The following is a 131823-nucleotide window of genomic DNA, read 5'->3' as shown; positions in this document are numbered from 1 at the left end:
GGCCTATTTTCGTGGCCTAAAAGAGGTTTTACCTGAAAATAATTACACAGTTCCATTGTTTGCTATAATATATAATATCATTTTTTCCAGCCCTTCAAAGTGCAGGAAAAACACAGTTTTTATTTGGACCTAACCGACTGCTGATCGGCGGGCGCTAACCCTGGGCGGAGGGATACGTGAGTTGGTTAGGTCCAAATAAAAACTGTGTTTTTCCTGCACTTTGAAGGGCTGGAAAAAATTATATTATAGCGAACAATGGAACTGTGTAATTATTTTCAGATAAAACCTCTTTTAGGCCGTGAAAATAGGCCGTTTCTTTGGGTCCATTCACAACAGTGTATGTTGTAAATCTCTGGGCAGGGCTATTATGGGCTGGCGTTGCTAACGGGAGGAGTGCAGAGAGTCTTCTACTGCAATTAAAGTACTTAGGGGCTATTTGTACATCATACAACCCCACTTTAAAAAAAATGATACTATCCCTTTAAAACTGTTTCATATCTACACTTTTATCATCGTATTAACTTTTCCTCACTTTATTTCAGTTTTCTCAGCATGAGTGGACTTCCATATATACAGTATGAACCAATTTGCTGAATTTAAAATCTACCCCAGCATGTTCTCATGTTTCAAAGATGTGGGAAAGTCAGATATTTTGTTAATGACCACTGAAGTACTGTTTTTAGAACGAGACCTTAAAAGCACCATGTTACTGCAGCGCTACAAGTTAAAGGGGTAGGGTTTCCTCTGTTAGCTCGTAGCTGTGTAGCGATAGTTACAAGTTACAAGCAGCTCCTTTAAATGAAAAAAAAGGAATCAACAGCAATGAGAGGCCTCTTGGATCCATCATGGCTGCCACCAAAGTAAACAAAATAAGTTTTCCATTTTTGGTTGTGTCTGGCCTCTCGTTGAAGAATCTCCTCCTCTAAACAGGCTCGCCGGTTTCCACAGGACCATATAAGACATTTCCAAAGAAGGAATCATCCTGAAGACTCAGACTCAGACTCAGACAGGAGCTTTTCTGTGGATGAATGTTTTGTTTCCGTCGCCTTTCTCCAGTTCCCATATCTACTATGTTTTACATGTACACAGATACTTTAAATACAGTCATACAGACCAGAACAAGCTATAACATGAACACTTTAGAGCTGGAGAAAAGTCCCTTTACTCTGCTCTTTGAATCAGCGCTGAATCAGGTGCCTCCTCTGACAATGTTGAAGAAAGTATACGAGAAGAGCGCTCTCTCTCTCGTTGGTTGCAGTATGTGTGTCTGTGTGTGTGTGTGTGTGTATTTAAACAAGCCTCTGTATCTCACTGGACACGACGCTGTGTCCCACACCACCACACCACAGTGACTATTTGTAGAAGTCTTCCACCATGTTGTTCAGTTTTATCCTGCAAGCATGTAAACTGTAAAATGTTGGACTTGTACAATCGATCAGTTTGTTCGGGTCAGGATTCCCACATGTACAGTAGCTACGTGGTGCAGATGTGTGCAGGGCCGTTGCTAGGAATTCTGGGCCCCCTTAAAGAATACTAAAGTGGGCCCCTCCCCCTAACTTTTCCTTTTTTTTTCTTAGACTACGTATGTATAATCGTTTTTTATTTAACCTTCTTTGTTTTGACGCTAATGCAGCATTACACTGCAAAAACTCAAGTATCTTACCAAGAATATTTGTCTTTTTTCTAGTCAAAATGTCATTTCTAGTCAAAACAAATTTCATTATACTTAAAATAAGACACATCATATTAAAAGCAGCTTGTTTTTAGACACTTTTTTACTTCTTTCAAGCTTATTTTCACTTGGAATAAGTAGAAAAAATCTGATAGTGGAGCAAGTTTTTCTTCCTTATTACAAGCACAAAAAATGTACTTTCACTGGCAGATTTTTCTATTTATTGTGAATTTAAGTGAAAATGATCTAAAAACAAGTTAATTTTTAGGTAATGAGTCTTATTTTAAGTGGAAAGAGATTAGTTTTGACTAGAAATGAGACATTTGGACAAGAAATAAGACAAATATTCTTGGAAAGATGTTGAGTTTTTACAGTGTACTATGAGTATTAGTCAGGGTCTTACGCAGAATAAATCAGTCATACAAAGATTAGACTACTGGGGTTTTTTATGGGCCCCACTGGGCGCTGGGCCCCTAGAGTTATCATCACCTTTCTCCCCTATACAACGGCCCTGGATGTGTGAGTGAGAGTCATCAGCCTCGGAGCGATTTGACCTGTAGGAACCCTGATCTGATTCGCTCTCGTAGAAAAATGGTGGATTTCTCAGAATTTCTATTCAGCACCGCCGGGCTCTTTAACTCCTCCGCTGAAGAACCCGGTGGTGCTGAAAGGTTCAGGTTCAAATCCCTCAAATCTGTTTCCTGTCACAGCATGGCTCACAGTTATATAGAGGCCTACTTATTCTCAATGATAATGATTGCTTATTATTAGTGTATTAAAACTGTTTATTTTTTAATTTATATTGGATGGTCTACCTGTTGCTGGGTTTGTTATTATGTTGTTATTTTCTTCATTGTTCCAAACAGAAGACAATGGTTTACTGTTGTTGTCACACAACTTGGTTTGAATCGACACATTTCAGTTAGCCTTCAATTTAAAACCAATAAAAACTTTTCTAAATAGGTCTGTGTCTCTGCTTTTTTTGATTCATGACTGGACAGTTTTATACATCTCAAATGTATTGGAAGAAATTATCCACAGATAACTTGATTTTTTTTTTCTTTTTAGCAATTAAAGATGTGTGTGTGCACATATTCCATAGTTTCTACAATATTTTAACCTAAACAGTAGCAGCAGAAGTTGATTTAAGAATTAAGTATTATAAATCCCAGTGATAGGTGCCCACTAACTGGGTAAATTGTAAATTAGGAGCACATATTTTCTTCATGCATTTATACATGATATATACATACACCTTACCTTGCTTATAGAGAGGCATTAACTCAAAGCTTAACACATGATAACAGTTTGATCATCTGGTTGAACTAAGAGAACATAAATAATGTAATGTCCATCAGCCTCCACCAGGTGAAGCTCTTCACTAAAGTCTGTAGAGAGGCAATGCAGACTCCCACCCTCTGCCTCTCTCTGTGTGTGTTTGCTATTAGCCAAATGTTGTGCTCATTCTGATAAAATTACTTAATTACTACAAGTAAAATTAATTAAGAATCTTATTGTAGATTTTTGCTTACTTCAATAAATAAATTCAATACACAACTGAAAAAATTGACAAGAAATTATATAAAAAAAGAGATAAACATATAGAACTGCTGTCTTGATAAACTTGCAAATCAACATATCATCAACATACATGGTTGCATAATAAATACATATGTCATACAGCACATTTGTGGGTTCTGGTGTCAAGTGTCAGAATACACCCAAGAATGACACCCAGGGCCGGCCCTAGGATTTTGGTGGCCCCCTAAACAAGATTTTTGTTTGTGGCCCTGCACTCTAAGCGCAAACACCAAATCACTGGTTAAAACTGAATACAGACGTGTTTATCCCTCTGAGGTTTGAGGCCATTTTCTCGGCTTTTACATATTTTCTTAAATGTATCTTTTTAAGATACTTGCAGATGTAACAATACTCAAGTGTTTTATGTCTAAATATTAGAACCTCCGCTGTAAGCACACTGAGGCCAGTTTGTCCTAGAACACTGTAGAAAGAAATAATTTAGGCCAAATGCTGGAAATTTGAGGTCTGCTTTTTGAAACATTTCAAATCCCTTGTGAAAACACTCCTTCAGTCATGAGAATGAACTGTTTTGGTGCTTGAAATAGGATATGAATACAGTAATAGATAAGTGTAGAAAACAAGTCTAAAATGACATTTTGTAAGATTGCTTTTTGAGCACAAATGTTGTCATTCTGCCGTTCTATTTTCACCAAATGTCTCAAATGTGAGATAAAAGAAGCTGAATATTGACTTCACATTACATATAAAGCTCATAGCTGCACGTGCAGACCTCAGGATGTTTAAATGACTTGATGAACCCCGGTACCTTTCTGATCATGTGGCCCCCCACCTAACGGCTGTGGCCCTAAACAACCACATAGAGGGTTTATGCCAGGGGCCGGCCCTGATGACACCATCCGCCCTCTGATTGGACACTGCTTTGAGATTCATTGGGTGAGTTGTGTGGTTTAACACAGGTTTCTGTCTTAAGCTTCTGTTCTTTCAGTATCTGTGTTTGGGACTAGACGACCAAACCAATGAATATATTGTGGCCCAGGGCTCGTGAACCTGTCGAGCAGCATTTAAACAAGTTAAAACTGCTTACGTGAAGTTTTCTGTGAAATACTTTGTGTGCGATTCTTCTTCAGTCTCTCTCATGGTTCATCGAAAACATCTCACTCAGTTGTTTGCTTCATGGAGTTTTCATTTATAATTTTTTTGTATGATGTCTAAACATGTAACCTACCTCCTCAACAGCAAAATTAGCAATGTTTTTGTTTTATCTACATTTATAAAATAGTATAAAAAAATATTTTTTCAAATTTTGGGACATTAAACTTAAGAGTCGCAAATGACGTCACTGACATGAGACCAATACATCTGCTTCTTCATTTAATTTCAGACCTTTCATACCAAATGTTTATTTATTTTTAAACAGGGCAGGTCTTTAAAAACTCACAGCTTCACAGATTTGAAAGGAAAATGTTAAAACTGTGAATTAGTGGTTTTTATTTAGAGACAAGTATGGGCTCAGTGTCTTGCCCAAGGACACTTCCACGTGCAGACTGGAGGAGCCAGGAATCAAACCACCAACCTTCAGTTAGTGAACCACCTGCTCTGCCTCACTGAGCCACATTAACGACTTGATGCTTGGACTTGATCCAGGACTTGTACTCGTCTGGAATTCCTTGGAACTCGAGCCGCACCTTGGATCTGATACGGGAGCGAACGGACAGACTTGAGACTTGACTCAAACCAGGGCCGGTCCCCTGGCATAAACACTCTATGTGGTTGTTTAGGGCCACAGCCGTTAGGTGGGGGGCCACATGATCAGAAAGGTACCGGGGTTCATCAAGTCATTTAAACATCCTGAGGTCTGCACGTGCAGCTATGAGCTTTATATGTAATGTGAAGTCAATATTCAGCTTCTTTTATCTCACCTTTTAGACATTTGGTGAAAATAGAACGGCAGAATGACAACATTTGTGCTCAAAAAGCAATCTTACAAAATGTCATTTTAGACTTGTTTTCTACACGTATCTATTACTGTATTCATATCCTATTTCAAGCACCAAAACAGTTCATTCTCATGATTGAAGGAGTGTTTTCACAAGGGATTTGAAATGTTTCAAAAAGCAGACCTCAAATTTCCAGCATTTGGCCTAAATTATTTCTTTCTACAGTGTTTTAGGACAAACTGGCCTCAGTGTGCTTACAGCGGAGGTTCTAATATTTAGACATAAAACACTTGAGTATTGTTACATCTGCAAGTATCTTAAAAATATAAATTTAAGAAAATATGTAAAAGCCGAGAAAATGGCCTCAAACCTCAGAGGGCATAAACACGTCTGTATTCAGTTTTAACCAGTGATTTGGTGTTTGCGCTTAGAGTGCAGGGCCACAAACAAAAATCTTGTTTAGGGGGCCACCAACATCCTAGGGCCAGCCCTGACTCAAACTTATAAAATGTATGTATGTGTATGTAAAATGCATTTGAGGAATAATTGAGTCATAAATTGGACTTGTCAGGAATGACTTGAAGCTTGGACACATGAGATTTGACCTGGACCCACTCTTGAGGAAAGGATTTGAATTAAATCTTAGTTGATATTTGATGTGACAGACATGACTTTTACTGATGTGGAAGGACTTGGGATTTAACTTGGACTTGTTAATGATACAATTTGGGACTTGGATATGATTTAGATGAACCTGAGCTGTAACTTGCCAGGTTATTGCCAACAATATCATGATTGGAAACTGGAGGTGTGACTGACAGGTCAGTTGTATGTCACTTGGCAGTAGCCTGATGGCAGCATGATGAGTTCCTGGACAGATCTCAGTCAGGTTATCGATCAGATAGATGCCACTGACTCAACTTCAAACTGCATCACACTCGTTTCTGCTGGTGCCAGGTTTCTACGTCAGCGTGCGCCTCAGAGTGCGGTCATATAAGGCTTATCTCACCGTGCTGCCTGCCTGTCTCTCTCTCCGCTATCTGTCTTCCTCCACAGCTGGCAGGCGGCCCACGGGAACAAGCGCTGCCCAGGGTGTTTTACGGCTCGCTCACTTGGCAGGGGATGAGAAGGCTGCACGAGTTACTGACATGAAGTGAAGTGGAAAAAAGCTGAGGGGGTGAAAAGATGTGGGTCGATCACTAAAACTAATTCTGGAGATCATTCAGGAAAAGAGTGATTTTACAACCTCCTGTTCCCTTATCACAGTGTCACAATTTAAGAAAGACACACACATCTCTGCCAGGTGTCACAAACTTCTGTTAAAGGACACACTTGAATTACTAGAGACTTGATCTGAGAGAGCTGTGACTCAACTTCTATGGGACTTAGAATAACTTGAGTCTTGAGCTTCACTGATGTCCAGAACTCTCTCTGACACCAGAGAGCTGTGTTTTAATATTATATTATTTAAAGAGATAGTTCACCCAAAATTCAAATTTCACTCATTATCTACTCACCTCATGTCGACTAAGAGCTGGGAGAAGTTTCAGAGTCCTCTCCTTCTCTGAGTTACGGGGGTGGGGGTCCGTGCAGCAGTATTTGTCCATATAATGGTTGTCAATGGATACCAACTTTCTTCATCCAAAAAGACACACCAAAAAACATCCAAATACCTCCATACTGCTCGTCTGTAATGTCCCTCTGGTATTGAAGCCCCAACATGAGAAATTGTTCTGAAAAAAATTAAATAAGTCTATATTTTAAGCTTGTTTGTAGCGGAAGCTCCCAGTGTCTCAGTTCACTGCTCTTCTTGTGTCAGTGCAAATCTCGCATGATTTGCACTGACCGGCTGAACAATTTCTCATGTCGGGGCTTCAGTACCAGAGGGACATTACAGACGAGCACTATGGAGGTATTTGGATGTTTTTTGGTGTGTCTTTTTGGACGAAAAAAGTTGGTATCCATTGACAACCATTATATGGACAAATACTGCTGCGTAGACCCCCCCCCCTCCCCGTAACTCAGAGAATGCACAGATAACTCTGAAAATTCTCACAGCTCTTAGTCGACAGTAGTAAATAAAAAGTGAAATTTGAATTACAGACTTTCATATTGCATGAGTTGTGGCATTTTAACATTCCTGATTGTTGCTGGATCATCCAGCATCGATGCTAGTTTATCTTCTCTCCAGGAGTTAATTACAGAAAAGACATCTTACACCTTACTTATATTACCTGACAAACAATAAAGCCCTTCCACATTTTGGAATCATCCAATCATCATCATTTTTTTTTACCTTAATTTACCCAGGCAAGCAATTAAGAACAAATTCTTTTTCTGCGATCAAATCCACTAAGAACAAATTCTTATAGAGGGGGGTGCACATGATGATTGGACAAAGTTGTCTAATCACCAAATATTCTCACATATCCCACTTTTCCTCTCTTGTTTTGCACATGGCAACTGACATTCATTCACATTCATATTTATTTATTTAAGTATATTTTGGGGCTTTTTATGCCTTTATTGGATAGTACAGTTGAGAGAGACAGGAAATGGGAAGGCAGAGAAAGGGGGAATGACATGCCGGAAAGGGCCGCCCATTGCAGAATTCAAACCGCCGGGGACACCTGCAGCGAGGACTATAGCCTCTACACACGGGGCGCCTGCAACCTACTGCGTCACTCGGTGCCCCTGCTGCTTAATAGGGGAGAGTGGGGTAAGTTGAGCCACTTTTTGTATTCAGGATCACTACATCAAGACAATTATAGTTTTGTTGCTAACTAACACATCTGCATATATTTCAGGATGTTTTGCATCCCTACAAATTAACAGAATGAGTGTAAATATAACTGTTTTTAAAATATAGCATGTTCAAAAAAGTGGTCTTGTGACCATAGGAGTGGGGTAAATTGATCAACCCCCCCTTCTTTCCTTCCATCCATCTCCTACCTCCCCCTTTACTTAATATTTCACCCGTCCAGGTTACAGGTGAACACAAACTGCAGGGACTTCCTGCTGAGCCACCAACTCACTGAGATTTGGGGAGTTTTGCAATTACGTTGCATCTTGGGAAGAATCCCAGATATTTTTCTTTGAAAGTAAAGTTTGGCCTCACTATAAACAACTTTTCCTGTTTATAGGAACATACTTACTGTAATCACAAACATACAGAATCTTGATTTAATCATTTGGACATATACAGCCAAAATATATTCACTAAGTGTATAGGATAGGTGGCTCAACTTACCCCACAGCTACCTTAGCTTGGGTTTATTGCTCTCACAGCTAAAATGGTGCAGTTTCATGCTAGGTTTACTACCTCATGTTGTAGCTCATAGATACCACAACCCATGTATAAAACAAATTTACAATAATCTCTTTTAGTCTAAATACAATTCTCATAAAACTTATGATCGACAAAATTCACTTGCGAGGGTGAAAAATGATTTTTGGGTCATAAATATTAAACCAAGTTACTCACATGGTTCTAATCTTCACAGACTCCATGAAATGATGCCTGCCTCCCTAATATTTGGTCACATGCTAATTTTTTCCTATAGTTTCCTAGAAACAAGGGGTGGGTCAACTCACCCACTGGCTCATCTTACCCCACTCTCCCCTACACTTGTTGTGGTTGGTGACATTCAAATGAGAACAGATACTGAGCCTCCATGAAGCAGCACGATTCACAAATTCATTAGAGCCAATCAGATGCCAGATCACTGCTGCTGTCTGACGTCCATACGTAGCGGGTCAGTGTCCAACAGACCCTTTGTGATGTCACTGAGACTGACGCACACACAGGTGCGCATACATTGCTGATAAACTCTGACCTCTGCTCATTCTTACACAATATCTATCCATGCTTGTTTTTCATCTGACAGTGTTTTCATTGGTGAAATGTAAGGAAGGATGAAGAGAAAAAAGAAATGAAGGATAGTGCAGAAAGAGTCAAATCTGAAGAGAAGCAAAAAGCAAATTAAAGAAACTCCTCTGGCCCGTCTCTGCAATCGCAATAAACCTTTGACCTCTATTTAAAACTCTGCTATATATTTCTTTAATGCTTAATTGACAGCGACTAGTACAGAACATTATAGCCTACTGACACCTGCAATCTGATATCAGCTGTGATAGATTATCAACCAGCTGATAACAAGAGACCTGCAGAGTCAGCCCTGCCACACATATCACAACCTGTTTCATTCATGTTCACTGAGACAAAACAGCCTCCTCAGAATCTGATGGTCTGACAGGAAAGCAGATGTAACATTAATCTCTTGTCTCTTTTCTCATCACCTTAGCCAAAATATTGATCTTTGACACACACAAAAACCTCCACTGTTTCACTAATTTCATTTTCACATTGTTCATATTGTAGTTATTGTAAGGTAGATCGCTGTGACCATTTACCATAGTGAATGTAGTACAGGCCACTTAACACAGAGGAGGTGAGCAGTGGATTAGCACCAGTGAAATACTCTGGACCACAATTCCTTCAGACTGACGGACAAGTAGCCTACCATATTTTATAATTTTTTTATTTTGTACCATAATACAAAATGTAATACAGTCCAACTAAATCAATACAGGATGTATTTTGCTACTAAAATAAAATAAAATAAGAGAAGGGACTCCAGGTAACCTGGGCTGGACATACTGTATATGTTACTATATGAAATAATTCCAATTTCTAATAATTTATATCATTTTTAGTTCAGTATGTACATAAACAATTTGTATATGGGAAGGGAGGAGCCTGTGGGTTTTACTGTACCACAGGTGAGTCATCAGGGTGGTCCAACTTGGTGTAATCATCACCAGAGTCATTAGTTTGAAGATGTTTGTGTCCATCTGAAGACAGAGTCTAAAATGAACGCTTCATTAAAACCTGGAAAAACAAAAAGTTTGAGTGAGGTTCAGTGTTGAAATGTCTTTATAGATGAACAAGCAACTTTTACAGTGTGTAAGTGAGTGACAAAATGTCTGTGAAAACAGGCCGATTAAGACACACTGTAAAAGTCTGTCCTTACTGAGGTTATTTATTCCCTATTATAGAGCAGGAACATTCAGACGCTGCGTGGTTGTAAGAACACCGGGGGTAAATCATTGTCTCTGAGACGACAAGACTCCGAGAACACAATCTGACAAACAACAGAAACCAACATGAAACTTCTTCTTGGTACTGTCACATTAACACTGAGATTAACACACATTGTCCAAGGTCAGCACAACACAACATGTTGAGCACGGAATGAGCACATACACACTCTGTGTATGTACAGTACACTCACTGTATAACAAATTGTGAGACTGATGAACCCTTGTATAACAAACAGACAAGCATTTCTGGCACGTCAGAGAGATGTGAATCAGTTGGATATTTGATTGTTACTTACAAAGGAGAACACCAAAAGAACTATGGTTATCACTAAGGAGTGAATCCTGAACTCCCTGTCCCACACATGAATTAACACCCACCTCCCAGATTTCATCTTCTAATAAAATACAACATAGCCTATAGGTTTCAATACCTTCTCTTTTGTGCAACCATAGTGTCAATATCCTTAACTAATGTTGGTATTAGTGTCAGTGAAATCATCCACATTTGCATTGTTATTATTTTTTGCATTTTATTAGAGTCATGCTAAGACAGATAAGGCAAGGCAAGGCATCTTTATTTATATAGCGCATTTCATACCAAGGCAACTCAATGTGCTTTACATAAAGACAAAACAATTAAAAAGAACAGCATAAACAGCATAAAAACAAAGAAACACAGAGTTATTAGCAGGAGCAAAGAAGAATAAAAAAGTAAAATACAAGAAAATAGATAAAGTTTAAAGCTCTTAAAAAAAAGCTCAGCTATAAGCACATGCAAAGAGAAATGTTTTAAACACGTAAGATAACACCAATGAAACATGCACAAGCCGGGCCCCAGTGGATAAACCTGGTGACCATGTCACACTAAACTCTAAGCCATGCTCTAAATCATTTCCTCTCTCTCCCTTAATTTTTTTTAATTTCTATTTTTTTGCCATTTTGCACTGAACTGTTTTACTGTATCTGTTTTTCTTTCTTTGCCACATGGTCCGAGTAACTTTACTTTTGATATTTTTTATAAACAAAGTGGAAACCAACTGAACCACACATCAGAGATGCCTTTTTGTAACTTTTTTTAAACTATCATCACATTTTCCTTTTTGAAATGTTCAAACATTTTTATTGTTGTCTGTGAAGTCTACTCCAGTCTTTGTGGGTAGTGGTATCACTGTAGTTTGTAAGAGTTGAAGCAAAGGAAACTGATTTTTGGTTGGTTGAAGACTTTCCGCTGAAAGGCTTCTTCAGTTTTTTAGAAACTTTCTCTTCAAGAAACCAATAGGCTTTATGCACAACTCCACTACTTCCTGAACTTTAACCAGCTCCTTTATTTCCTGTCTTACATCATTGGACAAACTGATTAATCCAGGTGTGTCTGGCCTCACAACAATGGTCAGACACACCTGGATTAATCAGTTTGTCCAATAATGTAAGACAGGAAGTAGTGGAGCTGTGCATAAAGCCAATTGAAGTGTACCTTAGTTTGCAAAGGTAGTTCAAGAAACTCATTTGCAGCAAAGGAGCTGGTGAAGAAGAGATGTCTCTCTCTCTCTCTTACTTATTGCTTTGATTGCAAGACATTTATGGGTGGAAAATGATGTTCTTTTGAGACAAGAACATGTGTTTATTTATTTTAAAACAGCTGCTGAATACAGGACGTCTTGGTCAATCAGCTGTAGATCCATGGTGATGTGCTTCACTATTGTTACATGACACTTTGTATGAAACAGCTGTTGAAGACTGTGAACTGAAAATTAATCAAGCAGATTCAGTGATCAGTTTAAATGTCTTTATTATTCTTGCCTCCCTCATTGGGGGCTAACGATTACAAGAAAACAGAGCCAACAGAGACAAATAGTATAAAAATAAATTAAAGCACAAAATACAACATGGACATAAAATATATTTCCCTCTTGTCAGAGGTCAAACATCACTGGAGCTGAGCTGGACTCACTCGTTCTCCATGAGGACAGTGTGATGTGTGTTCACAATAACTTATTAAATAGTGGTTTAAACAGTGGACAGAAAGGACAAATTCCTATTCAGATCGTCAGAGAAGAGTTCATGAGAGTCACCTTAATGTTATCAGGGCAATTGAACAGAAGAATAATGTCTAAGAGAGAGAGAGAGAGAGAAAGAGTTCTACATAACAAAGTCAAATTTTAAAAAAAAAGGAAAACTATCTGAGGGACATGTCAGTCTTCCATCTCAGAGACAGAAATCCTTCAAAAACATTATTCCCTCATTACTCAGTAAAATAATGATAATAATAATAATACTATTCTGCTGTTTCAGAATTATAACATTTTTCTCTTCCAGTTTGTGATGTTGTTCCATCGATGGGTTGTTCTAGGGTTCACCATGTTCCCTCTTTACATCTGCTGCACTCTCTGATACAGGAGGTCCAGCTGCCGGGCCATCTCGTTGGGCAGGTCGTCGTTCACCTGCGTGGTGAAGTAGGCCCTCACCTCCTCCACCTCCTTCTGCCAGAACTCTTTGTCCAGGGAGAACAGCTCATCCAGGTCCACGTTGTCCCGCAGACCCTGGAGGTTGAGGGAGTGGCTGCAGGGCAGGTAGCCCACCGTGGAGGGCATGGCACCGGCCTCACCGTTCACCCGCCTGAACATCCAGTCCAGAACGCGGATGTTGTCGCCGAAGCCGGGCCAGAGGAAGCCGGCGGTGGGGCTCTTGCGGAACCAGTTGACATGGAAGATCTTGGGGAGCTTGGCCCCTTGGTGGTTCGCCATGCTCAGCCAGTGAGACAGGTACTGTCCGAAGTTGTAGCCGAAGAAAGGGCGCATGGCAAACGGGTCGTGCATGATCATCTTTCCTGGAGACAAAGATGATGAGAAAGGAAGGGTGAGGAACTATAGGAGGTTTATGGTTTTGAAAAGGTGTGGTTGTTGTTTTCTTGTCAGACATTTACCTTTGTGTTCAGCTGCAGCGGTGGCCTCTGATCTCATGGCTGCTCCAACAAACACTCCATGCTGCCAGCTGAAGGCCTCGTACACCAGAGGGACACCTGACAAGATGAAGAGTCATTAGTCAGACCAGTTTTACAGTTTTTGCTGCTCTCCTCTCCTCTCTTATCTGATCCAGTCTAACTCATCTTCTCCTAATGCTCTGGTTTCCTCCTCACCTTCTGGTCTACGGCCTCCAAAGATGATGGCTTCAATGGGGACTCCCTCTGGGGATTCCCACAGTGGGTCGATGATGGGGCACTGACCGGCCGGAGTGCAGAAACGAGAGTTGGGATGAGCGCTTGGTTCGCCTGGGGAGAAAACAAGACGAGAGGGTAAGTTTGTGATGTTCTTCATGATCATCGTCAATATACTGTGTTATTATTCAGTAAAAGAGCTCCATGATTAAGAACAAACAACAAAAACTCCTACCATCTTCTGGGCTCCAGGGTTTGTTCTTCCAGGATGTGACGGTGACGTCCTCGGGCAGCGACTGATCCATTCCCTCCCAGTACACCCCTCCGTCACTGGTCTCCGCAACGTTGGTGAAAAGTGTATTCTTGACGATGGTTGCCATGGCGTTGGGGTTAGTTTTGGCCGAGGTGCCGGGTGCGACGCCAAAGAAGCCGTTCTCTGGGTTGATGGCACGAAGGTTTCCTAATGAAGGGGAAGAGTCCTGTCAGTTTGTGTTGTTGGAGTTACAGTTTTGATCTTGGATCCTTTAAGGTCCTGCTCCACTTACCTTGGTCATCAAACTTCATCCAGGCGATGTCGTCGCCCACGCATTCAACTTTCCAGCCCGGCAGTGTGGGGGAGAGCATGGCCAGGTTTGTTTTGCCACAGGCGCTGGGGAACGCTGCCGCCATGTACTTCTTCTCTCCTGCAGGGTTGGTGATGCCCAGGATCTGAACATGAGAAACAAATGATTTAGTGAGAACATACTGGTCGTTGTGGGAGGTGCCTGGTCAGATATCGGATGGACGGGATGGATGGACGCCTTACCAGCATGTGCTCAGCCAACCAGCCCTCCTCCTTAGCGATACGTGAGGCGATGCGTAGGGCAAAGCACTTCTTTCCCAGCAAAGAGTTTCCTCCATAACCACTGCCGAACGAGACGATCTGTCTGCGGTCTGGGATGTGGCCGACTAACGTCTGCTCAGGGTTACAGGGCCAGTTGTTCACCAGTGGCTCTGAGAGAACAATCAGGAAATGGGACCAATTAAATCAATGGATATATTGTGTCTTGAGGATGTATAGAAGTAGCACTGGAGGTAACATCACAGGAGTAGTACAAGTATGGCGTTGCAGACGTACTTTTGAGAGGCAGAGGACAGCCAACTGAGTGCAGACAACGGACAAAATCTCCATTTCCCAGAGCGGACAACACAGCCTTTCCCATCCGGGTCATCACCCTCATGCTGGCCACCACGTAGGGGGAGTCTGTCAGCTCCACTCCGATTTTAGAGAGGGGGGATCCCACTGGGCCCATGCTAAAGGGAATCACATACATGGTACGACCTGCGGACAAAGTTCATAATTTTAAGTTAACTCGACATTCAGAGCTCTTTCTAAGGGAAAATTCATATCCAAATCAATATGCAGTGCAGGACTTCAGCTAAAACATCTCTTTCTGATACCTTTCATGCAGCCAGGGAATCGCTGGTTTACAGCTTTGTCAAACTCCTCTGGAGACATCCAGCGGCCCAGCTGGCTGACTCCTCCTCCCACTGGTATGGGCACCGTTTCCTTCTGGTCCCGGGTCACAATCACAGTCTTACTCTCCACACGGGCCACGTCTCTCGGGTCAGTCCTGGCCAACCAGCTGCAGACGGAGGAGGGAGGCAGAAAGAAGAACGAGTATTAGATTAGATTCATATTTTTAATTTTCACTTATTTTTTTGTTTTTGTTTCAAGATGGAAAAATAAGTTCAACATGTTGTAACTTTGCAATTTGAATATACTAATCTGTAAATGTATGACAAAAACTGTAAAGCATATTAGATACATTTCCTCTTGCAGCTATGAGAGCACAATGTTTGTGATGACATAAGTCTGACTGACTCAGCTGGTCGGACTGGTTTGTGAGAATGTCGACCTTTAAGTGGTTCAGCGTTTGAACAGCCACTGACTGACAACAACAATAAGACATGTAATATAGCCTACTGTTGTCCCCAGCTGAGACAGCTGATCAACTATCAACAGGAAATTCTTAATATCTTAGAAGCATTCACTTGCATCAGAAAAAAACCTTTCAAATGTAAAAAAAAAAAAAAAAACTACCACTACATTTCTGAGCCCCTGGAATAGAATCAAAACCCACCAGTTCTCATATTTGTGCAGCTTCTTGATCATCCCCTGCTCCTCCAGCTGGGTCAGAATGGCCCGGTTCTCCTCTTCAGAGCCATCACAGATGTGCAGGGCGTCGGGCTGGCACAGGTTCACATTGGCCTCCACGTATTCCCTGATGGCCGGGCTGAGGGCGCCGATGTCGCCCTGAATGATCTTGGGTCCGCTCTGGTTCTGGGACTGGAGCTGAGGAGGCATGGTGGAGGTGTCTGGGTGGAGAGCGAGCCGAGAGAAAAAGAGAAAGAAGAAGCAGAAGATAGAAGGTCTAGGAAGAGGATGGGAAAGAAAGAAAGTAAGAAAAGGAGACAGAGAATAGAAAATTGTTAATATTAGAAATACATTCTTCAGTTAACGCTTCTAAACTTTCCTGCATGAGCAGCTGCTGCAGCCAAGACTCTGGATGATGCAACAGCATCCCCCTGCAGACCCCCCAACCCCCGCATCTCTAAATATCCTTTCCCCATTAAACAGAGGTTCCCCTGAACAGAGAGAGCTGAGGTTACCTTCAGTAGTTCGCCTGGAGCAGAGAGCTGGGCCTCATGAGCTGATCACTCTCTTTTTGTTGTTTCCAGTTGAGTTCAGGACAGTTTCTCTGTCTTGGTGAGTTGTATCAGCTGCTGAAAGTTTGTCCCTTTTATACCCAGGGATGTCCCACAAGAGAGGGAGGAGAGGAGGAGGGGGAGGAGGAGGAGGAGGAGGAGGGGCCGGAGGATGGGGGGTGGGGGGGGGGGGGGGCTCGTCCTCTGGGTCATTTTCATGAACCTGTTGTACTGCGCAGATATGAAAAACAGAGTGTTACAGACCGGAGGTGAATCATTAATCAGAGAATCAGAGGACGTAACGTCACTTTGATGTAACAGGTTCCCTCTCTCCCTGGCAGACTGACAGCAGCAGGCAGACTGACAGACTGACAGACAGACAGACAGGCAGACAGACAGACAGACAGACAGACAGACAGACAGACAGACAGACAGACAGACAGACAGGCAGACAGACAGACAGACAGACAGACAGACAGGGGGACACCATGTACAAGTCCAAGTGTCACAACCAGTTTCAGGGGAATTCACTTGTTTGTGATGCGTTTTACTTTTCACTGCTTTTCAGATTTTCATACAACTTTTGGATAAAGTCAAAACTTTCATACTATCACCAACATAATGTGACCAGAACTTTTTACACTTGTTCCTCTGAAAATTTTTTTTTTTTTTTGCATTAATTGTTCATTGTCTCTGAGCTCAGACAACAGAAGCCGTCTTCCTCTCCTTGCTCCAGGTGTTGCAGCCTTTCCGTACCCTGCAGCAGCTGCAGATGAACTTTGACCTACTCGGCTGGATGATGTAAGTTCAGGGTTGGAAAGCGTCAGGCTGATCTATGACGTGGGCAGCGCCTCTGCTCCCCTCCTCTTCATTGGCTGACTGACAGGGGCTCGCCCTGGTGTGGTCGGGGGAGAGGTCAACCAGGGGAACGTCTGTGTGTGTGTGTGTGTGTGTGTGTGTGTGTGTGTGTGTGCTTGTGCGTGTGGCAGCTGAAAGGAATGTGTGAACAAAGACAGACATGCAGTCTTAAAGCTTTTTGTGGCTCTTTCTTTTTCTTTTAATTTCAATATTAGCACATAAATATACATATTTATATGGACTGGACATATTAATGTGTGAAACTGTTCCAATTTCTGGTAGGTTTCATAACTTTTAGACTTTATTTTATATGAATATGTCAAACATATTATGGATCACAGGGACATTTAGGAGTCTTTTTGGACTGTGGAAGGAAGGTGGATAAGCTGAAGGGATCCCACACAGGGAGAACATGTAAACTCCACCCAGAAAATCCCTGGTCCTGGGAATCAAACACAAAACCATCTTGCTGAGAGTCATCAGCGCCACAGTACCACCATGCTGCACTATGCATGTAAATCTCTCTTCAAAATAAGTGACATGAACTAAAAAGGGTGAATAGTGATGATGCAGTTGCATCAGTTTTTTTCTCCAGTTCTCCATAAAGAAAAATATATTTGTACGTCACATTATCCAACATACACACAGGGTTCATGCAATGAGCTTAAGAGAACAAAAAGACTCTTAGAAAACAGATAAAAAACTTAAATCCTCAGAATTCTTCTGAATGACGCTCTTCCACTTACATATCAGGTATCTCGGTAATGCAAAACAAAGTTGTTTTGAGCTTCTTTCTGAACCCACTTAGAGTAAAGTGCTTGTCTCTGTCAATCAATGTCAGAAACTCCATTCAGAGTTTGAAGTAAAAAGATGGTTTGAACATTAGGATATTACTGATGTCTGTGTTCCACTGCATCTTCTTTCCCTAAAAGCCAAAGATATTACACATTACTGAGATCTTATCTACTGTTTGTGGCTGCAGTTTATACAATACTGATAAAAAAGGACAGAATGTGTGGGCTGTCATATTTCACAGAAGTGGAAACCATTATCTAATTTTCATTTGTTTTATACCTTTTGTGATAATTTAACAAATTACACCTTTCCATGAAATTTTGCAAAAAAGAGAAATAAGTGTGCACAGAGACTGAAAAGTGCAATTGATTTATTTTGTTGCACACATGAGAGTCTGAAAATCTCATACTTTCTTTTTTTTTTTGTTAACTTATTGCATTGTGGACTTGATTTAATCCTGCAGGAGAAAGAAAGGCAGACAGGAAGGAAACATGCACGATCATGACACTTGCACGGTTGCATAATGAACTCTGCTCAAGTGTTTTATAAACAGCCAGTCAGCAGTCATAAACACTTTAACCTGCCGCTAAACTTTAATCAGACTTTATCACCTTTTCTGTCCCAGCAGGCCAGATCTGGTCCAACCGAATGCTACGATCGCTCCACCAGATCATCCAGCTTTTTTATTTTTTGTAAATTATTTGTAATCAACGTCTAGACCTAGTATGTAACCCATGTAGAAATGTGATATGTGACATATATGTCTCCATATCAGGAGTGATGAAGATCCATTCATCGTCTAAATGTCCCTATCCCTGATCCATGAGATCACTATCGCATTTTGACAAGACAGTTTTTATATTTGGCAAGAAAATTCACATAAGAAGAATAAACTATAAAACAGTTTAAAAAGAAAATATCTGCCAACCTGCTGTAAATGAAAGGATTTCAGGCAACATTTGGACTGAAACACTACCAGAAGTCTGAATACATGAGTTTGACTTCCAATCAGAGAGGTGTCTTTCTGTGTGTCGTGTGTCTGTGATATGAAGTAGGAAGCTGCAGCTATCGCAGAGCAGGCTATCAGGTAGAGTTACGTACAGTGCATCTTACTCTGGCTGCTACTGAGACCTTGGTCTCTTTATTTTACTCAGTAGTTCTTGATACAAACATAAAGCAGGACAAACTTTTCCAAAAATCTGTTCTACAGATCGCACACTCTGCACTGAGTCCCAGTTTATTACTGTAGGTACAGTCTGGTGCACTTATTATAATGGAGAAAAATCCTATTTGTACCCTTAGATATCAGCCTTACTCTAATCTTAATTAACCTTTCTCCAAAACAGTGACACTAAAAACCCAATGACACAAAAATATAATAAACACATAAGAGATTGCCAACATTTTTCTGCCATTATTTATGTCAGTGCTGGTAGATGGTTTCCAAAACAACTTTTAAATGCCAACTTTAAAATTTTAATTTTTTTACAGTTCAGTACAGTGCAACAAAGTTAAAAAAAAAAAGTGTACATGTTAAAAGATGGTTTATTTCATGATCTATTTTTGAAAGACATTTTTGTATTTCCTCATGTCTCATGATTCGCTGCAGGCCTGTGAACGTCCCTCCTGTTCGGGGTTGAACTGAAAATGACAAACAAGCACCGATATGATGAAAGAAGACCTTACTAAATGAAAGTGGTGTTTGTTTCTCAAAATGACTAGTGGTGGACTCTTTATCAGCATAATCCAACAGTCCACTGTTTAAGGTAGGAATGTGCGTATGTGTGTCCGTGTGTGCATGTGTGTCAGTTCATTTACGAGCTTTCTGGGACAAAAACACTGATAGGACAGCGCTGACTGAACAGCTTTCATCAATACAACTTACCCAACAACAACTGATTACGTTGTTTTGTGAGATGTGTGTGTGTGTGTGTGTGTGTGTGTGTGTGTGTGTGTGTGTGTGTGTGTGTGTGTGTGTGTGTGTGTGTTAGAGAGAGAGAGAAAGCTTGTAAACTGGAAACTTCCACTGCGTTACAGTGTCAAACATAAGCCAGAGTCTGGTGGTAACCTGGTACAGGGAGATCTGAGCTGCAGTCCTTCTTGTTGACTGCAGCTGGTCAAATTATTCAGCACATCTGTTACGTTCAGACATCCATTAACTCTTCAGAATCATTAAAGCTTGAGCAGCTCTAACCAGACTTCCCTGGGACAAAAAAACAAAACAAACTTAGCAGCAGAAACTTGAGTCAGAGTCGACAAACAGCTCCTGTGGCTCTGCAGGCTGCAGGGTCTGTGTAGGCTAATGGGATCTGATAAAAACTAATGTATGCTTTTGTGTTGTAGCATTAAATCTCATCTGAACAGATTTCTATCATTCAGACAACCCAGAATAGGTCAAAACTTTATTAACAACAACAAAAAATCGGCTTGGGCCCACAAATATACAGTTAATGGGTCAGGCTGGCAACATATGGCTGTGTCATGTCTTTTCTTTCAATTCTAAACCTGCTTATTTAAAAAGAGCCACCACTTTATCATTATAGCTTCATTTAAACGAAATGCTAATAATAGCAAATCCAATATATCACAAAGTAGCCTGATCTACACAGGGTTTAGGGGTTGTTATAATTTTACATTACAATATATACAGTATAAAACAGTACATGTTGGTGTTTCATAGATTTAGAGACTGAAACATCTGCCATGTTTATCACACATAATGTTGTTAGTGAGAGACTGTTTGGTGATTGGTGCAGGACCAACCGTGAGTCATATTAACCACAGTAATCGTAGTAATCTGCTGCTACATGAGCATTATGGGATTTTAACATACTGATTTCCACCAAAATGGTTCATGCTACAGAACAATTTCCAACTGCAGTGACTCTGTGTATATTTATATATAGGCTACTGTAGGCCTATATGTATTTTTTTCCAACCTTAAAGGGATAGTTCACCCTAGAATGATATTTCGCTCATTATCTACTCACCCTCATGTTGACTAAGGGCTGGAAGAAGTTTCAGATTCCTCCGTCCCTTCTCTGAGTTACAGGGGGTCTTGGTGTAGCAGTGCATGTCCATATAACGGTTGCAAAGGGACACCGGAGCTCTTCGTAAAAAAACACACACAAAAAAACATCCAAATACCTCCATGATGCTCGTATGTAATGTCCGTCTTGTGCTGAAGCCCCAAATTGCGTAATTGTCCCGAAAAAAATTAAATAAGTCTATATTTTAAGCTTGTTTGTAGCGGAAGCTTCTCGAAGCTCCTCTTCCTGGTCCGTCCAAATCTCGCGTGATTTGCGCCGGCGTCAGCATGCGTCAGTGCGGTTACTGCGAATCACGCGAGATTTGGACGGACCAGGAAGAGGAGCTTCGAGAAGCTTCCGCTACAAACAAGCTTAAAATATAGACTTATTTAATTTTTTTCGGGACAATTACGCAATTTGGGGCTTCAGCACAAGACGGACATTACATACGAGCATCATGGAGGTATTTGGATGTTTTTTTGTGTGTGTTTTTTTACGAAGAGCTCCGGTGTCCCTTTGCAACCGTTATATGGACATGCACTGCTATGCCGAGACCCCCTGTAACTCAGAGAAGCCACGGAGGAATCTGAAACTTCTTCCAGCCCTTAGTCAACATGAGGGTGAGTAGATAATGAGCGAAATATCATTCTAGGGTGAACTATCCCTTTAACCAAAGTTCGTTTAGTACCTTAGACATGTATGAGTATGAGCATAACTGAAGATACGACTGCCCTGTTATTGGCGGTGGAAGAGAGAGTTTGACCGGCTCTATCTGTGATAACACAGATAAAACAGGGTGTGTATGTATGTGAAGTACAGACAATTAAGGTAAAACATCCACCACTGGAAGTTTATAAAAGCTTTTGAAGTGGTGAAACACATCGAGGGACAGAGGAAGAAGAACAATCAGACATTTATCACAGGAGCTGCTCTTTACAGCGTTTTGTACCTGCGTTCCCACTTTCCTCTCCTGTTTCATCACAACCTGTTTGAATTCTGTTTTTGAGACCCAAAAGTCCCTGGTTACACAAAACACCCTCTACGTTTCTGCTTTTTTCAACTGGCCTCAGTTTCCAAGATCATCCATGTCTCTATAACCCTGATGTGTGCAGTTGTCACCTGCATGACTAAACTGTTCTCTAGCTGCCATTATAATGAATGACCCGAGGCTGAGATTTTTTAATGGCTAATTAGACTAATAGTACAAAAAAAAAAAGAGAGAGATCATTATCACTAAAACAGAAAGGGCTGTCACCAACAATTTTCATTTTTTTCTGTAATCTAACTAAGTTTAGTCATATATGTTGCAGAACTGGATATGTGGGCCTACTGTACAACACATCTACATTTAAGTAAAGATGATTACATTTGAAATGAATGCAATTAGCTGTTTTTTTAAGTGTGTGAATAATCTGACCAGTTACTTATAATATTACTTACTTTAAAAAAAAAAAGATTTATGTTATTCTAATTCAATGCAGAAATTCAGTCATGATCTCGGGACAGAATTATCTTCATCTTAATAAATGATGGACAATAATTACATTTTCCTGTTGTCCTACAGTATAATGTAATTTAGTCAGATAATGAACAATTGTTCTAATGTTTAGTTTAGTTTTCAATTCCAGATGTAGGCTACGTGAATACATGTTTTGGCTGCAGTTGAACACTGAGCTGAGGACAGGGCAGGGCAGCAGTAGATTACATCTGGACCCAATTAATAAAATAACCTTGATGAGAGCGCCACCTTGTGTCTGTGTGTACTATAATGCAGTCCGGGGTTTAGGGTCTCTATGTGTGAACATGAGTTAAATTTGCTGTAAAAATTCCAAACAATGTAAGATTTTAGGTTTTAGTTTTTAATAAGTCAGACATTTGGAGAAGTTTCTATTCTATTCACCACTTTATTTTCCCATGATCCATTGCGTCACACCACCCCGGAAGTCGGTTGTTTACGTAGCAACAGCTAGCGGCTAACGTAGCAACCGGACATCCACAACTCTTGCGATTGGCTTTATGGTCGTTACAGGCTCCATTCATAAAATCTTTAACTTTCCTTGAGTTGTTTGTGCATCCAACAACAGCACATGTCGTATCGGAGGACATTCTATGAACTTGTAATAATAATAAAAACACTTCTAAGACAGACTGCTAGGCTAGCTCCATTCTGCTTGAAGTGAGACAGAAGTGCGAAACCGACTTGTCGGTGAATTGAGTGTCATGGCGACGCCCAGCGGCGTTCTACGGAAAGTGGTGAATATGTTTGGGTTTTCTTTGTCATTTTTAGTATCCTACTACTGCAACTAAACTAAATATAGAAAAATTAATGTTTATTTTTTTACTTATTGGTGATCCATCCATCCATTGTCAATATCCTTGTAGGGTTGCAGGGGCAGGGTCCAGTCCCACCTGAGTTGGAGTTGAATCATGCTATTTTGACATCACTCATATCGACATGACACGATTCAACACAACACAACACAACACAACACAACACAACACAACACAACCAGGGCCGTTGCTAGGAATTCTGGGCCCCCTTAAAGAATACTAAAGTGGGCCCCTCCCCCTAACTTTTCCAGTTTTTTTTTTCTTAGACTACGTATATATTATCATTTTTTATTTAGCCTTCTTTGTTTTGATGCTAATGCAGCATTACACTGCAAAAACTCAAGTATCTTAGCAAGAATATTTGTCTTATTTCTAATTTCTAGTCAAAACAAATCTCATTCTACTTAAAATAAGACACATCATATTAAAAGTAGCTTGTTTTTAGACACTTTTTACTTCTTTCAAGCAGATTTTCACTTGAATTAAGTAGAAAAATCTGACAGTGGAGCAAGTTTTTCTTTCTTATTACAAGCACAAAAAAAAACTTGCTTTCACTGGCAGATTTTTCTACTTATTTCAAGTGAAAATTTGTTTGAAACAAGTGAAAATGATCTAAAAAAAAAAAAAAAAAGTTAATTTTTAGGTGATGAGTCTTATTTTAAGTGGAAAGAGATTAGTTTTGACTAGAAATGAGACATTTGGACAAGAAATAAGACAAATATTCTTGGAAAGATGTTGAGTTTTTACAGTGTACTATGAGTATTAGTCAGGGTCTTACGCAGAATAAATCAGTCAAGATTAGACTAGCCATGGGGTTTTTATGGGCCCCAGGCCCCCTAAAAAGAGACATAAAGAAATGATTCTCCAGAGGTACATTGAATAATTCACACAAGGTGTTTGCTTACTTACTATTTGGATTAAAATGTGTAATGTGTAAAATGTTTAATTAGAACATATAGTTAAAATTATAGGGGTAGGATTAGATAAGTTACTTCTTCCTACTCCTTTTCGCTCATGTAAACTGTGTTGCTTATGAGATGTTACTTTTTTAATACATTTTTGCTGTTCACTTATTTCCTTATTATATTATTATTTTATCTTACTTATTTATTTATTTATTTTTTACATTGTCGTTTACATGATCGAAATAAAGATATCAATCAATCAATCAATCAATCAATCAATCAATCAATCAATCAATCAATAAGTGTTTTTACCAGATCTCCCTGAGCTCCCAGTGACCCTCCAGTGGTTACTACCAACGTCACCATGGTTACACACACACACACACAGGACAGAGAGAGAAGGGATATGTGTGTCAGGGAACTCTGTGTCCATGGCGACAGCACACAGGTCTGTCAGTGTGACTTACACACAGGTGAAACATTAGCTGGAGGGAGAAAAAGGAGCCACACACACACATACATACTCACACACACTCACACACACACACACACTCACACACACACACACACACACACCCAGTCGGGACAGATGGAGGATTCAAAGCAAGACGAACCCATCAACTTTGTGCATCAGGATCAAATCTGGTAAATCTACTGACTTTTACATTTTCTCTTACCTGTTTGTGTCAGTAATTCTTCATCACTATTGATTTTGATACGATTATTATCCACATCAATTTATCATCACATTGACTCGATGTTTAAAATAACGTGTAAAATTCAAAATACCTTCTGATTTATTGCTTGTTTCAATATGTGAGTCTTTCTGTACAATAGTTGATTAAATATTAGGCTACTATTACAGAACAGTAATGTGACTGTTGTTACCATCATCATCATGATTGTTATTTTCCTTTCCTTTTCCTGGTCTTCAACTTTTGTCCTTGATTTTCATGTAAATGTTTATTTTATTCATCAGTGTCATCTTTTTTTATTAGGGTTAACTGAAATCTCATTCTCAAAAGGGGCCTATTTACTGTAATGCAATGTTCAGAAAAAAAACATAGGCTACTAAAAACAATTCATAAACTGACTGTTAAAAAAATAATTGAAAATATAATTTAAATAACAAATGTGACATATTTACAGTATTAAACCTTCTATCAGTTTTATGTTATGAGTTAAAATGACCATTGTTCTGTTTTGGGAAGATATCAAATCTTATGCATAACCGATAAACCATCACATCAAGAGAAGTGTTTTACTTTAACCCTCATACCTGATGACAAAAACACCTTAATTTCTGAAAGTGGACATTTTTATCCACTTTTTAAACAACTAAACCTAAAAACGGCATACATTAATATTTTTTTCAGATTTTTTTTTCATAAATCTTTTATTCCACTTCAATTCTGATCATAATACCAAGTTTTAAATTATTTTCAAAAGTTTAACCCTTTAAATTCTGGTGTATATGATGTCAACGCCAATTTCTGTAAAAAAAAAAACACACACACAAAAACTGCTATATTTTCAATAAATGCAATGCAAAGTGAAATACTCTAGGGGGGATTATTGCAGTCTGGGATATGTCAATGATGAGCAACAACAATGATTTTCTGGGATTTTTTATGTCTCATTTAAAAAAATACACCTTAATTTCTGAAAGTGGACATTTTTGTCCACCTTTAAAACAACCAAAAAAATGGCATACATTAATATTTTTTTCCCATTTTTTTTTCCTAAATATTTTTTTCCACTTCAGTTCTGCTCAAAACTACCACGTTTTCAATTATTTAATTTTTTTTAACCCTTTAGATGCCAATCCGAAACTTTTGAGTGCAAATTTCAACACTTTAGGTGCCAGTATCTTCAAAATATGCAATGTGAGGTGAAGTATTTTTAGGCTGAGTTATTGCAGCCTAGGATGATCTATGATGAGCAGCAATATCAGTTTTTAAAGCTTTGTAGTTTTTCTGCTATGGCAGATTAAAGAAAAAATGCATAGAATATGATGTGTTTTTAAAATTTTTAACATGATGAGGATCACTATTTCCAGTGTGGAGAAATGGAGAAAATGCGCCCCCTAGTGGACAAAAATGTCCACTTCAGGTGTGAGGGTGAGATCCAGTGTCACATTGAGAAGCGTCACTGGTTTCTCCTCAGTGGTCGTCTGCCTCCTCCGTGACTTTGTTCAAGTCATTACATTTGTCATTTGAATTTTTTTTTCTGTTTGATATCTTCAGTAATGGCTATAAAGTGTTCTCTGAAGTCATCATGACCTTGCCCTTTGACCTTTAGCCTCCATAATCTCTGTATCTCTGTGTGTGTAGGAAGGCACATGTAAAAATTTAGAAGAATTCAACTGAAGTCTGGCCAAACAAGTGGGGCTTCCTGGCTGATGTCTACAAGGAGGTATGAGTTCATTCTGAGACATGTATGAGGTGTTTTGTTGGTTCTGAGTGAACTGTCGGACGCCTTATTTGGATGAGTTATTGAAAGAGTTGCTTTAGTATTGGCCAGTGTTGGTTAGCCATTTAAAAAAAATTCTCAATGTGTCTTAATTATAACAGTGAAAATGGAGGAAACAATCACAAATTATGAGATAAAATACACAGTTGAAGGATATGGACAATACATACAAATAAAATAGAGGTACAGTAAATAAATGCAAAAAAGACATTAAAGGGATAGTAGCATTTTTTTAAAGTGGGGTTGTATGATCTACAAATAGCCCCTAAGTACTTTAATTGCAGTAGAAGACTCTCTGCACTCCTCCCGTTAGCAACGCCAGCCCATAATAGCCCTGCCCAGAGATTTACAACTTACAATGTTGTGAATGGACCCAAAGAAACGGCCTATTTTCACGGCCTGAAAGAGGTTTTACCTGAAAAAAAAATACACAGTTCCATTGTTCGCTATAATATAATTTTTTCCAGCCCTTCAAAGTGCAGGAGAAACCCAGTTTTTATTTGGACCTAACCTTCAGGTAAAACCTCTTTCAGGCCGTGAAAATAGGCCGTTTCTTTGGGTCCATTCACAACAATGTATGTTGTAAATCTCTGGGCAGGGCTATTATGGGCTGGCGTTGCTAACGGGAGGAGTGCAGAGAGTCTTCTACTGCAATTAAAGTACTTAGGGGCTATTTGTAGATCATACAACCCCACTTTAAAAAAATGCTACTATCCCTTTAAATGAAAATAAAATATGACGCTTTTGACGAAGACGAGCAACAGCTGTCCAAACATGTAAAGGTAAAAAGAAAAACCTTACTTATTCTGTGACAAACGAACAAGAACATTTGATAATCCTGAAGAAATAATGAACGTTTTCAGAAAATATTTGAGGTTTTACACATTTCTGACTGTTTTACTGTTCTTCAGTCATTGTAAATATTGAATTTCATTATTATTCTATGTTTCTTTTTTTATCCATCTGTGTAACACTATTTGGCTGTTGTGTTTCAGTATGAGAGAGAGACTATGAAGTTGAAGAGAGCAGTCACAGCGGAGTGTCCTCGTCGCCCGGCCCCGGCTGCAACTACAGCACAACAATACATTCATGTAAGATCTCTATCCCTCTTTCTCTCATATCCACAGTTTTCCCTGTCTGTCTAACTGTCTATCTGTCTCTGTGTTGATTTACTCAAGGTTGGGCCCTCCCCTCCAGTTCCCAAGACGACCCAGGCTCTGATTGGCTGGCGCTCAGCTCAGCCGCAGCTTCAGCTGGAAAAGTATGGCATAGTGCATTATGGGAGGCGTAGTTTGCTAAAGGAACTGGGCTGGCCTCTTGGTAGCTGTAACTGAATCGATCTTTCCAGGCCGTGTTACAGTAACCACTACCTCACTGTCACTGTGGATTAAAATGCTGCTTCAACAAACACTCTGTGTCTCTGCTGTGATGTCATACACCTAGGAAACCAGTGGCGTGCACTGGGGGGGGGGGGGCAAGGGGGGCAGTCGCCCCCCCTAAAGTGCCCCTGGGAGCCAAAACACGCCTTAAAGTGCCCTCTTGGAAGCCAAAACGCATCCTAAAGTGACCTCATGGGGGCCAAAACGTGTGCTAAAGTGACCTCATGGGGGCCAAAACGTGTGCTAAAGTGCCCTCTAAAAGCCAAAACGCATGCTAAAGTGCCCTCTTCAGTGGTGAGGACGCGCTATATGTGCCCTTTTTTTCCCAATCGCCCCTGCCCTTCAAAAAGTCTGTGCACGCCACTGTAGGAAACACATGAAGTTACACATAGGCTTTCATAAAGACAACAAATATGTCACAGATCTGGGGTCAGTAACCTTTTCTATGACAGGTCAAAAAGTTCAAATGGCATGTGGCTGATAGGGGGCCTGAAAAATATTTTAAATAGGCTAGACATTATATGGATATTGCCGTAGTTGTTTCATCATTGCATTATTAATTTTTTTTTTACAGTCTATGGTGAACGGTGGGTTTCAAAGAGGGTGTCAAAATAATTATGAGACATAGTGCTACAAAAGAAACAAAAAATTAAACATTCAAATTGATTGTTAGTTAGTCTACGCTCCATCAAAACACAAAAAGCCACTGAGTGCAATCAAAGATATTCAATAAATGGAAAGATACTCCATGAGCGGCTGCTCCAATGATATGAAATGGTGACACTTCCTGTCTCTCTAAATGGGCGTGGCCAACCGTCACCACCTCGTCTGTGAACGTGTGTGTGGATTTATACAATTTGTAAGTAAATGAAAGTGAGATATTTATATTTTCTTATGATAACATTACATATTTACACTACTAACAGTCATATTTAGCATGACAAAAATAATTTAAATCATTTTCACGGGAGTTCGCGGCCGTTTGTTTGACGTTGCCTAGGAGATCGGTGCCAAATCTCGCGAGAGTGTGTCGTAGAGACAGAGACAGGTCTGGAACAAAGTGGATTTTCTCCGGATCTCTCCGTCTGAAAATTACCATTTTGGTGTCAAACTGTTCAGAAGAGATGTGGCTTGTGAAAAATGAGTCCAAAATTTGCTTCAGTGACCGTGGGGAGAAAGACCCGACCATAATCGGTGTTCACATCAAATTGTCCCATAGGAATCAATACACTCCAAGCTGCCTCTGGTCTCCCTAAAGGGGCGTGGCCGTGCAGAAGCCCACGTGACATGCATACAGGAAGCTGACTCTCATGAAAGGTCTTGGTTTATGTAAATGTAAATGTAAATGTACTTTATTTATACAGCCCTTTACAACAATCCTTTCGGAGTACCAAAGTGCTTTACATAGTGTAATAATAAAAAGATATAAACCGTCTTTGGTGCAATTTAAAAATGCCGGGTGCTGCCCATGGATGTATTATATTAACGGTGCTGCCCATGGATGTATTATGGTGCTGCCCCTAAATTACCCAGGATGCATCAGTCATTCTCATTTGCATAAAAAAGCCGCTCTGGTCTATTGGCCACTTCACTTCAGCCCGGTAGGCGGCGGTAATGCGCCTCCACGCCGGTTGGCCAACCTCCAATAGGAAGGAGAAGCAGGAGGAGGAGAAGACGCGAGGACTGGGGAAAGCGGAAGAAGAGACACAACAACAACACCAGAGGCGGCGGCGGCGGATCTCCGGGGTTGGGCGACGGTAGTTAAAGATCACAGAGTTAACAACAACTATCTGCTCGGTATCACGAAGTACCGGGGCGGGTTGTGGTTGTGTTGTGGTTGTGTTGTGTGAGGTCAATTTTAGTCGCTGACGTTTGTTTTTGCTATAAAAAAACACACACACACACAAAAAAAAATGTCGGTGTTTGGTAAGTTGTTCGGCGGCGGTGGCAAGGGTGGGAAAGCGCCGACACCCCAGGAGGCTATCCAGAGACTCCGAGAGACCGAGGAGATGTTGGCCAAGAAGCAGGAGTTTCTAGAAAAGAAGATCGACACGGAGCTGATGACGGCCAAGAAAAACGGCACGAAAAACAAACGAGGTGAGTCAGTGAGGTGTAGTTAGTTAAGGGGAGAAAAAAACCAAAAAACCAAAAAACCCAAAACCCCAAAACCCAAAACCCCGTCCAGCCAGGTTGAAAAGTGAGTTGAGTTGTGTGTTAGTTTAGTTAGCTCACACACTAGGCTGTCACAGCGTCAGGAACAGGGAAGTTTGTACATGTCAGGCACTTAATTGGCCACCACCAGTCCGACGACATTTTTAAATAACTAACATGTTCAAGAGAGGAGCTGCTGCTGTGCCTCCACGACTCAGAATAAGCACAGTAAGTTAGGTCATATCCCTCAAGGAAGTAGGTGAAACGACTTATTAGAGTTGTAAACATCTCAGATTAGACTCAGTTTCTTCTTACAGGCCTGTTAAAGTCATTAAAAAGTCCTTGGTTTTATGTACAGATGTTGTTTCCTGGTGTGTTTCGTTACAACAGGTTTATTTTTCGTGTTTTTAGGTACAAAACTCCCTAGGAAAAGTAGGCCCTAGGTTAGTTTTAATAAAGTTAGTTTTATGTTAAGTTTAAGTTTATAATAGGCTATATATTTTTTATATTATAGTAAGTTTAACACATTAACTCCACTAAGTAGGTCAATAATAAATAAAACGGTGGCCTCGGACTTGTTTAAGTTGTTTAAAGGCACCGTAATAATGACTCAGCTGGATCACATGACGGTTATGTCATCATGAGAGCTCCCTCTATATGGCTCAGTCATCGCTTAGGCTAAAAGTTATTGAAAGTGAAAACATCTTCAGACCAACAGTTATAAAACTAAAGATATTCAGTTGACTTAACACATGGAAAAGACAAGCATTCAGTCCACATATCAGACATATTTTTTAATGTGTATTTATAGCTACAGAGTACAGACCATTGCTTTCTCTTTTGACAACTATTTCCTCATAGAGCTGTTGTCAAAGCTGGCTCACGGTTTCCAGGAAGCCACGGTCGGTGATGTCTTCATAATACCTGTTTGACCAACTGTGACATCATACCACAGGTGTAAAACCTCTGAAGGCCGGGGGCCAAACTCCTCTGAGAGACAGAGATCGGCCTAATTGGTGACACACAGATACTGAGGTGGTGATTTGAAGCCAGAGTGCAGAGATTAAATGAGAGCCCTCAAATATTCAATTAAAGGGATAGTAGCATTTTTTTTAAAGTGGGGTTGTATGATCTACAAATAGCCCCTAAGTACTTTAATTGCAGTAGAAGACTCTCTGCACTCCTCCCGTTAGCAACGCCAGCCCATAATAGCCCTGCCCAGAGATTTACAACTTACATTGTTGTGAATGGACTCAAAGAAACGGCCTTTATTCGCGTTCCATTGTTTTCTATAATATAATTTTTTCCAGCCCTTCAAAGTGCAGGAAAAACACAGTTTTTATTTGGACCTAACCAACTCACGTATCCCTCCGCCCAGGGTTAGCGCCCGCCGATCAGCAGCTGGTTAGGTCCAAATAAAAACTGTGTTTTTTTTTTCCAGGTAAAACCTCTTTTAGGCCGCGAAAATAGGCCGTTTCTTTGGGTCCATTCACAACAATGTATGTTGTAAATCTCTAGGCAGGGCTATTATGGGCTGGCGTTGCTAACGGGAGGAGTGCAGAGAGTCTTCTACTGCAATTAAAGTACTTAGGGGCTATTTGTAGATCATACAACCCCACTTTAAAAAAAATGCTACTATCCCTTTAACATGCACAATTTTAGTTTTCACATCGTCTTTGTGTCCAAAACTGCTGCTTTTCACACAACTGTGCTGTAGGCTACTACACACACTCTCTCTGGAGGTACTACCTCTTTAATAAATTGTCTTCACCTGCCAAACTTTCTATTTTTAAAGTTACCCCAGGGTGTGGGAGGGGCCACCGCTGATTATTGCAGTCAGATTGTTCAGGAGTGAATCAACCAGTCTGATCACTGTCAACATAAGTCTGTAGGATAAAAAAATACACTTCACACATGTTGTGCAGTGATGGATAAGCTGGTGCTGCTCGACGACTCTGTGAACAGAAGAATTGGAAGAGGATGAGTGTTCAGGGACCACAGTGATCCTGTAGCCCATGACGATGACTATAGGTAATAGGCTAATTGTCTAATCATGGCGGCCCGTTGCTGCACAGCTGCTGCAACCAGTGACACACTGCGCCAGTCTTCTCCATGCGTTCAACACTGTGTGGATTGTGTTTGACATTTAGATTTTCATAAACAGTTTTCATAGCATCTGTTGTAATCCACGTTGACCTGTTTAACAACAGGCGACGTAGCTCAGCTGAAGCTATTTCCAGATCATGATAAACATCTGGAGAAAACATCTTTTGCCCCCCCCCCCACCCCCCACAGGACAAAATGAAAGATTTAATAGTTTTTCCGAAGAAGTCTCACTATTCCAGTGCAAACAAAGATGTCTGCCAGTTACCTGTCTGTTTCCCTGATATTATGATGAGATGTAAATAATAATGTGCTACTGTCACATATATTTTTCTATTTTATTGTTCACTATTATGAAGTAATACACCATAATGTGCCTTTTTTTTTTTATCTTGCAGTGAAGTGACTTGTCATTTCTGCAGCTAATAACAGTAGCATGTAACCTATCATACACCATAAAGCCCCTACCATGACACAACCAGTCAACATAAAGCAGATAACAAAGTCAGGCATACGCACCTTCACTTGCCAATCCTTATATATAGTTTCCAAATCACCTTGTAAGCGTCCAGTTTATTTTTCAGACACCAGATGAATTTATCTTCCATCTAACAAATAAATACCTGTGACGGAGAGAAGCAGGTTTGTGCGACTGATCACAGGTTAAGCAGATTAAGATCTGGTTCGCAGTGTTTTCTTTGAAGGCTGTGACACTGACCCGATACTGTTCAGGCTGCGTCCACATCGCTCTGCTTTTCCTTCTTAAGCAACGTCAAATGGAAACAATCTGTAGTCCAGACTGGCACACCTGAAAACACACACATACATGAGCAAGCAAAGACAGACGGAGCTCTGAAATACACACTCATAATTCATTATCGTGTTTGACAATCACAAGTTGCTTATTATTTATTGAATTATTTGGGTATTTACTTACTCATTATTTGTTGCCATGTTGGTGTTATCTTCAGTTTGTCTTTGTACATGTGTTTGTACACATCTGATATATATTAGAGATAAGAGAGATAGAGATCAGTGATAATATATTAGAATAAATCCAGCTAAATTAACTTATGAATTAATTTATTGTATAGATTATAATGACAAGGAAGCTTGATAGTTAATTTATGAATAGGGGTTAGGGATGTCACAATTACTTGTTTTCACAATTAATCGCGGTATTAAACGCCACAATTAATTGATCGTAAAGATCCCTAAATACCGTCACTTTCCAAAAAAGATTATTTTGGAAACACAGAGGCAGATGTGCACAAAAGTTAAGGTAAATGTAAGAAATACTGGTCAATTTACCTAACGTAACATAGTAGAAATTGAAATGTTAGCGTCTCATTTGTGATAAAAAACAAACAATTAAAATAAACTTAAAGGGACAATGAGGAGTTTCTAATCGGTTATAAAAAAGTCTCACGTTAATGTGGATGAATCTCCGCTACCCACACTTGTTAATGGGCCCATTTTCGATAAATATATCGTTCTGCCTCTATCGTTATTTTGTTATTATTAGTGGTGGTGGAAATGCTGGTCGAGCCGACCAGCGTTTCTTTACTTTCAGTTTCGCAACGAGTCATGAGAATAACGCAGCCAAATCGCCGTTTATGGTCGGAACTACGGTGGTATGTGAACCTCTTTGAACCTCTGACTTTAATTATTGATGAATGAAAACATGAGTCCGTCTTGCACCGGTCAAAAGAATTTTACGGTGCGCGGAGGCTCATAAATGTAGTGTGAAAACGCTTCGCTTTTCCAAAACTCCTCGTTGTCCCTTTAAACATTTGGTATAGATGACAATGATTTGAATATTTAAAACACTTCCCCTGGAGGATTAATAATTGGTTACATATGAATAGTAGATACTTAAAATATTTAGTGTAAAGATTTGTAATGTAATTATATTTTGACTGTGTTTGATTTTACACATTCATATGTTGTGAAATTAATTAGGCTAATGCGTAATAATTTATTTGTTATGTCTGTCCATTACTGTAGCCTATTATTTCTTAACATACCCAAAATAAACTGAAACTAACTAACTAACTACATTTCACTACTGGTAGTCGTGGCTGTTGACACAGAGTCAACAGTGATCATGTCAGATCTATGTCATTGACTCCAAAGGCCTCATAGCTGTTTAAGACTACAACACTGTCTGGCAGGTGAATGGCTTTATCCTTCTGTATCATTAGTAAAGAGGAATCTTAGTCAGCGTGTGATATTAATCTGAAGTTATGGATGAATTGAAGCGTAACAATGGCTTAGTTTTTTGACTCAAGTTAAAGGTAGGTCTGGTCAATTCATTTTATTTTCCATTACAATTTTAGGTCATAAAGACTCTCATAGTGAAATAATCAAGACAAAAGGATTAATGTGTAGCACTCTGTTTCAAATTTGACACAGCTTTCCACACACAGGACAGCTGACTGCTCAGGGCGGCGACACCCCTGACGTTGTGAAGTGTTGGCTCGATGAGAGCATGCAGGGCAGCGTTACACTCGGTTTCACTACGGTGTATATATATTGTAAGAATGAGAGGATGGGATTGCAGAGGGCAGGGGTCTGAATGCAGCTCTGCAATCCAAATAATGTGATAATGATTTGTGTGATGTTGGGTAACGATGTTATCAGTCTAGGAATAGAGCCAGGCCGGTTGTAATCAGATGAAACTGGAACTGTCAGCTGCTGTCTGGCTCCTGGTGGACCAGACCACCCACTGATTGATAAAGGTGTGTGTGTGTGTGTGTGTGTGTGTGTGAGAGAGAGAGAGAAGGTCGTTTTAGAGACCAATCGGTGACCACAACCTTGTCCAGAGGAGGTAAAACGTCATCAGGGGGTTCAGTCTGAACTGAGGTTAGTTTACAGTGATACTATCAGGTTGTTACTATCTGTTGTAAAGTTTATCTGAAGTTTGGTCATGGTAGAAAGTCGGACAACAAGTAAAATCTTTTTTCTTTTAACCCAGAAACGGAAATTAACTCCACTGACTAAAAGCTCTGTTTCAACGTAAGAGTATGTAAGAGAATTGTAGTAGAGCAAAGGTCAGTAGTTTCCACAAAAAAGGTGAACTACACACAGTTGGTGTTCTACTTTCCTTACTTTTCTGCATGATGGCATGGCACAAACTGAATGTATTCAAACAAGAAATGCTGTGGGTGTCAGAAAGTGAACTATTTCTTCTTACATTTTCTGATTTACATGTCTGAATTCAGTCACTGATTACTGTGGCTCAGAAATCCTGTTAGCAGCTGCTGCAGCAGAGGGCGACAGTGAGCAAGAAGTGACATAGAAGAAGCAGATCCTCTTCATTCTGATCCTAAGGAGACTGAGCCTCATCCAGCTTTGTCGTACTGTAACTTTGACTTTGACTGGAACTAGGGCTGCACCAAGCATGCATTTTGACACACAACCCTAACCCCACCCGTCATCTATAGGTGTGACTGCTCAAGGATAATAATTACGGCTGCACTGTCATACGTTATATCAGTCTCACACACTTTATAAAAGTATGAGCCACAGGTAATTGATTCTCAGACGAGCGAGGGTCCGTCCTCGTGCCAATTTAAATTAAAAGACATTTTGGCACGTAAGCTAAAGACACATTACACATTTTCAACCTCTCTGCCGATCACAGCTTTGTCTTCATTTGCAAATATCTCACTGGTCTCAGCTCACCAGGACCAGATCAATGTGAGCCTCGCATGGAAAATAAGAGATGAACACCAAAGTGGCAGCCTGAATCGTGTTTAGTCTGTGGACAGATTTGGCTCAGACAGGATTTTATCAGATTAAGTCCACTGAGGGAGGCTTCATTTTCTGGTCTCTGAGGCCCAGTATCACTGTCAGGCCATCTCCATGCTGCATTCTTGATTTAAAACTTAAATCTTTTGCTGCAATTCCTCACACCCCGGAGTATAAATGGCTCGCTGAAAAAAACCCCATTATTGCACAGTTTAGTAGCTCTAGATGCTCTGAAGCCTTATTACAGATGGCAGGAGTGATGGGGGAGGCGGGGTCGTTCCATACACAGTTGATGCTTCGTGACAACTAAAGATCGATGTGTGATAACAACCACAGGTTTGCAAAGAGCAGGTTTGAAGCTCAGAGTGCGCTGCTTCACTGTTGACACCCTGGCGCTACCTGAGTCCCAGCTAATCTAGAAATAAAGGTAGACAGAGTGTGTGAAGCTGGAACTTTGATGCATGTTGATTTGTGGCAAACTCGTCACCCAAAGAGGCCACTCCCTTATAACTTAAAGTCGTGACAAAATGTAAACAGGCGAGTTCTGTTAACAGTCATAAATGAGGAAATTAGCTGTAGAGACCAAAACAGTTTACTAGGCTGTCAGCATGTTTATTTGTGCTGTAATTTTGGACATTTTAACACTGAATCACTGTTGAAGACACAGTGTAGTTGTCAGTAGGGGAACTGCAGTTTATTGGCTTCATTTTTCACTTTCCGAGGTTGTTGTGTCCAGTTTGAAAGGGTGTGAGAGACAAAACATATACACATTATCAGTGATGGAATAAAGCACAAATATATCTTGTGTTTGGTGTAGTAAAACTCACAGTGTCCCACTTTGGAAATGGAAATGAAAAAAGATTGCTATGGAAAGGGAATTATCTCCAGACTATATAACATGTTAGCAGAGGGATCCCATGAGTCTTCATTAAGGAAACTTGATGCCTGGAGGGAAGATTTACAGGAGGACTTGCCCTCAGAGGACTGGGAAAAAAGTGTGTGCTGAAGCACAAACACAAACTACCAATACTCGTCTCAAATTACTCCAATATAATTGGCTAATGAGGACTTATGTGACACCAGAAAAACTTAGTAAGTATAACGATACTATCCCAGACCTGTGTATCAGGTGTGGAGAGGAGAAGGGGACGTTCTTTCACTGTGTTTGGGAATGCAGTAAAGTCCAACAGTTTTGGCGGGAGATTAAACAAACTTTAGAGACTATTCTAGGTATAAAATTAGTTCTTGACCCTAAACTATTTATTCTAGGGTTATATCCTGATAGACATCACATGTCTAGAAAAATAATCACTGCCCTGGATTTATGTTTACTTCTTGCAAAAAGAGTCATAGCACTCTCATGGAGGAGTACCTGTAAACCAAAACTCATCAACTGGGTTAAGGAAATATCCACAACTTTACCTATGGAGAAGATAACTTACATTATAAAAGGAAAACTACCACTATTTCAAAACATTTGGGGTAATTTTATGGAATATATGGAGAGTCCTTTGCAGTGATCCAAAATAATTGATCTTCTTTTGATATTTGATTACTTTATTCTGTGTGAACTGTACATCTAAATTTGTATTTTTGATCCACGCACAATAGTGAAATAACCTGGGCTAACTCTTGATAAGGCAGAGAAACCTTTATTGTTCGGGTTGTTGTTGTTGTTGTTGTTGTTTTTTTTATACTTATACTTTCACCTAAGTGTTGCTCTATGTTATCTCATAAATACCTGACTTGCAAGGAAGGACCATTTAAATGCTGGACAATAATTTAGTTATCCCTGACGTCTTCCTTGATGTGAGAGCACTCTTATTTCTGGATATTTATGTATTTTGGAAATATTGTGAAAACTCAGTAAAGATAATGTTGGGAAAAAAAAAAAAACTCACAGTGTCACTGGATGGATGTCGATCTGGGTATGAACCGGGTGAGAATCTCTGTTTCAGACCTCTGGCAGCTTCCAGTCCTCCTGAACTAACGTTGTCTTGTCCTTTCTCCCTCCCTCCATCCAGCGGCTCTACAAGCCCTGAAGAGGAAAAAGCGCTACGAGAAGCAGCTGGCTCAGATCGACGGGACGTTGTCCACCATCGAGTTCCAGAGAGATGCGCTGGAGAACGCTAACACCAACACCGAAGTGCTCAAGAATATGGGCTTCGCCGCTAAGGCCATGAAGGCTGCACATGAACACATGTAAGACACGCTTTAGAGACGATGTGCCAGTTAGGGTTTCTTTGTTGGTGCTGAGGTTATTATGAGTGATTGTAAGCAGTATGATATGATGAAGAAAAATACAATTTAAAAAAATGTTTACATTAAAGGGACAACGAGGAGTTTTGGAAAAGCGAAGCATTTTCACACTACATTTATGAGCCTCCGCGCGCACCGTACATTTCTTTGACCGGCGCAAGACAGACTCATGTTTTCATTTATCAAGAATTAAAGTCAGAGGTTCAAAGATGATCACATACCGTCGTAGCTCCCACCATAAACCTAATCAAAGCAAGAACCACTCGCCTGTTGAACAGCTTCTTCCCCACAGTGATCAGACTCCTTAACAAAAGAATGTGAATTAACTGATTTTTTAGAGTGTTTATCTAATGATAACTTTTATTCTCTTTTATTTATGATCATTTTATATGTTGTTTTTAATTATACATGTTTTACTTATTTATTGTTGAAATTAATGCACTGATTTGCACTTGATCTCGAACGGTGGATGTGTGAAACATAATTTCGTTTTTATGTGACGCATAAGAATGACAAATAAAACCTATCTATCTATCTATCTATCTATCTATCTATCTATCTATCTATCTATCTATCTATCTATCTATCTATCTATCTATCTATCTATCTATCTATCTATCTATCTATCTATCTATCTATCTATCTATCTATCTATCTATCTATCTATCTATCTATCTATCTATCTAAACGGAGATTCGGCTGCGTTATTCTCATGACTCGCCACGAAACCGAAAGTAAAGAAATGCTGGTCGCTCGACCAGCATTTCCACCACCACTAATAATAACAAAATAACGATAGAGACAAATCGATATATTTATCGAAATTGGGCCCATTAACAAGTGTGAGTAGCGGAGATTCATCCACATTAACGTGAGACTTTTTTATAACCAAATAGAAACTCCTCGTTGTCCCTTTAATTCCATTTTTAGGTAAGAATCATTTATCACTTCACCTTTTTTGTTGTCCCTTGTTTTCTTGAGGTCAGAGGCCAAAAGATCTGACATATACATGGAGACATGTTTGTATTGTTAATCTGTTCTCTCTGTTTCACAGGGACATAGACAAAGTAGACGATTTGATGGCAGACATCAACGAACAGCAGGAGTTGGCTCAGGAAATCTCAGATGTCATTTCCAGACCAGTGGGCTTCGGAGAAGACTACGATGAGGTGAGAGATAGGCCTGATGGCAAAGAAGACCAAGATCTGAAGATAGAAGAGAATTTATATTTTTTCTAAATTAATTTCAGATGGAAGTTTGGCAATTTTCCTTTCACTTCAGTCTTTTCTCTTGTTTTATTCAGTGCTTGGTGACAGTTGCACCCACTATTCAGGGAACTTCTTCAAATATGGCGCAAGCATTTGTATGGACTGTATAGAATCGGCTGGTTAAAGGTCACTGTTTTTGGCCGTAACTCAAAAGTAATTCACTGATTCCAACACAATTGAATATTGAGCTGATGTCATATCTCCTGGGATAAAATGAAGTGTTGACATTTTATATTCTGAAGGTAAAAAAAGGTCATTTTAATTGTGACAGAATAACGTTATGTAGAAGTGGTGGCAGCAGTGGTGTAGGGGTCAGTCTGGACCCCAATGTCTCTTTATATTGATCCCCAGAACCTTTGTCAAAGTCATATACTAATCACACCGGAATATCTGGACTCTGTGACAATATAGACTTACATCACATGAGGAAGTATCATTTGACATCTGTCACACGGCTATACAACATTTGACTAGATTTTGCATAATCAAGAGTTAGAAAGGTGCCATATTTTAGATTTTAGTACAAGGTGTACTTGGATGTATGATATTCTCAGCCTCATCCCATCTCTGATCTGACAACAACCAACAGATCAAATGTAAAGTCATATATACATGTTAAAGTGATTTCTGATGTGTTTTGGAGTCAAAAGTCATCTCATGGCTGCTTAGTATGGACGTAGGGGAAGAATGGGAAATGAGAAAAGGCTCAAAGTGTGATACAGACCAAACTGGATGTGATTAACAAGCAAAAGGTCTCAGATGCCACTTACATAATTTATAGTGTGTGTTAAAAGCAGATTTGTCAGTTACTGATTGTATGTGTGTGTGTGTGTGTGTGTGTGTGTGTGTTCAGGATGAGCTGATGGCTGAGCTGGAGGAACTCGAACAGGAAGAACTGGACAAGAATCTTCTGGAGATCGAAGGAACAGAAGACGTCCCACTGCCCAGCGTACCGTCGACATCACTACCATCCAGACCAGGTACCACAGCTCAAACACACGGCACTTAATCACTTCAGCTCATTTCACACATGAAATATATCACTGGGCTCCATAAGAGAAATCACTTTTTTTTTTTAAAAATGATTTATCTCTGTTTATTTTTTAGCCAAGAAGAAGGAGGAGGAGGACGAAGACGACATGGCTGACCTCGAGGCCTGGGCGGCTAACTAAGCTGGCTTGCCCCCGCTAGCGAGCGCCCTCCTCCCGTCTGTCTCTCTGCTCCCAGACTGGTCCCTCAAAACTGGAGGAGAGACAGAGACTCTGGGCTGCTGAGCTGGCTGAATAATGTCCCAACATCCAACCACAGCCCCGGCCCTAAAGTATGCACCTGTGCCCATGTCTGCGACCCAGGCTTTTCTCCTCCAATCAATGTTACAGTGAGAATCTCTTTTGCCCCAGCTGCACCGCCCCTGTCTTTCTAAAGGGCATCGATGACTGAGGGCAAACGCCAGGCCCTCACCAACCTGAGATTCTTGTTTATCAAAGTAAAGGGCGCATGGCCAAGCACTTAGGGCAGGTGTGTGCGCGACGTGCATACTTTTTAAAGGGATAGTTCAGGTTATTTGACGCGAGGTTGCGTGAGGTAGTCGTGCACAGTTGGTGTGTTGTCTGCGGTGAGTTCACGTCGGTGCGTTGCCAGTTTAGAGAAGCAGCAGGAGCAGAGTGATGTACTGCACAGGGCCAGCAGAAAAAGAGACGCCCACTGAAACAGTCCAGTATCCATTCAACTGTATGTTTCATGCACAATATTTGCATTTATTTATCTTCCGCTCAAAACAAAATGAAGTTTAGCTCTTTCTCTTTAATCAGCTGAACTGTAGCATAAGCCTGGGAGCACCGCGGATGCATGGCATGAACGTAGTGGCGGATGTCGAGGAGCTGCTGCAGAGAATCGTGTGCGCGTGTTTTTTAGGTTATTGGAATTTTGAATTCCTCAACGTCATAAATTCATTTCTCATTGTATCATGCTATAAGGCACTTATGTGTAATGTAGTAGTCAACTGGAGCACTTGTGTGTAGGACTGTGTTAGTTTAGTGTTTGAGAAAAACATAGTGCCAAAGAAAAGTGCTTAAAATATTTTGTATGAAGTGTACATTTAATGGATATTGGATTGTTCCAGTGTGTCTTATTCTTCTCTGCACATCAGCAGCACATCACTCCGGTGGTGTCCCCTGCTGCTTCTCTGAACTCGCAGTGCACTGATCTGAATCTGCAGCGAGGTGACACACTGACGACACACAGCTACCTCACCTTACTTTGCCTCCAATAACCTGAAGTATCTCTGTAAGGGAGGGGTGTGTGTGTGTGTGTGTGTGTGTGTGTGTGTATGTGGGGGGAACAGGACGAGGCTTGTTTCTGGGAAGAATGTTGAGAATGAACAGATGTGTGGGAAAGAAAAGCAAAAAAAAAAAAAACGGCAAGACAATAAGGAGTCTCATGCCCCCTCTCTGCTTCCTGCATTGTCATAATATCTCTGCTGCTGTCAAGTTGGTGACGACAGGTGACTGCTCAACATCAGCCGCAGCAGGAGTTTCTCATTGAAATGTCACTATCAGATCGCGGTACGTGTCATGGTACAGCAGCGGAGGAACGGGGGGTGGGGGTGGGGGGTAGGGGGGGGGTCATCTGGGTTTGAACAGTTCAATTCGAATATATGAGGAGCAAATAATATTTTCCAGAGAGGAGCTTTAGCTTGGTTTCCACCGATGATTTCCCTCAGTTATGTCATATTCTGACTCAACAACGGCCTCCGAGACAGTCGAGGCTCTGGTCCCTTTGATTTGCTCAACACAACACAATCTATCCAGTGACTGATACACAGTACTAAGTATAAGTGTCAGGAACTCGGGTAACTGACCTTCACTTTTTTTTGTCTCGTGAACCTTTAAAAAAGGTGATGTCGTCTCATCACTGGCGGATAAAAGAGGGAAAACTTCAACAATTCAGGCTAAAAACAATAGTTTAATTAAATAATAGAGATGTTTACAGGACACATTTTTGAAAACAGTCCATCTTTTTATCTCTTAGAAAGGTGTCTTGTTTACCTTTGGACCCTGTGAAGTCAGGAGCTCCTGCCTTAGTTAGAGCCCTAATCACTTTCTTTGTATGTGATATAATAGAGGATTGTTGTCTGGATTTTGTTTTCTTTTTTTAAGAGTTGAACTTAGACCAGACTTAGACAGAGCTGTAACAACAAGCTCAAACCTGCTAAACTGCAGGATGAATCAAAGAAAACTAAGCCAATAGAGTCCTCTCTTTTCACGGTTTGTTGCATTGTAGAACTGTGACTATTTTCCTGTCGAAACCAAAGGTACTCTGTAATATTGCTGTCGGGGGTTGAGGGAAATCCAATATGGCCGCCAGAGGGCACATTACAATCCTCTGTTACTGGATTAAATATTTTGCGGTGCCCGACTCCTCCAGCGCCGTGAGTCTTTGAGTTAACAGTGACACTCCTGAGAAAATCCTGCAACGGTTGAATTTAAAGATGAAGTGTGCGAGTGTGTGTGATGTTTATTTCGCCTTTTGACACAGTGACCTCTGACCTCTGAATATTTAGTCAAACTTTGACGCTGAGCTGCATTTTTCCTCTTCTGCACTCCACTTGCCTGTCGGAAAATATATAAAATATATATATATTTAAACAAATGAAAGGACCCAGAATTGAACACCTGCTTCGGACTGTAATGTAAAATGACACACGTCTTCAAATAAATGAATAAAATCAATAAGTTGAACCCAGTCCCATGTTCAAAGATACAAAAAATGTGCTTTTCTTTTTTCCTGTTTGACCTAAAACAGTGCGACTAGCAGCCAGTTCTGCTCAGAACTGTTCTAAGGCTTGGGACAGTGAAAGATTTCCTGTATGACAGCCATTTGCTCTGACTGTTGTTGTTGGTGTGAGCTTGTAAAGAGTTTTAATAAAGTTGGGATTCAATGCAAATATCAGTTCTTTTTTTTTTTATCTGTGAATGCATCAAATACATTCAGAAATTGATTGATTGATTGATTGACTTGAGCCCCCCAAAAAAGGAAAGTTGAAGATGCAATCTAAATCAGACCTCCAACCTGGATCATTCTTCAACATGCTGTCAGGCCACCTGAACATGTCTCATGAAGACATATACACTCCGTTTGTGGCTTTTTGTCTTTATAAAAACCAAAAGGCTGCTGATGCACCATGGAGGATGTGGTGCAGGCAAACAAATAAACTGTCCTGTTATTTTTTATTATCATTTGTCTGTTTTTTGTTTTTTTTTACTCACTCATCCCAACACAACCACCAAAGCATGTTTTCTACTGAAATACAATAGGTCCAACCAGGTGCATCTGGTCCCATGTCTTTCGACCCAAATAAAGTGTCTACTATGTAGTGTCAACAAAATAAACAAAACACACTGACATGTCAGCTTACTTACACACTAATGATGTAGGCTACAGTAGCATAAAAACATGTAAAAATCTACATGTACCCTCAGTAACACAAAACCAGTCTGTATACACCTTTATTCAGACATTAATCTTGTAAAGGAGCATCTGATAATCTGATTGTTACTCTGAATATTCCTGAGTTTCAGGCCCCATCCATCTGCACTGATGAGGAGTCACAACCTTTCACACCAAAACCCCTTCCACACATGTTCACTACATACACCTGAGTCCACCTCCCTCCCTCCAGCCTGAAATAGACTTTAGACTGACTGGCATGGCCTACTGTGGACTCCATAAAACATGCTCTTAAATTAGCTGTAGTGTAGTATTTCTACCAGTTGGCTGAGTTTAGCCTCCTCAGCACAAGGCTGCATTTCACTCACTGTGTTTTCTACACTTATGGTATAGTCATTGCCACACACCATCATCAATTTTGGCTGCTCACAGAGAACTGAGTAATGAGCCTGGCCTAAAAGCATTAAGGCAAATCTATTTGTATAGCACATACACCACACACACAGATACAACAATACAAAATAAACAAACATAAAAAGCAGAATATGAAAACATCTACCTGTCTTAGTTGTGATCTGTTTTTCTTATCTGTCACCCTCGCTTTGTAGTAGAATGAGCAATCATGGCGTTACCTTTTACCTGACCTTGTACGGATTTTTTTTTAAAATTTATTTAACCTTTATTTAACCAGGCAGAATCAATTAAGAACAAGTTCTTATTTACAATGATGGCCTGACAAGAGGCATAAGCTTCTTGAGGGGGAAGGGGAGGGGGGCTGTGAGGGAGAAAAGATAGGTTAAAAGACAATAGCAAATATATGCACAACTATACAAACATTCAGCAGAAAACAAGGCATAAAAGTTAATAAGAAGGATATTCAAGCATAAAAAGACAAGATTTTTTACAAGCATAAAAGAGTAAATAGCCAAGGTTTTTACAGACAATTACAGGATACTTTTATCTCATTATGTTTTTGTCAGATGCTCGTTAGTTGTTTATTATAATTATTTAAGGATATTAGTTACTTCCCGATCGTTTGTGAGATCTTGTGTAATGCGGATCGACTCAAAGCAGTCGTAGAGTGGCTCAGTTATTTATTTGCCAAATGAGAAAACACCATCCGAGTCCAGACAAAACTTGTTCCAAACACTGAACCCGCATTGGCCGGTCCACGCCGACGCTCAGCCAATCACAAGCGTCCTGCGCGGGGCGGGATCTCCCTCGACCAATCAGAGCGCGGAACGGGTCCAGGTACGTCGTGTAAACTCGTCTCTGTCGATAAAAACCGAGCCGTCATGAATCAGTCCCTCCCTCTCTGCGACTCTCCGTCTGCCAGGCTGCCGCAGCACTTCGACTGCCCCGCCGGAACACAACAACACAACACAAGAAAACAACCATGTCTGACAAACTCTCCTTCAAAGTTGGTCAGTGTCGTTGTTTTTATCTTCTATCTCTGCTCACGAGTCTAGCTTGTTAGCTTGTTAGCTAGCTTAGCATGCCGTTAAGTTGTTGTATTTTTTTTTTGCTGCTGTGTGTAACGTTAACTGTGAAGTGTGCGGAAACGGCTCGACCTAGCAGCGAGGTTTTTTTAGCCTAAAAAACGTCACTGTGCATGAAGCTTAAATTCTCAGATACTTAATACGAACTTGTTATTATTTACACCGTTTATATCTTTAGCCCTCCCCCCCGGTTTGGTTGTTGCTAACGTGCTAGCATGTGGTTAATTGTTAGCTGTTGGAGCTGTAGCGGCGTGGGGAGCGACACGGTTCGTCACAAAAGTCATTTTACCCACTAACCGACAAAGTCCCGTCCTTCGTACTTTATTTGACCCAAACTTTAATTCAAATGTTTCAATGAACCGACATGTAACAGTCGCGCTTGAGCCAAGCATGGGCTACACTCTGTGCAGCGCTCAAACCCAAACTCCTCTGGTTTTTGTAGTTTATTAGCGGAGTTGGCGGCCTCACATCTGTATGGCCGGGTCTGTGCTTGCGAACTACAGTTCCCGTGATGCCTTGCGCCGCACCGCCAGTTTCTGCATGAGTGACAGGAGCAGGCAGGTTATTGAACTGCTGCCTATATAACTTACACGCAGTAGTAGCAGCACTGAGTGCACGTGGTGTTGGTGTACGGCGGGGTTTTAGAGCTGAATGCATTTGATTAAAAGTAATGAAAATTCTAAATAATTACATTTTGAATTCCTCCAGTTTCTTTTGTTGTAAACATGCTATACTTGAAACAGCTGCTGTAACCTGTTTGCATTGAAATAATACAAAAAAACCCCGCAAAATATATAGCATCCGGTTGAGTGTGTCGAAAGATGTGCAGAATAATAGTTAATTCAGGTGTCATTCACAAGCATAACCACAGTTGTAACCATTTGCCACTAAACGTGACAGTTGTTTGCAGCTGTCACTGCTGCTGTGGACATGCTCAGCAGCTGGTTCAGAGGCACAAATTGCACAACGTCCTGCCAACAGATAGCTTTCGGGCAAAGTTTGCCTCAACTGGATATATGCAGTCAAGTATTTAGAGTTCATCACAGTGACTGTGTCTGTCAAGTACTGACATGTTACCTAATGCCGTACAACTAGTTTAATACAAGCAGAAAGTGTGTCCTACAATTTTGATCCTCTCGGCTTTAATGATCAAACTTTATATTAAAAAGCATTTCACTAGTGCCAAGAGTTTATCTTGGTCATATGTGCACACGTGCCAGTCCATATTGGTGGATAACTGCGTTTCAGAAATTAATAACTTGTGGGTTTAAGGTGGCTTTAAATTGGATTTTACCCCCACTTCCTGCCACTTGTTGCCCTGCTCACGTACTTACAGGAGGCCTACACATATGTTTTACTCTTCGAGTCTCATCTAAAGAAATAGGGAGTTTCGGTTTAGTCTCTACTCTGAACTCAGTGAGAAATAAATCCTCTTTCTGGCTGGTCAGTCGGCCCAGTGCTGGTTCAGACCAGCTGAGGTGTGTTTGAACAGAGCGCAGCCACTGGTGGTAGTGGTGGAGAGAGAGAGAGAAGGGGGTGGGAAGGCGAGGGCTGTACTTTGTGACCTTATCCTGCATCCTGAGGTTTATCATCAGTTCACTTCTGTCAAATCACAATGTTTCTTCTTTCACAGCCATCTCCAACTAGAGATTTATGGTTTGAAATGGCTCGAAGATACGTATGTTCAACATGTATAATAATGATATTAGTTCTTATCTGTTGGTCACCCCTGGGGAAGCGGGTTGGCAGTTAGATGCTTGGGTTCAGTGTTGTGTGATCTGATTGAAAAGCCTGACTGTGCTCCAGCTCCGACACATGGAGGATTCAGATAAAGGACTGTGATTTAGAGCAGCAGATGCAGAGCTGTGGCTCTTTGCTCTTCCTGTTGGGTTAAATGTGGCTCCAACTGGAGATTATGATCCCGGTGTTCACCCTACAGCGCTGCCTGTGCTCCTCTGCCTCTGCTGTCTCTGTTCACCCTCCCCCACCTGACTGTGACTGACAGGCTTTTTGTGGTCACTCTAATAACTCAGGTTTGGTGCTGTATGATGCAATTTGAAGGGAGAAACAGGGTGATTTCTAGTCTTTGCTCTTTTGGAGCAATTTGTTGCTTTTACTTTCAGAAGGAAGTGATCAGCAGCTTGTTTTTGGAGAACACTTTGCACAAAGCTTTGGAGAAGATCAACTGGCCTGAGGCCAAGGAATCGCAGTACATACTATACATTGTCCTGTAGTTTTGCACATATTTAAATCACTAAGTCACTCTTTGATGCATCTTAATAAGCTACTCACTTGAGAGATGAAAGGAAGAGAAGAACATACAGTGAAAATAACTCCACTGTGTGTAATAGGCCACTCAGTCACGTTAGACAATAATAGTGTTTTACATTTATTCATTTATTTGACATGCATTGGGAAAACATTTGCAATCCTCACAGGATTTCTATAGTTACACAATTGCCTTTCTCCAAAAACAAATCACTGTTCACTGCAAAAAAGTTTCCTGCAGCAGATATTGTTGTTACATGGTTTTGATATTGCAGCATGCATTAAACATGCTGTGATTCTGAAGTATAGTGTGAAATAAAATGCATGTCATTGTTTAATTGACTTCATTGCTGAACATCATTGGAGCCCACTGCAAGAATTCAGTCATTTTGCATGAGAAAAACATTTTAAACATTGATCCACCTGCCTTCTTAGTAGTAATGCATGCACCAAGTTGCAATCCTGTGAGCTCATACAGCCACTGTTGTTATATGTAGGTTCAATAAAGTCCATAAACCTTAATATTCACATGTTTGAACAATGTTCTCAACGTCCTGTGTCTCTCTCCCAGCTGACATCTCCCTGGCCGAGTGGGGACGTAAGGCCATCGACATCGCAGAGAATGAGATGCCCGGTCTGATGAAGATGAGGGAGATGTACGGTCAGTCCAAGCCTCTGAAGGGCGCCCGCATCGCTGGCTGCCTCCACATGACCCTGCAGACGGCCGTGCTCATCGAGACCCTCATCGCCCTCGGTGCCGAGGTAACTAACTTACTTTTTTTCACCCAGACAGAATCAACCAATCGTAAAAGTTTGCTGCTGTGACAGGAAGTATGGTAGCTGTGACTGCAGGAGGATGCTTGCAACGTGCATGTTCACACACTAAAACTAACAGACTTTTTAAATAGACTTTATTTTTGTCACTCTTTTCTCCCGTCCATGAAGTTACTAGTTTGAGTTTTAGAGTGTGTCTTATACAGTGGTGGAACAGGACTTTGTTTGGACTGGGATGTAGTTAACGTCTCGTGGTTGTTCATTGTTGAGTTCAGTCAAATTTTTCTAGGAGATGCAGGCCTGTGGTTTGTTTTAGTTAATCTTTGTCCTCATTTGACTTCTTTTTGAATTGTGGTGTTTTTGTGAATAATAGATCAGGAGATTGATTAAAATATGTTAAATCAAACTAGATTTGGAGGCCTATGTGAACAGTTTTGAACACAGCTAGTAAGTATTAGCAGTATCTTGCAGGAAAAACTGAGGGTGGTCTTTTGAATTAATAGTTTTTGGACCTTGTTGGCTCCTCTTAAATCAGTTCTCACAGAAGCAGCAGCAGCTCCAAATTCCCCAAATCTCCTCCACCGCCAGACACAGCAGCCCATTCACGATTCCTTTAAGCCTTCAGCTGTGACTCTGAGCGTCTTTGTTACTGATATTCTGTTCAGCTTCTGGAGCTTCATCTCAGCTGGATGTCCACTTCAGGGAGAGTAGCCTAGGCACTGAGCTATCTCCATTTGTTGACGGTCAGTGTGATGGCGCTAAAAATATGAACTTTGTGGTGCGCCTTGTGTCTCGAGTCTCTCTAACCCACACCCTTTTAATCTGTTTTCACTGACTAACTCCACGACTAGTATCTCCTGACTGCAGTTGGCTCCAGAGGTCCTCACTGTTACATCTACACTATCAATGTTTTAACACAAATCATTGTGTTGTGATTGTTCAGAGAGACTGTTGGTTCATTACAGTAACTAGGGCTGTGCAGTTACTCAGATTAAGATTTTAGTTTCCAGTGATTAAATGCAAGATCAAATGATAATTTAGCTCCACTCTGTGTCACATGTTTCATCCCCCAACAGCAACTGGGCATTACTGGTTCTCCTTGTGGCAATGACGAAATCTGGAAAATTGATCTCCTAGAGAGATGTTCTTGTGCACATTAATTTACTCTAAACATTAAAAAAAAAAGATTAATTCTTTCTTATGTAAGTAGTGGACAGATCCAGATCCAATGAAAAGCCTGTCATGTACAGATGGAGAAACTAATAGGTTTCGACTGACTGGCTCTTGTTGCACTAGGTGTGTTTTATTTGCTGTAGCCTGGAGCAACACTGAGCAAACTACATTATACAACATTATCCAATGTGAGTTGAAAAGTAATTATCTGCAGCTTGTTCTGGGAATTGTCTTTAATCCAATCTGAATTGGACGTATGAGGAAAAAAAAACTTGTAGTAAAATCTTGACAATACCAATGCCTCTACACACAAGAATCATCGTCATCTTGAGCAGTTGACCAGTCTATATAAAGTCAGCAGAGACCACGTCCTGCTTGGCTGTGATCTCATGGTCAGATATCTGAAACTTGTATTATTTGCAACTGGAAAAACTACATAAAAACACAATTATCTTTGTTTTAAGTTTGTTTGTTTTTTTTAAAGAAAGAAAATAATTGCAAAGGTTCACCTGTTTTGTTTTGTTTTGTTCTTGTCACTGTTTACAGATTCGTCTTATATTTAATTGATGAATGTGACTTTTTTTTTCGATGGAGCCTGTCTGTAGTTCACCGTTCTGAGCAAAATGAAGTGGGACAAGTTATTGATCTACTTTTCTCTCTCCCTCTGTCTCTCTGTCTCAAGGCTGTTGTGTCTATCATGTTGGTTTTGTCTATCTGGCATGAACTGGTCTGGTCCTGCAGCCTGAGAACCAACAAGCTGCTCTGACGGCCTGGGCTGACTTCTCTTTGTGGAGGAAGAGCCTTTCAAACCGACCTTTAGCTGCCTAAATTTCAGATTGTGGAACTTGACTTAAAAAAATAACTAAATACACAGCCAAAGTGCAACAATATGCACAACACTCACAATGAAGGAGGTTGTTTTGTCTTGTGAGGAATCTCGTTCATGCAGTTGAAGCTAGTAGCTAGGGGTGGGCAATATGGCAAAAATATCATATCACGATTTTTTTAAACATGAAGTCACGATTTTGATTTCATCACGATCTTAAATCGAAAAAAGAAAAACAGACAATTTAGGCCAAAGAACCTTTCTGAATAGATTTTAATCTAAATAGTTGCAGTTTTGCCAACATGTGCAAACAACATAGTAAAAGGTAAACAACAACAACACTCTGATAACATGGACTCTTGCAACATAAAAGGTAGCTTTCAATAAACATGAAAGTAAAATATTAATGAAGACATTACTGTTTGTTTTATTCAACACAGTCATTTTAACAGGATTTTAAGTGTATCAAAACACTAAATAGCTGATTGAAAAGGGTCAAATAAAAATATAAACTAAAGTAACTGTTATCTCTTTTAGCAAACTCTGCAAATGTCCTTTGTTTGCGCTTTGCAGCATAGAACTGCAGTTTATAGAATGAGCCCCAGACGATCCTACGATCTCTGCACTTTGGCAGATTGTCTACACGCTCTAATCCTTCACCATCTAATATCACCATATCGCCCAGCCCTACTAGTAGCTACAGTAGAGTTTGTTTGACGGATGGGAGCACTGTGTATTGAGACGTGGTCCAGTTTATTACATCTAAAGTTGGTGGTGCTGTTCTCTGGTTTTACAGGAGATCTTCACTCTTGATGTTGTGATATGCCCTGTGTTTTTTTTTTTATTCATTTTTTTTCTTTAGAAATAGTGTCCCTCAGGGGAAGTTTCTGAGCTGACAATTTCCTGTAAGAACGTGTATCTCTCGATGGTGACTTCATGCCCCTTGAGGCGTTGCAGCTCAACTGTTGAGTGTTGCAGCTGTGTCATAAGGTGGCAGAGAGAGACCGGTGGTGGTCTGCACTGAGACTCTACGACACATGGAGGACTCGGAGTGATTATCACCACCCACAGCTCAGTACGTGTAGCTGTGAGGGTGTAATTGGCAGGGTTCCTACGCAAGTATGGAAAGTATGGAATTTGATTTTATACATTTCCAGGTCTGTAAAAGTATGGAAAATGGAAACTATTGTATGGAAATATATTTATTTTATTTATCTTATCTTGGTTTGGTCTTATCTGAAGTTATTTGGGTTAATTATTTTGTATGCACTATTGTATGTAGCTACAATCTCCTGGCGGCAATGATTTGGTTGCATAATGGCATACCCATTCAGAATAATGAAAACAAATAATAAATTGCATGCTTTTTTTATATTATGCACATCTATTTACTTAAATATCGCAAATTATTTGATTTTTTTTTTACCAAGAAGTATGGAAATTAGGGTCTGGAAAAAGTATGGAATTTGGAAATTTCAAATGTGTAGGAACCCTGAATTGGTAAAACACATGTGGCGGCCACACCCTTCAAACTAAACTATGGTGATGATGATGAAAACCGACCTTTGATCATCTTTCATACTGACTTTCATTTTTTTGGGGGGGGTGGTTGGATTCAAAATAAAAGAACGGCTCTTTAACTGCGAGAAATAATGTAATAATAGAGTCAATAATTCATGGTCATTCTCAGCTGTGTGCATCTTCCTCTTCCATCTGACACCCTTGTCCTCCTCCTCAGGTCCAGTGGTCCAGCTGTAACATCTTCTCCACTCAAGATCACGCTGCTGCTGCCATCGCCAAGGCTGGCATCCCAGGTAACCAAGTGTATGATTGATTGATTGATTCAATTTATTGTCATTATACATGTTAAGAACAACAAGGCAATGAAATGCAAATTCATCTAACCAGAGTGCATACACAGTATAATAACTAGCATACATACAATAAGTGCAAGAGATGATGTATACATGCGGGCTGTCAATCGATAAAAAAAAAAATTAACTAATTGATCACTTTCTGTAATTAATCGCAATTAATTTATCAACGAATAAACTGAATTTGTCCTCTTAAGACTTGAGCATATACCGAAAATGTATTTATGTATAATCATGAAATTAGTGTAGAATAAACACAGAAAGTATATTCAAATTCAAAGACTATTTTAATGGCTTTCTTTAAACTTTAAACACAGTTTCTCTCCTGTGAAGTAGGAATTTGGCACAATAAAAGGCATCCTGACTAACGAGTTAACTTTGACAGCACTAATGTACATATAATATAAATGTATTTTTCTGGTATGATGGCTTCACACCTTTTTGAACCCTCCACACAGCAGAACAGGAGGCAACTGCTTGGCTGAAAGACTTTGCATTCGCTAAGTAAATAAATAAATAAATAAACCTGTTGTGTGTCTGTCCTGCAGTGTACGCATGGAAAGGTGAGACAGATGAGGAGTACGTGTGGTGCATCGAACAGACTATCTACTTCAAAGATGGTCAGCCACTCAACATGATCCTGGACGATGGAGGAGATCTGACCAACCTGGTCCACCAGAAATACCCCAAACTGCTGACAGGTGTGTGTGTGTGTGAGACTTTTTGCTCTAACATTAGTTTAGATGTCGGACCCCTCGAGCCCCGTGTGCGAGCAAAATATGCTGGTGCTTTTAGTCAACACACCTCACGTCTGTGTGTAACTGTCTTGGCTACATTAACATTTTAAGTTAGGAGGAAGTTGGAGTAGCATTTACTGCTTCTCTGCTGTATTCCCGTTTCTGTCTTTGTGTTAATTCTTCTCTGCATTTTTTTGCCAGTGACCCTATATTCAACATCTTATTGGCTCCTTCTTTTTAAATATTACATTTTTTTTAAAAGATCATTCACTTCCAGTTTAATTATACAATACAATACAATATTTTTTTTAATTAAATGTGCAGTAATATTGGTAACATCCTGCCCCTTGAGGCGTTGCAGCTCAACTGTGAGTGTTGCAGCTGTGTCATAAGGTGGCAGAGATAGACTGGTGGTGGTCTGCACTGAGACTCTATTACACCCAGAGGACTTGGAGTGATTATCACCACCCACAGTTCAACACAACGTGTAGCTTTATTTACCAGCATGAAACGCAGCATGTAACCGTGTATGAAACTTGTTTCTCTGTGATGTGTTTTCAGGTATCCGTGGAGTCTCGGAGGAGACCACGACAGGTGTCCACAACCTGTACAAGATGATGAAGAAGGGCGACCTGAAGATCCCCGCCATCAATGTCAATGACTCCGTCACCAAGGTAACCATCTTCTTCATCTGCACTCCCCTTCATCAGCCTAGCAAAACATCAGGAGCGTCGCTGCAGTAAAACACTATCAATGCAATTGTGATGCCAATCATCAAATGAGATCAGCCTATACTTATCATTGTGGCAGGCATGGCAGAATAGTGTATGTTATATCACACACACCACATCAGTCGGGGCATTTTTATTTTATTTTTTTTAGTTTAGTTTATTGAAACAGGACAGTGTACATTACCATTAGTCAATTGAAAAAAAACAATGAAAAGATGGTTGTACCAGATTTAGCCCTTGGGCTAATTTCCATCTGTAGTCCTGACACTCACAATACAAAACACAATAAAATACAGATGCCAAAGAATACACAACATAGTGCAATACAGAAAGGCCCAAGACATAGAAGGGCACAGATAAACACAAAAGCCCACACCTGTTACCCCTTGGGCAACCGGGGGACTACATTGAAAACACATACATCTCCTCATTCTAAAAGTAGGAGAACACCACTGGGGCCGATAAAGTGCATGGAATTAGCATTAGTTAAAGTGCTGATAAGTTAAAGTGCTGGTTAGTTAAAGTGCTAGTTTTCTAGAGTAAAGTGCTGTTTTTCCCATTTAGGATACTTAAAGTGCAAGATGCTCGTAGCACCAGGGTGATGTGTAGTCCCTAATGTGTAGCTAGAGCTTTAAATGAGGAGCACTGTGGTCATCGTGGTCTTAAAATCTCTGTCACATGGGTTGTCAATACAGCTGCCCCCTTGATGTTTAAAGATGTAGATGCCGTTTCCCTTCTAAATTGGGAACCGGTCTGTCTCCCTGTTGTGTTTCTGCCTCACCGTCCTGTTGAACATAATCATTTCTCCCGTCTCCCTCCTTGCAGAGTAAATTTGACAACTTGTACGGCTGCAGAGAGAGTCTGATCGACGGCATCAAGCGCGCCACCGACGTCATGATCGCTGGGAAAGTTGCCGTGGTGGCCGGTTACGGTGATGTGGGCAAGGGCTGTGTCCAGGCCCTGCGTGGGTTCGGAGCTCGTGTCATTGTCACTGAGATCGACCCCATCAACGCCCTGCAGGCCGCCATGGAGGGTGAGTGACGACAACAACAACAGACAAACCGAGTCAGAGTCTCAGACCCCACCACTGTTTTCACATGTTGTTGTGTTGCAGCCTCAAGATAAAAGTATTTCATACACTTGTTGCAGCTGTGTGTTTGGCCCTTTTTCCCTATTCACGTGGCCAAACATTTGCCTGCCACTGTTAGTATTCAGTGTGCTGGCCAACAGAGCAAATGCACTGCAGCAACCCCAAAACACTGCCATTAGGAGAAACAAGCTGCAAATTCAGAGAAGGTGTGGGTCTGTTGGGGGTGCTTCCTTTTTAATGTAATGTAGATGGAGGTCAAAATCTGCAGCGTGAGCAAGGACAAAATATGTATAGTTTAAAGTATAGTTTTTAGATAAAAACACAGGATTCACTCTTCAAAATATCAATTACTGTATTCTAAATTATAAGGTACATAATGTTGCAAGAATTGATATGTTATGACAAAGAAGGGAGAGAAGTAAGATTATGAAGATTAAACAAAAGTCCTTACTATGATAAAAAAAATATAGAAATGTGTAAGGATAGGTGCTACTGCTACTACTATGAAGGTAATTTACAGTATAAAAATACACAAAGTACAATATATTGTGCAAATGCACAGTTTAAAAAGGTGTAGTGACTACCCGATGTTTCATGGTGCTCTGTATTTACCTCTGTCGTCTCTGTGGCTCTGCAGGTTATGAGGTCACCACCATGGATGAGGCCTCCAAGGAAGGAAACATCTTTGTCACCACCACCGGCTGCGAGGACATCATCCTTGGACAGTAAGTTCAGCCCAGTTTCCTCTATTTCTGATGGATATAATGGATAATATATCCATTATATAATGGATATATATAATGGATGGAGTTATTCTTGTTCAGTGTTCTATCGATCTACGTATATAATGTGTGTGTGTTATCCTCCAGTCATTTTGAGAACATGAAGGATGACGCCATCGTCTGTAACATTGGACACTTTGACTGTGAGATCGACATGAGCTGGCTCACTAAAAATGCTGCAGAGAAGATCAACATCAAGCCTCAGGTATGAAAAATAAATTAGTTTGATTATTTATGTATTTATTTTTTTACTTCACAGTAAAGTCACCTTGCAAAAAGTTCAAATGCCTTTTAGGAAATAACTTAAAATTTGGTGAAAACAATACTCTGGCTCTTCCTCAGGTTGATCGCTACCGTATGAAGAGCGGCCGTCACATCATTATCCTGGCTGAGGGCAGGCTGGTGAACCTGGGCTGTGCCATGGGACATCCATCATTTGTCATGAGCAACTCCTTCACCAATCAGGTATGTTGACCCAGAGGAGGGGAAACATGGCTGTGTTCATGCAGCAAACGGATGATCTCTTGCTTCATCGTGTCTTTGTTTGAATGTGAACAGTGTGGTGGTTTTGGATCACGGGCTACAAAACATTCAGATCCCAGACCAGTTCGGCCAGCCTCAGTTAACAGTTTCTGTCTTGCAGGTGCTGGCTCAGATCGAGTTGTGGACAAACACCTCCAAATACCCTCTGGGAGTCTACTTCCTGCCCAAGAAGGTCAGAATCCACCACGAAAAAACACACTTTTTTTGTTCTTATGACAAAAACCTGTGCTGGACAGGAATACAAAAACAACTGTCAGAAGATGTTAACTCACACAACTTCCTTTATTTGAGTTTGAAGACATTGCAAGCTGCAGACATTTGCAGAGTCCATTAGTTTAGACTTAAATAACTTTTAAGTCTGATTTCATTACTATAAACCTGTGAGAAAGCTGCATTGAAAGTTCTAAATGAGACTCCATAAAGTCTAAATGTAGATGTGTAGTGTGATTATAAAGCAGGTCTAGGTTCTATATTAAAGTTGTGGAAGTATCAAAGCCTCAGTCTTCAGAGAAATGCATATATTCAGAAACTGAACCTTAAAATGAAGATTCAAACTTTGTCTTGTTCAACTGGCCCCACCCACCTGAACCCACAATCCAACATTTGCAGGATTTGGCTTTGGTTTCTCTGGTTATTTCTTATTTTATTGGATCACTCAGAGAAGCCAGCCAATTAGAAAAGAGGCTCAAAGCCTCCTATCCTCTGATTGGCTTAGTGACCTGTTACTAGCGCTTCAGGGAGAAGCCTGCGAAATGAGATGTTTAATTACACTGGTTTGGTTTCTGGCTCTTAAACCCACAAATATATCTAAAATATTCTTGTGGATCAGCATTTCAAATAACACAGAAAAAGAAGATAATAATATAGGGGCTATATAGAAAAATAACTTTTAACAATGTTAATGGAAAGTGTTTTAAAAAAATGTTTTGGACAAAACAACATCAAGACATAAAATCAATAAAAGTGAGATGAAGAGAAAAACGTCAGTGCCAATATTAGTGTGTGTATATATTTAAGCAATATATCACGACAGGCCGTGGTATATGCTCATTATACCACGGCTAAGGGGCGTTGTTCGGCCCGACGCGAAGCGTGATATATTGCTTTTATAAAACGGTTACCAATAAAGGCAATATGAAAGAGGGATACGCAGTCAATTTCATGTAGTTTTATTCAACCAGAAATACATATTATTCAATAAAATAGCCTCACTGCGAAAAAAAATAGTCCCACCTCTCCAGACGTTAGCTCCAAGTAGCTCTGCATCTCGTCTTTTCCTCCACGTTTTTTCAGGTGAAAGTCACTGCTCAGTCCCCTCTACCATTGTTAACCCTCCCCGGAGGTGAAAGTTCACCTTCAACATGTGAATTCAACTACTTTAGTCCGTTTTTTAACATCGTAAAAACATCAACTGTCTTTTGCTACGGACTGCAACAGTCCGTTGTCATGGATACATGACAACAACTTCCATTCATACCAGTCATACGTGCCTGACGCGGAGTGATAGCTTACGCTGTGATAAGGCTTTAGAATAGTAGTCGTGGTATATGCTCAATATACCACGGCTAACAACCAATCAGATCGCCGGATTTCACCTTTCCGTTTTATAAATATATATAAAAAATCCAACTTTAATGTAACTGTTTTGTTTTGTGTTTTCAGCTGGACGAGCAGGTGGCTGCTGCCCACTTGGACAAACTGGGAGTGAAGCTGACCAAGTTGTCAGACAAGCAGGCCAAGTACCTGGGCCTGCCCGCAGAGGGGCCCTTCAAACCGGACCACTACCGCTACTAAGCCCCCGAGCCCAGCTGGGGTAAAGGTGTAGAAGACAGAGGAGGACGAGGTGTGGTTGGAACGGTGTCGGCTTTATTGGATTAGGAGGCTTCTCCAGGTTTCAGTCCTGGTGCCAGTTTGGTTTTGGCCAAATATCAACATTTCAGGGACAGCGACAGTTTGAGTTTTCCTCTTGAATGACCTTCATTGCAAATGCTAAAATAGTGTTTCATCAATAAGCTTGAACCTGCGTTGTGTTCAGATTTTACTGATCCTCCAATCAGCTGTTGAATCGCTCATCAGGTAGAAATGGGAGTAGACGTTAAACAGCATCAAAGCTTCGATCAGTAGTTTGATGTGTGAAAACATGGTTTCCTTCTCTGTTCAGACATCATCAATTCAAAGCAGCAGTCAACTGAAACTGTAGTCTGTCTCATCACCTGATTTACCTCTGACACCTTCAGCTCTCGTCCGTCTCTCCTCTTCCTCATCCACACTCTCCTTAAACATAATATGTTAGTCTGGCAAAGAGACTTCCTCTTGTTCATGTCATTCCCTCCATTAATGGAATTGAATAAACCTTTTTCTATCTGACCTCTTCTCTTCGTCTTGTAGCGTGTCCAGTAGAGACGGTTTCTCTTGTGCACCCAGATATGTCGAGGCAGGCGGTTTAGTGTACAGTGGCCTTATTCCATTAACACTGCCCTTTGCTAGCACTTACTACAAACTGTACTTGAACTGAGTCTGGAAGACGCCGCTGCCAAAGGAACCACCAAAGCTCATCATGTTTCTGCCTGATTCATAACTAGTCTTACTCTGTTGCCTCATTTTCTTCCTTTTTTTTATTGTAATTTTTATTTGATTTGACTTCAAGGGCCAAAAACATGTGCAACAGCCCCTGCACCCCACCCCACCCCACCCCACCCCTCTTATCATTTCTCACTGTAGTCAATCAGGTTCTTCTGACGCTGGTGTAAACAGACCTGAGGTGGAGTCACAGTGATGGTCGTGGTGACAGCCTAAAGTTTAGAGTTCAACTTGCCTGTAAACGAAGAAGTGATGTTAAAACACATTTTAAGTGACGACAAATAAAAAATGTTGACTCTGGTTTGTGTCTTGTGTGGTGATATGCATGTGATGAAAACACACTGACTCAGTTGTCCAGAGGGTTGCTGGTTTGAGCCCAGCCTCCACATTACTGTATTAGTCTGAGGAAGCAGACAACATACAGTATTGTGTTACAGTTTTTCTCGATTGTTTACACACAATTTCTGGTTCTTGAGGCACAATGGCCTCCACATCTAACTCATGCACCGACCCCCTGAACCAAGTCTGCTAAACTACAAGCACAATTCCTGCTTTACACTCAATTTGCAGTTCTATAACACACTTTTCAAAACACTACACACAATTCTCTGCGTTTGGCACAATTTTCATGAAGAAAATCTCTTGTTTTCACGAGTAACACACTGTTATTCAATATTCTAAAGTTAGTTTCCCTACTATGCACACTGACTCATCACATGGGTAAACACCTGTCACACAGTTTTACAATTAGCAATCAGATCTTTAGCAAAAAAGGGAAACAGGCAGTGATGTCTGACACCAAAAAGAGAGAAACCAAACAGAGAGGCCACACATATATATATATAGCAGTGATCATAATGATGAGAAAAGAAAATGCATTGATCACCAAAATTGCATGTTGATGCAAGGATTTGAACCCAGACTAGAACAAAGTTTTTGACTACAAAGAGTGCTGCTCTACTAGGTGAGCTACATGTTACAGTTGTCTCATCTTGTCAAAATGATGTGTTCAGTCTTTCAAAATTGTTCGGCCGTAAACCAGCTGACCCCGACCGACTCTTTTTTTTTTTTAGTGGTCAGATCAGCACGGCTGCATCGTCACACACCCAACTCGGTCACGTCTTCACGCATTTAATTTGTTACGGTGCATTTGAGTGTTCTGAGTATAAAAACAATATTCTAAAATATTTTACAACACATTTACATACTGTCTGTAGTTACAGTAAAAAAAAAAAAAAAGCCTAAGTCATTATGATGAATGGAGTAGAAGTGTTTTCCATTCATCCTAGTGTTTTACACTGAGCACATCAGTGTTCAACTGGTTCTTATAAATGTCTAGTCATATGATGGTTTGTGTGTGTCATTTGAGACTAAAATAGCATTTTGAGAATAAGTAACATTGTTTTGAATGTAAAGTTTCATTTTGCAGGAGAAGTGAGGGGTTTTGCCCATTGTGTGTGTTTTTTTTTGGATTTGTGTGTAGAGTTCTGAGAGTATGAGGCATACTTTCAGAAAATGTGGGTAAACAATCAAGAAAAACTGTAAATGGACTTTCCTCTTTTCTCCAGAGAGCAGGATGAGGATTTGAGTGTTGCCCTTTCACTGATAAATGCACACAACCCCTGTCCTGACAGTCTTTTTTGGTTAGATCATAAACTTAAAGTTATGGACTCACCTGCAACATGTAGTTTTACTGAAATGTTAATACCAGACAAGATGCTGATTCTAATGTTCACTTCATCTTTGTTGCATCTCACTGAGAGTGTGAAATTAAGTTTTTGTGTGAACGTTCACATCACATTACAGTAGCCTACAGGACGTGAAACCCCTCGACTCTGAGGTGGTCTTCTGGAGAGAAAGCTGTTGTGTTTGGCCTCTCAAACCAGACCAGTGGTCAGTAGTATTGTCTGATAAGATCGTCTACCGTGCTAGCCCTGAAGGCATCAATCAGAGCTTCAATTTTACAGTAAAAAAAATTAAGTGAGCTGACAAAACCAAGACCAGATGTTGGAGCAGCAGATCTGATACAGGTGGAAGCACAGTAAACCATCTTAGGTCCTCTCAGCTCATTGGATTAAAGCTCAGATCAGAGGGAAGATTAAAAACAGTTTCCAGACAGTGAAAGAGGCTCAATCCACATGATCCAGTAAGACCAATGAGCAGAGTGCCTCATTTTACTGGGAGAGCAGCACATAGACACAAATCTGTAACTAGCAAACACAAAAGAAACTGGATTCACAAAGCTGTGTGCCCGCAATTTTCCCTTCATAAATCACAATCAAGTCTTTCAACCATAAATGGTCAATACAAAGCACCTAATGAGTGCTGATGCATAGAGATGACCGGGTTGATCAATGGTTCTCTGCAATGAACCGTGCCAACCAGTGATATGAAATCAAAGAAGAGGAACTTCTCTGACACATCGATCAAGATGAAGGTCAAGAGAGATATTTTAACAGTGGAGTCACCCAACAAGAGAAGATAGTGACAGGTTGTTGCTACTTCTGTCCTTGTGGTGAGTGCAATGGAAATACAGAGGACAATGCCTAAATTAGAAAATTATCTGAGAACACCACTCAAGGATCACTGGATACTTTGACCTTGTTTTACACTTTTCACTCAAATGATTCACCAATTGAGCTTTCTTAAACTGAATTCAGATAAACAGTAATAGTAATGTGTGTGAACTGCAAACAGGCCTGAAGTTCACTTTTTTGGCCACCAGCCAGGTTTTTTTACCAGCCAAAATGTAATAAAGGTGAACGAATAAGACAACACTACACTTGCTCACTGTTGTGTTGTGTTGTCTTATTGGCTACCCGCCGATGTGGCAGGTAGATTGCAGTTTCACCCGCCAATTACAAAAGTTACCCGCATTAAGGAAGGTCAGATCAAGAGGAGGGTCAGCTGGTCAATAGTGTTATTTCTATAGCTGTGGCCCAAGCACACCATCCGTCTGATCCCCCTCCACCCTGGTGTCTCAGTTGGTCAAATTAAAGGTAGGACAGCACATTGCACATAGACTCATCTGAACCCCCCCCACCGAAAAACCAAAATTGAAATAGGTTGCTGGGGTTTGGTGATCTAGAGACGTTGTGAACATGGCTTAGCTAGGAGAGAATGCAGCCTTGTAACTACTCTTGGAGTCTACGTGGAGGCTGTCTTCCTCTCCCACATCAAAACACATCAGAGAGACACTGTTACACCACACACACTGTCCTGCTGCTGGAATCAGTAACCAACAGGGCCGGCTCTACGCAGGGGCACATTTTAATATACTACACCAGAATGCTTCACTCACATTTTAAAATCACAAACATTTTCTGGGGGGGATGCCCCCAGACCCCCCTACAGGGGTTTAGCTACTCACCTTTTTCAACCCCTCTGGGTTTGCAATGCATCTTCAGGTATATACACCCCTGACCCCCCATATAATGTGGCTCTTTGCATTACGACAGTAAAAAATTAGGGCTCTAAGACCCTGGTTGGCCCCCCGGCCCCTAGTTGGACAGGTCTGAAGGTAGAGGCCTGACAAAGTGCAATCCACTTCTCCAGGTTGGGGTTGGACACATAGCCAACAACCCAATTCAATGAAGTTACTATAAGCACGGAGAAAAGCATGATGTGTTCACATGATGCCCCCTTCACATTTCTGACTGCCCCCTCATATATGCTGCCTAGAACCGGCCCTGGTAACCAAACCAAATGTAGGCTACGTTAATCCACCACAACAGATGTAGTATTTCCTCCTGTGTGAGTGACTAAGACATACACGGTATCCAGATGTTTCAGATTGGTATATGAAAATAAAATGAGTGAGGGATGTTTTCACAGATGTGCTTACTTGACAGGGAGAAGTCAGATCATCTGAGGGCTACTGAGGAAAACTGACACCTCACAGATATCTGAACTTTCAGACCAGAAAGACAGAACATCTGACCAATTAAATAGGCATTGTTATTTATTCGTTTGAGACTTCAGTATTGGTGATCAGTGGCGAAACAGTAGGCATACATACACTCCTCTAGACTAAGTGAATATACAGTATTTAACTCTCTGCTGTTGTTTCCCCATTTTGACCAGTAGATGGCAGTGTGCGCTCTCTTTTTCCTCTGTGGAGGGGGACTGTCATGTCAAGTCCACCAGCTCATGTTCTTACTGAAGACACAGGTGAAGTTTCCTTAGTTTTAATGAGGTGTTGGGACTCAGGAGACTTCTTCTTCGGTGAACAGTGAACACCCAGGGGAACTGTCCAGATTTGTTTTGTGAAGATCATTAAGGTTAAGATGTGATTTTGGTTCTCCACACACACCTTTGATTTGGGTTTCTGTCCTTAGGGACGTTGACTGACCGCTGACAGCTGCCTTCATGACTAGTTAAATCGCTTCTCATGTTCTTATGTTCTTCATGACCATAAGCTACAACCTGCACTATTATCTAAAACTGAAGTCACAGAATCTAAAAATACATTTGTTCATAATTTGTTTGATTGTAGAGTAACTGCTGCCACCACTGTATCCGTTTTTATACGGCCAGACCAAAAAAAATCCAATAAAAAAAAAAACCCTGATGATTTGAATGCAGCATGGTTATAATATTTTATCATCTGGGACAGAACAAAATAAAATTGGCTGAATTTTGTGATAAGGATTCTAATCTTAGACCTGAGGTAAATGTTAGCAAGCTGATAGTGTGCCCATCATTTCCAGTGGTATGTCATCATTTCATCTGTGCCCCATTTGAGAAAGTTCCTCATGGTGTTGCTGTGCCAACCCAGTTCTTTTTATAAAAAAACACGTACGCTGTGTTTCAAATATGTCTTTAATGCGTTTAAGTTAAATTCCAGTGATCTGTGTTATAACATGATGAATCTATGTGACAATTTTAATAATCTGTTCACTGATCTGGTTACAAAAGCTAGGGGAAATTTTCAGTTTGCATTACCAAGAGAAAAACATCTCAACATGAAACTGTCATCAAAAGATCTCTAGAACAACACTCAACATTCAGTTAAAAATAAATGAGTTTCAGTTAAACTGAGAATCAGTGTTAAGAGGTTATATGAGAGGAACTATTGTTCAGTGATCTCAGTTAAATTTACTCAGAATGACATGCCACGTTGAAGAGAAAAGTAGACATCCATGACTTCATCGGTTGTTAACTACTGTGATGGACACTAGGCTATAACAGTCTTGGTTTACAACTGAATAGTGTACTGTGAAAATATCAAAGCCCCAGTCCACAGAGAAATGCACACAGCCTGTATTCAGAAACTGAGCCTTGAAACCAGCCGCTAGGACTTCTGTAACTTTATGATGTCAAAGAGATGCTCAATTCTTCTCTTCTGGTTGGCTGGTTGGCTTGTTATTGTAACAGCTATTGTAGCTTTAACCAGAGAATGTCAACTCTAACATTAATACTTTTTAATCCATAAATGTTGGATTTAAGTGCCATCCTGCGTGACTTGTGCTCAAAGGTGGTAAACTGATGCTGCTCCCCTCTACACCAAGCATTAACCTCCATGGCAGAAAAATGAGGTCCACAGTGAAGAACCAAAACCTACAGTTCCTCTAATGACCTCCAAAAGTCTGGTAAAAAACCCACCATGACAACAATATAGAGGGAAAATGTATAACTCAGCTGTTTATGTTTTATGATGGCTTAAAGGGATAGTAGCATTTTTTTTTAAGTGGGGTTGTATGATCTACAAATAGCCCCTAAATACTTTAATTGCAGTAGAAGACTCTCTGCACTCCTCCCGTTAGCAACGCCAGCCCATAATAGCCCTGCCCAGAGATTTACAACATACAGTGTTGTGAATGGACCCAAAGAAACGGCCTATTTTCGTGGCCTAAAAGAGGTTTTACCTGAAAAAAAATACACAGTTCCATTGTTCGCTATAATATAATTTTTTCCAGCCCTTCAAAGTGCAGGAAAACAGTTTTTATTTGGAGCTAACCAACTGCTGATCGGTGGGCGCTAACCCTGGGCGGAGGGATACGTGAGTTGGTTAGGTCCAAATAAAAACTGTGTTTTTCCTGCACTTTGAAGGGCTGGAAAAAATTATATTATAGCGAACAATGGAACTGTGTATTTTTTTCACGTAAGACCTCTTTTAGGCCGCGAAAACAGGCCGTTTCTTTGGGTCCATTCACAACAATGTATGTTGTAAATCTCTGGGCAGGGCTATTATGGGCTGGCGTTGCTAACGGGAGGAGTGCAGAGAGTCTTCTACTGCAATCAAAGTACTTAGGGGCTATTTGTAGATCATACAACCCCACTTTAAAAAAAATGATACTATCCCTTTAACGTTGTGTATAATCGCAGGTGCAGCCTCTTTGAGGGACAGGTGGGTGGCACAAACTGTCAAGAACCAAAGTCTCAGTTTCAGTCTTTGTATCTGGATTAACTGGAAGTCAGGGCGTGCCGTGGAGTCAGACAGTGCCAAGGTGCAGCAGTTCAGCCTGATCCTCACAAACCTGTGGGTGGATATCATTTTCATATTCTATGTTGCTTTTATGGGACAAAAACAACAGCCTTAACTTTAACGATTCCCACAAGAACAGACCCAAGTGCGTGTTCTGGGCAGCCAACACATTTCCATTTTGAAATGATAAAACCACCACCACCAATTACAATTTAGAAAACATTGAAAGAACATTTCTTGATGTGACTATAAATGCAAATCAGGAAAGAAAACACCTCTGTGAAAATTATATTTCGAAATTTTGCATCGATTACTTTCGTGTTAGGAGAAGTGAAGGATTTAGCTGATCCTTCAGTCATTTATCATCTTGACTTTACTGTTTAAGTCCATCCAGTTCTTCAATGAGATCAGAGGATCCAGAGGCTGCTGGGCCATCACAGTGTGTCATAAACCTGCAAGTCTGGTTCTCTTTTATCTACATGTTTATCATCATGGCTTTAGGACAGAGCTGCAGCGAGGGGCCGGAATAAATATTTCCTCTGAAAGATCATGAGGCAAAGGAACAAGAAAGACACGAGTTGGTCAAATTTTCTGTGCCAGAACCAACAACTGGATGATCTGTTTATATTCACACTGGCTTTCATAAAATCAGCGCCTTTCATCTCCAGGGATGCTGAGGCACAATAGCACAACACAGAGCACAACAGACAGAAGAGGAGTGTTGGTGGGAAAACAGATCAATGAGGAAAAACAATTTCAACCTGATTCATTTCATATTTTTGATATTAAAGTTGAACCAAATGTCCTGAGAAAGACGTCTTCTCCTCAGCAACCTCACGGAGCCAGTTTAAGTTCATGGCCTATTTGCTGCACAGTTTTAATTTTACAGCATACATCTCCCTTTCTCTCTCTTAAACATCACCAAACAGCTTAATGTCTCTATGAACAACAGATATAAGAGCAGTGGAATGAACACAACTCAATGCCACCCTCAATCAGGGTTAATAAAGGAGCTTTACCTTTACTAGTGTATGGTTTGATCTACTAAGTTCAGATCAGGGGGCAGTAAAGACACTGACGCTGGAGCTTGTGCAACCTGGCAGAGCTGATGACACTGATGCTGAGTTCACACCTCTGGCCTCATGTTGATGTCTGGTTGAGATTGTTTTCTACAGCTGACAGTGATAAAGAAGAAGAGGAAGAGAATAGTGTTGAAGTGACAGAGGAACAATCTGTACAGATGTTTCACACCTGCCTCTGTGTTTGGTCATCTCCTGCAATTTGAGTTTTTATTGCTGAACATTTACAAGATTTTTAAATGAAGACGAGTCTTAGGTTCACAGGCTGTGAAGTCATTTTCCTTCGCACACTCACAAACATAACAACTCCTCATGCAGTTTAACGTGTCAAAATAGGGAACAAGGAAGAATCATTCATTTTATTTCAAACAAATCACCATCCAATCATTCTTAAACTATTTTTTATTAGATATTAGATGGCAGACAACAACAGTAGAAATAAAAATAGCAAACAATGGAACAAAACAAAACAAAACAGAATACATAGCTCACAGACTCATGCACTGGTAAGATACTCATCCATCCATCCATCCATCCATTGTCTATAGCCCACTGCTTATCAGTGCAGCATCGTGGGTGGGCTGGAGCTGACATAGGGAAAGCATTAATTAGGAGTAACACGACACACAAGCCAGTGGGTTTTAATTTAATAGATCATGGTCTGCTTATTTAACAGGGATAGACTGCCACAGTTAAGATTTAGGGATAGATACATGAATATCAGCTGTCCTGTTGCACTCAAATATGAGAGCCATAGTTTTCTGATTACAGCGATAACTCTGTGGATAAGCTGCGTATAGGAAATCATCTTACCTGCTCATCTCTCAATTCATTAAAACTGATAACATTTTATATTCAGTGCCTTAGGTCAATGGGAGTGTATGTGCTTCCAAATATCACATTATTGAGTCACAGCTCTGTGACCATCAGGGATGCTGTTAATATATATATATATGTGGCAAGGTGAAGAGGGCCTGGGCGGGCTTCCAACCCCAGACTCCCGGTAAGAGTCATGTGCGCTTGGCCAAAGGGACATCCCCTTGGCCAAGTAGCCAGGGCGCATGATTGGTGACAGGAACCTCAACTGTCACATATATATACAGTATATATATTTTATTAAGTTAGACAATCAGCAGTTTCTATCAAACCGTTAGTCATCCATGCGAGTCACTGACTTTAATCCATCCATAGAGTCATGTCACTCTATTATTGGCACCAATAAGGGGCTGTGACAGCCCATTAGAGGGTTTGATTAATAGGCTTAGCTGTCAGTTGTTGTATTGCCAAACTAAGTGGGAGCAGAACTGTTTTATTCTGAGCACAACGTGAGGAGATGTTGGCAATTTGGCTATTGATTGACATATAACTAACAGAGGTTTTGCTAATTTGGAACATGTGGGAAACTTTAGAAAAATAACAACTTTATTTGGAAAAACACAAACATAGGAAACAATGAAAAAGTCTTACTGTGGGGGGTCACAGAGGATCACAACTCTGCTTCCCATTATCAAGGCTAGTTTCACCCAGGAACACACTGTGGAGGGCACATTAACTTCTATGGGCAAAATACCTAATTGTTGTTGCCTATTTTGCCTATTTTTCTCTAACTAACCTTCTTGTCTGACCTTCCATTAGAAACAGGTGATGTTAAGAAGAGAACAAACACTTCAGGTTTAGTGTTATATCCTGGTTTTATGTGTGTTCTTTTGTGCCTCTGACTCAGCTCTTAATTATGACTCAGGGTAGAACAATGTATCCATGATTTCAGCAAAACCCCGGCCCTGCTGAACAGTCACATCACCGTCTATGGAACCTGAGCAGCTTCATGTCATAATGACTCTGATCTGGACCAAAGTGGACTTAGTTCACTGGTGTTTATCATGTTTATCAAGGGTTACCATGTTGTTGTCTCTTTGTGGAGAAAATGAACAGATAGTAACTGTAGATTGTGTGTAAACATTACTATGAGACTCTTTATGCCTCTGCTGTTTTGTATTGGGAACATTTTCTTTTAGCAGCAGTGACACTCTGTCTGGCAGTGGTCCCTGAAGTTATCTCGACAGTTAATGGTTTTTGAATGTGTTTCTCTCATTTTCCAGAAAACCTTCAATTTCTATTTGTTTCAGCTCAGTGTAAACCAGAATTGGCAGATTAAAAAGCTCTCTGAGGTCTGTGAAGTATGTTGTGATTGTGATGTTAAACTACATGGTGGACCAGTCGTAGACCCAACAGGTCAGGACACACGGCCGCCCACCGTGAGACCAGCACTCTCTGTGGGGTCTGGTGGGTTTTCAGTTTCTAAACAGCATTTCTCTGTGAAATGAAGCTTTGATTCCTTCACAGTATTAATATAGAACATAGACTGACTTTATAATCACTATATCCATCTACTTTTATACTGTATGGAGCTTTGATAGAAACATCTCCCTTGATGGGAAGTGTCATATTCCTATGAAGACAACAGGCTCCCTGTAATTTGTCCTTGAGGGGAACAAATGCAAATTCTAAATATTGTTTTGCTAAAAAGTCTGAAAAACCTCCTCATATGAGCATTTTCACAATCCACTTTTCCATTATTATTATTTATTTTTATTATTATTATTTGCACTGAGTGAGTTCAGACAGAGATATGATCTCACAGTGTCTGTTACGTCCTCTGTGCTTTATGTTTCAGTGCAGTTTCAACTTTGTAATATATGTTATGAAGAAGATACTATTCTTTTATTTCAGTATTTTATTTAAATCTGTATCATTTGTGGAGACACCGAGAAGACAGGCACCTAAAAAACTGTGAGGAGAACTGGAGCTGGTAAGGCTAAGGTAGCCACTAATACTAACACGTCTATGTAGACTGTGTAACATAAGCAGTCAAACAGTGCTTTTAGATGCTGAACAAACAATAGGCCGTAAAGCCTCCGTTGTCCTGTAAACTCCACAGACTGCCTCAATAAAAATCACAGCCCAATAAACGTCCCAATTGAATGCCTCAAACAGTCATTCTAATTTGTGAGAACAGAGACCTGAATAACCCACAATTAAACTAGTTAAAAGCCGCAATCATAGAGTCAAGAGTCAAGAGCAACTTTCAGGGTTGATCTTTTAAATTTTTACATTGTTTGCTACCTTAACAAAAAGAGTTATGAGGCTCTTAGACACAGATGCGAGGGGTTGTGCTTTCTGGTAAACTGTAAAATTGCCAAAATGATCTCAGACTCCACAGGAATGTTGGGATTTATTTTAGGAGTAAAACATCTCATGGTTATAGTGCAAGTCTGCAAATTACTTCTGGTAGAAAAGTCAGATCACGCAGATATCAGAACCCGGTTCAGATATCCAGAATTGTGGTTTAATCGTATCTGTGGAGATGGTTGGCCTCTTACAAACAGGGTCAAGAAGAGGGAGCTTGGTGCAGTACTGGCTGACTTGTGTGTGAGTGCGTGTCAGGAGTGTGTTTTGAAAACCCTCCACATTTATTTCCTGGGTCAGACTCACGGAGAGAACTCACCCTGGGGTCCTGACTATTTAATTTATGGCCTTGTGTTTTTTTTTCCCCTTCTGCTTTATCTGCAGGGGGAGAGTTTGAAAAACTAGCTGGAGTTTATTTTGAAATGCCAGAAATCTGACAGACTGAAGAGACGGCAAAGTGCAGACAGGCCTGAAGTCGGACACCTACAAGTTCATCTGGGATTTATCCTGAGAAATCAAGCACACCCATCCCATTATCACACACGCACATATGCACACACACACCCACACTCAATGGGACAAAAAGTGGCAGTAGCCTACGAAGGCAGATATATAATGTACCTTAATGACTAAAATCTAATTGGAAATGTTCTTTTACAGAGGAAGTCAACTTATGCATAGTAAGAAATTAGGATGGGCATTTATAAAACAGTATAGAGGACAGCAATTGCTTCTGTCAATCATAAATTTAGAACAATTTATATAATATCGTCTGTTATAGAGAAAAGGTCGTTCCCTACTTGTTCTGTTTCTTTGCTATTGTCAGTTTATTTACTATATGTGTCAAAATGAAACTCTTTGACAAACACACAAAGACATTCATCATTCTAAAATCTGGAACATTTACTGAAACGTCTTCTTGATGCTGAATGTTAATGAAACATAATTTAACTATCATTATTTCATCATAAAAATATAAATCAAACCTTTTAAATCAAATTTTATATACTCCTACAACACTGAACACCTCAGATTTAATATCTTGTTGGTCAGGCTGTGAAGAGCGGATGTCTATCTCCGCTTCATTATCATTCTTTGTTGTCAGAACAGCTTCAAATATTTATACGTATAATTCTACATATGATAGCTCTGTAAACGACCCATAACTGGTTTGATTGTACATCTGGACTCTGGTGTTTAAGATTTGGATCAAACCTACCAACATCTGTCAGACAGGTGTGTATGGCGGCGGTATGTGCTGCACTGAAATCATTAGTTATCGGCGCCACAGACACAGACACAGACACAGACACAGACACAGACACAGACACTCAGGTCTTACTGATCACACCTCCTGAGCATGTGTGTTTATTTTTTGTGTGAGCAGATTTTTCACCGATACTGATATGACTGCCTGTGTGTTCAGTTTGCTGCTAGCACACACAGTTACACAGCGGGTCCTCGGTGTGTCTGCAGCTGCTGCTCCATAGAGGGAGTCTTGCACAGTAATTGTTAGAGGATAACCACACAATTCAATGCACATTTTCTGCACAGAGAAACTTTTTGACTTGTGGGTTTTGTCCTCCCCATCGCTTACACATCAAATGCACAAGGACGGTGTACAAGTAGAAAACGTTTGAGAAGTCATCTGAGTGTGAGTGCTGTTTTAAAGCAGAGCTGGGAGACGTAAACCTCCTCTCAAGGTCTTTCTCAGGTCAAGTTCCAGGTGCAGGGCTGGTGAACTCTGGTCACGATCCTGCTCAGGCAGCATGGAAACAAATCAGAGATGTGTGTATCAGTCAGCCTGCACAGCTCTGCATCTGTCACAGCACAGAAACATACACATTCATAACCCCTGAGCAATATAAAACCTCTAATGTAAACTATAATCAGCTCATTGTCCTCGTCTACCACCTCCACTCAGACTAGTTTCAGGTTTCAGGTCACATCCCTGTTCATCCAGAGTCGTCGGTGTGAAATTCTGTCCTAATTTAGTGGCTGAGTGTTTTGTGAGGTCAAACTGACATTGACCTTTGACCTAATCACAGTTCACGTGAACATTTGTGGGGTTGAGCAGTTCTGGTGATGCGTTCACACCGTGGGTTATATATTATAAAACCAGGATGCCATATCTAAAAATGACTATTCGGTTCTATAGGACTTGGCATGTCACTCTGGGCTATATGCGAAAGTACATAGAAATCCATCACGCCAATAGCTGTACAATTACCACAAATTTAAAATAACTGAGGCACTATCTTCTGATATCAACAGGAGTTTCATGCTTTTTTTCTTTACTTCTTGGATGAAGCACTGCACAGGCAGAAATAAAGAACCATTAAGGTTTATACCGTACATTCTTACATGTGTGTTTTAGTGCAGTTTACATTCTGGTTGGAAGTAAAGCCAATAGCAAGACAGACTGCAGACTTTTATTGTTCATCAACCATTTATTGTCCTTTGACTTCTACTAATAAACAAAAACTTTTTTTTTTTTTACAAATACAGTGCCAACCTTTCTATGGAGCTCCTGGCTTTACGTGGCTGTGTAGTTCTTTAAATAATCATTGTGTTTTATAGGCTAAAAACCATGTTACAGTAAAGGGAATCTGCAGCCACAAGATGGCGCTGGAGAGGGTGTCAAACTCAAATTCAAATTCAAGACAAGACTTCCTCAGGGAGCAACACAGTAACGTAAAAGCACATATGCCACAGCATCAATATCAAGAAAGTGTACAAATTACAAAATTATGAAAAACAATGCAAAAATATATATAAACTAGATGATGATCATTACGATCAGAGGTATGTTGTACAGTACAAAAGAAATGTATGTTACGCACAAAAAATACAAATGGCACATTTTAATAAAAAACAGAGGTTATGATACATGAATGAAAGCGTATGAAGAGTAAGTGTGTATGAGGAGGGGGGAAGTGTGAAGTGTGGAAGATTTGTGTGAATGTTGTGTATGTATTAGAGTGTGTGTGTGTGTGTGTGTGTGTGTGTGTGAGAGAGATGGGGAGTTAAGAGTTGAAAGGTCCGACAGCCTGGGGAGCAAAGGTTGCTTTCCTCCTCTAAGTTCTGTAGCTGGGGCAGCAGAGCCACTCAGTGTAGTTTTCTCAGTGTTTTTTTTAAATTTTATTTAGCCTCAGCTTCTGTCTCCACCCAAACGTAGGAGTATAAGAAACATGTTGTTATTTAAGTCTAGTCAAGTCTACAAAATAACGCTGTCTTGATGTCTTTATGTGATTTCTGGTGGATACTGTGACTGTAGATTATGAGAACTCGTCCTCAGTGGGTTTACAGGAGTGACTGTGATGGGTGATGTGATGACGTTGTTTCTGAAAAGTCTCTGCGTTCAGGTGTGAGAGAGATTTGTGACACTGCAGCAACCACCGATATTTGAGGATCTTAATAAATCCTTGTCTGCCCCCATGCACTGTTGCCGCCCTTGGAGACCAGTAAAAATAAGGACACAACTCTTCAAACTATGATAACTCACTTGTTTTGAGTCATGAACCCAACCAGCCAATCCTAGCCTTGCACTGATGCATAGTGCGTGGAATTTATAATAATATTCACATTAACCGAACTCGTTGCGATCTGTGGTTGCTGACTCTTATTGCGACACCGGGGGAAGTACACTAAGAGAGGCCTAGAGAGACCAGACGCCAGGTCCTATTTGAAAGTAAAATCCAAAATCACAAAGAATTCAGAGGCAGCTGGTGGGACTGTGCTGGATTAGTCAATTTCCCAGAAAACCTCCAGTGAAGATAGTCAGGGGGCACAAGCTGTGGACCAGTTCTACGAAATCCTCCTGATCGATAGGTCGGAGAGGTAGGTTCATATTCAGGGGACACTTTTAGAGTTAACTCATGAAGTCTGACTGGTACACAATGTCAACTATAAAAATAGTCTTGGGTGTTTGTTGCTCCTACAACACTTACGTATCGCTCATGTTCTTCATTCATATTTGTCTTAAATTAATCCGCAACTCAGTTTGCCAAAAAAACTTGATGGCAAAATTGTAAAAATTGGCTTAAGTTAACAGATGTCCAAAAGCACTATTAGTTATGGTCTCAGTCCAGTTTTGGGAGGTAGGGCTGGGTGGGTCCGACCTGAAGAACGTGTGGTCCAAGGCTTCATCCCCCAGAGGATTCAGCTCCTGTATTGAGACAAAGTGTGCAAGTGGAAAAGGGCTGTAATGTGTCACGCGATGTAAGAGCTGCCCTCAGATGGAGCTTTAACGAGCCCTTCAGGTCTGGACTGTGTTCACAGACAGCTCATTATTCTCCCCTCCATTTCTGGCCTCCATACAGATCTACATCTTAGGCCAAATTGGCCGTCGTCCTCAGGTTTTGGCTGTCCCACGTCCCTCTCTGCCCAAGTGCAACTCTTAGCGAGTGAAGCCCGTGTGTCATATGTAGTTATCAGCACAAAAAAACAAAAACAAAACAATCTTAGTAAATGAAAATTGAAGGCAGACCTTGGACGCAGCTCAGGCGCATGGCTGTGACTGTACAGGCGGAAATCCAGTGAACTGTGTTTAAAAAGTGCAAAACTGAGTAACTCATTTTCAGTTTTATAATCTTGCGCAGAGAATCTAGAGATGTTGCTACAGCCCATTCCCTATGTAACAGTTGTCTGCGTTGTGTTGTTTATTTGCAAGAAGGACCGACACTCTCTTAGCTTCAGGACCGGACTTTTATTGCCTGGACAATGATACGGAAATGACTGGTCAGCTCACGGTCAAGCACAGCACTCGTTAGCACAGCTTTATGGAGGAAAATTAGCAAGTTAGCTTAGCCTTCGAGCTAAGGTCGCTAGTTATAAACATTAAACAAAATAAACCCTCTGTAACACATTTAGTTACATGTAAAACTGTCGCCAGCTTCCTGAACATAATATCATGATAACTGCATTATTACATTACATTGTTTACACAGTTTCAGTAGGCTATGACGCTGTGCTTCGTGTAATAAACCTACCATACGACAGAGACTGGGAGAGAGCGGGATTCGAACCGCCAACCTTCTGATTATTGGACGACCCACTCTACTGCCTGAGCCACTGTCACAATACGCACACAGATGTTTGCCAATCCAGGATCCAAATCCTTCAAAGGCAATTTCCAAAGCCTCTTCAAATGTGATCACAAAATGTGTCCTAATTTTCCTGCACAATACAAGATCCTTTCCTTCAGATCTGTCATGGTTTAACCAGTCCCAGGATGCATTGTGTGCCAGTAATGACAGTAATATATCAAACAACATCAACAGAGTTTGAGGAATACACTATCATATGAAAATATTTAGTTTCAAGTCCATTATACGGCTGTTATAACCTAGGACCTTAAATCTTTATGTGTTTATGGAAAAAAAGTTATGTGTTGTCATTGTTGCTAGGTACCAGGAGTCAAGCTTTGTGATGCAACAGAAAGATGGGGATCACTGGTGACGCACAACAAAAATTCTCTGTAGACCAGACCATCTGTCATTGGTTCAGCCGGAGCAGTTTACGACAGCGACGAAGGGCCACATGTCCTGTGTTGGTCACATTTTCTGAATGATGTTGCCCCTGAATTGGGACATAACTTAAAGCAGAAGTAAGCGATCCGGTCGTTTTGGCTAATGCTGCGTTCCAGGCAGGCTTTTGAAACCGTAAATTACAGCTTCAAGTCACAACTTACGACTTTGTAGCGTTCCAGGCAACCCACTCGTGTTTTTCCGACCTGTTTTACCTGTGAAAGTCACTATAACGGCCACTCGTAACTTCTGACCCGTGAACTCGTACCAGATCGAACTGGTACGACTTCACAGGTCGGAAAAATACGAGTTACGAGTTGCCTTGAACGCACCATAACAGTCCTCGTCCCTACGTCACCACATTCACGGCGTCCCTTGGCTGCACACACAGCCCTGCATGCCGTTCTCTCTCCTCATTGGATAAAAACTGTAGGATACGAGAAATGTTTTCTCCTGGGCTCAGAGCAGAGCAGAGTGACTGACAGACCCGTGTTTCAGACCAAACACTCTATAGAAGTGATTGCTGTCGGAAGATATAAGTATTTAAGACTTATATTAACACAAATATATCACTTACTTCTGCTTTAAATATGGCCTCTCAGTTCAGAGCAGAAACCATTAGGGGGAAGGAGCTGCTGCAGAGCTCAGAGACAGAAAAACATTTCTGCTGCACTGATGGCTCCCAAGAAGAATAATGGTCTCCATCACTTTGGGGTGAAAAAGTCTATAGAAGAACTGTTTCCTCTGACAATTTGTATGAAAAAAAAAGATCTAACGGTATCTGAGACTGAGAGAAACCAGATTCTCTGGTCTGATGAGAGCAGGACTGAACTGTTTGGTCTGAGTTCTAAGTGTAAGGTCTGGTAGAAACCAGACACTGTTCAACCCCTGGTCAACACCACCCTGACAGCGAAGTGTGGTGGCTTTGATTAATGTGATTAAGACATCCATAATTAAAACCTCAGGGGCTCAGACTGTCCACACAGCCAGGACAACTGAAGTGGCTGAGGGGAAACCTTGTGAATGTGAACGGCCCGATCAGTTTACTGACTTGAAACCAATCCAGCCAGAGCCTTTCGGATGAGAGAGAAAAAAATATGCCTTCAACACCTGAAAAGAAGTCAAGTTGCCTTCACTTTTAGCACTTAATGACTACCATAACCTGGATGACTCAGACTCTACACAGGCGACCCAGTCCAACATCTCTGGACCTGAGCACGCTTGTCCAAACTGACAAAGCCTGACTGAGATTTGATGTGTGATAGATTGTGATTTTGGACCCAAGATGACTGGATGCTGTATTCAAGGACAAAGGAGCTGCAACTGAATCCTGAATCCTGGGAACAAGTCATCATTTCGTTGAAACAGAAAGTACAGAATCAGTTCAGTTGATTCAACAGCAGTCGTTGCTGGGCTGTGGTTAACATGTGGTTGTAGTCTACTACTCGGTCAAAGTATCAATAAAAACAGAGAACAATAAGCCTTAGCTATGCAGCATTGCCCTCAGAACAGATTTATCTGACAAACAATGGCCAAGTTACAGTGTAATTTCAGCAGTTAGAGCTGGTACCTAGTCTAGATACCAGTAAACATGTTGTATTCATTCCCTAGACTACAATGTGTTTTGACATTGGCTTTTCACATTCAACCCCATCTTCTCTGAATCCTACTTGTATGCTGCTGTTTTGCTTTTCTTTTTGGTTTTTTTCTCCCAGTGAGTAAGAGAACACGCTGTCCTGTTTTGAAGCTTGAAATGACTTGTAATCACTAACAATTTTTGTGACTGATTTCAAATGTAACTTCTTTTTTTTTTTTTTTTTTTTTAATTTTCTCTCTTTTTCTCTTTCTCTTTTATACAGTAAGTTTCCATCATGTTTGTCCAGATGCTGTTTTTGCAGAGAAAACAGTTGTAGGTATTTTGAGGAGCAAACTGTTGACTTTTTATCTCCCCAATAAAAAAATACATTTTACTTTTCAACTCTTTTTCAACTAAATATTTTAGGGCACTCCCCAAAACAGAAAGGAGAAAAGGTGTTTGCGCCAAAAAAAATCCTCTTTTCAGGTGCGTAGGCCAACAAACATTAGAGAGCAACAGGAGGAAAAGGCTCGCACACTGATCAAAAATGATCAAAAGAAACTACAGGCTTTTTTCCTTGTCGTGCCTGCACAGCATGTAGAGATTCATGTAAACGTACAAATACTTTCTCCAGCTTCATTACTGGTAAAAAGTATGACATCAGACAGTTTTCTACATGCAGTTCCAGTAATGTTATATACCTTATTTCATGTCCTTGTGGACTTCAATATGTAGGTAAAACGACTAGACAAATAAGAACAAGGATTATTGAACACAAAAGTGCAATTAGGAGGCTAGATGAGAAGTCCCCTATTGCTCGTCACTTTAAAGATGCTAACCATCCTATCTCCTCTCTCACTTTCTGTGTTATCCAGCAGATTAAAACACCACGCAGAGGGGGTGACATGGAACGTCTGTTGTTACAGGCAGAGTGTAAATGGATATTTCATCTCCAAACTCTGCATCCAAAAGGTTTAAATGAAGAAATGATACTTAATTGCTTTATCTAGAGCCCCTTGATGTGTGTATGTGGCCTGCCATGACCAGGGATGTGAAGGATATTGTAGGCTATGTCTTGAAATGTTTCTCTATATAATCCTATATGTTTTCTCTTGTGTATTTCTTGTACTTGATCTTTAATGTTTTGCATATCTAGTCGCTAAAAGTAACTAAATCAGGGTGTACCAGGTTTTACTATGCTTTAATTGTTTCAATAGTCTCAGGTTTCACCCTGTGGTACAAGATGTGGCCCTGGAACATGTATGGATCCACCCACTGTCTCAATCTACAAATAGAGCACAGGTGTGTGATTTGCCCCTTAAGACAGACTGAAGATGGCTGTGTAGGCCGAAACGTTTTTGTCTTACTTATTTTTGTTTCTTTATTTTATTTTATCACCATGGTTGCACTTTTTTATTGTTTGATGGACCATTAAATCTTTTTTGCATCCGTTAATCTCTGGTGGACATTGCCATTTTTGATCAGTGTGCGTCCCTTTTCCTCCTGTTACTCCCCAAAACAGTTCATACAAACTTTCTGAAGCCTGAAGTTGAGATAAAAAAAAATAGCAAGACCAGGAAAAATCAGTTTGCATCAGTTTGACTGAACCACCCTAAGCACATGTGAACACCTGCTGTGTGGGGTGAGGGTCTTTAATCCAAAAATCAAAGATATTTGGAGATATCAAAACACGTCTGGTAAACAAACGTCTTTGTGTGAAGTCAGCTTGTTTTTCTAAAATGGTTCTGGTTTGACTTTGACAAAGACCAGCACACAGCACAGGTCACGCACGCACGCATACACACACACACGCACGCATGCACGCACACACATGAACCTTTTAATGCACATAAGAAATGAAAAAAAAGCTGGAACATGTCTCTTCAGGTGTTTGAAGTCTGTGAAGGTATTTTATCTTCAAGGAACTGGACTCCTGACAGGAAGTTGGATGAACCACTTGACTCTGTGCATCTGTGTTTTCTCTACATATAGACATGTCACTTATATCTTTGCAGAACCATAGTCCTTGTGCTCACCCTTTTACTGGGAACACGTTGCCTGAGTTGCACGTACATGGCAGCTGGGTCGGACCCAGCTGCATCACCGCAGGTTACTGAAATGTCTGATTTGTTCACAATGTGAATTTATTTCTGAGTAATGTTTTGACTAGAAACACATGCAGGTGCTGTAACTGTGTCATTTTCAGATTGAAACTAGAGGACAGAGTCAGTTTTATATGATGTTTGCTGAAAGATGCATCACACAAAACCAGACTAGACGGTAAGTCTCTAGATCTCGAGATGCAGCTGCCTGCATCCTGGCTGAAACATCACAGTCAGTTAACGAGTTTTACTGCAAAAATGAAAGCCTCTTACGATGTTAATACGCTTCATCATTGTCAACATCATCGTCTTATTGTTGTTTTCGCTGCACTTCAACAGATAAATAACATCTGTTCTGGTCTCTTTCAAAGCATTCTCACTTTATTGTTGCACAGTTTTGTAGTGAGTGATGACCATGCGATCTCACCCCCCTTAACTTTCATTGGCTATTATTAGACAGGGCTCTCTTCAAAATCTGAACAGGAGGACTGATTTCAGTAAAACTGATTCAGTGTGGACACCTGACTGTTTTAGTACTGACTCAATGTGATCCAATGCTGTAAGGACAATACTAAAACCATTAACGCTGGGCATGAATGCTATATGACATCATTATGAGTCGCTCTCATTGACTCTAAGCCAGAAACACAGAAAACAGCCCTAAAACATTCAGACAGTTTAGGCCTCCTCGAATCATTTATCATCAGCACCACACTGAACCACACAATGAAGAGCAGATCTGATGTTCACCATGATGGATGGCCAAAACCTTCCAGGGCTTCATGATTAATTTTGATGTTATGATGATATGGATGAAATCCAACAGCTGCCTGGAGGGAAAGGAAGAAACAGAAAGTTTAAAACAATATTAGCAGCACAATGAGGTGCATGTGGTTTGAATGGGCCTTAATGTGGCTGTATATTGGCAGTAGGCTGAGATAGTTGGAGTGGGTGGGGAGTGGGCTGCCGTTCATTCCTGTTGACCCCACACTAATGTCACAACTGTGAGCTCAAGTGGGGCTGAAGAGAGGCTCATGAAAACACACTTCGGGCCTGCTGAGTGCAGGTAAACAGACCCATATGTCTCCTCTCTTGCACACTTTCCTCCATCTTCATGTGATGTATGTTAACGGTCGTAGTGTTGATCCACATTTACCTTCCAGCTGTGTCTTCACAGTTGGGCACCACCACACTTCTCCGTGGGGTCACGGCGCTGCTGGGTCCTTTAAGGTAAGAGAGCATCTCAGTGTTTTTCTGACACACTCAGTTACTGAAATTGAGTTTTTCCATTGCGCTTATCTATTAACTGATTTTTGCCAAGGGACAAGTTTTGTGCAAAATAGAAATGAAAATATAATTTCTTTGAGAGAGGTAGACAAAACAGAATTGCACAATTTTCTATTTCCATTGAGTTTTGGTATATCAATGAAGCTGGGTTTTATGCTCTTATGATATTGTTTCAATTGAACGGGACAACAGATCCACAGCGGAAAAACAAAACAAAAACACAACCTGTGCATCTGTTTTAAATGATGTTTTGCTGTTTTTACAAAATCCATTTTGCCATTACTCTTTAAGGTTTGCCAGGTCCCTCCTCCATGACACTTTTCTCCCTTATTGTGCCACACTTGAAGACCAGCAGTACCTTGATCATGTAAAAGCATCAGGCAAACATCCAGTTCAGGCAATCATCAGACCAGGAACAAACTGCCTTTGCTGCATGAGTCACTGACCTGCTGCTTATTCCTTTCCTTAAAGCAGAAGTAAGCGATCCGGTGGTTTTGGCTAATGCTGCGTTCCAGGCAGGCTTTTGAAACCGTAAATTACAACTTCAAGTCACAACTTACGACTTTGTAGCGTTCCAGGCAACCCACTCGTGTTTTTCCGACCTGTTTTACCTGTGAAAGTCACTATAACGGCCACTCGTAACTTCCGACCCGTGAACTCGTACCAGATCGAACTGGTACGACTTCACAGGTCGGAAAAACACGAGTTACGAGTTGCCTTGAACGCACCATAACGTCTTGTCAGCCGACGGAGTTAGCAGCCCCCGCCCTCGTCATGGATCTATTGGTCCTCGTCCCTACGTCACCACATTCAGGCCCATCCCTTGGCTGCACACACAGAGAGGACTGCCCCTTTATGCCGTTCTCTCTCCTCATTGGATAAAACTTGTAGGATACGAGAAAAGTTTTCTCCTGGGCTCAGAGCAGAGCAGAGTGACTGACAGACCCGTGTTTCAGACCAAACACTCTATAGAAGTGATTGCTGTCGGAAGATATAACTATTTAAGACTTATATTAACACAAAAATATCGCTTACTTCTGCTTTAAGGGCGTATTCACACCAGGAAAGTCCCAAGTCCCACAGTCGCTCAATCATCTGGATCTTCAACAGAAAGTACACAATGGAGGTTATGAATGCGTTTCTTGCTGCCCCTTTAATTTGGTGGTATTTCCAGTTGCACCTGTCCTGTGCTTATTCGTCACTTGGAGGCTATGTGCCCGTTACGCAGCAGTCCCCGTTAAGGAGGGTCAGACAACAAACACACAAACGTCTGCATGTGCGTCTGAAGGATGGAGCGCTAAAAAAAAAAAAAAAAAGAGGACGGTACAGCTTTAGCAGCATGCCTGTAGGGCCTATTATAACAGCAAAAAAAAAACAAAAGAACATCGTTAATCATTCTCTCAGGATGGATGATCGCGTTGCCGATCGGCATAAGCCTACATTTATTTCATACAGTATCAGTTAATGGTTATTAAACAAGCTTCTGTTATCAGTTAAAAAAAAATTAAGAATGCATACATAGGGACATGACAAACAAAAACACTGCATTTATAGAGAATGCATCTTAACTACATAAGTGCTAGTTGATTAGAAAACTGCTGAGGAATCACAGGTAGGCTAGGTGAGCAGTGGCACTGACACCTGACATTAAAGGCTTTGGAAATATACAGGGAAATATAAGCTCATATGAGAATAAAATTGTCCTCTAAAATCACAGAAGCAACTGGCCACCAGCACTAACTTAGATATTGTAGATTACCTCAACCGTCCAGTGGGAAATAAATGACTCCATCAGACCTTTTTATTAACTCTCTCCTGAGTCGCCAGAAGCGTATCTTCTTTCTGTCCCACCCAAGGGGGCAGTTGTCGGTCTGAGAAGTGAAGCTCACTTCCGCGTTCAAAAAACTGCAATCCCCTGGGCTGTCGCTGGGGGCTGGCTCCAGAAGGGAGCAACTCCAATTGAGCCCCATGTTAAAATAGCCGATTTTACAGCTTAAAAAAACATATTTACAGCCTGGTACATTTCATTTTTTTGGTCTCAACCGATAGTTTCTACCCCCGCACACACTCTGAGGGGGGTGAATTTTTTTTAAAACTCTACCGTTTTACTGTTATTAGGTTTAAAGTTCTGGCCAATTAGGGCGCAGAACCGTTGAGTGACAGGTCCGGCGACCGCTGCTACGAGGCCAGTGGGCGGGCTCTCGGCCGGCCAACGGCCGCACCGTTCCAAATATGGCAAGTAGAATCCAACATGGCGCGGTTCAAACCCCCGTAGTAGCGGCACAAAACAGACTCCCCCAAACCAATGGGTGACGTCACGGACGCTACGTCCATTCTTTTTACAGTCTATGGTCCCACCCCATTAGGCTCTTTCAGTGGGAAATACCAAAGACCAGATGGGTTCCTTATGAACACAGAACTTCAGAATCAAAAGACTCTTCTAACATTTACCACCATTTACCAGGGTGCAAAGATGATGATGTGATTAATGGCTTTGGTACACAGTGCACATGGTATGAGAGTAATAAACAAATGTACTTATTTACAGTGTTTCTTCTTTAATATAAAGTAGTCTACTTCTTGGGCTAATAACATTGATCAAATCCATATTTCTAAACATTTATGATTGAGGATGATGGTTTGAGGAAACCTGGTGTTTTTAAGAGTCAAAATTATCAATGGCCAATATCAGGAGGTAGAAATTAGCAGGACAGCAATGGTGTAAGTAAATATAAGGTATGTTGTTGCAGAGAAATGGCGAACAGATTGAGTTTAACTTCCTTGGATGAATCAAAAGGGCATATTCAGGCCAACACGAGAATCTGGTTAACATCACATACCAGTGAAACTTCACAAAGGTTCAGAATTATGTTAGAAATTTGTCCCCCAGCTGCGGCATTCAGTTTGGACTATTGGGACTGCAGCTTGTGAGTTGCGCTGTTGTTGTGGTGTCAATGTGTCAGCAAGTTCTGAATTAATGTGTGAATGTTTCATATCTGCATCATAACCATAGAAGTGCTCCAGTGAAATGACTAAAGTTAACAGCTGTTTTACATGGAGGGAGATTTCCATGTGCTTCCAAGAACAACTCTCTTGTTGTGTAGAATGTACAACTGCTAACTTTAACTACTTTTCAGAATTAAATGAGAAAGCCCAGGAGAAGAGTTACCTTGCTTACGTTTTCGATTTCACATGTCAAACTGAGAGAGAGAGAAAAAAAAAGGCATCCATCTACGCTCAACAATCATGTGGCTACAGATGACAGCAAGATGAAAGATGTAATTTCAGGCTTTCAAACTAGAAGCATGTGTGTGGATGTAGTAGAAAACATGCCAAACAATCCAGAGACGGTGCCCAGACAACAAAATTATGCTGGCAAATACTTGGGCCTCATATTTGTGTTCCATCCATCCATCCATCCATCCATCCATCCATCCATCCATCCATCCATCCATCCATCCACCCACCCACCCATCCATCCATCCATCCATCCATCCATCCATCCATCCATCCACCCACCCACCCACCCATCCATCCATCCATCCATCCATCCATTCATCCATCCACCCATCTGAATGAATGAATGGATTTATTTATTTCGGTATATCAAGCTTATATAACCTAAAGGGTGTAGGTTGAAGCCAAAGCTTATATACCCCTACCCCTTTTACCTTAAAAAATTAAAATAAAAAATAAAATAAAAAATATATATATATGCATTAATACAATAGGATCAGATCACAGACATTTGAAATTAATCAGTACACTTAAATTTCTGATCACAACAAAATAAAGAATTGTACACAGCGCATAACCCAAAATAGTACAAAATCATTTAACTTAATTTTCCATACTGTAACGAGAAATGATGTTGTTCTTATAAAGTTTTTTAAAGCTGACTAGAGTACAGCATAATTTAATATTTTCAGGACAATTATTCCAGATGTTAACCCCTCTAACAGAAAGACAGTGATTTTTTACAGTAGTTTGAGTCTTTGGTTTCTCAGATAATAATAGTGGTCTTCTCAGGTTATAACTGGAATCCTTCATTTTGAACAGATTCTGGATATTTGGAGGAAGAAGTTTATTTTTTGCTTTGTACATGGTTTGTATTGTAATGTAATCAACTAAGTCCCTGAATTTCAAAATGTTCAGGCAATCCAATCTTCAATCCAATCTTCAATTGCTTATTCAAGATTGGGTCAAGGGGGCACCAGATCCACCAGTGAGACCCAGACTTCTTCCTTTCCAGTTCCCAGGCCAGGTTGGGGGTAAAATTTCTCCACCCTATCCCATATCGGCCTGCCCCGTGGCCTCCTCCCAGCTGGACCTTTCAGGAACACCTCCCCTAGGGATAACTGATGAGTGGTCCTCATACATACCAATCATTTTGCAAAGTAAACTGTCTGTAATTTATGATTGTAAAGTAATGTGTAGTTTTTGTCATGTTTATGGGTGTGACCGTCTCTTGTCCATCTGTCCATGTGAAATTCCCACCATGGCAGTGGCGAACCAGCAGTGTATTACAGTAAAGCCCAGAATTAGACTGATCTGAGAAACTTAATTTTTCCTTTTGATTGTGCAAAAATTAAGTCTGTAGATAATTGCAGATTTTTTTTTTTTGCGTTACATTGAACTATATACAGTATATAAAAAAATAACACTGCTGACTCAATCTGAAATGGTTAAGTCTAACATTTCACCACATTATGGGCTTGTTACCTTCACAAACCCAATTTCTAACCCAAGAGGAAGCAAGAAGACAATATGCATATGAGTGCATATATAAAAGTATAATAAAACAAGTTTCTAAGTAGGTGTATTAAAGTACGTGTTATTGTACCATGACAGGAGACATTAACAAAAAGCAACCCCCTAATAAAAATATTTTTTTAACCTTGTGTAAGGAGGACAAAGTAATAAGGACCCATTAGGAGTTAATGTGAAGAAAAGCAATGGTGAACTTTACTACAGGCCTTTCAGGGGCAATAGCGCTTCTAGGCAAACAGGAGACTGTTGTGTGGTGGAGATGCGTTCAGTGATCATCCTAATAACTTGTTTGGCAGTGGCTGTAATGTAACAGACATTGGTTTATATGTAAAAACTCCACAGGACAGCTTTAAAGTAAAGTGTAAAGTGTTTAACTTTATCCTGCATCCTTAATGAATGCCAGAGATGTTACACAACTCGTCAGGGTTTCTAATAAACCATCCCCACATTAATAGGATTGATCAGACCATGTTTTATCACTACCAGAGAAAACAACAAATTAATCAATTCATAATTTCTTTAAAAGAGTTATTCAAATTGGAAAAAGCATTTTGGCCATCTTGATTCATTCTCCTACTGGTGCTAATGACTGGAACCAGTAAACCTTTTTCCCACAGGTTTCAGAGCGAAGGTTTGAGATGATCTAAACAGACTCCAGATGTGGGAGTTGCCACAAACACACAACATAATGATGATGAATCCACTGCTTGTAAACAAAAGACATCTAAACATTTTTTATTTATTTATTTTTTTACATTTTTTAAATATAAAAACAAAAGCAATGCAAACTGTTTGACCGACTGACTGCTGAGCCTTATCCGTAGACCCGACTGGTTTTAATTATAATGTTTCAGCACTCATTTGAGGTGATGGGGTATAATAATAAAACTGCATAATGTAAATATGAATAAAAAGAAAAAGTAGTGTTTCAAACAATGTTCATTTCATCAGTCAGTGAAAACTGATTTTTTTTTATTTTCAAAGAAAATTAAAATCGATAACATATGTATATTATTTATGTTTAATTAAACATTGCAAAACATTTTTTTTCGTAACTTGATCCCTAACGAAGGCTATCAGTATAAGTTATCACCAGCTGCCTTACTATGAGATCATGAAAACCAATCTCCGTGGTCCATTCATGGAATTACTTTCTCTCTATTCTCTGTATCACAAATGGAATGTATTATAACGTAAACAATTGGATCAGTTTCTCTGTGCTACAAATTAAATTAAAGTTTTAAGATGACAAGTTCTGGCCAACACCCACTAATGGCCGTGAATACCTTAAAGTTTAGATTAACAAAACATGTCATCACCTTATATAATTACGCTCAGCCTAGCCAAAATAGATCACATTTGGTTGTGTCAAAGGCAAGTTTGCATTAGTGATATCCAAAACAAGAATTAAAAGAGAGAGTGGAAATTTCTTATCATATTTTATTTAAATAACACATCAGCATCATCCTGGAAGAAGGTGCTGTCTCTGCACCTGTTTTGTATTCCTTAGTGTGGAGAGGAAGAATTGCGCTTACAACAAGGTGTCGTCATATGAAAGCTGAGGCCGGGCTGAGTGATGAAAACACACTGTAACAATGAGTCATGGATAATTCACTGATGTCTATACCTGTGCTGAATTAAACAGCCTTAATAAGCTCCTTCTCTTCTGCCTCACAGCCACGATTCTCCAGTGAGACCAAACGGAGACAGCACAAGCAGTAATTAATAAAGAGAGTTTATTTACAAAGGAAATGCTAGCAACAACGCAGACCAAATAGTGGTTGTCACTGTCCTACCTCATTTTTCATCCTCCAACTTTTTATTGAACTGTTTTTCAAGTAATTTACATATTGAAATAGATCATGGTGGGTGGAGTATTTAAAGAAGAAAAAAAAAGAGAAAAGAGAAAAAATGACACAATATTATACCCACTGAAAACCACATGTTCTTCAAAAAACACAAAATCTGGAGGGCATTTTGTTTCAATATATATTTCACTGGATCATATCAAATAAATACACAGTTGATCTAAACAACTCATTTTCCCGTCTACATTTACCAGAGGTTAAAGATGTTTGGTTTTTCGATTTTCGATTCAGCTGTGATTTCAACTTCAAACCTCAAACTAGGGATGCAATTTTACAGAGCACACATTATGTTTTAATGCTGTTTCTTATTTTTAAGATAGATCACTGCTAAAGTAAATTATTTCTTTGAAAAGTGAAAAATCAGAGGAAGACACACGGCTTCTTTTTTTCCAAACTGATTGTCAGCTTAAACGGGTGAATTAAGCAATATGTATCACTGGGAGCAAAAAGCACTTGTCTTGTTTTAAGTGATCTGTACATAGAGACATAAAAAACAAACTTATAAAGGGAATTAAACTTTAACTTGAACAGAAAAACGTTTTTTCAATTGTTGAGCTTAATTAGTGCAGATTATTATTTTTTCTTATTAATTTCCTTTATTTGTTACTATTAACATCTTTTCTGGAACAAGGCTGCCCTCTACCTTCCTCAGGTCTGGGTTGTTTTGGGGTTTTACTGAATATCCATGTGGTTCTAGTTTTGATTGACCATTCAGGCCAACTGAGGGCTTTCTTCCATACACCAATGTGTTTTTAATTTACTCTCCATTTCGCCAGAAATTGGAGAGTCAGTACTGGTGGACATGTATCTTCTAATGTGCCTAATAGGTGGGAATGCAAATTAGAAACTCATGTTTGTAAAATGTGTGTACTGTTCGGACTAATTACAGCAGATAGTAAACTCTTGCAGAGCTCACAGAGCTTGAAGGACCTGAGAGGACACAGTTATCAACTTTGACAACAATTATAATTAGTTTAATTACTGTTGCAAATAATCAAAGTGGTTTATGTGCATGTTTTGGGGAACACAACAAGTCAAATACAGTGGATTTTCTCCAACATGAAAATATGTATAAGGTTTTTAATCCATTAAATAAGGGTTGGAGAAAATGCATCTTTGCATAACAATAAGTCATAGCTAAAGAAAATGCAAAAGCTACTATGTCTTTCACCCAATGACTATATCCATCTTGAGGAGATACTCCAACTTCTGCAGCAACCTTCATACACTCTAAGAAATGAAATGTTGGTTTTACTTAACCGAGTTATGTCAACCGGTCCCACGAAACTGTGTTGTTTAAATAGGAAAAGCAATATACTATTAATGTGAATAACACATATTAAGTAAATCCAACTTAACTATCTTACTTTAAAGCTACATAATATCACCAAATTGCATAACCACAACAATGTTATGTTGGTTTTACTGACACCTCATTCAATTAACTTAATATGATTGAGTTCAATTTACTTAACTCATATTATTAGGTTTGTGTTAATACGATGACTCAAATGAATACAATTTAAGTTGCTTAAATTCAGTTAATCCTTTATTTTACTCAGGACTGGAAGCATTATTATTACAAATAACAAAGTCATGAGTACAGTCTAAATGTATGTAACAACACCCATCCCTGACCAATATCCCCAAACATGTGGCTTTCTTTACAATCACAAACATTAATGCATTTTTATCAGTTGTATGTTTGCTGTTGGCCTCTTGTTTATGTTTCAGAGTGTTTGTGAAGGTGTTTTATGTTAATGTACTGTATGAGTGTTGTATGCTGCATTGTGTGCTGAATGTTTGTAGCTGTATGATGATTTTGCATGTGTGGATGCTGCTAAGTGTGTATGTGCGTGAGTGTGTGTGACTATTCAACTAAATAATACTGCATAATTTACTGCAAATAATCTTACTTTGACCTCCACCTAAATGGAATCCAACTCTGTACCACAGGTGGGAGTGTCAAACACAAGTACAGACAAACAAAATAACATGTTGAAGATTAACAGTTGTGTCCAGCATCAGTCCACAGTCCAAAAACATTCAGTTTTTTTTTTCTTGAGTAAGAATCATCAGAAAGCCAAGCACAGTTCTTATCCACAGTCTTGCTGGCAATCTTTGTCCTTGATGAACTGCACCGTAGTAGAGAACTTGTTTCCATCATGGCAGGTTCTTGGGATAGATCATGTCTAAACAATACGTCGATTGACCCAACGGGGCTGCACAGCCTTTTGCCACATCTCTCAGGTCTTGTAGCACTGTACATCCTTCAACGATGATGCCAACATCCACAGGCGGATCTGTTCCGTCTTCTCCCTCTCGTTTACACAGCGTGAATTTCCAAATCCACTTCCTCCACTTCTCCCACTCAACCAACATCAGCATCCTAATGGCAGAAAGAAACAGTATTAATCAAGCATGTGTATTATAAATGTTATTTTGTATTAGCATTTGATTGAGTCTTAAAAGAATAAGACTTTTAATTGTGTTTTTCTTGTCAGGAAATCACAAGTAATCATGACAGCACAAACCCAGAATTTTAGGAATTTTTGCAAATTAATTAAAGAAAAACTGAAATAAAATACCTGAACATAAGTATTTAGACCCTTTACTCTGACAAAGATCACTGTGGCTGACCTCCAGAGATCCTGTGTGGAGATGGGAGAAAGCTCCAGAAGGTCAACCATCACTGCAGCCTCCACCAATCTGGTCAGTATGGAAGAGTGGACGGACGAAAGTCTCTACTCAGTGCAGACACATGAAAGGCTGCATAGAGTTTGCAAACAACCACTGAAAGGCTGTGAGTAATGATGATGGTTGACCTTCTGGAACTTGATCCCATCTCCACACAGGATGTCTGGAGCTCAGCCACAGTGATCTTTGGGTTCTTGGTTTCCTCTCTGACCAAGGTTCTTCTCCAACTGTTCGGCTCAGAGCTGTAAGGCCTTCTTTATACAGGTGTGTACCTTTCAAATCATGTCCAAACTATTTAACTCAACACAGCTAGACTCTAATGAAGTTGTTGAACCATCTCAAAGATGAAAAAAATAATTTGACAGCACCTGAATGACCTACGTGAGTGTCAGAGCAAAGGGTCTAAATACTTAACGTTCAGGTGATATTTCAGTTTTTCTTTAATTAATTTGCAAAACTTTCTAAAATTGTGGGTTTGTGCTGTCATGATGGGGTAGTGTTTTTTTTTTAACATAAAGCTGCAACATTACAAATGGTGACAAATTTAAGGGGTTCCTCATACCCATTGTATGTCAACAGTGTTTAAAAAAAGATTTTTCTATATTAATCAACTAAATCTAAAGCTATGTTTGATCGACAGTGTCATAACTTACCATATACTCCTTGACAAGGTTGTCAAGATATCCATTTAAGTATGCATTCTGGTCTTCTTCGATTCTTGGCCTCTGTGGGAGACCAAAAACAGATTTTAATAAACCTTTTTAAATGGTTTCTGATTTGTGATTAGTAACATAAGAGTGACATAAACTAGAGGAATATAGAATTATGAAACTGAATTAAAAACTATGTTAATGATAGATGCTCATGAGTTAAAGCAGAAGTAAGCGATATATTTGTGTTAATATAAGTCTTAAATAGTTATATCTTCTGACAGCAATCACTTACATAGAGTGTTTGGTCTGAAACACGGGTCTGTCAGTCACTCTGCTCTGCTCTGAGCCCAGGAGAAAACTTTTCTCGTATCCTACAGTTTTTATCCAATGAGGAGAGAGAACGGCATGCAGGGCTGTGTGTGCAGCCAAGGGATGCGCGTGAATGTGGTGACGTAGGGACGAGGACTGTTATGGTGCGTTCAAGGAAACTCGTAACTCGTGTTTTTCCGGCCTGTGAAGTCGTACCAGTTTGATCTGGTACGGGTTCACTGGTCGGAAGTTACGAGTGGCCGTTATAGTGACTTTCACAGGTAAAACAGGTCGGAAAAACACGAAACACAACAAGTCGTAAGTTGTGACTTGAAGCTGTAATTTACGGTTTCAAAAGCCTGCCTGGAACGCAGCATTAGCCAAAACGACCGGATCGCTTACTTCTGCTTTAATAATAATGAATTTGATTATGATAAGGGACTAAAACATTTAAACTTGATTCAAACTCAAAGAACAAGGGAAAGAGGTTAAATATAGTAATACCAAACAGCTTTTTTATGTTAAGAGTAAATGCTGAGGGTACACACCTGGTCCATGGCTACCAGGATTGGGCTGATACTGCGTGTTGTTGCCCCTCCCGTCATCATCCTGTTGGGTCACAAGGGTCAAAAGCAGGGAGTCGGTGGTAAAGTGGGTGGACTCTGCATTTACCTGCAACAGATAGGACAGAATTTCACATGAAACCAAAAATGATCACATAATGTGGAAGTGTAAACATAAACATCTGTTTTAGTGACTGGTACCTGGTAGGAGTGACGTTTGCACCTCCACATCCAGAGCCTAAAAAGAAGAGAGATTTTTTACAATATGATATAGCCTAACATTTTAAAAAAAACTATCTAAGTGTTACACTTACAACAGTGGCACAATATTTCAGTGGTACACCCTGAACTAATTTATCCCTACCAAACGTCAGAGATAAACATTTTAATCACCAACATTGCCATACAGCCTTATGGGAGAGAAGTAACATTAGTAGGCTACTTTAAAAGCACAGATCTGCTAAACACAAAACACTCCTGCGTCACATAGAACGTATTGAAACTGATACATTATTTAAACCAGAGTCTCTGAAATTAATTTTCATGTCACATCTTTAGCGTGACCCACAACGTGTTTAATTAACTTAAGTTAAGGTATCCACAACACCTGCATGTCTGTTGCAGGGCTAACAGCTAAAACTTTCCACATTGCATACAAACCTATCACTCACTCAGCACGATCTGTGTAACCAAAAACACCACAGCTACACTCCTGTTAGGTGTTATAAAGTAAAAAAACAAAACAAAAAAAAATCGCTGACGGCATGTTTTTTTTTTTATACCAAGTGACGAGCCCACAAGAACGTTGCTAACGTTAGCAAGAAACCGTGTGTGCATTTTAAGCTAGCAATGACAATTACCTAAACTAAATGACCGAGTGCAATAAAAACTGAAAACTCTTATCGTCGGTTGGCACAACGTACAGTTTAACACTATTATTTAGGAAACTTTTGTACTTACCAAATCTTTTAAGGACGTTGACTTCCCCCAGAGCTGTGAGCACATTGCACTGCAGTGACGGTTGAAAGTGAAAGAAAGTAACGTTACCCTACTGCGCATGTCTGACACCTGCGTGGGCGTGCATGTCTGATTTAATTGAGATAGTTATGTTAGTTTGAACATGCTGTGTTTTGTAGCCTTAACATCTCATTTTATTACGTTATTCCAAAGAAACCTTATTATGTTTTAAGTAAAAACCTAATAATTATAGTAATTTCACCATAACAAAGTGACATAGTATGAACAACATGGCAATTTCATTTCTTAGAGTGTAATATCTCAGTTTTTTTAAATATTGCCTGCAAAAAAAAGATTTGCTCTGGACAGAACCATACCATATGAGAAAGGGTAGTTAGTGCTCAGTCACACACAGTTGACGTCAGGCATTTGGCCATCTTAATTTAGGATCAGTGATGAATCCACTATATTAATGTGGGAATAAGAACTGCTCTATAGTTATATAACAGGAACTAAGATCTCAAATCTCTGTGAAGCATTTCATGCAAATGAGAAAAGAAAGTTTTGTGGCACTCTTCTCTTTATTTTGGGCCTTTTGACTTGTAAACTGCTAAATAACCTGCTAATATGTCCTGTCATATGACCAGCTGCTTCTGATGGGCTTCAAAATAAAGGCTTTAGTGTCTCAAGGGGCTGAATGAGCAGGCTTGTTTTGATCCTACTTAAAGTAATAATAAAATAAGCCCAATTTAATCACCCACAGCGGTCTTCAGTTAAATCCACCAGATGCACTGTGAAACAATCCAAAACATTTGCATAATTGTGATTTGATTTGTTCCACCTTGATTGATCTACTCCGGAATTGGACGTGACGACCACAGATAGAGATGATAATTCAACAGAACAAATAAAATTAACTGTTCCATCATGTTCCACCATCAGTTTTCAAATAGTCTTGCTTCAATGGAATTTGTTTTTTGTTGCAAAAAAACAAAACACAAAACAACAACAATAACAAATTCCATGAAAGATTTTGTTGTTGTTGTTGTGTGTGTGTGTTCGGCGATTATTTGACTGCATATGTTTCCATTTGGATAAAATAGGTGCAATTACAAGATGACGATAAAAACAGCGCTGCGCAGAATTTTGTGGATCTTCTCTGTAATTGTAATTTCCCTTAATGAAGCACAAATAAGCACAATAAACATTAACTAATGAGTCTTGCCAATACTTAAAAGAGTTTATAGTTATGCTATCGTGGCCCTGGAAGTGTATCTTCTCAGACTTTTTCACCAGTAGGTTGAGAGTTATATAAAAAAGGTCAAATGATAAACTCTTTGAATCTGTATTTAACAAGGGCCTGACCAAAGAGTCAGTGAATAAGCTTCACAAATTTACACAACACAACAACTCTGGACTATTTACTCAAAACAGTTAGATTCTTGGAACCTTTTGAGTAAGATGCTTGAATGTCTGATATAAAGACTGTGCTTCTTTTTCTCAGAACAGGGTGTACCAAGTGAAGCGCTTTTACCAAGATGAGCCAACCTCCGGAAACCCACATTAGGATTCTGAGCTTTGCGTTTATCTCAACACTCTCCTGCGCCCTGGTACAGTCCCACAGAGTTTGTTTCTAGCATGACTGAAGGTCTGTAAAATTACCACAGTTCTGTTAACAACACTCTGATATTTTTGTGTGTGAAAGTTCAACTTCAGGTAAATGATTGTGCAGTGCACTTTCTATACTCATGTGATGTTATACATCACGGTGTAATTATTAACTTGAAACAAACGATCCTCTTGGGGAAAGACGCTCTCCAGTAATGACGACCATGCCATGAATAAAAAGTCGACTGTCGAAGGATGTCGACTGTAAACAATAAAGCAGAGTGATATGGTTTATGGGGAACATTGCTGTGGCAGGGACATTGTGTCTGTCCAACCAGACAGCTTGGGCCCTCTGCTGTTTCATATCTCTCTTGTGCTGCAACTCTTCAAAATTAAGTCATAGACAGCGATTAAAATGTCAGCTCTGCTGTAAAGCCCTTGGGAAAAGCTGTTTGGCTGCTTCCTGCTACAGCCCTCAGCCTGTCCAACTTGGTTTTTGGCTGCTCTGACTTTTGCTCAGCATCTACTGCTGCCAGTTCACTCATCAGTGTTTGAAGTGGATGAGAAGATCCTGGATTTTGACGTGCTAACAAATAAGTACTCTGACACCATGCCAAGCAGCTGTGATGCTCGTAAATAAGTTACAAATGAAATATTAGGCCTGTTTGGAGTTCCACGCAAGCATGAACCATTTTTCTTTGGGAGAATGTTTCTGTCCTTGATGTCATTATTGTCATATGTTTGAGTGAGGTCTTAGAAGAACACACAAAATGATGCAAGTGCTTCATGATGAGATGTGTTAAGCCTGGCAGACAATGGTATTAAACAAGGCCCCAGCTGGCTGATAACAACTGATCTGCGCTAAACTGGTGAAACTGAACTTCACAGAAAAAAGCACTGAGGATCTGTAGTTTCAGTGCTCTAATCCAACACATACCTTATGTGCTGACTGAAAGTAAATCAGAAAAGGCAGTGGTATCAATACATTACATTAGAGGTGAAAAAACATGGTTCAGAAAGTATGAACATTTTATGATCTCCCAGATGTTCAGCTTCACAGCTGACAGACTTTACGTGGTACTTAAAACCAAAATATATACATTTTAGTATCATTCACCTATGGGTAGCCATAAAGGTTAATAGTTTCATAAATACACTGTTAAATCTACATTATACTGCAATAGGACATGTCCTCAGCATGATCCATCTGTACACTCTGAACCCTGTCACCACCCACTAAAGCTTCAACAAACTATACATGATGAGCCCTTAGCTCCTGCACAGTTTTGCTCCTGAACAGCTGTTGTCTAAAGTCTGACAGTTACCACATTCACATAACAAAAGACATCTCTTCTGATTTGTGCTATAATAGAAACTACTATAGAGCAGTGTGATGTGTGGGTACCAATGTCGTTAGGGCGACAGTCCCTGGTTCTGCAACAGAGGCCACTCACAAATATGAATGTAAATTCCAGCCACAAGTTGCAGTTCATGGTTTCTAATCATTTTGCACTCAACTGAGAGAAGCAACTTAGAATACAATTTATTTGCAGCAAAGAGCAGTAACAACATGTTAAATAGACTCTTTGTGAGGCATTTACACATCATTTGGAGTTATGATACCGGACCTTGAAAAAGTTGCTTAGATTATTACGTACGTCGGCATGGAGCAGTCAGAGCTTGACTGCCTGCAGCTTCTTCACAATGCAGCAGCTCGTCTCCTGACTAGGACAAAGACATGTGAGCACATAACTCCAGCGCTCTCTTCAATTCACTGGCTTCCGGTGATTTTAAGATTCTGTTATTTGTTTTTAAGTCTCTGAGTAGGTTGGCCCCGGAATACCTATCTGACCTTATTATGTTGCATCAGCCCTCCTGAGCCCTCAGATCAGCTAATCAGATGGCCTTGAAAGTTCCTCAGTCGCTCTTGAAAACTAGAGGAGATGGAGCCTTTGCAGTCGCGGCTGCTGTTCTGTGGAATGCATGTTGACTGTGTGGACTGCGAGTAGCCTCTCCACTTTTACTACTCTCACTGCTTAAGACTCACCTGTTCACCTTGGCCTTTGGCTGAGTAAAGTCACCTCTACTCGGTCTTTCAGCCGATGGCTGTTTTAAATGTGCTAGTAAAGCTGACATTGACAATGACATAGTTATCTGGTTCATTCCAGCTCTGTGGGGATTGAGCAAAGTTATAAGATGACGCATGTTGAAAAAAATAGGCCCTGCCCCCTTTCATCAAACAATATGGAAGTTTAGATTCAATTTTGTTGAAAATCTGTTAAAAAGATTTTGAGGTATGTCATGTTTGGTATATATGGCAGGGTGCCTATAGGTCACACTCAGCATCCTTTGGTGGACCTGTATGGCACAAATTATAAACCAGATGTGACAGTTGACAGGTCCTGTCACTATGCCTCCAGTTGATCATGTGCCCTGGCTACTTGGCCAAGGGGATGTCCCTTTGGGTGACTGGCAAGCACACATGACTATTACCCGGGAGGTGTGGGTTCAATCCCCGCCCAGGCCCTCTTCACCTTGCCACATTCAGTTTATGATGATCAGACAAATGGTAAATTAGCTATGGTGTAATATTTTCCCTGCCTCTTTTGAGCCTTTAGTGGTGGCAGTTTCTTATGTAATAAATGATTATTAACAATAAAAATGTTCAACTTGCCTGAGACAAAACAAACTAGCAAAAAAAAGAAGAACAAAAGACATGGGATGGGAACGATGGGTTACATGTCTATTTGTCCCACTCTGATGCAGTTAAATTCAGCCTTTGAAGCAACATTACATGCTATGCAGATGATTGCCAGATTTACTTGCCCCTCAAAAAGAAAAATCCATCTTCTTTGGAACCACTTTTTAAATGTCTTAATTACCTAAAGGCCTGGATGGCACTCAACTTTTTAAATTTCAACGAAAGTAAAACCGAGGCGATGGTTTTTAACGGCACTGCTGGGACTCCACCCATTGATCTGGTTTCACTGGCCCAATTCTCAAAGCCCATCATCAAAAACCTTGGGGTAAAAATGGATCTTGGGCTTAATCTTGACAGTCAGACCAGGGCAGTTGTGAAGTCGGGTTTCTTCCAACTGAGGCAGAAAATGAAACATATTCTCTCGAGGCAGCACTTAGAAATGACCATCCACGCCTTTATAACTAGTTGGTTAGACTATTGTGACGCCTTGTAGGGGTTAGTGCATCTGCCATCACCCGTCTCCAGATGGTGCAAAACGCTGCCGCACACCTTTTAAGTGGCATAAATAAACGTGAGCACATTACCCCCATTTTAACTGCGCTACACTGGCTTCGTTTTAGGATTAATTTTAAAAAGTCTCTTAACTCTTTCGCGACCACACTAATTCCTCAGCACATCCGCTCAGGACCACATGTTTTTGGCTATTTGTTTACCTTTTATCTCACGTCGAACCGAACTCTGTACATCACCTAGAAACAAACGGTCTTCACGTGGTTGAAGAGTGACTTTACAACGTGCTCCTCGAAAAAACGGCGAGTTTTTCCGCCGTTTCGTTCGTGAGTACGAAGTAGAAGAAGAGAGCTCGGTTTCTCCAAAAACGGAGCTCCCGCTCTAGTTTCAGAGAAAAACGCACTTTTGTGTCAAGTGGCAATCGGCTCATTTTACCGGTACTCTGCAGTGTGGCGTCTCCCAAATCATTTCTACGGCTAAATAAATATATTTGTAGGTAAATCTGGGGGGTGTGGCAGCTTGGAGTGCAGCGGTGCAGCGGTGTGGGTCTCTGGCTGCAGCGCAGCAGCTCCGGGACACTGCTGTGTGACTGGCCGGCGGTGAGTGCTCTGGGGCGGGGGCGGCCGGTCACAGCCCCCGCTGGATCCGAGTCTCCAAACCAGAAACGTTTGTAACAGCACCGGAAAAACTCGCCAGATTTGTCGTCGGTCGCTTTTGTCAAATGAGGGTTTGGAAAGTTGCCAGATTCAGCGAGAAAGTCGCAACACTGTAGCCGACAGCCGCACAGCGCTGCAGGCTGTCCCCAGAGCAGCGTTCAAGGAGAACGATTACTCAAACAAAACCAAGATCACACAGTTTATAAAAACATTATGTTTTGATTTTGGTTTAAAACAGTTTTACATATCAGAGGACTACCATATTCACACACAGGGTACCTCAGAGTGTCTATTATCGTAATCTGTAAAAAAACGGTTTTGACGAGTTTACTAGTCAGTGGTCGTGAATGTTCGGCAGGCTGTGACGAGTTAACTCGTCAATGGTCGCGAAAGAGTTAATGGCCTTGCCCCACCATACCTCTCCAAGCTTTTAGAACCATACGCTCCTACACGCCCTCTCAGGTCAGCTGACCAGCTGCTCCTGAAAGTCCCCAAAATAACAAGCAAACTCAAAGGGGATCGCACTTTTTCAGTTGTGGCACCAAAGCTATGGAATGACCTGCCTCTAGTCAGACAGGCACCATCGCTGCATGTTTTTAAAAAGTGCCTCAAAACCCACCTGTTCTCCATGGCCTTTGATCCTGTTTAAATTGATGTCTTTTAATCTGCTATTGTTCTTTTTTTTTTACTTATGCGCTATGTTTTAAATTGTTTTATTGGTTTTATATGGTGTTATTTTAATGCATTTTTATTGTTTTTATTCTGTTTCGTTTGTACATTTTGTGTTTTATGCCGATTGTATATCTTATGTGTAATTTTGTACAGCACTTCGGTCCACTGGGTTTTTAAAGTGCTTTATAAATAAAGTTGGTATGGTGTTTTTTGCACTATTTTTTATGAGATGGTTTCTGTTTGTATTTATTTTACTGTCAGGTGACCTTGAGTGCCATGAAAGGTGCCCTACAAATAAAATGTATTATTATTAATATACCAGTCTCCACACTCATTGGGCTGCCCAATCACAGAACAAAGGTTACCTCCCCAATCTCCCACTTTGTGATCCAAGAAGCAGTGAGTGAAGAGGTCGGAGGTCATGGCTTGATAATACTCCCGTGTGGCTCGACCTTTCCTTCTTGTTTGGACAGACCTGTGGAGGTCAGACGTGCAAGTGTGGGAGCTCAGAAACGTTTCGGTCCCTAAGTTTTAAAGATGAGACGTCTTTTAAATTTAGAGGTCCTTGTGTGGAGTAAATCAACCTGACAGTAGTTTAAACCACACTGCCTCTGCGTGCCTTTAATCTGTTCACGGTTCCACACGTGGACATAAATTATTCCAACGAGTGAAGTCCTGAGCTAGGAAGTTTTAACATGGTTAAACAAAAGAAATAATTAGACCAACATGTTTGAATACACAGGGTAGGACTATGGGAGAGGGGGAAGTGGGGCTGTCCACATTCGGCTCATGACTTGAAAAAGACAAAGATTAAGAAACTCAAGTCAAGGAAGAGACTCATTTCAACAGCTTGATACTTTACACTTTCTCACTTTTTTAAGCGTTGCCTATTAAACATGATGATGGAGAGACTCGAGCTGTAAATGGATATGATTCATATGAGTGATTGTTGTTGACTTCACTGCCTGTCTAAAATCTGACAAGAGGATATTGACAGTTTCTTTATAAGATAGTTCAAAATCTGTCTGACCTAAGACATGAGTGACATCTGGTCCAGTGTGTGGTGGTTCTGTGGTTATCACTGTTGTCACTCAGCAAGAAGGTTCAATCCCCAGGCCTGGGGAGTTGGCATGTTCTCCCAGTCTGCCTGGGTTTTCTCTTGGAGGCATGCACAGTGGCTGGTAGTGAAGTGCGGTGGTGAGCTACAGGACAGGGTAGGCAGGCGATCACAGACCAAGACGGGGGTGGGGTGAGTCGGCAATTCAGCTGATCATGCAAAAAAAAAGTCACAACAAACAGGTTTTGCGCAATGGTTTGTGCAAATAAGTCCTAAAATGTGTGCAACACCCTCTCATCACAGTCCATGCCATCCACACGGTCCAGACATCAGCTGAAAACGGAACTCAATTCAGCAGTTTGACAAGAAAAGCAGGAATACTGTCGTGACCAGCTGAAAATGTTCTGAAGTCATCGATTATAGTAGTAGTAGTAGTAGTAATTTATTTGTCCCCGTAGGGAAATTGAGTTGCAGCAGATCACTTGACATTTCATCTAAAAAACAACAACAACACAGATAAAAACAGCACAGTACAACTTTCACACAGATTAACACTCATCATTAACACTCGTCATCAGTGGGTCAGCTTTATGTTTATCGCAGCTGAGCAGGCTATGAGCTGACCAACACTAACAGTGACTATCGATTATTATTAAGGGATTTAATGGCCTGGGGCACAAAAGAAAATTTAGCTCTGTTTTTAGTAAACAGAGGGGGGCGATATCGTCGCCCAGATGGAAGAGGGTTAAATGAGTGGGCAAGGGGGTGCCTTTGGTCACCTATAATATTCCTTGCCTTTTTCTCTATCCTATCTCTGTAGATGCCTTCCATACATGGCAAAGTAATGCGCAGCAATTTACTAGATATGGTTATAATTTCTCTAACCCTCTTTTTCTGTGCCTCTGTGGCATTGCCAAACCAGCAGGTAATACAAAAAGAAAGAATGCTTTCAATGAAGGAGCAATAGAACATTTGAAGCATTCTCCTTTCAACATTAAAGGACAGGAGTTTCTTTAAGTGGAACATTCTTTGTTGAGACTTGGTGCAGATTTGATCTGTCCACTTGTCCCACTTAAGCTTGCTGTCAAGCACAATCCCTAAATATTTAAACTCACAGACTTGTTGTATTGGCTTTCCATTAATTAAGGTTACTGTGTTGGGGGCTTCCTCTTTTCTAAAATCAACACACATTTCCTTGGTTTTAGATGGATTGAGGAGGAGGTTTGACTTTTCGCACCAGTTAACAAAGTATTCAAGTACTGGGCCATGCTCCTTTTCCTCATCATATAAAAGACTGACCAAGGCAGTATCATCCGCATACTTCATAAAAAATCTGTTTTGAAAGATGCTAGAACATGAATTAGTATATAAAATAAATAAAAGAGGGGACAGAACACATCCCTGAGGGGAGCCAATGGAAGTGATCATTTTTTCAGAGAGTGATGTTCCTACTTTGACCTGCTGGATTCTACCACTAAGAAAATCCACAATCCAGGCAATCAGGCCAGCTTCAAGTGCAAATTCCGATGATAATACATTGGCTAATGTTATTATGTCACTTATCGCTTGGCTACTGGGTGGTTTAAAAAAAAAAAAGGTCCCTGATTTATTGTCTAATGGACTGCCCGGACAGTCGGGAATTTTATCAGCTAAATCCTGGCCAATATTTACAAAAAAATCATAAAATGTTTGAGCAATGTCAAGCGGATTATTAACAGCATTTTCACTATCATGAAATTCTAAGGGTAACTTTGAGTTTTTTTCCCCCTCTTTGCAATATCTGATTAATCACTTTCCAGGTATTTTTGAACACCTCTTAAATTATTCACTGAAATAGTTCTTTTTTGCAGATCTGATGGAATGGATATATTTATTTCTACAACTTTTATATGCACCATGGGTAAGAGGTGTGGGATTAAAGGCATACTTTTTATTTTGTTCTTTTTCTTTAGTAGTAGATCATCTGTAAACCAAGGCTTGTTAAAGTCTTGGCTGTTTTTCTTAGAATAACTGCCTAAGGGGAAACAGTGATTAAAACTAGTGTTAACTATATTCATGAGCTTCTTGTATGCTCAATCACTATTTGTCACAAAAATATCATCCCAGGACATGTTGGCAAGCATATTCAAATTTAGAGATGTTTGACTTGCTCATGATCCTTTTATACTTTGGTTTCTTAGTGGAATGAATCCCATCAGCCTGTATTAAAGAACACTAAAATGGTCAGATAAATCTGAAAACAAAATCCCAGGATTAATTCCTTTCCCTAGAGAACTTATGAAAATATTGTCGAGTAAAGATACTGAATGATCTCCAACTCTTGTAGGTCTGTGGATGAGGGGGAAAAATAATGTCTGTATCTTCTTACTTTGAAGACCACCGCTGTTGTTGTTGTTGTTGTTTTTTACATAGGGGAGGTATTTTTATAAGCCTTTTTTGGCTTCTACCTCTCCTGCACAATGTTTAATTTTACTATTTTCATTGTTTATGTTATATAATGTGCAAATAAAAAACTAAACTAAAAGTAACTATAGTAAAAGGTATTTAAAAAATCACCCATGACATCATTCAAATCACATTTGAAGAGGTTTACATTAAAATCTCCTACATACACAACTTATTTTCCTCGTTGATACACTCCAGACAAATAGAGAGATTTTCAATAAAATCTCTCAAAGGGGAGTCAGGAGGGCAATATATACTGTAACCCCAACAATAAGCTTCTTGTGGCCCAAGACCCCAATGAGTTCCACGAAAATAGATTTCACCCCGACAGTAGATCTAATAGTAAGAGTCTTAATTTGAATTCATAATCATCATGGATAAAAAGTGATATGCCCCCTCCAGGTGTACTCCATAATGAACTGTGTTGTATTTAGGCTTTTAAAGATCTCTCTGGTAATCTCAGTGAGCCATGTTTCTGATAAAGCAAGAACAGAAAATTCATGATTGAATGAAGATAAGTAGTGAATAAATTTATCATAGTTTATCATAGTTTACCTGTCTTTGTAGATTTCAGGCTTGGTGGATGTTTGTCACATCTCAAGAAAGCAATGTCACCTCTTTGCCGAGCTGTCTTCATTTCTGGCAGTAGTTGTTTTCTTCTTAGCTGCACAGCTTCGGGGAAGACTTCGTTAATGAAGATGCTCTGTCAAGAACAGCGTGCTCATCCTTCAGATGAAGGACCACAATGGGCCAGGGTTTCCCAGATGGGGACATTGGATTTCCAGCTCTGTGAACCAGGTCCAGCTCTATTTTCCGATGATCCAGTTGAAGTTTTTCCACTAAAAAGTTTTCTCACTTTCTCCTCAGATTCGGAGCTCTTTTCATTTCCAGATTCTTTTATTCCTTCAACAACAACATTATGGCGTCTCGTGTGCCCCTCCAGATTTTCAGCCTTATAGAAATTGATAGGAGGCTTTTGCAGATAGTGTCAAGATCTGATCTTGTTTCATTGCAGTTCTTGGACCAGGTTTTACTGGTAGTTTTAAAATCATCAAACTCCTTCTGAGTCATTTCCAGACTCACCTTGAGATCATAGACTTCCTTTGAGAGCTCATAATCCTCTTGTTTGATGAGTCAACGATGATCTGCACACATGTTTTGAAACTTTTTTCCTGCTGTTTGAGCAAAGTTCTGTAAAAGTCCTTTTGCTGGTCCAACAGCTCACGCATTTGAGACATGCTGACATGTTCCTCAGAAGAGTTGTTGGCTTTTGGTGGCATGGTGGAAAGGCCTACTAGGCCAAATGCAGACCAAAGTCACTAAGTTCTAAAAATACTGCAAAAAGTCAACAATTTCTTGAAGAGATCTGGTATAACTGTTCATAAATTACCCACATGTGAAAAAGTTAGTAGCTAATTTGTGCAGGATTCACCAGATTTTAGTTGGATTGAAGTCAAACATAACAGCAACACCATCTACAGTAATCAATGTCCTAACGTTAAACATTTGAAAGTGGCGGCTTTTTTACACTTCGGCTACTTAGCTCTTCACTTCGGACTGTGCGGCCAGCATAGCCCTGATGAGCTGGCGACCTCACCACACCTCCAAGCTGGCCTCAGAGCAGGGATACCATGGCTACAGCACAGAGCCGCCTCAACGTTCGATAGCTAGCATGCTAGGTGGTTAAGAATATTGGGATATAGGAGATATAGGAGGATATAGGAGAACAGGTGCGGTGCGTCCTCCTAGAACCGGCAAAGGAAGGCCCCATTTGTCAGCCACATATGAAGGAATCTTCGAACTGGGACAGGCCTTGTCACGATGTTGTGGCGTTATCGGCCTTCAAATGCCTCTAAAGGATGCAGCCACAGCCACTGAATTGGGACACAGCTTGAGAGTGAAGACGCAGCTGACGTGAGCAGGTACAACTCAATGTTAATTGATCTAAATAAAAAAAAATGCACCTGATGACACCTGATTGATTTTGGTTGCAGCTGAGGACAGTGAAGAACACACTGAACTTTTATCAAGCTGTCATCATATGCCTGCTGCGTGACATTTGCTGCTTGCTCAACATAACAAGGAGCAACGTTTCTTTCTCTATCGTCTCTTTTGATGGTAAATTACAGCCTGTGGTGAAAAGGCTCCGTGAACCAGAAATATTAAAGTATTCACAGGTTTTTTTTTTGTTTTTTTTTTGTTCTGACTCCAAACAGTGATCCAGTCATGCAGTAATTATCCTTTAAAGCTATCATGTGGATGTTTGGAGAACAGCTCACCCAGACCTGATATGAACTGTGTGTGAGTGTTCCCTGTGAACCCCAACCCATCCACCACCCCCACCCTGCCTCTCTTTGACGCTGTCCTGAGTAACCGCAGCAGAAAATTGGCTGAGATAGGATGGGGTTGGGGGGGTCTGCTCTGCTAATATTGATGTGATCCACTTGGGCCTGGGTCTTTCCATCTGTGCAATCAGTGCATGTGTCACACACCTCATTGATAATTTATTTGTGTTGTGTTATGTTTTAATTAAGTTTATGTGTCCGTCCTTCTCACATTTTTCAATGTTGTGACACAACCCTCTTTTTCAAGCAATACATTTACTAATCTTTACATAGGCTACCGTAGATGACCAAATAATCGCCCGCGTGCAAATACGCGCCTGTGCTCTAATAGCCGCCGGGGTCCGAGCTCATTTGGCAAAATAAACGCCGGTTCAATTAAACGCCCGGGCGATTAAGTGTTTACCATAGTCTTGCACAGAAAACAAAAGTTTTTTTTAACAGCGTATCACCGGCTCTCACCTCTTCTGTAAGTCAGCCCCTCCTCTCTCTCTCTCTCTCGCATGCAGGCGCGCACACACACACACACAAACACAGGCGCGCTAGACTGAGGGATATAGGGATATAGATAAATGCGCTAATGTACAGTGTTGAAATTACCGCGATCGACCCCCCCTTCCGTTATCATTCATAACACTGCTCTGATCAGCTCCCTGTGTCGCGGTTACACAGACAAACTGTCTTTGTATTTATTGTCTGATGTCAATAAAGATGCGTCGGGGGAAAAAGTAGTTTTGTTCCAGTGGTCCTACGGTGAAATCCTTGTTCTTTGCATGATGGTCTGGTGCTGCTCATTGCAAAAATAAATTGTAGCCTGTTGCAAATACGCGCCTGGTTCTTATAAACGCCTGGGCTCCAAGTCGATTTAGCATATTAAACGCCCGGGCTAATAAATGGTCATCTACGGTATGTTGTTTACAAGATTGTTTAGGCTTATTTAGTTTGATATTCTATCTAAATACATTTTCAAGCTTCATTGCTTATTCATAAATCTACCTTTGGGGCTGATCTGAAGAGGACTTGGAGCCATTAAGGACACCTGTTTACTTTCAACTGATGTGAAGAATTTTCTCTGGAAGTAGAAAACCTTTAGATGCCAGTATGCTAACATCAACAACAACTAATATGGTGAAAGTGTTGCCATGCCAGCTTTAGCATTTAGCACCTTTTCCATCAGGCCATTGTCAGCAATGGAAAGGACCCAAACCATCATTACCATCAAATGACTCTGCAGTAGACGTGGGTACTTACATGGATCCTATACCAACATGCTCATTTTTGTATATCTTTCATGTCACCTGCCTGGGATAGGGCTGCAACACCACACACACTGCTGCTCCGCTGCCCTTGGGCCTGCGGGGGTGAGCTGTACCCCTGAAATAAATGGGGTGGGGGGTTGAGAGTTTGTACAGCAGCTAACAACTCACTCTTTACGAACCCACCCCCCCTCTCTCTGTATGTGTGTGTGTGTGTGTGAGTGTGTGTGTGCCTGCGTATGCCTGCTTATTTTGTCTTTTCTACAGTTTAAGCTGCAACACCTGCTCAGCACCAGACTCGGTGTGTAAATGAGACGCAGCTCATTGTGCAGTATGGCGTTCTCAGAAACCAGGAGATCACAAACAGGGTGTGTGTGTGTGTGTGTGTGTGTGAGAGGGGGGGGCGGGGGTATGTTGGCTGGAGATTGAACAGGTGAAAGCAAACAGAGGCTAATCCTGTGTCAACACCTTCTAGAAACAAGACCTCACCTCAAAGGGTCTGGTTCACATTTATTTGTCCATTCTGTGCATAATTTGACCTTTCCCAACCCCCTATCCACTGCCGCCCCGGTCCCGCCCCCGGGACAAACCTCCCAGTATGTCTTCATTATCAAGAGCAGGGCAAGGTACCTCTATTTAAGTAGAGATAGAAGAAACGCTGAACGGGGGGATAACAGGAGGTTTGCACGAAGAGGAAAAACTCGTATAGAGGCAGAAGCAAGGGAACGAACAGCGAGAGGAAAAAAGTGAAACGAGGCAAAAAAAAAAGAAGACACTGAGAAAAAAACGACAAAGTCAGAGGTGAAGTGTGGAAAAAGGGAGGGAGGAGAGGGAAGGAAAGTGGTGACTTGTGGACCAAAGAGGCAGAGAAATAAAGACGTGTAGCGAGACAGAAAAAAGGGGGTGGGGGGGTAAGGAGAACGGAGAGCGGCAACACTATAGAAACAAGAGAAAGCGGGAGACTGTAGAGTGTGACAGACTGACAGAAAGCTGGCCTGGCAACCACAGGTAAGGCGAACAAAATTCTCATCTTGTCTTGTTCAAAGTGTTTCAGGATATTGTTTGAGTAAAGCACCGCGAGGACAGTTTCACATGGAGAAACTCCTCAAGCATGCTTCAGAAATCTGCCTTATCTGCTTTAATCTCACAAATCCGGGAGAGAAAGTATGAATTTGAAAATACTGCAACTCTTTTTCACTGCGTCCCGTCTGCTTTAGAGTATTTCCCAGCCGTGGCCTGTAAAGAGCGGTGTAACGTACAGACACGGTTAAAATAATAAATTTGGGCCCCATGATGAAAAACTAATTTATCACTGAAGCGCTGAACTGCGGTGGCTGCGTTCAGCGTCTTCGGTGTTTGGTTGGAATCGTTGACGTGATCGTGTGTTTTTCACAGAAAAAGGTTGTAAAATCGCTGACACAAACTCACCATGTAACTGTCAGTTGGGGAAAATGCATCTCACGTTTTAAAGTGACACACGCAGCAATTATGTCAGAAAACACGAGTGTATTTTTACTTTTTTTACGATAGTGTCCGAAGCATTAATGCTGTCAGGCTCCATCTATCAACTGCGCAAGGTCCTTTAATGGGTTTGTACCTTTAAAGGGTTAAAAACCTTTAATGGCACAAGATTAACAGTAAACTGACAAGGGGAGAAAAAAATCTAACTGTTTAGCAGCGGTGGAAATACTTGAAGTAGACTTTAATAAGTGATGCGTCATCACCAGGACAACAGTGTAGGCTACTGCAGGTACGAGAACGATTGTACAATGTTGTCGGAGAAGAGGGAAATAGACCAGTAACAGAGACAGACTGGTTGCTCAGCAACCTACGGAGCCACAATTTTACATGATTAGGACCACAACGAGCCCAGTCTCAAGACCTGAACCCCAGCGGAGCTGCTCTTGGATTAACTAGACTGTATTGAAAGTGAAAGCAAAGCACAAGTGACACAAATTAGTAAAAAATTCTGGACAGTGAGATGCCACTCAAAATTTTAGATTAAATAAAATCTATCAGTTATATCAATCATTTTAATCACATTTATTCATTGCAATATTACACTCTTAATAACAGTTTGAATAACATGTATAGTATAATAGTAATAAAATAGTAATACATACATATATGTATGTATATATGATAGAAAATGTATTATAATCTTTAAACTGTATTGATATCAGTTGGCTCAAATGGAGAGGGTTCTTACATAACTGGTAAAGTGTGAAACAGCAGCCCAGCCTGTAGCAGAAAGTCAATATAAAAGTCAATAAAACATAATGTGTTTTATATCCAATAAAAAGTTTTATAGATACATCATGAGTCTAATCAAGATTTCTTTTTCGAGAACAGAGAATATGATGTGTTGAATGCCTGTTTACAACTCGCTCATCACATAATAACATGAATGAAAAACAGTAACATTAACACGAGCGGTATGATTTTATTGAGCTTGATCTCTGCAAGCTGCGCAGTTTATAGAAAAAACAACACCCAGTAATTCTTCAAATGAACTGACATGAGTTATCCTGGATCTGGAGCTTTCTTCTGTGGTCTGTGGGCGAAATTACGCAGAACATTAGGGATATTATGCATAACGGTTACGGTTACTTGTCATAAAATCACCTTCAGTAAAATAGGAAACATATTTTCCGCAGTGCTACCTCAAAATCAGCTCAGATCACATTAGTTTAGAAAAATCTTCCTTTGTGTGGTTACTGGTAGCCTATACATTAGAATTTCTGATATAAATCTTTGCTTAAAACTCTGCATAATATATTATAATGATAAATCGGCATCATATGTTAACGTTAATGGCTACTGCGCAATAGCTCAAAGACTGAGTGTCCTTTTGTACCTTGTGTCTACTGTGATTCTGTGTTTCATGATGTCAGCATGATGTCAATTGGCAACTTGATGGTTGATTGACGTTTTCCCTCTGAAATGTAATCAGAGCTGCTTCCTCTGGGTCTCACATCTTTCCCTGACCACATCAGAAAAAAAACCATCATCCAGTATATCTATTAACAGACACATGTCCCAGACATATCCATGCATTCGAAGCATCTGTTTCCAAATGATCATCTTATTGTGAAGGATTGTCAGGCTCAGGGTGCCCTGAGAATGTGCTCTTTCACTGACCTTTCACCAATTATGTCCAGATGTGATACTCTCGTGCTCCAGAATAAGATAAGGGTCGGTCTGTTATGTAAGGACATTTGCATCGCATACGTGGTCGAGGATGAGCGTCTCTGTTGTGTTGCTCTGTTTGTGTGGTGGTGTCTGTTCTGTTGCTGATGTTCACAAACTGTGACTTTTTCATTTCTCTCGGAACCTGTTATGTTTGGTAGATGGTGGTGGTAGAAACAACGAACAACCAAAACCAACAGTGAACTGATAACCTACCGATAACAAGTCCTGTCTGAGTGTCGTGACACCCTCAGACCACCTAATGTGGCTTTGTCTGCCACTGAAAATAGTCTCCAGCAAATGAGCTATTTCTTCTTTTTTTGAGATGATTGTCCATCTTTTTTGTGCAGTTACTGAGTCTGCATGTTTGTGAGCCTTTTCCAGGATCTTTAGCTGGAACTGATGAGTGTTTGTAACAACAAACCTTGTTGCTTTTAGTCTTCCCATGAGAACAACTGTGGATCCAGTAACTTCAGAACATTTTAAACCCCATAGAGACATATACAACTTACATGTCCCTATATCAGGAGTAATGTCATGTCAATATATATGTATTGCAATTTATAATAGGTTTTTGTAATACTGGCTGACAGATGGCTGATGGGTAATAAGTGTGACGTTGTATTGACACGTTGGCCAGCTCTATTAAATGGTAACGTGGAAATATTGAATAAAACACACTCCAGTATTGTGGACAATGATTATCACACACACATGACATCCAGTTGAGCTCAGCACAAGTTTCACTGCTGCAGTTACGCATTGATCAGATCTGGTCAGAGTTTCTCCCACTCGACACACTGGCAGAAAACAAGACGTGTTGTGTCTTGGAAACTCCCTGTTTGTTTCAGTGTGTGGTGGGAGGAAGAGGAAACTAGTCCATGTCACGTTTCTTCGTGATGGGAAACCTGAGATGAAACTCCAATATTTGTTTTATTTATAAAGCCCAGTGCATCAGACCTGCCCTGTGAAGTGTGTGTGGTAGCTGAATACAAAATCGTACAGTCACACATATTATCCTCAGTTTTAAAATGCAGACTTAAAAAATGTTAAGCATTAAATATTTGAAAATACAATAAACCTGAAAATCCAGAACAAAATACCTGTGAATCACCTAAATCAAATGTACACAAACCAGGAGGGAAATTGAAAATTACATTAATTATATTATTTTTAAGTGACCTGTAATTGTAATGATAAATGTGCTGTTGTTGCCTAATATCTTTGTCTATTAATATTGAGAAAGGCAAGGTTAGAATAATTAAAAAAAACAAAACAAATAATAATAAAAAAAAACTCACGCACATCCAAAGTATGTGTGTGTGTGTGTGTGTATGTGTGTGTGTGTGTGTGTGAGAGAGAGAGAGTTAATTCCAAGAAATGGGAAGTTTCAAATAAAGGAATACAGGCTAAAGGTTCATTTCTAAACAGCAGATAATAGTTAGGCTAATGACATTTAAACAACATCTGTCATTAATTATAAAAAAAAAAAACATGACCCAAGAGGACAGAAAATACGAATTACAGTTAAAATACAATAAACACATACAATAAAGATTTAAGATTAAGTGATCTGTAATTACAAACCACACAGCAGCTGTTGTTATCTTTGACTATGGAGTCATGGTCATGTTGGGATAATAACAATAACCTGCTTTGATATAAATGTGTAATTAAAAAATCTTAAGTGTGTGATAATGACGCTGGATGCTATGAAATATAATTGCCATACTGTGAGCTAAGTGACAAAATTATTTATTTTTTAATCAAAAATAAATATAATAAATACAATACTGAAAACTGATTATCTTAAAACTGATTATGAGTATTTTGAGTTCATGTGGGACATGACATTCACTCAAAACAAAATAAATGGAATTTATTTATAACACAATTAAGTCCAATAACTAAAACATGTTGAATTACATTAGCTAATGAAAATATACCCCCGCCTCACTGTTTCCATGATGCTTGTAGCCTCCCACAGAGAGGAGGGGAGTGGGCATGATTTTACACTGTCAGGTGAAGATGAATTTTTCTCAAGGAGGAAGGTCAAAAACATTTGTCTCAGTCAGGACGTCAAACTGTGATCATTACACTCCCCAGGTGAAAATCAAAGCAGTCTGAAATCTAATAAAACAAAATAATATCTCTACAACCAGATTTCAAGTCCCGTATACGCAGATTTAAAGTCAGGAGAGGTGAAAGTGCAGAGAAACCCGGCATTTTTCAAAGTTTTAGCTGTTTCTTTTTGTGGCTGAAAAAACTGAATGAGTGTAAATTTCTGAAAAGGCGTTTTTACAGTTCCCCAGTGACGTGCCCTGAATAACTGCAAAACTGCAGAGCTGAGCCAGAAACTGAGCTTTCACAGTGTCAATGAACATGTCAATGAACATTAGTACATTTTCCAAGATGGCCGCGCACACGTCGCTGTTTGTTTTCTCCCTCTAACCTTGTGGTGTTTTAAACCTATTTTAACCTATTTTAAATCTACTTTAATGATTCTAACTGTAACGTCTACCTGGCCACCTATATTGTTTGTGATCGCCTGCGGGTTGGCCTTTTAAAACACTTTTAAGGACGCCTTTTTATTAAACACGCCTCACTGAGTTCAGCCGAAGGCGCCGGCGTCTTACCTCCTCCGGATTCCTCACCCGTACCGATCCCTGGTGTGGTGTTCTCCTTGCTCACCCTCCGGATAATCACCTCGGATCCAGACTGTGTCGAGTTTCTGCCGGCCGGCCCCGAGAGCCTGGGGATCCGTGTCATCCAGCATCCTGCGAGTCCCACTGGATAGGGTTGAAAACGAGGGTTGCCCTGCAGCACGCCCGGACCCGCTGAGACCTGGACCTCAGGCTGCCTTTCCATCGGCGGAGCTGGCGTACGGATTGGGATCCTGTCGCAGCAACTTCTGCTATCCCTCACCGTGGTCTGCGGGGAACCGCCCTCCTGCTGGAACTCGCCAGCTGCGGCTCCCTACCGACGAGTGGGGATCTGCGGGGTACCGGCCTCCTGCTGGACCCCGCTAGCAGCGGCTCCCATCGGTGATCGGTGATCTGCGGGGAACCGGCCTCCTGCTGGAACCCGCTAGCGGCGGCCTCTGGTGAGTGGTCTGGAGCCGCGGTCATCGGCTGCTATCGGCTGGTGGTCGTTAGCTCTGTCGCAGCGGCCTCTGCTTCCCTTTGCCGGCGGTCTGTGGGGAACCGGCCTCCTGCTGGAACCCGCTAGCCGGCTGCTAGCTGTTAGCTTTACCTGCAGCTAGCCGCTCGCCGTTAGCCGCGCGTGGCTAATCGCGTATACCTGGAAGACAGCGGCTGAGGGTCTCCGAAAAAGTCCTCAAGTCCTTCAACCTCTTTTACGAACTTGAACTTTGTATGCGACAGCGGCGAAAATGAGGCTTCTTCCTGCGTTACTCTTGACATTGTTGCACTTGTCGTGGGGACCTGCGGCGTTACCCCATAACTCTGGCGATGTACACAGTGATGTGCCACGCCCCCCTCTGGGTCCCCTCATACAGTAACAGTCAGCTGGTCATTGGCTGACCCGACCAGTCAAATATTGAAGCCCCATAATGTGCCTGTTTTAAATGACAACTGCCCCATTCGTTTGTTGTGCCTTTCAGTTCTGGAAAATAATTTTAGGCTCACAGAATCCTTAATTATTAACCTCACCAATCCAGATAATGAGGCTATTGTTAAAACGTCAGTTGTTAAAAGGAAGTGTTTTTATTTTACTCTTGCTCTTATTGTCAGGTAACATACAGCCAAACCCAGGCCCTCCGTTGAATTATCTTGATACTCCTAATGAATTCAGGGCACGGTCTGGTCTTGGGATTATCCACATAAATGTCAGGAGTTTACTCCCTAAAATGGACTTAATTAAAATCTGGATACAGACAACCGATACTGATATTCTTGTACTCTCAGAAACCTGCTGAATAAAATGTTCCAGACAAGGACATCACTATCCAGTGGTTATAAATGTTTTTCGTTGTGATCGGCCCAGGAAAGGAGGAAGGTGTTGCCATTTATATAAAAAAGAAATTTCAGGCCACACCCATTACCTGTATTTCCTTAACTAAACAATTTGAATTACTACTTGCCCTAAAACTTGAGTTTTCTCATGATCAGTCTCTTATAGTTATGGGCTGCTACAGACCTCCTTCAGCCTGCAGTGAGACCCTTTCAACCCTATCTAATCATGTGGCAGGGTTTAATTCTAATGAAATTGTTCTTGTGGGGATCTAAACTATGACTGGCTATCCTCAGCTTCAGACTGCCTAAAAAGTGTCTGTGATTCTCTGAATCTAACCCAACTCATTGATAGCCCAACCCGACTAACACAAAATTTCCATCTAGATCCTCACTTCTTGATCTTGTCTTGACCAATGTACCTCATAAGTACAGTAACATAGGTGTCTTTGCGAATGATCTGAGTGATCACTCCACTATCGCAGTGGTTAGAAATGCCAAACTCCCCAAGACCAAGCCTCGCATTATATACAAGAGAGATTTTAAACATTTTCATGAACAAGCTTTTATTCGTGACGTGTATAATTGTAAATGGGACAGGATCTCCTTATTTGATGATGTGGAAATGGCCTGGAGTTATTTTTATGATGATTTCCTGAATCTAATTAATAAACACGCCCCCTTTCGGAAATTCAGGGTGAAAGGGCGTAATAATCCCTGGTTTCACCCAGAAATAGGAAATCTTATAAAAGACAGGGATGCTGCTTGGGCCAGAGCTCGGAAAATCAAATCCGAAAATGATTGGCTTTGCTTCCGACAGTTACGAAATAAATGTACGGCATCAATTAAGAAGGCAAAAAGCTGAGTTTTATCTAACAGAAACTACAAATAACTTAAATGACCCAAAGAAATTTTGGAAGTGGTGAAGTCAACATCTGGTGTTGTTCAGCAAAATGAACTACCAAATTTCTTGGTCCATGGCTCTGTCAATTTAACAGATACTTTGTCTAAGCTAAATTTCTTTAATGAGCATTTGTCTCTGTGGGTCATTTATTCGATAATGAATATTCCAGTCAAATAAAATCTGACGTGGCGAAGGAGTCCTTGGATGAGGCTGTAAATAGCCCCCCAGAGAACTCCTTTTACTTTGAAACCTGTGTCAGCTTCTGAGTGTCTAGAGCCCTAACTGGCTTGGATACTAAAAAATCAGCTGGTCCTGATAAATTGGACCCTATCTTCCTAAAGGTGGCTGCAAATTATATAGCTGAGCCCTTGACACACATTTTTAATCTTAGTCTCAGCACCAATACACTCCCAAAAGTTTGGAAATCTGCCTTTGTCCTCCCCCTGTTAAAAGGGGGTGACCCTTCTGACGTAAATAACTACAGGCCTATTTCAAAATTATGCATTGTTGCTAAAATATTGGAAAAAATTATCAGTGAACAACTAAAAAGATTTTTTAGACTCAAATAGTATTTTAAATAACTTCCAATCTGGCTTCAGGAAGCAACACAGCACGGTCACAGGCTGCCCTGAAAGTTTTTAATGATTTAATTGAAGCACTTGATCTTAAAAAAAGTATGTGTTGCCCTTTTTATCGATCTCTCTAAAGCTTTCGACACAGTTGATCACAAGATATTGATCAAAATCTTGAGAAAAATTGGCATTTCTAACCAGGCTTCCACCTGGTTTGCTGATTACCTGGCTAACTGGACTCAGGCAGACCCAGTTAGCCAATGTCACATCATCCTCACTCGAGATCACTAAAGGTGTGCCCCAGGGGTCCGGTCTTTGGACCTATTTTATTTTCTATTTATATAAATGATCTCTGTGTCAATTTGTCAAATGCTGCTTACCACTTTTATGCTGACGACACTGTCATTTATTGTTGTGCGTCCTCTGTTGTGCATGCCTATGAGCTGTTACAGTCTGCTTTTAATGTTGTACAGCCCGACTACAAAGTCTCAAACAGTTTTAAACACCAGCAAATCAAAAATAATGGTCTTCTCAAAAGCTACCTACTCAACTGAAAACTTACCCTCTGTAATAACTGCTCAAGGAAACCCAGTCGAGGTTGTTACTAAGTATAATACTTAGGTTTCCTCCTAGATACGGAGCTTTCGTTTAAATTGCACATTGATAACTTGGTAAAAAAACTCAGGCTAAAGCTTGGCTTCTTTTATAGAAATCGTGTGTGTTTCTCTCTGCGTGTGCGTAAATTGCTTGTGTCCGTCAACTTTCCTACCAGTAGTTGACTATGGAGATGTGTTGTACATGTGTGCTTCGTCCAAGAAGCCTAGCAGCTTTGGACACTGTATATCACAGTGCATTAAGGTTCTTCACTGGCTGTGGTCGTCTCACTCATCACTGTCAGCTCTACTCGAAGTCCGGGTGGCCATCTCTGAGCACCCGGAGAGAAACTCATTGGTTGCTTATGATCTATAAGGCTCTCCTTGGTATGGTTCCTCCCTACCTCTGTTCACTCCTCCGTCGAACAGAAAATCGATATGCCTTAAGGTCCAGTGATATCTATTGTTTGAGCATTTCTAGAGTGCGGACCGAATTAGGGAAAAAAAGCGTTCAGTTATGCCGCTCCATTAACATGAACAACCTCCAGGCCGAACTGAAAAATTGTCTGAACTTGTATCTCTTGGTGTTTTTTCGACACTTCTTAAAGGTCCGACAACAAAAATCATTTGAGCGGGTGCCTTTGCTGACCAACCTTGTCACCTTGACCTCCTGCACTCCTGCACTTTTTTGTTTTAACCTCCATTGTAACATGGCCCTATTTAATATAATGTAATACTGTAATGTATATTGTTGTATATTGTATTTTGTAATTTATAATGTTGACGACGTGTGCTGCTGCCCTCTTGGCCAGGTCGCCCTTGAAAATGAGATCTCGATCTCAACGGGTCTTTTACCTGGTTAAATAAAGGCTAAATAAAAAAATAAATAAAAAATGTCCAAATCCATGTGTCCATATACATGTGTGCATGGGTGTGTGTGTGTGTGTGTGCATTAAATTAAATGTAGCCAGCTGTGAAGTTTTAATAAAGTATTATCATCATGGTTTTGGTTTTATGACATGTTCACCGTTTTATTCGGCCTCAGTCTGACCACAACATTTCTCCAGCGGCGGAGAACAGATGTTTTCACCGACCAGGCTCAGATAGCCCCTCACCGGTAACATATGGATCATCTCTGAAAAATGTGGAATTTCTGAAGACTCGAAGGACATTTTGACACCAGTATGTGCTCATGAAGCTCAGGCGTAATTCCAATCCAGTGTTAGGTCGTCCTCCATGACTGATCCAGACTCTTCAATGCAAGCGAGCGGTAAGTGTTTGACAACTGTGGTCCAATACATTTTTTTAATTAAAGCTTTGTTTTGGTAACTACTGTATAGTTGATGATGATCATGATGTTGATGATGATTTTCTCTTTCTGTGTCTACAGTGCATGAGGTCTACCTGCTAGACTGAATAAGTAATGTAAACCGCAGACCCTAACTCATCCATCCCACTAAAGAAATCATTTGAGCTCTTTTTGTAATCAACACACACACAAATATATACAAATGGATATATTTGTATATTATTTACATATTTACAAGGTGTAAATGTGTTGTCTTATTATAGGCTATAGGTTTGTTTTCAATTTTCCATAATTAGGAATATGTAGTATTTAAACATACACATAGTATATTATCAGCCTTCTTTAGAATAAACCCATCTCTCAGGCTGCTTTCAGCCCAGCAGCCTTCACCTGTGTGGAGCCTGATTGGCAAAACCTGAAAAAAGAAGAAAAAGGAAAGAAAGAGAGAAACATCAGTAATTGAAGGCAACTCCGTGGAGTCTACAACATCCAGATCAAGCCAGATCTCCTGTCTGGGGTTTTGGCAACTGAAATTGCTGTTGGGATTGAACCGAACACAGTGCAAGTGTGTCGGGGCAGAAGAAGCAAAGGCTGAACCCCCCCCCCACCACCATCTCTCTGGAGACATCCAGCTTTTATGTCTCTGTATGTTGTTTGCTCCCCTGTGTTGCTATCTTTTAATTGTTTTAAACTTAATGTAGATTGAATGTAACAGTTTGTTTTAATCTGTCTTTGAAAGTAAAAAAAATATCTGTTACTGTAACACTGAATAAACATTATTACAATCTTAAAAACAAAGGAAATGGTGCAGGCCTATGTGTGAAAATGGAGCCAGTAGCCTCTGCAACATAGCGGATCAATTTAAAAAGAAACCCAGAGCGATTATTGTCAGCTTCCAAGGTGATGGAAATTACTGAAAATTGTTTCGAAATGAGAACCAGGCTGCCAGGGAGCTCTGATCTTGTACCTCATCCAATCCCACTTTTCAAGATATGTTTCTTAAGAAAATAAGTCTCTCTCTCTCTGTGCGTGTGTGTGTTCTGGTGTGTGTGTGCGCGTGTGTACTTTCAAACAGACAAAGCACAAAGGCATCATGTTATAATGGAACTGCATTTAAACAGCACACCATGTGATAACACGAGGAATGACTGAGAGAAAACACATGAAGGGATTGTGTTTCATACACCACTTAGTAAGACTGACAGAAAGTGGACTTTGGATTCATTTCTACACCCGCTGCTCATCTTCTCATCTGACTATGTGATGTGAGAACTCACTCTGCTCAGATCATATGACTAAATAAATATATATTTCTGCTGCTTTTGACCCGTCAGACTGTCGTCATACATGAAGTCATGAAGGCAGTGGCTGATTTGTAAATGGGTGATAAGGGCCGCCAACCAGAACTTCATCTTGTCTGGGGGTGCATGTATGCCAAAACAAATGAAAGTCGTTACACTTATGTGATTGTTTTCTACTGCTAGTTTGCACATCATGTCAATGATGTATGTCACTCTGTCAAAGCAGGTGTGTTTTCTAGCTTTTGCAGACTTCTGCTATATCTCACTATCTGAGGTGATTTATAGTAAAGAACCAATGTAATTGGTAAAATCAGTCAAACCAGGGAAACCTGCCAAATAAGCCACAATTCATTCACAATACTGTGAATACAGGCCTGTAATGGACAAAACAAACAACACCAGGCAATTGCCTTGCCTTGCCTTCCCAGAGTACCTACAGTATTACACTATTACATGTAGGTATTGGGTTTCAGCTCAGTACAACAGTTTAGTTTAGGGACCTTAAAACCTTTGAAAAAGTGAGAAAGAAATCCAGATCATCTCGTTCAGTCTTTGTTGTATCTTCCAGCAAGGGATGCAGCCCTTGAATATGGGCCAGTCATTCAGTGGAAACCAGCACCGTCTGTTTGTCTGTGAAGCTGCCAAGCTCTGTGTTCACCTGTGTTCTTATCGTCTTATCTAGTGAAAGTAACACAGCTGCTATCCCTCTTCTCCTTTAGACTCACAGCACATAATTGAGGCTAATGATAGCCAATTTTCAAATGGTTTTAATTAGCATTGACGTGCCATCTTGTAATCTAACGGATTTATTTAATTCACAACAAGAATAGTAAATAACGTGAACATCTGATGTAGTCATCTGTGTAAAGAAAGCGTGGATAAATGAGAAAATGAGAGTGAGTGTTGTAAACACATTTATCTTCTAACCAAACAAGAGAGGTGGAGAGACCCTGAGGCAAGAGGACAAGGTCTGGGAGAGCGGCCCCTGACTCAGACCTTTAGCCCCTCTCTACTCTTTTTTTTTCTTCCAAGTATATTTTTTTGGCTTTTCATGCCTTTATTTGATAGGACAGTTGAGAGAGACAGGAAATGGGGAGGCAGAGAGAGGGAGAACGACATGCAGGATAGGGCCGCTCGACACGGGAATCGAACCGGGGCCGCCTGGAGTGAGGACTACAGTATAGCCTCAACACATGGGGCGGGTGCTCTACCTAAACACGGCCCCAAGCTCCTCTCTACTCTTTTGTGCAGGTGGTCACTCCAAAGAGACCCAATCAGTACAGGAAGTCAGAGTGGGTGAAAGCTATTTACATTTATTTTTCAATTGGTAACAAGCATTGGTCAAAACTGAAGTCACATTTTTTAAAACAGTCTGCAAAACACAAGTCCATGTGAAGCAAACTGTGAATCACTTTTCATTGCTTTCATACAGAATGCATTCAGTGACCACAGTCACCAGAATTTGTTTTACAGCACACTTTTCAAATGCGAACACACTTCGTTCAAAACAGTTAAAAACACAATCAAAAAACAAAAAAATTGTGCATTTCTGCTGCAGCCGCGTTTCGGGCGATAAGAGCAATGCGATGAAGCGTCCATCGTGTGGATCGCTTTAAGTTGAAAAATTTGAACTTTTTAAGCGACATCGCGTCATTTACATTGACTTTGAATGGAAACTTGTGGCGTCCATTGCGTTTGGTGTGAACGCACGGTTAGTGTTCTGGACTATTGCTTTCCAAACTTTGGCCAACTTTTGGCCTACTTGAACATTTTTAAAAAAAGGTCATGGTGGCTTGCATCTGACCCCCTAAGAATTCAAGGGTCAAATAATGAGCAGTAAAACAGGAGGGCTCAGTGTTTAATTTTTGTTTGACGGTGGGGTTGGGTCACCTGGGTTCAGCATCAGACTCCCAGCTCTGTTTCCTTTTGGTTTGACACTTGTCTAATACTGAAAAATGGCATCCCCAATAAAATTTTGATCCTGTGGAACCAACTTTGGGAAGTGCCCTTGAACAGGACTTTATCAGCTTGATGGACCTGGAACTGTCCTTCCAGGGAGGAGTCCCCTTCCCGTTCCTACACCAACTCAGCATAACTCACAGCGAGAAGTTTGGCAATGGGCAACACATATTTTATGGGCTCTTGAGTTTTTCCTTCCCACATTTGCACCAATCAGTGGTGCAGAAGAAACCCATGAAGAAGCTAATTAATTCCAAGATATTAGTTGTGTCCCTCAACTGGCAGACCAGGGCACACACCAAGTATTCCTTGACCCTCTATTGGTTTGAAGACAGGAAAAGGTTATGTAGACAGTCAGAAGTTTGACCATTCCCTAAAAACTTTGGCGACCTACCGTGTCATCATCTAAAAAGAACAACAGTGGACTTCTAAAATAGATGGCAGCTCAGTGGATGGCAAATCAGCCTCATCTGCTAACCCAGACAATACAATACAATGCCTTGGGGCCACAATCAAAATGAACAGCTTGGGAACCTTTGGCCTTTTCAGCTGCAAGGACTGAGATGACAGGCCTCGTAGGACAGGTGTTCTTGTGATGTTGGTTGGTGGAAGTTTTCCCTCACATGACCGTAACCTAACTTTGTCAGACTTATACCACACACAATCTATGTCTGTAAATCATGGAACATCATCTGCTAAGACACCAGTGTGCACTTATCACCACAAGTTCAGTAACTTAATAAACTAGTTGGTCAGGAATAGTAAACTTCAACAATTTTGACAAAATTAGCTCACACACATCACTGGGAAGGACTCAACTTCGGACAACTGCAACTGTTAACGGTGTGTGTGCCAGCAGTCAGTCTTGTCACAAGACCAAACAGATTATTCCACTTCCTATTACAGGAGCGGTAATACTGTGAATAGTACAGTGCAGTGTATCAAAAGATTTACAGGAGCTCTCCATTCAGCACCACACAGCTACTGCACCAAAACTTCAGCTATTTTTTACATTAGAGAGAGAATTATTTCAAAACTGATCGACCCCACAGTTCTCCTTATTGATGCAGTTTATAGTGGCAGGGTGTTACCGTGTTGGTGGTGATAAAACTAGTCATATTAAAAAAGAACTTGATCATCAGCTGTTGTTCTACAAATCATTTTCTGGCTCCTCTGGTTAGTTGAACCCTAAATCCACACATCATCATACGCTGTTAAATCTTACCCGTAGTTGATCTTGCAACAAACACAGTAGTACATCATGACTGAATCAGTCACTGTGAATATTAGATTTTAAATTAATTTGCACATGTACTGTAGTTTTGCTCCTCATCAAATCTTCATAGACTCTTCTGTAACATGACCTAAATCAAACTGTAATTTAAATGCTGCTAAGACAATTATTTGTAGCCTTTCTAAACCGTGATCTCAGATGATTTAAGATTTGCATTGTGACATTGTCAGACTGATCTGAAATGCCTGTCGGCTGTGTATGCTACATGACAAACATGTAGCGTACACAGAGTATGGCAGGTTTTTATTCTCTTTAGGTGGAACATTGTTCATGGAAGAAATTTTGGGCGACCTAATGTATTGTAATATATAAATATAATTTATACAACGTTTTTCTTTAAAATGGATAATTAAAAAGCAGCAGCCGAAATAAAACAAACTAAATCATCAAGAAACACATATGGTTATGTGACAGGGTAAATTGCTGTTATAATGGGAAAATAAATTAAAGCAGCATATCAATCATTTATAAAATTTTGTAAAAGAAAATAAATGAAAGAATTTAAGAAGAGTTTAAATTTAAGATCTGAATATAATATGAAATTCTTCCACTGTGAGCTTGGACCTCCCGGACCAAAACATCTATAGGCTATGTTTTATGTTTTTACCTGCCTGCAATGCAAATTTCCCTTTGGGGACAATAAAGTTGAAAGTTGAAGTTGAAGTTGATGGACCAAATAAAATAGTAAAATTGGGCCAAAATTGGGCCATGCTAGCACTTATTCATACCACATAGCAAAACAAGCTACAGTGACGTAACTTACATGGTATGTACACCACAATGGAGATCAGATTATTGACATTAATTGTAATTGTTGTTTTTGCCATATATGACACCAAGTATGGAGCATATTAACACATTCTGATTTATATATTTTGTAATGGGATAACTTTTTTAATTAACGTAGAGGCAAAATTAAAAACTAGTCTTTTCACTGGTATATCAACAAATCTAAAGTCTATAAAATTAGAGATCTGGTGGTGTTTAGAAAGTGGGTGGCCTGAAAGGCCTGGCCTGAATTACTGACCCACTCTGACACAAGATTTATTTATTTATTTATACATACACAAATGATTAACTGTGAAAACCTGCTGTAATCGAAGAGGTTTTCTTTGTTTCTATACAAATAATATGATATTAGTATAAATAAAACGCGATCAGTATGTTTATGTATGACTAAAATTAATTTCCATGGGAACCTACAAAGCACCCACAGAGGTGAAATCAGAAGCTGTTGTTGTATCTATATCTAATGGCCTACCGGCTGCTTGTGGCTGCTTAAGGCCATAGGCCCACTTTGGCTACACCCTTGGGTTTACAGGAGGACTTTTTACATTTTTTTTTTTTTGAACGATCTACTTCAAAACAAAGCAGAAACCAGCCTAAATGACCCAGAGTAACGTAGAAGCAAACTGCTCTGTGTAGGTGCAGCAGCTCCCTGCGCATTTTGGTTCCACAGCATTATTAACATTAATTAGTATTTGAAGAGTGTGATGACAGCAGCAGAGTTTCTGATGTGCTGTGCTAACTCTTTGCGGACACTTTGTTCTGCCATTGAGTTTAAGTCCATAAGGAAAAACATAGTTTAACTATGTGAGTTTTGGCTTCAACAGGAAAAGCTGACAAAGCCCTGTAATATGTCCCGTGTGCAGAGATAATATTTGATTGGATTATTATAACAAACAGGTGGGGGAGTGCTGACCTAGATTAACCCTCTGAGGCCCAACGTAATGGTTCTCAGTTCTCAGTCAGAGCACACGCACGCACGCACACACACACACACACACACACACACCCAGAGCTCCACAGTAACTTACAATCAGCTTTCAAAGCCTTTCTGCTGGACGTGGAGCAGCAAACTGTTCATGGTGCCCCTCAGTCAGTCGGACCAGAGGCTGCAAATCATAACTGAACTCATTCAATCTGACTGCTTGTCCGTTCACTGGACATTTTCATCCAAGTGGCCTACTGCAAACTGAAAAACAACAATTTCAACAACAGACATGTGTTCATGTTGCCACTAGCTACATCGCAGGCTGTACCTGTCCTGTCAAACCAACCTCCCTCTGGTTTCAATTGCTGCTGATCTGTAGTCCAACATTACAGTAAACTAGAGCTGGTGGGTTATTCAGAACTTGGAGAAAAGAGCTCCCAAAATAGATTTTAGAAACCCTGCTTGATTCCTTTTTCTTTTCTTTTCTTTTCTTTTCTTTTCTTTTTGTGAAAATACTGGAGGTGTTTTACAGTAGTTTGAAGACTCAGAGTTTGTGTTTTACATTTGAAAACTTGGGGGTGTGTTGTATCTGGACAGACAGGAATCGAGACCATTGGAAACAACAATGACATAGACAGTTTTGATCTTATCGGCTTCGACTACCTGTCATGAAAACAACATGCCAATGAATCACAAATGTTACTGACTTTGTTGTCTTTGATGCAGCTGTTGTTCAGTTACATTGCATTTTAAAGCTACAACTCTTTAGTGTGTCTTGCTTACAGCATTTACACCAAATGACTATTTGCAGAGTAGAGTTAAATGGTAATTTATCTGTGTTTTCAGGGATTGTTATTGTGCAGGTTTCTAATACAGAGCTGAAACGCTTGTCTGCACAGAGAGTGTTTTACTGTAGTAGTAAAATGAAAACATATCAGTGTGAACCCGGTCTGATTGTGACAGAAGTTAAACTGATTGATCTTAGATATGTTTTATCTAAAAGTGAATAAAGTACCTCAGAGGTCAGGTCAGTGTTGCCTTTGCTTTTTGGAGAGAAAGTGATCGTCCAAGAAAAAATGGCAATTGCACATCATCTCATTGACTGTGTGGACAGTGTGCCAGCTGAGGTAGGAACCACAACCTCCTGTGGGGGGTTATATATGTAATTTGGTTTTGGAGCTTTTCTGAAAACTTCAGGAGGAGCTGGAAGACGTTGATCTGAACAGGGACATCTGGACTCACTTGGCTGCAACTTCAATCTGGCGCTCACAGTAAAAAAGGGAATACTCTGATGGATGCTGATGATGCAATTTTTTTTTTTTCTAAATTACAACATTTCAGTTGAGAAATGACAGAAATTGAAGAGGTAATGGAGTTAATGGAGCCAGCACTGAAACAGTTTCTGTTATTTGCATGTTGATAACTCTGTCTTTTAAATCCTCACATGAATGTTTGTGAGGTTGTGAGACAAATGGCTGAGGATAATAGCGCTGGACACCATCACTGGATCATATCAGTTTAATTCAAGCAACATGGACAATTTTCTGATATTCTAATTTGATGGAAAGATAAGTTTTACATTCCAACATTTCTATTCTCATTATGGTTGAAGCTTTAATGAGATAATGATTTGGTCAGTTTTTCTTGCTGTAAAACCTCCAGTTCACCTTTTTTACTGTAATTCCATGGTCACTTTTATTTTGATGGAATAAATGTGAGGCAATTTAAATCCTGACAGCTGCAGCAGGAGAACAACAGCTGCAGCAAGAGAAAGACATTCAAAAGACATTGTTGATGGAATTTATCATCCATCATTAAAAACCTCTAAATGAGGTATAGCCTTTTGATTATAAAAGTACTTTTTTTAATGAGAATGTATAGACTTCAACTATAAGAAAAACAACAACAACTTATAGGCGCAGATGCCACAGTTTCCGTAAGGTATCATCAATAGCAGAACCTCAGCTTTCCCTTTCATATGGATATAGATATATTCATGGAGGACCAGAGTGCAGTTGCAGCAAGCTTCATCGGTCCAGATCTCCCTGTCCTCCTGAGCAATGTCTTCTAATATTTCCAAACCAAATGACATGGATAATAAATGATGCATGTTCTGGATTTACGGATTGAGTTTGTTAGCTCAATTCAATATCTACTTCTACTGTTCCTAACCCTGCCTCTCTTCTTTGGTTCATCGCCTTAGCAAAGAAACTCATTTCAGCTGCTTATATCATGTTTTCATTCTCATCTTCCCATCCACCAAAGCTCCTGAGCTTTTATTGAGCACTAAACTACTGCCAGTGCATTTTAGATTGGATTGAATTATCCACCAGTCTACTTGGAAATCAGACTCTTCCCAGCTTCCTTTTGAACATAGTGTAAACATCAAATTATGTGTCCTTGGATCACTTGGGATGATTTAAACATATCTAAATGAAGACATCCGAAGAGAAATCTTTAACTTATTTTACCAAACACATTATTCTCACCAGGTCAGCTCACTGTCAGCCCACCTTCGACTTTTCTTCTAAAAATACAACGAAGGCCATGAGCAGGCGCTGGTTGGTGGCCTGGCTAAATATGAAATCATAATAAAATACACCTGTGACATGATGAGTGTGTTAAAAGTTGCACTTGTTGCCAGAAGCCTGGAGCCAAATCGGAAACTATTTTTCTACTTCTACAGCTGCCAATTTTCAGCAGCAGAATCCAAGATCAAGATTAGTGTCAATTTCTACAACATATGATGCAAATGCTCCTAAGACCTGCCACCACCAGCCAGAGCTGAGGGGACTGGCCTGTAGGCAGGCAGACACACTGATGAGCCACAGCCAATGCCAACTGTAGCAGCACCGTCAACAGACAAGTGTGGAGGAGAGAGGAGAGCTTCGGGGCAAGCATGAATACACAATTATCTATAATCAGAAATGAGAGGGATTGTGTCAGGTTTTCAGAAAAGCATCAGGGACTGGTTATTTCTTTCAACAAAGAGCCACCTGGCATTTATTAAGTGAATTTTGTGAAGGGAAGCACATATTGGAGCAATTCAAAAAGCAGCAGAAGTCAGACTGTCACCATAAACCTGCTTCCAAAAATTCCAAGGAAACAAATGCTTGACATGCAGGGGACACACACACACACACACACATACACACACAGCCCTGCACCAAATATTTGTAGGTCTTTATTTGACTTTTCTGATGTTGTCTCATCCAGAGACACAAGGCATAATTTTGTTCATGTTGATCTGTAGCAGAGACAATAACCCTGGAATAATGAAGTCAAACAGTTTCTAATAGTGATGCCACGGATGAAAACATAAACTAACAGATTAAGAAATTTAAGACATCAAAGAGGGTGATGAAAAACATGAGGACAGCACGAATCCTAGCAAATGGGTGGTAAATGGACTGTACTTATATAGTGCTGTCAACTGCTTTTAGCATTTTAAAACACAACCACATGCATCCATTCACTTGCACATGCAGTCATAGACTCGTGGAATATTGGAAGGAAGTGTTCAGTATCTTGCTCAAAGACACTCAACACGTAGCCTGAAGAACGTGGGCATTGAACCACCGACCATGGATGACCTGCTTTACCTCCTGAGCCACAGCTGATAATATACTGTAACCAGGAATGAATGTGCTTGCTTCTCTGACCAGACCAATACTGCCCCAATAGAGTTCAATGAAGGCAAAGCTTTGCTGTAATATAATACAGTAGAGAAATGTGGTGCTGAAACAAAGCTCCCAACGAAGAAACCAAATGCCTCTCTTGAGGTTCTTTAATGCACAAAGTGAAACTATGCATTATAGTAGAAAATGGCGTAGATATTTCTGAGGTTTCTCCTGTGGGTAAAAGACATTTCTCTCTCATTTCAAAACCTTGTGCTGAAACAATGACTGGAAGTGATTGTAAAAGGTTCCTCCTAGAAAAAAATTAGTTTTGTTGTTGCTTTTGTTTCAGAGAAAGATGCACGCCTTCCTACTGCTGGGCTGCTTCGTCCTCGCCACCACAGAGTATCTCCTTGGCTCTGCCCACATGATTCCTGACGAGAAACTCTCCAACAATAAGGTCGTTGCGTCTAATGTTCTGTCTCAAAGCATAGAGGTCGGCTCTCCGCCCGTTGTTATCGTTGGTAAGTCTGAACTTTAGAGATCTGACTGTATTTAGTTCAGCGCTGTTTTTCGTAATCTAGACTGATGATAATTATCTCTTTCAGAGTTACCCAAAACAGCAAAGAAGAACAAGAAAGCAAAGAAACAAAAGAAGGTGGGCGCAGCACACAGCAGGTTATTCAGAGAATGTACCAGACATATTTTATTAGTTACAAAAATATGAGATGGATAAATATTGATCTGTTCTTTGTTTGACAAAACAATCTCAATTCACGCAATCATCTTCCCAACTTTTTGTTTTACATCTTGATGAAGCAATAAGTGCCTTTGTGTCTTGCCGTTCAGCATGGGATGGCTGGATTGGTTTTGTGTGTTTTTCTTTGTTTTTCTTTGTTTTTTCAAATTAACATTGCACACAATAACCATGCACACGCAGGCAAACCTTTTGTGTATGGATGGACAGTCCAGGACTAGTTAGCAAAATAATTCCCCACCATCCTGAGACAAAAATGTGCCTGCAGTCACATCATTGCCATCATGGAAAAACTCCATAGGCTAATGTGTTTGTATTCTCATAGGATATTGATCTTTTGGATGACAGACACAGATTTCTTGACCTCTTCTTCCTTCCTTCAAGAATCTGAATGAAATGTTACTTGTATTACTATTTATATCATTGTACAGTCTCATCTTGTGTGCATTGCTTTCTTTCTTTCTTTCTTTTTTTCTTTCTTTCAGACCAAATTTGGTGTGAAGCGCCCTCCTCCCCCTGCTAACTGCATTCCCTTGTGGGGAAGCTGTAAATCTCCAGGCAATGTGTGCTGTGATTTCTGTGCCTTCTGCCAGTGTCGGCTCTTCAGAACTGTGTGTTACTGTCGGATGGGGAACCCTCGCTGCTAAGGCGCCGGCTGCAGCCTGACCAGCGCCAGGCTAACACCACTACACTTCACGCTAAAGCAGACCACAGGAAGCGAAAGCATCTCACTTCCTGGGTTTGGGCCTTGACTTTTAATTTTGCCTAAACTTCACTGCATGAAAGCACTTTATCACAGAGGACTGCAACACAGTGAACCTACTAAACTCTGACAGGGTGAAACGCTTGTAGCACTGCTAGAAATTCACAAATAAAATGTTTATAAAAATCTAATTTACTTTGAGCTTTTAGCATGCACAAATAAAATCTATTTGCATAAATAATTTTATATATTGCTTTATTTTTTACACAGAATGTGCAATTTCACACTTTAATGTGTATCAAATATTTTAAAAAAAGAATAAAATATATGTACCATGTTAAATATGACTATTTTTTTTATTGTATTCAGTGTCCAAACCACACAGTACATACACACATTACATTAACAAATATTTAAATGATATGAAGGGGTCAGAAAAGTCTATGTAAAGACAGCTCTGAATGACTTCTACGTTGGACTCTACACTTACTTATTTATGTAGTTTACACACATAAGTGCTTGGACGTCGTACAGTAACGAGAAAATAATGATAATGATGATAATAATGGAATGGACCCCAGTTAACACCACAGGAGATATATTACTGTTCCAACCAAACCAGAGAAAGTTCTGTCACTCAGGTAAGACTTGCATCAGACTAGAGCTGTCCCACTTACACAGGTCCTGTTTTCTGGTTGTCAGAAAACCAAATTAAAATAATTAATCTAATTACTTACATGCAATGTGATTAATTAATCAAACTTATTCCCATAATTTATATATATATATATATACGTGTATACAGTATATGTATATATTAGGCTGTCTGTGTTCCACCAAACTCCAATCCTTTGTATTAGGAGTGTGCATGTACAATTTATTATGAGAGGGAACTAAGTTAGCAAATTACAACTGTTACGAAGATGTCATAGCTTGTGTTGATACATGTTTCCACCTTCCTCTCTTTTTTCTACATTGTCCAAACTAGTGCAGACTCAAATCCTCACACAATGTTGGTGACGTTAAGAGAGACTTATACAAAAGAAACCCTGCTTAATCATCACCTTTGGGCTTCTACTCATGTGTGGTGGTGGCTATGTCTTCAGAGCTCCTGCCTTCTGCCTGTAGTTTGATGTTTTGGTGTAATCAGGACATTTCAACGACAGAGTGCAGATGAAATTGAGCGTGCGACGTTGTGGGCTTGCATGAAACATAACGACTGGACTCCATCAAGCCACAAAAAATGGCGGATACAGACATACCGGCCAAGTCCAAGTGAGGCACTGGAGTTTGGGCCCATACCGGGTAACGAAGAGGGCTGCAGCTGCAGTGAGCATGGAAACCTTAGACGTGGGCCTGGATGGAGCTTGAGAGCTTTCAAGGCCGAAGTGACGACGGGTTCCAATTGCTGTCAGGGGCAGGAGGCGTGCACAGATGAGCCCGAGAGGAGGGGCTCAGTTTGAATGTTGTGTTTACAAACTGCAATGAACAAACCTACTGAAATGAATAGAAAACATACACACAGATCACTATTCTGAAGTGAACTAGAGAACAGACTGCTGGTGTGATGAACCATATTGTTGGTGAAATTTTCAGCACAACATTTTATAAAACTAGTTTTATAATTACTAGTTTATTCAGCCACTTCAGTTCATCAATTTAAATTACACATGTATGACATAATATTTCTGTCTAATTCATTCTCTCACTTCCACCGAAGGCTCGTGATTTGAAAGGTCGGCCAGCTGACCTTCATCAGGCCAAAGCTATTTTCCTTTCTGGTTGCCAAATTTTTAAAAATTACTACCACAGAGGATTTTCCTTGTCCGTTACCTGACTCAGATTTATTGTAGTTGGGTGGAGGCCTCGTCAGTATTGCAACATTCCCGCAATCCTTCCTGAATGGGCTTTCAGGAATCTGGGATGGAAAGAAGTGGGACAGGAAGAAGGATTATTATCGCAGACAGCTGGGAGACAGACAGAGTTCGGTCAGGAACAGGGGAAGACACTGAAACACTAAGAGATCTAAAACCACTATGGCCACCAGAGGTTGAGTGACAATAAAACTATGAATTGTGACACACCAACAATAACCTACTGGATACCACTGGACATTTCCACAGGTTCAGAGGGTGCGTAGCAAAGAAAAAAGAAGGGATGAAGCAGCTGGATAGTTTGCTCACCTCAGATGATGGGTAACTTTGCTGTGAGAACCTGTTGTGGGAAATTATGATCTATTGTGCAGCTTTGTCAGAAAATTACAAAGCACAAAATACTTGTGATGTTCAACTCACACGCCTATTGTTCTGTAAATTGTAGTCTGCATTATGGTGGCGACAAGACACAATGTGGGTTGCCCTGTCTTTTGGTGACATTCCTGACACTCAACAAGTAGAGCAGTCACGCATGTTCGCAGCCGACCTTAAAACAGCCTTAAAAAAATCCACAAGCAGCAACGTGGGGTTAACATGACCTCTGTCTTTCAGAATGTCATTCATTCATGATTTTGTAAGACCGATGGCGAAACAGTTCTTTGATCCGGAACCATGAATGAGGAGATTAACGTAATGTCTCAGACATTTTCAACCTGTTTATTACAACTCATAAGATGTCTTCAGTCAATTGAATCCCGACCGTGTCAGTCAATGACGCAACAGCCGTCAAATATGAACATCTGCTGCCCCAAAGCAGCAATAAAGCAGCTTGTTCTTCTAGGAAGACGCCCCTGTGAGAGGTAGAGTCAATGCAGAGGTCTAATCTCTTTTCCAAAAACAAGCTGAGTCTGTGTTGAGGTTAAGAGGTGACCATCCAGTTCAAGTGCTTTGCGCCTCAAAGTCTAACTGGTGCAGATGGACGTGAGCCAGTGTCTCATCAAGGTTAATCTCATTATTTTTTAACCATAGTAAAATATCAATATTTGATAATAATATGACTTATAATAATACATACTCATAATTAGTTTTGTTTTATAAGAGGCTCCTTGGGATTTTAATCAGGTTTTTCAAGAGTAACCACACAAGCTAAGTGAAGTTGAAATAAGTAGCCTATTTTGTGCTTTGTAAGCTGCAAATAGATCATCACAGTGAAGTTGTTTGTGATTCCAGCCTCATTACATGAGGAGGTCATCAGCCTGACACCAGCTGATCTCAGGAAAAATACCTGATGTGTCTGACAATAGCAGCACCAGGGCTTCATCTTTTTCAGTTAAACTGAACGTTTGAGCAGATCAACGGGGCAGGTATACGTTCAACACTTGCATGAAATAAATACTGATAGCTACTGTTAATTATTCACTTCTCTGGAGATCTCTGGAGATGTTCTAAGCTCCAGCCAAATGGCCCCTTGTAGCGCCTGAGCATCAAATGTTGCAACGATTTTCTTGAAACTGTAGTTTCTTTTTGGCTCAACATAAAGGGGTGTGGCCATGGCCGGGCGCCAAAATCTCAATAGGAAGTTGGCCATGGCTCGATTTTACTTTGTCTATTCTGTCTCTGTTTACTCTGTCTCGTTTAAAAATATATTCTCGTCATGTTAATGCCACATTGTGGATATTGTGAGTTTAGAGTGAATTGGCTTCTGTGACACCATGAAGTCTGAAAATAAAGACCTAACCCTAATCCTAAACCAAACAGAGGGCCAGTTGGGAAGGAGCATTGTCGAAAGAAAAGCGAGTCCACAGAGGAGCAGCATGACTGGGCTGACAGCAGGTTCAACACAAACAAAGTGATGAATAAAACATTACATTTTGTCAGTAACAAAATGACAAGCCAACCCTGGTATGCTAACAACTAGCTAAAACTTTCAGTAATTTCCACCTAGAGGCTAAAGTTAGAAACCGCTAACTTTAGTGAGCTAGTTAATAAAGCTGAATGTGTAACACAAGTGGTGTGTTAGCTGTTGGCCAACATCAATTGTCATGATGTCTTTGTTGGCACAATATTGAAATGTCTGCATTGTGTTTCGTTCTGGAGGATTTATGTTATTCCACTTGTGAGGAGAACCAGAGGTTCTTGCTGCATGTCTACAATAACTACTGTGTATATGTTGGGAGCATGTCTTGTTGTAATGTCATGTACTCAAACCATTTGACCAAATATTTATACAAGACCAGGCAGTTTTCAGATTTGAAAACTCAAATTACTAATCAACAATTACAGCCCATTAAATCCTCACAGTCAGAAACTGGTGCTGCTTATTCTGTGAAAGATCCCAGTGGGTGGGATATAGCTGAGCAATGACACGATGCTGCTGCTGCTGCAGAAAAATAATTTAATCAGTATTATGAACAGTCTTATTAAAACACTGAGACACACCGCCTGAGCAACGTTGTTATACTGGCAGAGAGCATTTAGTCACATGTGAGGTCAACCTAGAAGCTTGATGCATTCCATGGGGGTTTTCATTATGTCACTCTCACCTTTCATCTGACCTGCAACCTTAGGCTGCAGCCACCTGCTCATTAAGGAACTGGACCCCAGAGGCGTCAGTCCCTTAAGGACTGGCTCTTAGTGCACATATTGGAGTGTGGAGTGTGCTGAAGACACAGGCAAATGAAAACCAGGGGCGGATTGGCCATAGGGAGTACCGGGAGTTTTCCCGGTGGGCCGGTCACTAATGGGCCGATAGGCGGCCGTTATTTATTTAATTTTTTTTTTTTGCCATGCCTCGTCTTGCCTATTGTAACTCTCCCGGCCCAGGGAGAGAGACATGCATCGGCTCGGCCCACAGTGCTCAGCTGCAGACACAGCAGAGAGGTGACGATTGGCCTAGTGGCTTGTCTACCTGGCCCAATGGCCCTATGAGAGGCTACAGAGGCCCAGGAGTCCCACCCACGCATGTTCTAGACCCCCCCTCGTCCAATCACTTTTAATGATGAGGAGTCATGATGAGAGAGAGAGCGAGAGAGAGAAAAAAACAAAAACACCAGCGCACAAAAACGGAAAAGAAAAGTAAAAAAAAAAACGCA

General features: G+C 40.5%; 6 protein-coding genes and 2 non-coding genes across 8 annotated transcripts in view; 6 read left to right on the top strand and 2 right to left on the bottom strand.

The window, feature by feature from the left end:
- Nucleotides 1–12026: 12026 nt before the first annotated feature.
- pck1 (phosphoenolpyruvate carboxykinase 1 (soluble)) lies at nt 12027–16166 on the bottom strand. The gene is made up of 10 exons (XM_085776667.1): nt 16061–16166; nt 15532–15822; nt 14849–15033; nt 14526–14729; nt 14214–14401; nt 13954–14116; nt 13644–13868; nt 13391–13522; nt 13178–13273; nt 12027–13081 (listed from the first exon to the last, which is right to left on the bottom strand). The coding sequence occupies exons 2-10, from the start codon at nt 15753–15755 to the stop codon at nt 12624–12626; spliced, it is 1875 nt and encodes a 624-aa protein (XP_085632793.1). The 5' UTR covers nt 15756–15822; nt 16061–16166; the 3' UTR covers nt 12027–12623.
- Nucleotides 16167–24416: 8250 nt separating this feature from the next.
- Nucleotides 24417–27886, top strand: LOC146987470 (ciliary microtubule inner protein 1-like). Its single transcript, XM_085778042.1, is given in 4 exon segments — nt 24417–24659; nt 26348–26429; nt 27482–27577; nt 27665–27886. Coding segments are annotated over 4 exon segments (573 nt in total). The 5' UTR covers nt 24417–24420; the 3' UTR covers nt 27821–27886.
- Nucleotides 27887–29574: 1688 nt separating this feature from the next.
- Nucleotides 29575–43030, top strand: chmp4ba (charged multivesicular body protein 4Ba). Its single transcript, XM_085776666.1, has 5 exons — nt 29575–29962; nt 37897–38074; nt 39186–39300; nt 40253–40379; nt 40507–43030. The coding sequence occupies exons 1-5, from the start codon at nt 29779–29781 to the stop codon at nt 40569–40571; spliced, it is 669 nt and encodes a 222-aa protein (XP_085632792.1). The 5' UTR covers nt 29575–29778; the 3' UTR covers nt 40572–43030.
- A 2203-nt stretch (nt 43031–45233) lies between these two features.
- On the top strand, nt 45234–59025 carry ahcy (adenosylhomocysteinase). The gene is made up of 11 exons (XM_085776664.1): nt 45234–45272; nt 48187–48377; nt 52127–52202; nt 52811–52963; nt 53561–53673; nt 54556–54763; nt 55458–55545; nt 55690–55807; nt 55945–56067; nt 56246–56317; nt 57808–59025. Exons 1-11 carry the CDS (start codon nt 45245–45247, stop codon nt 57937–57939), a joined length of 1302 nt encoding a protein of 433 aa, XP_085632790.1. The 5' UTR covers nt 45234–45244; the 3' UTR covers nt 57940–59025.
- LOC146987468 (small nucleolar RNA SNORA17) lies at nt 51324–51460 on the top strand. Its single transcript, XR_015035956.1, has one exon. It is a non-coding gene; the product is annotated as a small nucleolar RNA SNORA17 (small nucleolar RNA).
- LOC146987467 (small nucleolar RNA SNORA17) lies at nt 53339–53472 on the top strand. The gene has a single exon (XR_015035955.1). It is a non-coding gene; the product is annotated as a small nucleolar RNA SNORA17 (small nucleolar RNA).
- Nucleotides 59026–105574: 46549 nt separating the features above from the next.
- Nucleotides 105575–127195, top strand: asip1 (agouti signaling protein 1). The gene is made up of 4 exons (XM_085776672.1): nt 105575–105982; nt 125750–125921; nt 126006–126055; nt 126640–127195. Exons 2-4 carry the CDS (start codon nt 125756–125758, stop codon nt 126799–126801), a joined length of 378 nt encoding a protein of 125 aa, XP_085632798.1. The 5' UTR covers nt 105575–105982; nt 125750–125755; the 3' UTR covers nt 126802–127195.
- The window catches only part of golt1a (golgi transport 1A), a 277908-nt gene continuing 257412 nt past the window's right edge, over nt 111328–131823 (bottom strand). The window contains exon 6 of the mRNA XM_085776671.1: nt 111328–111343. The gene's annotated coding sequence lies outside the window, so the exon portion shown is untranslated. The remainder of the gene's footprint in view (nt 111344–131823) is intronic.

Source organism: Trachurus japonicus, chromosome 5 (assembly GCF_045865225.1).
Source record: "Trachurus japonicus isolate A0001 chromosome 5, Traja_1.0".
In the NCBI taxonomy this organism is placed as follows: domain Eukaryota; kingdom Metazoa; phylum Chordata; class Actinopteri; order Carangiformes; family Carangidae; genus Trachurus; species Trachurus japonicus.
Note: the sequence above shows the minus strand (reverse complement) of the source record. Positions and strands in the feature narration are given on the sequence as shown.

Coding starts and splice junctions, on each gene's coding strand:
- asip1 (XM_085776672.1), top strand. CDS start 125,756: ATGCACGCCTTCCTACTGCTGGGCTGCTTCGTCCTCGCCACCACAGAG. Junction 125,922..126,005: donor TCCGCCCGTTGTTATCGTTG/GTAAGTCTGAAC, acceptor TATCTCTTTCAG/AGTTACCCAAAACAGCAAAG. Junction 126,056..126,639: donor AAGCAAAGAAACAAAAGAAG/GTGGGCGCAGCA, acceptor TCTTTCTTTCAG/ACCAAATTTGGTGTGAAGCG.
- ahcy (XM_085776664.1), top strand. CDS start 45,245: ATGTCTGACAAACTCTCCTTCAAAGTTG. Junction 45,273..48,186: donor CAAACTCTCCTTCAAAGTTG/GTCAGTGTCGTT, acceptor TCTCTCTCCCAG/CTGACATCTCCCTGGCCGAG. Junction 54,764..55,457: donor CCTGCAGGCCGCCATGGAGG/GTGAGTGACGAC, acceptor GTGGCTCTGCAG/GTTATGAGGTCACCACCATG.
- chmp4ba (XM_085776666.1), top strand. CDS start 29,779: ATGTCGGTGTTTGGTAAGTTGTTCGGCGGCGGTGGCAAGGGTGGGAAA. Junction 29,963..37,896: donor CGGCACGAAAAACAAACGAG/GTGAGTCAGTGA, acceptor CCCTCCATCCAG/CGGCTCTACAAGCCCTGAAG. Junction 40,380..40,506: donor ATCACTACCATCCAGACCAG/GTACCACAGCTC, acceptor TTTATTTTTTAG/CCAAGAAGAAGGAGGAGGAG.
- pck1 (XM_085776667.1), bottom strand. CDS start 15,755: ATGCCTCCTCAGCTCCAGTCCCAGAACCAGAGCGGACCCAAGATCATT. Junction 13,274..13,390: donor TGGAGGCCGTAGACCAGAAG/GTGAGGAGGAAA, acceptor TCATCTTGTCAG/GTGTCCCTCTGGTGTACGAG. Junction 13,082..13,177: donor CGCTGCAGCTGAACACAAAG/GTAAATGTCTGA, acceptor CTTTGTCTCCAG/GAAAGATGATCATGCACGAC.